This window comes from Ochotona princeps, chromosome 17, assembly GCF_030435755.1.
Source record: "Ochotona princeps isolate mOchPri1 chromosome 17, mOchPri1.hap1, whole genome shotgun sequence".
Classification (NCBI taxonomy): Eukaryota; Metazoa; Chordata; class Mammalia; order Lagomorpha; family Ochotonidae; genus Ochotona; species Ochotona princeps.
Genome location: NC_080848.1, coordinates 2,729,694 through 2,835,807, shown reverse-complemented (window position 1 = coordinate 2,835,807; position 106,114 = coordinate 2,729,694). Strand labels below are relative to the sequence as shown.

At 56.8% G+C, this 106,114-nt stretch overlaps 3 protein-coding genes across 3 annotated transcripts; 2 read left to right on the top strand and 1 right to left on the bottom strand.

Annotated features, from left to right (window-relative positions):
• Positions 1-5: 5 nt before the first annotated feature.
• On the bottom strand, positions 6-1,133 carry SRSF2 (serine and arginine rich splicing factor 2; the record flags this gene model as incomplete). The annotated part of the gene is given in 4 exon segments (XM_058675734.1): positions 6-204; positions 394-508; positions 511-991; positions 1,107-1,133. Coding segments are annotated over 4 exon segments (822 nt in total), but the record flags the coding sequence as incomplete, so codon positions are not given.
• Positions 1,134-1,494: 361 nt separating this feature from the next.
• MFSD11 (major facilitator superfamily domain containing 11) lies at positions 1,495-23,244 on the top strand. Its single transcript, XM_058676576.1, has 14 exons — positions 1,495-1,738; positions 2,056-2,111; positions 4,821-4,928; positions 5,708-5,787; positions 6,178-6,274; positions 9,327-9,385; positions 10,149-10,293; positions 13,470-13,510; positions 14,206-14,298; positions 16,106-16,123; positions 17,107-17,196; positions 21,846-22,020; positions 22,481-22,616; positions 22,895-23,244. Exons 1-14 carry the CDS (start codon positions 1,643-1,645, stop codon positions 23,057-23,059), a joined length of 1,359 nt encoding a protein of 452 aa, XP_058532559.1. The 5' UTR covers positions 1,495-1,642; the 3' UTR covers positions 23,060-23,244.
• A 20,332-nt stretch (positions 23,245-43,576) lies between these two features.
• MGAT5B (alpha-1,6-mannosylglycoprotein 6-beta-N-acetylglucosaminyltransferase B) lies at positions 43,577-84,039 on the top strand. The gene is made up of 17 exons (XM_004592874.2): positions 43,577-44,245; positions 47,714-47,826; positions 53,229-53,373; positions 60,936-61,051; positions 61,280-61,353; positions 62,247-62,417; positions 63,040-63,204; positions 63,957-64,126; positions 73,770-73,901; positions 74,924-75,057; positions 77,243-77,373; positions 78,583-78,738; positions 79,764-79,910; positions 80,005-80,121; positions 81,812-81,886; positions 82,801-83,057; positions 83,484-84,039. Exons 1-17 carry the CDS (start codon positions 44,178-44,180, stop codon positions 83,680-83,682), a joined length of 2,370 nt encoding a protein of 789 aa, XP_004592931.2. The 5' UTR covers positions 43,577-44,177; the 3' UTR covers positions 83,683-84,039.
• Positions 84,040-106,114: the final 22,075 nt, after the last annotated feature.

Below are 106,114 nucleotides of genomic sequence, written 5' to 3'. Positions count from 1 at the left end.
GACCTCGACCTGGACCGGGACCTGGACCTCGAGCGCGACACCGACGACGACTTGGACTTGGAGCGCCGCGCCGACCGGGACTTGGACGTGGAGCGGGAGCGCGAGCGCGTGCGGGAGCGAGACTTGGAGCGGCTGTAGCGGGAGCGGCTGCGGGAGCGGGAGCGGCTCCGGGAGCGGGAGCGGGAGCGGCGGCGGCGCCGGGGGCTGCGGGGCGGGGAGGGGCCGGGGCGTGAGGGAGCGGCCGAGCCCGTGTGCCCGCCCGCCGCATGCCCCGCACCCCGGCCGCCCGCCATGCCCCGCCATGCCCCGCCGCCCGCCATGCCCGCCATGCCCCCGCCGCCCGCCATGCCCCGCCATGCCCCGCCGCCCGCCATGCCCCGCCATGCCCCTCACCTGCGGCTGCGCCGGCCGTAGCCCCCTCCCCCGTAGCGGCGCGGCGGCGGGCCCCGGCGGCTGTGGTGCGAGTCGGGCGGCCGGCCGTAGCGCGCCATCTGCACGCGCAGCTCGCGCCGTCCAGCACGGCGCCGTCCATGGCGTCCATGGCGTCCTCGGCGTCGCGCTTGTCGTGGAAGCGCACGAAGGCGAAGCCGCGGGACTCCTTGGTGTAGCGGTCCCGCGGGATGTACACGTCGCCCACGCGGCCGTACTTCTCGAAGACGCGCCGCAGCGTGTCGGGCGACGTGCGGTAGGTCAGGTTGTCCACCTTGAGGGAGGTCATGCCCTCCACATCGGGAGGCGGCCGCCGTAGCTCATGGCTGCGAGGCGGCCCGAGGCCAAAGCGCCGGAGAGCCGCCCCCCGCGTCAGGAAGCCGGCCGAGGCCGGGCGGAGGGGCCGAGGAGAGAGGACCGAACGAGGGCGGCCGGCCACGAGCGCCTCAGCAGTAATCGGGCCGCCGGCCGGCCTCCGCGCCCGTTTATAGTCCGCCTCACAAAATGGCGCCCGCGCCACCCGGAAATGAATCCCTATGATTGGCTCGCCCCGCCCCGTCCCCTAACGTCGCGGGCCGCGCGCCCCGCCCCTGCGCAGTGCGCCTGCGCGGAGCCCCGCGGGCGGGCGGAAAAGCGCGGAGTCACTGCGGGAGGGAGGGGGAGCGGAAGTAGCGGGCGGTTGGAAAGCCCGCGAAGCGGCGCATCCGGCGGCGAGGCTGAAAAGGCGGCGCTGGCGGGCCGGGCTCGCCGTCCCCTCACGCCCGTGCCGGGGGTCTACGCGGCTCTCTGGCGCGGCCCTCAGCCCGGGTTGTTCCGTCAGGGGCGCCTCGCTGTGCTCTCGGTCTTCTCAGTTTCCCCGTCTCACGCCGCCCCGCCTCGCCTCAGTGCGCCCTGCCTCGCCTCAGGGAGCGGCAGCGCTCTGCGTGCGCCTGCGCTCTGGAGGCCTCCCCGGCGGTGACTACAATTCCCAGGCGTCCCCGCGGCGGGAGCTGCGGTCAGGTGACGCGGGCCCAGCGCCTGCGGTCAGCCCGCCCTCAGCCCGCTGGACAGCCCGCCCCACGAGCAGCCGCGCTCTGAACGCTGACCCTGCTGGAACCTCGTCCCGAGGGATGTCCTGATCGCGGCGGCGGAGTCGCGAGCCGAGCAGGGGAAGCGGCCGGTCTCCCTGGTCCCTCAGGGCTGTCGGTGGACGTCCGCCGGAGCCGAGGCCGAGATGTCCCCGGAATCGAAAAAGCTTTTCAACATCGTTATTTTAGGAGTGGCCTTTATGTTTATGTTCACCGCCTTTCAGACTTGTGGGAATGTGGCGGTGAGTCGCAGCCCGCGGAGGTGCCTGTCGCATGCATGCCCCCACAGCGGTGGCGAGCGGCGTGGATGGAGGGACGCCCCGCTTGCCCCAGCTTGTCCCTGCTGTCCTGCCGCCTTCCCGTGGGCTTCTCCTGGTCCCCTTCGGGGTTGGCATGTGGCGCTTGCCCGGGTTAAGCCCGGCTCTGCCGTGCGTGGTCGGACTGGGGGTTGCGGGGTCACCCCAGGCGTCCAGCGTGAAGCCTAGCGGCTTTTGTCGCAAAGGGGTCGCGGGTGCTGCTGGCCACGCGTGGGCGTTGATGGGTTTCATGTTCCGTACAGCAAACTGTCATCCGGAGTTTAAACAGCACGGACTTCCACGGCAGCGGCTACACCAGGTACGCGGCGCTTGCCTTGGTGTATTTCTTGAATTTGTATTTGCTGATTTATTTTTATGGTGGGGGGGGTTCCAGTGCAGTGGCGGAACTGGCAGCACGGAGACCTCGTGATGGAGCTGGGGTGGTGGCTCTTTTCCGAGTCCCCGTCTAGATGAGCCAGCAGAGGGGGTGGGGTGGGGCTCCCCAAGGGAGGAGCCCCGGGTGGGCCCCAGCTCCTAGTGCCCCAAGCTGACACTGCACAGAAACACCAGCGCGGGGATCCTTTCTGATTAACTGCTTGTGTATTCCCGACTCTGTCTGCCCGAAACTGTTAGAGGGAGTTTGTACCGCTGCTGAGTTGCAGCCACAGATTCCCTTATTTCCCAGTAGCTGGGTGTTGGATTGTGGCATTCCCTGCTGTGCAGCTGTTTAAAAACCTTTATTTCCTAAGCAGAGTTTTGTGGTTCAACAGGTTAATCCTCCACCTGCAAGCAACAGTATCCCATTTGGGTGCTGGTTCTAATCCCAGCAGCTCCACTTCCCATCCAGCTCCCTGCTTGTGGCCTGGGAAAGCAGTCAAGGACGGTCCAAAGCCTTGGGACCCTGCACCCACGTGGGAGACCGGGAAGGAGCTCTTGGCTCCTGGCTTCAGATCGCCTCAGCTGCAGCTCAGTTCCAGCTTTTGCAGCCATTTAGGGAGTGAACCAGCAGTTTGGAAGCTCTTTCTCTGTCTCTCTGTGAATCTGACTTTCCAATAAAAATAATCTTTTAAAAAAAAAAAAGGATTTCAGAGGATGGGGGACAATCCATCCCCAAATGGTTCAACAGCCAGTGCTGGGCCAGAACCAGGCACCTGGACCGCCCGCCGGTCCTCCTGCGCAGGTGCCAGCAGCCCAGGCGTCTCCTTCACGTCCCAGGCCTGTGGGCAAGGAGCTGGGTCAACAAGTGGGGCACCCGGGGCTCCGGCTGGTGGTCCCACGCTTTAACCTGGGGCTCCGGCTGGCAGTCCCACGCTTTAACCTGTTGGGACACAATGCTACCGCTGCTCGCTACGGCTTTGCTCTTTCTCTCTCTCTCTTTTTTTTAAGGTTTGTTTATTTTTACTGGAAAGTCAGGTACAGGATAGGAAGATCTTCCATCTGCTGACTCACTCCCCAAGTGACCACAACGGCTGGAACCGAGCCGATCCGAAGAAGCCAGGAGCTTCTTCCGGGTCTCCACGTGGGTGCAGGGTCCTAAGACTTTGGGCCATCTTCAGTTGTCCCCCCACCTCCCTGCAGGCCACAGGCAGAGAGCTGGATGGGAAGTGGGAAGGCCAGGACGAGAACCGGCACCCGTATGGGACCCCGGGAAGTGCAAGATGAGGGCCTCAGCCATTAGGCCACCGCACCAGGGCGGGGAAATCACACCCCCCCCCCCCGCCCCGCTTTTTTCTTTTCTTTTTCTTTTTTTTTAAGGAGGACTTATTTATGACTATTGGAAAGGCAGCTTTACAGAGAGAAGATACAGAGCTTCCATCTGCTGCACCCTCCGTCCGTTGCACCGGGCCCTGCAGCTTTTGTTCAATTGTTCTTTTGTTTTTTTACCCATCTTGCGCCTTGTGTATGAATACTTGAGAATGAAGAGGTATTCATGTCTGCTTTTTTTGTTGTCAATGGTTGGTGATAGTACCACAACTTTAAAAAATTATTTATTTGCTTGAAACTCAGTAATACAGAGAGAGGGGGAGAGAACTGAGAATTCTCCCATCTGTGGTGCACTTCCCAACTTGCTGCAACAGCCAGCGCTGGCCCAGGCCCACGCCAGGGGTGTGGCACTTCTGCTGGGTCTCCTGGTTGGTGCAGGGCCCACGGATTTCCCAGGGACACGAGGGGGCTGGACGGGAGGCAGAGTAGCCAAGATTCAAACTAGCAAGCACACGGGATGCTGGCGTCGCAGGCAGCGGCTTCAGTGCCAGTTTCTGTGGTAGTTTCTGTGGTAGTCTTCATACTGTAAAGAGCAGGTAGAACACACGCTTCATGTTTGAGAGATTCATCAAGGTCGAGAGGCAAGTGCAGTTCGGGATGGTCGGCTAGTGAAGGGCTCGGCATCCGGGAGCGGATTTCAGCCACACCGTGCACACCAGAGCACCAGTTTGTCCTAGCGCCGTGTCACTGGCGTGATGCTCAAGTGAGACTAGTTGAGGATAGTAAATTCCTGTTTAACAGGTTTTACCTTCAGGCTTGTGATTTACAGAGGAGAAAGGTCCCATAGTAAGCAGAAGTTGTAAGCTAAGCTGGTAGCACTGTCAGGTGGACCGAGGTGCCTGGACTTGGTTGCCGGGGACGGAGTGCTGGCTCGCCAGTCACAGCCACCAGCTGTGCTTCCGGCAGGGCGCTCACCTCCAGACATTTCACTTCTTTAACATGAGACCAATAGCAACACTCCATTCCTTGAACTGTTAGGATTGGAAGAGAAATTGTGGCTGAAGTACTTGGCACCGTACTTGTTGCAGAGTCACAGTTGTCATAATTTGCCAGTAATTAAACATTTTTGTAGGTAAACTGATGCCAGGAGACGTTGGGTGGGAGTGCAGTGTTTTGTACAAGTGAGAACTTTAATGCTGGATTCAGTTTACTGGTGAGATCACGCATCAGGCAGAGGAGTGCCTTTTGTGAAATCTGGACACCTGGGTTTCCAGAGCTTTTGAGACATGACAGCTTGTGTTTCTCTCCTGGGTGCTCTGGACAGCATGGCCATCATTTATGGGGTGTTCTCTGCTTCCAACCTGATCACGCCGTCTGTGGTTGCCGTCGTCGGACCTCAGCTCTCCATGTTTGCCAGCGGGTTATTCTACAGGTGAGCGCGGCTCTCCTCTCTGCCTTCCCTGGGACACTTCCACATCTCCCACGCCCACAGTAGGCGTCCAGCAAGAGCTGGAATGGGATACAGGTGGGACTCGGGCAGTTGCCCTCTGCTTGCTGCTGGTTGTGTATGTGTGACCTTCTTTTCCTTCAAGATTTATTTATTTGATCAGAAAGGCAGTGTTACAGAGAGATCGTCCATCCCCAGGTTCACTCCCCAGATGGCCACAGTGGCCAGGGCTGGGCCAGGAGCTTCATCTGGAACTTCCACATGGGTGCAGGGCCCAAGCGCTTGGACTGTCTTTGCTGGTTTCCCAGGCACGTGGGCAGGGAGCTGGATTGGAAATGGAGCAGCCAGGAGCCGAACCAGTGCTGCTATGAGATGCCAGTGCCGCAGGTGGTTGTGGTGTTACCTGTTATACTGCAGCAGTGGCCTCATGGTGACATGAAGTTGTGTCGCTTTACATCCAATAAACTGACAGGAGTTCTAGTGAAATAACCAGGCACTTCTGTAATCTCCAGGGCTGGGGCCTCCTTTGTGTGCTAAGATATCCACAACGCTGTTACAAACCAGTGTGAGTCATTGCCATCTTGCGTTTCAGAGAGGAGTAAAGGAAAAGAATGGGTCATGTTTGTCCCTTTCTTTTCGAATCTGAAGAGATGCCTCACAGGTTGAATAAAGGTAGAGGGCCCCAGAAGCAGTGCCTAGAAGGCACGTGTGGCGCCTGGCTCGGGTATTGTGTGACGGTAATGCGTTGGCCTGTTACATTTTAGCATGTACATTGCCGTTTTTATCCAGCCTTTCACGTGGTCCTTCTATACTGCCTCCGTGTTCCTGGGAGTCGCAGCTGCGGGTGAGTGTGGTGGGCTTCCGGGTTGGGGTTGTGGGTGAGTGTGGTGGGCTTCCGGGTTGGGGTTGTGGGCGAGTGTGATGGGTTTCTGGGTCAGGGTCGTGGGTGAGTGTGGTGGTCATCTGGATTAGGGTCATGGGTGAGTGTGGTGGGCTTCTGGGTTGGGGTCGTAGGTGAGTGTGGTGGGCTTCTGGGTTGGGGTCGTGGGTGAGTGTGGTGATCATCTGGGTTAGGGTCATGGTGAGTGTGGTGGTCGTCTGGGTTAGGGTTGTGGGTAAGTGTGGTGGGCTTCTGGATTAGGGTCGTGGACAAGTGTGGTGGGCTTCTGGGTTGGGGTCGTGGGCAGTGCTGAGGAGGTTCACTCCCTTGACACATTTTTGGTTTGGATTGTAGTCCTCTGGACAGCACAAGGAAACTGCCTGACAATCAACTCGGACGAGCACACTATTGGGAGGAACAGCGGGATTTTCTGGGCACTCTTGCAGTCCAGGTAATGACCGAATGGAAGCTTGGGTTTTTCCTTTGTATGTATGGGGGTGGGGGGACACTGTTTCTTAGGTGTTTGTCTTTTAGAAAACGTGGATGTTCAGTGTTACACGACTTGGCTCATAACTGACTGTGAGGCAGCCTGGACATCTGGGAGGATGACTGGGCATGTGTAGACTGACGTCATGGAGACCTGTGACTGGAACATACGTGCTGTCCTCCGTGTGGTCAGCTTCTGCGGCCTCTCAGGGGCTGTTGGATTCTGTTCTTAGTTTCTCAGGAGGGGAATGGCTATGCTTTGTGTTAAGTAACTTCTCCAATTTATGGAAGCGATATTTATTTCTTTATCTGAAAGACTGCAATGGAGAGAGGTCTCCCGTTCTCTGACTAATTGCCCAACTGGCCACAACACCCAGGTCTGTGCCACGCTGGAGCCGGGAGCTCCATCCAGGTCTCCTGCGCGGGTGGCAGGGGCCCCAATACTCGGGCCATTTTCCACTGCTTTCCCAGCGCTTTGAACTGGCAGTTTGATGTGGGATGAAGTATGGTTAGTGGCAGCTTAATCCAAGCTGGCCCCTAATGGTTCCTGCTTACGGCTTTGTGATCTTGCTCTCAGGGGCTGTACCCTTCCCACTGAGCTGGACCTGGGAGCTGCTGACTGAATCTAGCAGTGAGCCTAACTGAACCAGTACAGCACATGCAATGTGGCACGTGGTCTTAGGAAAAATCAGCCAGAGGTGGCGTGCTTATGATTTCTGGATTTTAGAAATCTGTTCTCGCAGATGTTACTAAAATTTGACCTTTACAAAGCCTAACAGTTGTAATGTTTGATTTTATGAGTTTGTGTGTTTGAGTGTGTGATGACTGGTGATTGTGGGACTGAAGACTCTGTGACCCATGAGGGAGGACTGGCAGTGCATAGCTCCTTCCCGTGGTACGTTTGCTCAGTGCTGTCTGTGGACATGACGATGAAATAGATTTTCCTCTTGTGAATTTTTTTAAAGATTTATTTATTTTTATTGGAAAGGCAGATTTACAGAGGAGGAGAAACAGAGAGGAAAATCTTCCATCCATTAATTCACTCCCCAAGTGACCACAACGGCTGGAGCTGAGCCGATCTGAAGCCAGGAGCTTCCTCCAGGTCTCCCATGTGGGTGCAGGGTCCCAAGGCTTTGGGCCGTCCTCGACTGCTTTCCCAGGCCACAAGCAGGGAGCTGGATGGGAAGTGGAGCAGCCAGGACATGAACCAGGGCCCGTATGGGATCCTGGTGCATACAAGGAAGGATTTAGCCACTAGGCTAAATCCCACAAATTCTTTACATTTCAGGACTTTAAACGTAGTGTAAGCTCGTCCCCAAGAAAGAAGTCAGAGTTCTAGAACACCATGTGCTTCCCAGTGAGTCAGGTCTATCCCATGAGAAAGGTCTTGAAGTTCATTTGACTCAGCTTCGTCTTTCAGAAAAGAGGTACAACTGGTGCTTTTGAATGAGCTGGGACTGGTGGGTCCTTCCGGGATGGCGCTGCCTGTGGGAGAGGGACGACTGTGGACTTTGTGTCGGGAAGTCTTAGCATTGGTCCCCAGGGTGTACCTCTCCTGAATTCCTGTTCCCAGGCGTGACCTCTTGGAACAGATGCCTGTGACCAGGCAAGATGGCACCTGGGTGATTTTGTAATCTGTGTGTTCTTCCTTATTTGCTTCCATTGAGAGATTATGTGATTGAAAGAAAATAGCTGCTCGGCCCCGCGGTTCAGGTGCCAGGAGGTGCCCCACAGCCCTTCCCGTGGTTCAGGCGCCACGAGGAGCCCCACAGCCCTTCCCGTGGTTCAGGCGCCACGAGGAGCCCCACAGCCCTTCCCGTGGTTCAGGTGCCAGGAGGCGCCCCACAGCCCTTCCCACAGCCCTTCCCATGGTTCAGGTGCCAGGAGGCGCCCCACAGCCCTTCCCGTGGTTCAGGCGCCAGGAGGCGCCCCACAGCCCTTCCCGTGGTTCAGGCGCCAGGAGGAGCCCCACAGCCCTTCCCGTGGTTCAGGCGCCAGGAGGAGCCCCACAGCCCTTCCCGTGGTTCAGGCGCCAGGAGGCGCCCCACAGCCCTTCCCGTGGTTCAGGCGCCACGAGGAGCCCCACAGCCCTTCCCGTGGTTCAGGCGCCACGAGGAGCCCCACAGCCCTTCCCGTGGTTCAGGCGCCTGGAGGCGCCCCACAGCCCTTCCCGTGGTTCAGGCGCCAGGAGGCGCCCCACAGCCCTTCCCGTGGTTCAGGCGCCACGAGGAGCCCCACAGCCCTTCCCGTGGTTCAGGCGCCAGGAGGCGCCCCACAGCCCTTCCCGTGGTTCAGGCGCCACGAGGAGCCCCACAGCCCTTCCCGTGGTTCAGGCGCCAGGAGGCGCCCCACAGCCCTTCCCGTGGTTCAGGCGCCAGGAGGAGCCCCACAGCCCTTCCCGTGGTTCAGGCGCCAGGAGGCGCCCCACAGCCCTTCCCGTGGTTCAGGCGCCACGAGGAGCCCCACAGCCCTTCCCGTGGTTCAGGCGCCACGAGGAGCCCCACAGCCCTTCCCGTGGTTCAGGCGCCTGGAGGCGCCCCACAGCCCTTCCCGTGGTTCAGGCGCCAGGAGGCGCCCCACAGCCCTTCCCGTGGTTCAGGCGCCACGAGGAGCCCCACAGCCCTTCCCGTGGTTCAGGCGCCAGGAGGCGCCCCACAGCCCTTCCCGTGGTTCAGGCGCCAGGAGGCGCCCCACAGCCCTTCCCGTGGTTCAGGCGCCACGAGGAGCCCCACAGCCCTTCCCGTGGTTCAGGTGCCACGAGGAGCCCCACAGCCCTTCTCCGAGTACCTGAGCTCCAGGCTGGCTTTTCCGGGTTTGGCTTGCTGCTCCACTGTGTGCACCTTGCAAAGCAGCAGGTGCTGGCTGGAGCTCTTGGATCCCTGCTGCCCAAGGGGGGTCATTCTGTTTGCCTGTAAAAAAAAAAAAAAATGTTGTAGACATAATTGCTTAAAGAAACAATGCACATGGAAAGAATGTACCGAAATGTGCCAACCTCCTTTCTTCTCTTTCTCCTGCAGCTTGTTCTTTGGAAATCTCTACATATATTTTGCTTGGCAAGGGAAAACTCACATTTCAGGTTGGTTCCCTTCCCTCGGCTGTATTCAGGTGTATCCAGAGCACAGGAGCAGTTCCACAGAAGGGCCCAGACTTGCTGTTCTCAAACATTGGAAAGCAGCTCTCAGACTCCAACTTTCTTCCTTGAAGATCATTTATTTGAAAGGCAGAATTGAGTATACAGAGAGAGTGACCTTCCAATTGCTGGTCTACTCCCCACTTGGCTACAGCTGCAGAGAGTGGGGCAGGCCAAAGCTGGAAGCCAGAGCCTCTACCGCATCTCCCACGTGGGTGACAGGGCCCCAAATACTCGGGCCGTCCTCAACTGCTTTCCCAGGCCGCAAGCAGGGAGCTGGATGGGAAGTGGAGCTGCCAGGATTAGAACCGGCGCCCATATGGGATCCCAGTGCGTTCAAGGCGAGGACTTCAGCTGCTAGGTCACAGTACCGGGCCCAGATGATGTTCTTAAACTAGGATTATGGTTTGTCACTGTGCTCCAAGTTCTGTCTCAAGGTCTAAGAGGTCAGGCCGTGTAGGAGGGTGCCAGGCGGTTGTGGGAGACAACTGCAGTGTCTAGGGGTGTTGTCTGGCCACCTGTTACCTAGGTCCCGGTGCTGTCTGTGTCTGGGCCTGTTGGCTTCTCCCTGCTGTGTTTCCTGACCCATTAAGAGTGAAGAGTCAGGAGGAAGGGTTCGGACGCTCCTCAGCTAGCCCACACACACGGTGCTGGTTCTGGAACCATCTGGTCCATGCTCTCTGCTTTCTCCTTTCTTCTCCTGCTGTAGAGAGTGACCGGAGAACAGTGTTCATCGCCCTCACGGTGATCAGCCTCATCGGGGCTGTGCTCTTCTTTCTCATTCGGAAGCCAGATGTGGAGAACGTCCTGGGAGAGGAGGAGTCTTCCGACGACCAGGACCTGGAAACCAATGCGTAAGCAATGGGCGGGAAGTGACCCCAGCCGAACCAGTCTGAACCTGGTTAGCCTTCTCCCCACTGTTGCTGCAGCGTGCTCTAAGAAACCTTACAGGAAGATGGAGACGGAAGGAGGAGGAACAGTGGGAGGCAGGGAGGCACACCCGGGCCGGCGGGGGACTTGCACCTGACCGGCAGCCGCGGTCTCCTCAGGTCCCTGGGCCTCGTGTCCTGCTGCAGCTCTGCCAGCAGTCCCGTGTGCTGTGTGACGATGTGGCCTTCCAGAGTGAGATAGGAAGTGGTCTTTGCCCTGCGTTCCTGGGTCTGTGACCCAGCCCTGAAGCTTCTGATTCCTGTGGCACTGTGCACAGTGCTGAGTGGGGTAGGTTCTTGTTTTCACACAGGAAGGAATTCAGACTTAAGACTGAGGAGCGTGGTCAGGAAGGTGGCAAGGTAACGGGGTAGGGTGTCTGTCAGCATGGACAGGCATGTCTCCAAACAGAACCTGAGCGAGTACCCAGGCACCCAGACTGGGCAAAGCCGGTGAGGTTCAGTGGAGAGAAGTCACCTGCAACCAGTCAGCTCAGGGAAGAGCTGAGAGCTCACAGTCTCTTCCCAAATGGGGGCGTCAGAAATGAGGTCCTATGTGTCCCACCCCCTCCAGGATGAGGCCTTTGCTTAGTGTGAATTGGATGAAATGCCTCCCGAGTTTTCTGCTCTGTGCTGTCAGACTGGGTTAGCCACTGGATCTGGGCAGAGGAGCTTCCCCTGGGACTGGGGGCAGGGACAGGCTGTGGAGGTTTCATCTCCTAGGGCTCTCAGGCCTGCTCACCTGTGAAGTGCTGGGTGGACAGGATTCTCCTGGGAGCCTGCCTTGCTGGGGGTGGGGAGGCTAGCAGCATCTGTAAGCTGATGAGGGAGGGTGACCTAGGTGAAACTGGCAGGTGTTCCTCCGTGCTGTTACTGGGCTCTGCTCTCCCCGAGTCCTCACTTCCTGCCTGATGTGTCCAGTGGGTGGCAGGGCCCAGCAGCTGGCATGCGGGAGCCTCAGTGCCACTGGCTGGCTCAAGCCCACCTCCACCGGTGTGTGGAGGTGGAGTCTCCGAGGTCGTTTAGGTGGGGCAGCAGGCGTGCTTAGTGTGTAGCCTGCATTAAGATGGGATTTGAAAGCATCCCTCTGACAGGCTCTGTGAAAATCATCTGGAGATGCCCACAGTCATTTGAAGGTGGCACAGCATCAGGCCTGTGTCCTGAGGTTTTGATCTGCGTCTCTGAAGACGGGCAGCTGGGCAGCCATTTATTGACCTTGGCCCGTTCCAGCCGCCTGTGTCCCCCAGCCCCCGGACCTGAGTGTCTGGGGTCTCAGGATCCTGCACTGGGCAACACACACTGTTAGCTTTGAAGTCCTGAGTTTGCTTTCCTGTGGGAGACAAAGAGAAAAGAAACGAGAATTTCCTGACAGTTTTATTGTGATTTAGCTCCCGTGCTGAGTCCACCATCACAGCCAAGCCCAGACAGGGCACAGCAGTACGATTGGGATGGGTGTAGTTGGCTGCCGCCCTTGGTGTCACCCTGAAGGATGAGGGTGGGGGCAGCACTGATGCCAGACCTTGGCCACCTGAACCTGGAGGACCGGGGTGTTGCTTTGCTTTAGAATTCCAGCACTAAAAATCCCTTCCTTGAAGAACCTCCTGAGTTAAATTGGCAGCGATCTGCTGTGAAGTTGTTGGTGTTTTAGTGGCGTGAATCAGTTCCTACTGATTGGAGGCCTGGAGTGTGAAATACTGAAATCCTTCTCCCTTGGATCCCATCAGCGCTCAAGGGAGGGTGTCCCTGGCTAGGGAGGTCTGCACGGGATTTGCTTCCAAGGAAAAGCTTTCCTGATGGTTTTTTGTTTTGTTTTGTTTTTAAGATTTATTTATTTTTATTAGAAAGTCAGATATACAGAGAGGAGGAGAGACAGAGGAGATCTGTTCGATGATTCACTCCCCAAGTGACCACAACGGCTGGTGCTGTGCCAATCCGAAGCCAGGAGCCAGGAGTTTCTTCTGGGTCTCCCACGCGGGTGCAGGGTCCCAATGCATTGGGCCGTCCTCAACAGCTTTCCCAGGCCACAAGCAGGGAGCTGGATGGGAAGTGGAGAGGCCGGGATTAGAACCGGCTCCCGTATGGGATCCCAGACATGCATGGCGAAGACTTTATCCACTAGACTACTGCTCCAGGCCTTAAGATGTCTTTTGAATACAAGTAAATTTTTACATTCTTAATTCTTACATTAGCTTCCTTCTCAGGGCAAGGTGAGCAATGCAGTTTAAAGAATTAAGACAAGTAGATTAGGCTAGTAGGACAAGAAATGCAATTTTTCTTTTGAGGTTTATTTTTACGTGAAAGTTAGATTTACCGAAATTGACAGCAATTCAGAATTGTTGATCTACCAAAACTTCTTGAGCGTGACCCTCGGAGTGTGCCTCACGTCGGGGATCTGGGGTGGGTGGGAGGCTGGATGGGGCTTTTCCCTTTGTTTTTCCCCTGACCCCAGATACAGGGAAAAAAAGATGACATTAGTGTGGAAAAAAAGAGAGATTTACGAAGCGAAGGGGAGACAGAAAGGTCTTTCATCTGCTTGGTTATTCCCCAAATGACTGCAACAGCCAGAGCTGAGCCAGTCCAAAGCCAGGAGCTTCTTCCAGATCCAAGACCATCCTTGGTTGCTTTCTCAGGCCACAAGCAGGGCGCATGCAAGGCGAGGACTTTAACCACTAGGCTACTGCACTGTGCGGAAAAATGTAGTTTTGTTAAAATTTCCTCTCTATAATCTTACTGTTAGGCTTTGTAACATCATCTCATCTAATCCCCATAAATAATCGCAGAGACCCTGTTTTATGAATGAGGAGATAAATGAAATCACTTCTCTAGAAACCCATGAGTTTGGAATGGCAATGCCTGTGTCCTCCAGCAGCGGGTCCTGGTGCGTCCTGGCCCCAGCACACACATCTGGTCTGGAGTCTCCTGCTGGAGAGCTTGGTGGAGTGGTGGGAAGTGGGGCGTTCCTAAATGCTTTTGTAGTTTGGAGTCAGCAGGTGGAGGCTGGGTTTGCCCCCCGCCATGTCACGTCTGAGGATTACCTGGTGAATACGTGCAGCAGAATAGGACATCTTTTAGATCGTCTGGTTTGCTTCTCTTTGATTTCTCAGGTCCACCCAGACCACCATGACCAAGGCAGCTGATGCATTCAGTAAGTATTTCCCATGTCTAAAACGCCCGGGCTGGGCTGGAGCGCCGGCTTTTGTCTGCCGCCCTGAGCTCCACCAGTGTTTGCCAAGAACATCTGTCTGGCGAGGGAGTGGGAGGGGTGGGGGGGGCCGTCATCCTGCGGGGTCTATCCGGAGCCTGCACTCTGAGCTGCTTGCTGGGGGGCTGCTGCTCCCCTCCCCCGCAGCAGTCCTCCCTGGCCAAGGGCTGCGCATGCTAGTTCCCACAGCGGAGAAGGCTGAGGCCTAAGGAAGGACAGACGGCTGATAGGTGTGCCGCTCAGCTGAGGTGTTCCTTTTTGTTAAGATCCAGGCCCAGGCCTGCCACAGGGCACTTCCTTGGGAACATCAGTGCCTGGCCAGCCGTCCTGGCCCTTCCGGTTAACCCTTATTCTTACTGACATGTTCCTGTTTTCTTGTTGCTCTTTGATGTTGTTTTTGTCTAAAGACTTGGAAAATGCTTTGAACAAAATGAGGTTATACAGGATATTTAAATACTTGAAATCAGTAGTTTTATGGACAGAACAGATTTCGTTCATTGCAAACATCTAACATGAACCTTTAGCCTCTTTAACGTACTTGTTGACTCATTTTTGATAAGGAATGTTTTGGTTAAAGAAATATTTCATGTTTTTTGTTGAGTCAGTTGAAGTCTAAGTTCTCTTTCTCTCTTAAATAGGAAAGTCTGTTAAATTATGTGTCACCAAGGAGATGCTGCTTTTAAGTGTTACGACTGCATACACAGGTAATGCATCTGCCACCTGGGTTTTCTGTTACTGATGATGACAAGCCAGAAAGCAGTAGTTGCCGCCAACTTCTGTGGCTGTCACTTGGGGCTCCCGTGGAGCGGGGAGTATGTGTTACCTGTTGGCGCTGTGTCGTCAGAAGGTATGGTGCAGCTGTTTAAGCTTCCTCCTATGAAACCACATCCCATAGGAGTGTAGGTTTGAGTCCCAGCTGCTCCATTTCCAGTCCCGCTCCCTGTTGAGCCTGGGAGCGCAGTGGGACGTGGCTCGGGGCTAAGTCCTTTCACCCACGTGGGAGACCCAGGTTGTGCTTTCAGCGCCTGGTGTCTGCCTGGCCCAGCCCGGCTATTGTGGCCGTTTGGGAAGTGAACCAGCAGATGAGATCTCAATCTCTCTGTCTGTTTCTCCCTCTTTCTGTAACGTCAGTAAGTAAAATATCTGAAAAAAAAAAAAATAAATAAACACAGGAAGGTCATGAAGCTGAAACTCCCTACCTATCACACCTCTGGTGTGTGAAGGGATCGCCTGGGGAGCCGGGTCCCCTCCAGCTCACTGTCACTGTTGATGTGGCCACAGGGCCTCGGCTCAACCAGTGACTTCTCTGAGAGGTCTCCTTGTGGCCAAAGGCTCCAAAAAGAGGTAACGGTAGAATGTCCAGGCCTTAATGAGGCCTGGGTCGGGCCCACGTTCTGTGGGGACAGCTGCATGAGCCAGCTCAAGCGCACCGTGGGAGGAGTCTTCCTGACAACAGGAAAGCCAGGACACATGGCTCGTGGGGACTGTGGCTTCCAAGACTACAGAAAACAGCTGAATTAGTCCTGGAGCATTTGTAGCTGACTGACAGTCATGTTGGCTAACTGACAGTGAAATGGGCACACCCTATGCTGTGAGGAGAGGTGGCGAGTTGCCCAGTCCTCAGCATGGAGAGGAGCCCTGTTTCTAGGGCACTGTGCCATGTCACTGTGTACGGTGCAAAAAAAACAAAGTAGATGTTGAGCATCTGTGAAACTCAGAGTTATGATTTTGTACTGTTAACTCAAAGGCCCTCTGTAACGCACCCTACTTATTTTACTGTGGTCTTAGGAAGTTCCTTTTCCTAGGAAAAAGGGTTAATTAAAACATTGTGCCTTCAAGCAACAGTGGTAGTGTGTGTTGTTTCTGCAGTAGGACTAGGAATGCGAATCTCAAGGGTCACGAGTGGTGATAAAGCCATCCTCTCTCCTTGCAGAGTGACAGGCTGGAAGCTCAGGGTCTGTCCGAGTTAGGGAAGTACTTGCATGCATGTGCTACAAAACTTATTTTCTGGGCCTGGCGCAGTAACCTAGCGGGTAAAGTCCTTTCCTTGCACGCGCCGGGATCCCATATGGAAGCTGGTTCTAATCCCGGCAGCCCCGCTTCCCATCCAGCTCCCTGCTTGTGGCCTGGGAAAGCAGTCATGGACGGCCCAAAGCCTTGGGACCCTGCACCTACGTGGGAGACCTGGAAGTAATCCAGGTTCCTGGCTTTTGACTTCAGATTGACTCAGCTCCGGCCATTGCGGCTGCTTGACACAAACTGGCACTCACATGGGATCCCAGAAAATGCAAAGTGAGGACCTTAGCCACTGAGCAATAGCACCGGGCCCAGCATTTTGTTTGTTTGCTTGTCTGTTTTTAATTTAAAAAACAGATGTGTCCCATGTACTAATTCAGTCTTCAGATGCCTGCAACAGGCAGGGCGGAACCAGGCCCTGGCAACAGGGATTCCTGAACACAGACTGTCCTCTGCTGCCCCCAAGGCTGTGCGTTAGGATCAGCAGTAAAGCAGGGACTCAGGCTCAGTGCTTGGAGCAAGATGCAGGTGTGCCAGGCCGTGCCTCTGCTGCCCCAGGCGCCCAGCTGCCACCAGCTGCCACCAGCTTTCTCAGGTGCCCTTAGGTGCAGCACGCGCCACCCTGCAGCACCTTGGCTGGAGCTGCTCTGACAAGTTAGGCTGGGAGTCATGCTCGTGTCACTGTGCACGCTACTTTCCGGCTCCCAAGTTAGTGTCCTCTCTGCTACAAAGCCGCTGATCCCGGGATCCCATCTGGAGGGCTCTGCCCTTGTGGCTCAGTGACCTTCAGATAGCCTTGTGTTCTGGAAGTTGGGGCTTCATACAGATCTGAGGGATTAACTCCATTTCATGTGTTGGCATGGGAACTTCAGAAATTTCTTGGACAATTTAGATTCTCTTACTCCTGTTTCTTCAGGAACCCCTTTTTAAAATATTTATTTATTTTTATTGGAAAGGCAGATATACATAGAGGAGGAGAGACAGAGGAAGATCTTCCGTCCTATGCTTCACTCCCCAAGTGACTGCAACGGCTGGAGCTGAGCCAGTCCTGAAGCCAGGAGCCAGGACTCTTCTAGGGTTCCCATGTGGGTTCAGGGTCCAGCTTGGGTCCTCAACTGCTTTCCCAGGCCACAGCAGGAGCTGGATGGGAAGTGGAACAGCTGGGACATGAACTGGTGCCCATTTGGGATTCCAGCACGTGCAAGGTGAGGACTTTAGCCGCTAGGCTACCGGGCCAGGCCCTCCCATTCACTTGAATGCATTTTGCCTGATCCTAAGTCCCTGCATGCTGCCCACCTGCTCTTGTTGAGATTACCAGTGTGCCCAATCGTCGCAAATCCAGTAGATGCTTCAGAACAGTGGATCATCTTCTCCATCTTCAGACATTCACTCTGTGGTTTGGGGGACATGATGCTTTGCTGACCACCACTCATGGTGCTTTTCTCCTACCACATTGGTCTCTGTCTGATTTCCTTACCTGACCTGTCGTCAGTGTTGCCATCCCACAGTTCCTGAAGGCTCAGTCACAATTTCTCTTCTCCTCTCCTCTTTCCTCTCCTCTCCCTTCCTCATTGGACTTTCTGGCATTTTCATCGGAATTGGAGAAATTTTAGGTGAGTTCAGAAAGTATCTGCATTAGAATTCAGTTTGTTGTAGTTAAAATAAAAACTTTAAATGTACGTTTCCTCTCTTTGTCCTGGAATTTTTGTTTTTCTTGTTTACTTTTACCCAGACAAGGTGTTTTGCTTTTTTATTATCACTATCCTAAAAATCCTAAATTATAGAACACTTGTTAAGTAATTCCTAGATGTCAACCATAAGGAAGTAAACGCGTAGTGTCCCAACTTTTCTTCCTGAAGTCCCCAGAGAGAGCGTCTTGGGGACCTTGGCCTGGCTTCTGCTGCCTTCATTCTCTGATAGCAGCAGAGGACAGAGTTGGAACCGGGAGGTCTCGGCTGCCTGGAGCCCGTGTCATCAGGCAGTGCCTCGTTCCCTCACCTAGGGCTGAGACGGGCTTTAAGATGGGAGACACAACGACAGAGCTAGTTGCTTGGATAACAGCTTAGCTCAGGCTATTCTTAGTAATTAAGCTGCCAGGATTGGGCCCAGCATGATAGCCTAGTGGCTAAATCCTCACCTTGTGTCTGCCGGAATCCCGTTTGTGTCCCAACTGCTCCACTTCCCATCCAGCTCCCTGCCTGTGACCTGGGAAGGCAGTCAAGGACGACCCAAAGCCTCGGGACCCTGCACCTACATGGGAGACATGGGCTCCTGGCTTCAGATCGGCACAGCCCTGGCTTTTGTGGTCACTTGGGGAGTGAACCAGCAGACAGAAGATCCTCTATCTCATTCTCTCTGCCTTTTCAATAAAGAATGAAATCTTTAAAAAAAATAAGCTGTCAGGATTAGGCAGAGGGAAAGTCAGTGTCGTGCTGGCGGACACCGGCCTCCGTGTTGTCTGGCTGCTCTGTCCTAGCTTCTCAGAATGTTCCAGAACAACTTGGCTTCTTATTGGTGGGGGGGAGCCTCAGCGTGATGACTCCACTGTGCTGTTGAGGCTGGTCTGCTGGGAGCTTACACGGGAGCCAGGTGAGAACATTGGCCCTAGAGCTTGCCTCACGCCCCTCTGTGTGAGGGCACAGCCCACACACAGCCCTCCCTTGGGAGCAGTTGTCAGACCTGGGTAAGGACGCAGGTGAATAGATGCATGGGACCAACTTAGACAGGGTCCCACAGGCCGGAGTCTGTCTCCGTGGCACCACCTCCCCGCGTGGGGCTCTGTTCGCAGCCCCAGAGGCTCCCCGACCTTGGGAGGGGTTTATGGGTGGCTTCATTCTGTGTTGAGCATGGGGCTCAGCCTCCGGTGAGGCTTGGCTGTCATACTAGGTGTGGTGTCAGGTGATGAGCACTAGGGGAAGCCAACTGGTTGTTGATTTGGGCTTCAGGCCCAGCCCCGAAACAGGCCCAGGTGTCTATTTCAGGGTTCCATAAGTGACTGCCGAGGGAGTATTCAAAACGTAGGCCCAGTAGAACTTGGTCCCTGATTGGTGAGGAGTCTGAATAAACCAGGCAGATGAGAGCTGCAGCAGGGGCAGGGTCTGAGATGAGGAGATGTTGAAATCCCAGGCAGTGGAGATATGGGGTGGGGAGTCCAGAGGGCACCAGGCGAGAACGGGGAGTCATCAGTGTGTAAGTTAGGCGGACGGGTCTCCCTGCGACGGGCCTGCAGGCTCTGCCGATAGAAACCCGCTCTTACTACAGGCAGCTGCAGAGTGGGTTTCCTTGTTTGTTTTCAGCAAATTTACAAGGAGTTGCCAAGACAGAGGAACACCTGAATATCTTTTAACAATATTTACTTGCTGTTAACATTTCCCTTGTTTTTCAGTGTTTTGTCTTACTCTTTCATATACAAGGCGTCCTCAGAAAGTTAATGGAAAGTTCATATTATGAAAAAGCTGCATGATTTCAAAAGTTCCATGCAAAAAATTGTTTTCAAATTTCATTTTTCATGAACTTTAACGAGTTTGAAAAGCAAAGACACACCTGCAGATTTTTCCATCCCCACATCCCTGCAGCAAGCGGACTTGGGCCAGGCTGAAGCCAGGAGCCAGGAGCTCAGTCTGAGTTTCCCACGGTGGCAGGGAGCCAACTCCATGAGCCACCTGCTGTCACCCAGCAGACCTGGTAGCTGGTGGAGCTGCCACCCACAACACCAGCATCCCACATGGGTACCAGTTCAAGTGCCTGCTAACGCCTGAGAGAGGCAGTGAGGGTGTGAGGGCTCGGGCCCCTGGCTCCACTTGGCCCAGGCCTGATCATTGCTGCCATCTGGAGGGGGAGCCTACAGGTAGAAAATCTGTGTAGCTCTTACTTGCAAATAAATGAATAAATCTCTTAAAAACACAAAACTGTCATCCCCATGGATGTTTAATGTATTTATTTTGCTATTTTAAGACCAATTTATCTATTTGAAGATCAGAGCGAGGAGAGCTCTGCCGTCCACTGGTTTACTCCCGGCTCTGCCCTGTGGCATCCGCAACCCGAGGACTTAGACTGTCATTAGCGGGGAGCTGCGTCAGAAGTGGAGCAGCCAGGACATGAACAGGTGCCATGTGGGGTGCCGACACTGCAGGTGGCAGCTATATGATGCCACAGCACAGGCCCTAATGTTTTTTGGGTTTTGGGTTTTTTGTTCAGAAGAAGCAGACCTGGGGCTCAAGTTTATGCTGTCCAAGACGAGAATGTTGTCCCAGGCAGTTTTGTTAACCACTGTGCCAAATGCCTGCCCCCCCAGGGCTTTTTGAAGTCCCCTGATTTTATTTCTGAACCATGTAAGGGTAGGTTACACAACCTCAAGCCAGTGTGCAGCAAACTGCTCACTGACATTGTGTTGGTCAAAGAAAGCAGGTGTGTGGAAACAGCAAGGAGAATGGGCAGCTGTGGCTTGCTCCCAGGGGTGAAAGGTGGCGTTGGGGGTGCCTGATCAGCTCCTGAGGAGGTTCCTGTTGGTCTGGCCTGGACAGTGGAGGACGGCCATGGTGTTCTTTGGGCATAGTGTCTGGTCATCTGAGGGCTCTGCAGGTGCTGGTGTTTGCTCAGGGCCTGGGCTTTCTGGGGAAAAAAAAAACTAGCTCTGCGCACAAGACCAATGATCAAGGTGTTTTCTAGAAAGGAGACAGAGGCGCTTCAGATCTGATGGCTGCTGAACCCCGGGCGCCACTCCCTTCTTGAAGTGACTGCTCGAGTGGCTGACGTGCCGTCAACGAAGCATAGGAGCCTTCAGCTAAGCAGAGGTTCTGGGAAGCTTGGGGCGTCGGGGCCTGGTATCATCTGGCGTCGCTGCTAGGCCCTGGTGAGGGGCTCAGTGTCAGAACTCTGCATGGGTGAGGCGAGTCCCCTCGCGCATGCTCACAGCGCAGCCATCAGCTGCAGGACTGCACGTCTATGGAATGGCCTGCCTCGAGACACTGTCCCTTAGAGCTCTTCTCCCTCTGCCAGCGCGGGTTTCACTCTGGTCACACTGCGTTTGGTTGTTGTGTCTCTTCTGCTAATATCGCCCCTTTCCAGAAGTGTTGGACTAGCCATGTATGAGTGTTTCTGAGCTGTCACTGGTATCTTCTGTCCTCTGAGTCACCCCCTGAACAGCTGCAGTAGTCAGGGCTGGCTCGGGCAACTTCACCCAAGTCACCCACATGGGTACAGCAGGGAGCTGGATCGGAAGTGGAGCATCTTGGATTCAAACCACTGCCCACAGGGGATGTGGGTGCTGCAGGCAGCAGCTTAGTGTGCTGTGACACAACACCAGCGCACACCGTCACAGTCTTTCATGTTGGTCCTCCAGTGGATGTGCACAGGTAATGCATTGTGGTTTCGGTTTGCGTGTCCCTGGTGAGTGGAGATGTGGAAGGTCTTTTCATGTTGTTTACCTTCTACAAGTGTTCTTAGGTAAAGTGTACGTCCTGTTTTTTCCCCATTTTGTAGGTAGGATTTTTTTTTCTTGATTGTTAATCTTCACTGTAAGAATTATTTACTACTTTTCATTGTATTTGAAAGGCAGAGAGATGGATCTTCCCTCTGTTGGCTTACTTGAGTCAGAGCTGACCATGGCCAGAAGGAACCTGGAGCTCAGCCCAGGGCTCCCACCGAGAGCTGAGTCCCTGAACCTGCTGCCCCCCAGGGTACCCCTCAGCAGGAGGCCGAATCAGGGTGCCAGGCCCTCCAGCGTGGGCCGTGGGCAGACTGGTGGGGGCTCAGTTGCTGCACCAAATGCCTGGCTCGGCCTCGAGGCATTGTGCGGGTGGCGCACGTTGTCCTGTGCGGATGGCCAGGCCGTCCTCTGCTCCTGAATCGTGTGAGCTCACGCTGCGTGGTGAACCTTGCTGAGCATTTGGCAGCGCCCTGCAGCTTGCCTCAGTCCCAAGCGTCCACGGGGCCTTTGCAGTCTGCTGCCTTAGCTCTTCCCACCGTGAGGGCGTGCTCACAGTCACTGTGTTGGCATCCTTTTTATTTCATTTCCTCCTTAAGCAGTCGTTTAAAGGGAATAGTACTGGGGATAGAGCAATCCATAGAGAAGCAACAGAAGAATGTATCTGGACAAAAATAATTTGGACAGTACTTTTGATTCCTTGTTCTTGTAACAGTTGGCATTTGGTCATCATTGTCCCTGAGTGCAGGAGTGGTGGCCTTGGGAAGGACTCGCGCCCTGGATCGCTGCTCCCGTCAGGTGTGGCCTGTTACTGACGCCTGCCGTCTCACCTTCCAGGCGGGAGCCTCTTCGGCCTGCTGAGCAAGAACAGCCGTTTTGGCCGGAACCCAGTGGTGCTGTTGGGCATCCTGGTGCACTTTGTTGCTTTTTACCTCATATTTCTCAACATGCCAGCGGACGCCCCCATCGCCCCCGTCGAGGGAACCAGCAGCAGCGCTTACATCAAGCCCAGGTGAGCGGGCCGCCCTCTTTCTGGGACGTGGTGGCCATTTGCATGGAGCAGCGTGTCCTCGCTGCAGAGGACGCTGGCGATGCCAAGGTGCTTTCCTATAGATCGGCTGGGTGTGTGATTGGATTTTCTGTGTCTGCTCAGTGAGCGGTGAGATGCTGCAGTTAGTGCCTGCAGCACACTCAGGCCCTGCGCACGGTCTGTGGGAAGTCTCAGGACAACCCATGATTACCTTGAACTTGAACTTTGTTACAGATACAGACACTTGCATCTGAATCCCCAAATCCAGTGGGAACCCGGCCCCCAGTCTGCTCCCTGTGGAGTTCATGGGCCAGGGCGGTGTGTGTGAGCATGAATGCTTTCTTGGTAAATTCCGTATAAGTTCTGCAGCCTCGTGGGCGGATTGCCTGGGCCCTGGCAGTCTCCGCTCGTGCTCACACTTACGCACACTCATGTCCCACAGCAAGGAGGTGGCCATCCTCTGCAGTTTCCTGCTGGGTCTCGGCGACAGCTGCTTCAACACCCAGCTGCTCAGCATCCTGGGCTTCCTATACGCGGAGGACAGCGCGCCCGCCTTCGCCATCTTCAAGTTTGTGCAGGTAACAGCCAGGGCCCTTGTGCCTTGCCTTCCCCTGTGGTCTCTGGCGTTGTGGGCACCCCTTAGAAGGGTTTGTGAGCGGCATGACCCGCGCTGTCTCGAGTCGGTCTCAGCAGCTCAGACTGCTGCTCCTGTAGGGAGCAGAACTCTGCATTCATGTGCAGTTCTCCTGGGGTGCCCTCAGTACCTTGCTTTCCACCACAGAGATGGTGGCTAGCAGATGCCCAGGGACAGGCAGCCCCACCCAGTGCGTCTGTGACATGCTCTGTTTGCCCCCAGTCCATCTGCGCAGCCGTGGCGTTCTTCTACAGCAACTACCTGCTCCTGCACTGGCAGCTGCTGGTCATGGTGACGTTCGGGTTCTTTGGGACACTCGCGTTCTTCACCGTGGAGTGGGACGCTGCCGCCATCGTGGCCCGCGGCTCTGACTACCGCAGCATCTGAGCAGCTGCTGCCCGGGAGAGACGGTGTCCTCACACATGCCAGCTGGCCGCGGTGTTCGGTGGGGAAGCCGCCTCTCCTCTGGAAAATCCAGGAATTAGACTGTTCAGCCTGCCAGAGGTGGTGTCAAGTTTACAGATATTGCTATTTCAGACAAATCGAATAAGGGATGCTTGTTTTGCCAATGATTGTTCTGAGAGACTGGTTTTCAGTTCAGCTGTTCCACGTCCCTACAATCATGGTATTGGCCGCACATATGGCTCCTCCCTGTCCTGTCAGTGGGAGCCCAGGAGGGCTGGTGGCGGGGGGCCCTGCTGACCTGCAGGGCAGCCCGGGCACTCCAGGGGACTCTCAGGGAATGACCTTCCAATAAATGGCTAAGTGCACATGCTCCCGTGGAACCTGATCTTTCAGAAGGTACTCCACAGGCTCTGTTCTCTTTGGTTATTAACAAGGTTGGCTCATCTCTATCGTTAGCTGGCTCTGGAGTGTGCGATGCCCAGGAAGGCCCCCCGGCCACGATCTCTCCTCAGGGGGCAGGCCTTGGGGCTCTACCTGTGCACCTGTGAGGTGTGGCTGCGCACGTGGGGAGTGTGCGGGGAGCAAGGAGGACCTGCTGCAGTGATTGCCTGTTTTTTTCAAATCTGCTATAAATTTGGAAATTGTATAGTTGACTTGCAGATTTGACGAACTGTGAGTCCACGGAAGTGGGGTCCTGCTGTTTGTGGGTGACTGGTGAGTCCGGGGAAGTGGGGTCCCGCTGTTTGTGGGTGACTGGTGAGTCCGGGGAAGTGGGGTCCTGCTGTTTGTGGGTGACTGGTGAGTCCGGGGAAGTGGGGTCCCGCTGTTTGTGGGTGAGTACAGTGAGCTAGAGACTAGACTGGCATGCTGAGCTCTCCTTTCCCCAGTGGGAAAGTGTTGATTTTCTTTTTAAGATTTATTTATTTATTTGCAAGCCAAGCCAGAGAGATGGAGACAGAAAGATCTTCCATGTATTGGTTCACTCCCTAAATGGCTATAGGAGCCAGGAGCCAAATTCTTCCTTCGGGTCTCCCCTTGCGTGCAGTGACCAAGTATTGGGCCATCTTCCACTGCTCTCTCAGGCACATAGCAGAGAGCTGGGTGGGAACTGGAGCAGCCAAGACACAAACTAGCACCCATGTGGAATGCTGGCAAACGGGCTGTGGCTTAGTTGGCTCTGGTAAGAAGCTGGTAGGTCATTTTAGACGGCACAGAGAACTTCCGGTCCCTTTAGGCACAGCAGTATTCATGCAGGTATTTTGGTTTCCTAGCGCAGTGTAATGAATTACCCCTAAAATTTGGCTGCTTGCATGAGCACCCCTCTCTCAGCTGGCAGGTCCATGGGTCAGGAACGTGGCTGTGGGTGAGCCGTTCCCTTGGCCCAGGCTCTCTGACCACCCTGCTGAGGTGCTGGCTGCCTCAGTGGGGAAGACCTGCACTGCAGGGTGCTGCCAGCACCCAGTCTCCCTCCCCACACCAGCTTGTTCACAGGCTGTTTGGGGGGCTGCTGTTGAAGCTCAGCCTGTGTCCCTGTCACATGACACGTTCTCAGGTCAGCTCGGCATGACAACTGTCTTCATCAGAGACACCGAGCAAGGCCGAAGTCCCAGCCGGTGAGCCTGCAGCTCCACAGTGCACCGGCCTTTCTTTGTCACCCGTGTTGCTGTGGGCATGCAGGTGCCTGGAGGCTGCCTGATGGGACCATCTTAGGAGGCTTCCCGACACCCAGAGCTTACCCATAGGGAAGACTGGAGTCCTGCCTCCCAGCCCCCATTCTCCTGAGCCTTGGCTGCAGGCTCACTGACAGAAAGAAGTTGGGTGGCTGTGCCGTGCCGTGGGTGTCTTACTTGCAGGAAATCCATAGCGTGTCACACCCCCAGCTGCCCTGGACTGCACCCTTGGCTCTATGCTGGATTTTTCATGTTAAGGTCTGTATGCAACATTTGTTTTGTTTTGTTTTTTTGGTTTATTTGGGTCTTGCTTTCACTCCTTTTTGGTGTGACAGTGTTGTTTAATGTCAATCTGATGGGACTCTAGATAACTGGAAGGACACCTTTTCAATTCCCACCACCGAGTAAGCAATGAAATGTGACAATGAAATAAAGAGTTTAATTTTAATTGCTTATGTTGTCTGATTTTTATCTTCCTACCTCTGACTAAGTACAGGCTTTAGCTCAGGGAGCAGATCTTGGCCTATGTGAGAGGGAGTGGGGTTGAGGGCAAGGTTTGGGGCATGGCTGTGTAGGAGGGAGTAGGGGGTAGGCCTTGGGGGATGCCAGTGTGAGAAGGCTCAGGGCTCAGGCTTCCTGCACCTGTGTGGGAAACCAGGGTAGTCCTGCATCTGGGCTTCCTGCTGTTGGCATGTGGGGAGTGAACCAGCAGATGGAAGATAGCTCTCTACCCCCTTCACTCAGGCCGCCCATGAAATGAATGAAGCCATAGCAGCCTTGGGCTGATTCTGTGTGCATGGGTATGACCTAATGGGAAGGTGCACCCTGTTGGCAAGCGACCTGGTGTTTGCTTTGGGATGTACCTTGGACCTTGAGCAGCCTTTATCAGACAGGCACACCCCACCTGTGCCTCTGAGAGTTCTGCTTGGTTGCTTTATGGGCTTTCAGACAGTAGATCCCTTGGGAGCTTGTAAGTTCCCAGGATACAAATAAGTGCCAGTGATCAGTTGCAATATTTTTCGATCACTACATCCATTAGGATAGCATCTATAAACACACACACATAGGACCCAGTGCTATAGTTCAATGACTAAATCCTCACAGCACCGGGATCCCATATGGGCACCAGTTCTAATCCCAGCAGCTCCATTCCCATCCAGCTCCCTGCTTGTGGCCTGGGAAAGCAGTCTAGGACTGCCCAAAGCCTTGGGACCCTGCACCCGCGTGGGAGACCCGGAGGAAGTTCCTGGCTCCTTGCTTCGGATTGGTACAGCACCAGCCGTTGCGCTCACTTGGGGAGTGAATCATCGGATGGAAGATCTTCCTCTCTGTCTCTCCTCTCTGTATATCTGACTTTGTAATGAAAATAAATAAATCTTTAGGAAAAAAAAAAAAAACAGGAGAGGCTTCTATGTGAACGTCCATCAGTGAGATGGCCCCGGAACAAAGCTCTGTCCATTAGAAAGGGAAGTTTGGGGACTGTTGTTTGACCCAAGAATTAGGACACCAGTTGAAAAGCTTACATCCTGTGCCTCAGGACTTGGGTTCGAGACCTGGTCCCCCCACACTGAATCCAGCCCCCTGGGAGGCAGCCACAATAGCTTAGGTCCTGCCATCCGTGTCAGAGACCAAATTAAATTCCCAGTCCCCTCTGCAGCCCAGCCCCGCCCCAGCCACTGCAGGCACTGGGGAGTGGGCCAGCAGGTGGCAGCTCTGTCCGTCTCTTGGCATCTCTCTGCCTTTTGAATGAAAATCTAAAAAAGCAGTCTTGACGGCACAGCCTAAGTGTTCAGTTCTGTTCCTTCTGATCCTCTTAAGAAGATGAAAGCCTTGAATAAATTGGATCCAATTCTAGCCGTGTAGGGGGAATAAATGTAATACCATGGGCCTTGATTCTATAATCAGCAGTGAAATGATTATGGATGTAGATATTGATTAAGAGGTAATTTAGTTTGAAAAGTTAATGTCTCGTTAAAATGTAATGCTAATGACTGCTTTGTTTGGGTTTTCTTGGATGAGTTTCTAGCATGTTAAGTAGATCTTGCCTGCAGCTCATGATTCTTAATGACTTACTTTACTTGAAAGTCACAGTTAACAGAGTGAGAGAGACAGATCTTTCATCTGCTGTCCACTCCCCAAATGGCTGCGATGGCCAGAACTGGGCTGGTCCAAAGCTGGGAGCCAGCAGCGTCATCTAGGTCACCTCTGTGGGTTCAGGGGCCCAAGGACTTGGACCATCCTTTGGTGCAAGGAGCAGCAGGGAACCAGAGGAAGTGAGTGGAGCAGCTGGTTGAACCGACATCCATATGGAATGAAGACTAGCCTACTATATCACCAAAGTGGCCCCCATGATTCTTTTTGAAGAGTGTGTGTGATACATGTGAAAGCCATAGCAATCTTCATCCTCCTCAAATGATGCAGCAGCCAGGTCTCAGCCAACCCAGGAGTTTCATCCAGGGCTCCCACACTGGTGACAGCACTCTGTTATTGAGCCACACCACTGGCCGCCATCCCAGAAGCAGAGCAGCCAGGACTTAAACCACCACTCCAATGCAGCTGCCAGTCACGAACCACAGTTTAACCCACTGCGCCACAGCCCTGACCCCTTACAACGCTTCTTAAGAAACATTCAACTTTCCATAAAAGTGCCCTTCCCAACTGCCAGCAGCCCATGGGCTTTCTCTGCTGACCCATACTGTGCGGGTCAGAGCTCAGTCCCAGGCAGCCTGCAGGCTCTCCAACCTGACCTTCACTCCCGCACCCCCCGATACTCGCGATTCTCACACGTGGCTCAGCCCTCCTTTGTGAACCGAGATGGGGCTTCATCATGGCTGGCTGCTTTTTGTTCCTGAAAATTTTGTCAGAGAATCCCAGTGCTTCAATCTTTGTTGTTTACACTCTAAGCCTGTTTGACTGACTTTTTCTTTCCATTTCACGTTTTCCAAGGGATCTTGGGGATAACTGTGACATAGACAGAAGCAGAGTCTTGGCACTGGGGAGGGTCCAGGCTGTACCCTTACGAATGGAGCATCGCACACGGGGGTGGGGGGGCGGCAGAAGTTCCTGTCTCCTGGTTCAGCTCAGCTCAGCTCTGGTCGTTGTGGCATTTAGGGAATGAACCAGCAGATGGAAAATCTCTCACTCTCTATAAATCTGCTTCTCAAATAAAAAGAAATCTGTTTTAAAACAAAAATTTGTTGATTCATTTGAAAGGCAGAATGATAGGAAGAGAGAGACTGAGGGGGGGCCCACTGGCTGATCTGCCTACCACCCGTTCACTCCGCAGAGCTGAAGCTGGGAGTCGGGAACTCCAACTGGGCCTCCCACAAGGGTGTCAGGTGCCCGTTGTCTGCTTCCTGGAGGTGGCAGAGGACCCATCAGCCATGCTCACTGCCCCCAAACCCAAAATGCTTTATGCATCAAGCTGATGCCGCAAGTAGAAACCAACACAGCATGCATAGAATTAGTTAGCACATTGTAGGAAATTGCCTTCAGGCTCTGTGTACGAGGCATCTCTCTCTGAAGCATAAATGGATTTTACATTTTAGACTTGGATCTCATACCCAAGATAGCTCATCATGCATATGCACTTATTCTTAAATCCCAAAGAGCCCGCAGGACTTCGCATCTCCCAAGCGCTTCACACAGGGGGCAGGGGTCCTCAACGTGTTGAGCTGGGTTTTGGAGCCTGGGCGCACACCTCTCCAGCCCTGCAGAGGGCGCCCTGCGCTTGCAGTCGCGTGTGGGTGTGCCAAGCATCCGTCCTTCCTGCACCTGCTAGCGCCTGGAAGAGGGATGGGACTGGCACATCAGCTCTGCCCCCAGCTCCCACCTGGGACCTGGACCTCCGAGGACCATGCTGACCCTTCACACCCTCGCTGGACTAGTGGATATGGGATGCTGGTACCATAGGCAGAGGATTAGCTTGCCACACCACTACACCAGCCCACAGACGTTCATGTTGAACTAAGATTATTTTTCCTCCTGGCACTAGAACTCTTAGATGCTGGGGTCCCTGCAGTGGATGTGGGGGACGTGAAGGTGTGAGGAGTATTGTCCCAATGCAGGCAGGGCCGCAAGGAACTTCCCCCTGCACGGCAGGGCCCGGGAGATGTCTCTACGACCACCTGAAGGCAGCTCCACCTTCCTTTGTACGGACACCGGACCACCCCACAGAATTCTGTAATCTATTCAGGCATTGTTTGGTTTTTTTTTTTTTACTATCAGTGTGAGCTTGGAGATTAATCGTCCAAAAGGACCTTTTATTATTCATGCTTTCTTGGCTGTCCCCATCGACCTTATGCTAATCAAGGGATCTGTATTTAGGGTTTCATTCTTTACTTGATCTTTGGATTCTCCTTTTCTTTGTGATATATTTCTTCCCTTAACTGATTCAAGATTGAGTTGTAGAGTAAGATTTGTAGTGGAAATGTGTTACTGATTGATATGCACCCTCTATTGAGAACTTTTATTAAGAGCTTTTAGGTGAAATGGCAGAATTATCCTTGGAAACACCCACTTGACCATGACAGAAAAAGTCTGAGCCAGAGCTCGTGAGGGCTTCTGTATACATAAAGCGGACAGCGTTCCTGCGTTGTCCATTATGGTCCTGGAATTGTGGTGGTCCATTTCTTCCTCTTTATGCCTACTCCACTCAGGACTTAGCACTTAGAAAATGCAGATAATAGGGGTTGGCGGTGTGGTGAAGTGGATAAAGATGCCTTCTGCAGCGCCCATATCCCACGGTAAGGCTGGTTCAAGTCCCGACTGCTCCGCTTCCAGTCCAGCTCCTTGCTGTTATGCCTGGGAAAGCATCAGACAATGGCCCAGTGCTTGGGCCCCTGCCACCCACGTGAGAGAAGCAGCTGGAGCTGCTGGCTTTGACTGGCCCAGTCCTCACTGTTGGCCAATGGAAGAGTGAACCATGGGTGGAGGACCTCTTTCTTTCTGTTTCCCTCTCTAACTCTGCCTTTCAAGTAAATAAATAAATATTAAAAAAATAATAATAATTATGTATGGACCCGGCAGTGTGGCCTAGCGGCTAAAGTCCTCGCCTTGAACGCCCCGGGATCCCATATGGGCCCAGGTTCTAATCCCTGCAGCTCCACTTCCCATCCAGCTCCCTGCTTGTGGCCTGGGAAAGCAGTCGAGGTTGGCCCAGAGCCTTGGGACCCTGCACCTGTGTGGGAGACCTGGAGGACGTTCCTGGCTCCTGGCTTTGGATCGGCACAGCACCGGCCGTTATGGTCACTTGGGGAGTAAATCATCACACAGAAAATCCTCCTCTCTGTATATCTGACTTTGCAATAAAAAAAAAAATCTTAAACAAAAGGATTTATTAAAAAAAATAAAAAGTCACAGAAAATGGAATTAAAAGTGAGTTTATTTTAGTTCAAAAAAAATGAAATCCATATTTAGTTTTTTTAATGTGCATTTTCACATATTATGAAAGATTTCTTATTTGAAAAGATACATTTTTGTCCATTTTTCTGTGACTGTTCATCCGTACTTTAAGATATTTATTTACTTGAAAGGCAGAGTTAGAGAAAAGGGGAGAGACAAAAAGAGAGAGAGAGAGAATCTCCCGGCTGCTGATTGACTCCCCAGATAGCCTCAACACCCAGGGCTTGGCTAGGCCAGAGCCAGGAGCTTGGTCTGGGTCTCCCACATGCAGGGGACCCAGCACCTGGAGGCATCTTCACTGCTTTCCCAGGCACATTAGCCGGAACTGGGTGGGAAGTGATTCAGACCGGAGGTCTGAAACACGTTGCAGGTGGCACCTTGGCCACGGGACCCCCTCCTCCCATATACATTTGCAGTTACAGTGGCAGCTTGTCACGGAGGCTGGAGTGTGGAACTGCCTGGTGACACTCCCTCAGCCTCCCAGAGCCTCTGCCTTCCCCTTGGCTTCACCCAATTGGGCGCCCTAGGTGGGACCCTCAGGCTGGTGCCTGGGGCCATGTGCCCATCTGTCCCTGCCTCCTGGGAATGGAGTCTCCCAGCCAGACTGGAGTTACTCAAGCTGGACTCCTGCCAGCCCTGGGGAGACCCGGATGGGTTCAGGACCCTGGCCTCAGCCCTGGCTATAATGGTCGTTTGGAGAATAAAGCGGCACCGAAGAGTCGCCTCTGTTTCTCTCGGTCCTTCAGCCTTGCAAGCAAAAAAAAAAAAAAAAAGAATTGAGTTTCGGGGTTTTTGTTTTGTTTTTAAGATTTATTTACTTTTGTAGGGAAGGTAGAGTTACAGAGGCAGAAGGGGAGACAGAAATCTTCCAACTACTGCTTCGCTCCCTAAATGGCCGCAAGGCCCGAGCTGGGCCCAGCCAAAGCTCTTCCAGGCCTCTCACATGAGTACAGGGTCCCAGGGACATGGGCCATCCTCCATCGCTTTTCCAGGCTCATTAGCAGGGAGCTGGATGGGAAGTGGAGCAGCCAGGACTCTAAGGACACTCCTGCGGGATAGCAACACCACATAGAGGCTTAGCCTGCTGTATCCACACCAGCCCCTGAGCTTTTGTTTTGTTTTTAAATGATGATAATGTTTACATAGTTGATCAGGGTGGGGAGGACCCAGGGCTAGGGAGATGGGATAATTGTTTTCTTTTTTTTTTTTTTTTTTAAGATTTATTTATTTTTATTGGAAAGTCAGATATACAGAGAGGAGGAGAGACAGAAAGGAAGATCTTCTGTCCGATGATTCACTCCCCACGTGACCGCAATGGCTGGTTACCGAAGCCAGGAACCAGGAACCTCCTCCAAGTCTCCCTCGCGGGTGCAGGGTCCCAAAGCTTTAGGCCATCCTCGACTGCTTTCCCAGGCCACAAGCAGGGAGCTGGATGGGAAGTGGAGCTGCCGGGATTAGAACTGGTGCCCATATGGGATCCTGGGGCGTTCAAGGCGAGGACTTTAGCCGCTAGGCCACGGCGCCGGCCCGTGATCATTGTTTTCAGACTTTCTATTTCTTCTTCCCATTTATTTAGGGAGAGGGAGATAAAGGGGAGAAGCCACACCCAGCCTCCCAATCAGCCCAGTACTCAGGGATGAAGAATGGCTACCTGATATTAACCCAGGGTCCATCTTTTACACTGAGGAGGACCAGTTCTTACACGTGGGCCCACGGACCCCGAGCTAGGTGACCCGGGCCCTAACAGATCCCCCACCCCTGGGGCTCACAGACCCAGCACCCACCGTGGAGACGGGCCTATGGGTCCCGGGCCAGGCAACCTGGACCCCACCATATCTCCAAACCCTGGGGCTCATGGACCCAGAACGCACCACACAGGCGGGCCTATGGATCCCGGGCCAGGCGACCTGGACCCCAACCCTGCAGCTCATGGACCCAGCACCCACCACGCAGGCGGTCAGTGTTCAACTCAGATCCATAACTTCTGGCTCACCAAGAAGGGGTCTGGACGCAGGAGGGAACCCAAGGGTGCCCAGAGGAGGAGTAGATGGGGGACTTAGTGGCCACCTGCAAGCTGGTGGAGTTGCCCGGAAGCAGCCCAGCCTGTCCACACTGCGGGTCTGGGCTTCCATCCGCTGGATCGGCCAGTGAGGAGATCGTTGTTGTGTAAACCCCAGCTGGGGATCTGTGGCAGAAGAACTGCCCTGCACAGGCCTGCTCCGCAGAGCAGCTTCCGGCTCCCTTCAGGGTGGTAGAAAGGTGAAGGCCGGAGGAGGCGGGAACACAGCAATCCTTGCTGGAAGGGGTACCTGTGGGAGGGGGAGTGGCGTCTCCTGCTGTGGCCACACAAAGGGGTCTCACTTTGGTTTCTTACGTGGCTGACCCCACCCCCATGGGGAGCACCCTCAGGGATGGTTCAGGGGAGCCAAGGCAGCTGTGCTGGGAGGTCCTACTCCCCCCCCACCCCAGGTCCTAGGGTGATTGTCAGATGAGCTCCTGGAGCCTGGCTGGTCTGCTGTGAGCCCAGCGCCCTGCCTCTCCCCTCCTGACAGACCCCTCCTCCCCAACCCTCCAAACCCCTCCGCCCCTCCAACCAGTCCCACCCTAATTACAAAGCAGGGGACCACCTGCCCCCTTCCACCCTCATTTTAACCTCGTAATTACAGTGACGGCTTCTGGAGCAGCCACTCTAATCTGCTTAATGCAGGCACTGGCTCCACCCCCTGCGCCCCCAGCTCCTGGCTTAACCCTTTGGCTGCTGCAGGGGATCCAGGGCCTGTTCTCAACACCCCCTCTGGGACTGAGCCATGCCCCTCCCCCAGTCCTATGTTGAAGTCCCCACTCTTAGAAGATGACGGCCTTTACAGAGGACACTAAGCGGGGTGCTTAAAGTGGACCCTAACCTCACCTGACTGGTGTCCCCCAGACGAGGACTGGGCCTGGGAAGGCCAGGGATCAAGGAGGAATGGCTGGGTGAAGCGTGGGCTGCTAGCAGGGAAAAGGGCGGCACTCCCACCAGCCAGTGACAGGGCAGGCAAGCAGGGCCTCTCTCCTGGCCTGGCCCTGAGTGTGGGAGCCTCCAATGGCACTGGGGAAGCGCACCTGGGAGTGTGGCTGTCCGTCCCTGTGTCTGAGCGAGGCTGACCAGGCCTCTTCCTGGCCTGTGAGTGCGCAGCCAGTCCTTTGGGCCCCTAAGTCAGAAGATGAGGGTCCCTTGCTCAGTGCTGGGCCTGGCGAGCTAGAGTTGTGTTCCTCTGAGTGTAGCTGTCCCAGGTAATCTGCCCTCTATAGGAACAGGAGAAATAGGAGCTGCGAGTCGGGGAGCTGCTGGGAGACTCTGGCCATGGGAGACCTTTGCCAGCTCAATGTCAGATTGGTACGTTGTGGGCCACCTCTTAGCAGTACACAGTCTTGGAGTGTGGGGCGGTCCCCAGGAGTCAGGTGGGAGAAGGTGGGGTGTTAGGATTTTGCCCTGGGGTACTCCTGCCCCACACTGCACAGTGGGTGGATGACCCTGCCCCTGGACTCTGTCCCCAACACCAGGCTGGTCACCTGGGACCACCTGGCTTGTAACTCTTGCAATGTTCCTCTCAGGGGAGTCTTGCACGGCAATTCTGACAGTCTTCAGGGACGACTGCATCCGCCTTGGGATGGGGGATGGTTGTAAAGTTTTGGAGTGTGGGTTGCCAAGGCAACACAGTGTACATCCTAACTGGCTGCTACGCCCTGCCTTGCACCTTGCTCCCTGGAATTCAGGGGTCCCCATGAAGGATCTCACACTAAGTGATACAGCAGAAGAACTCAAGGGACTTGGCAGAGTCTGGGGCTCTGCAAAGGCTGCCCCCAACCCTTTTGTCCCACACTTTGTCCCAGTGATAACTGAGGTGTGCAGGGGGGGGTCGGCCCTGGAATGTCCACGAGGATAGTTACAGTCCCTGACTCCCACCCTTGTCTTCATCCTCCCCTCAGCCCACTTTCCTCTCCCACCCATGGTGACCCCGGCCACAGGGACCTGCCACGGCACCTGAGACTCAGCTGCTGAATGGGCTCGGGCTGCTAGCCACGGGCTCACTGGCCAAGTCTCCAGGCGGCATCTTCCTGAGAGGTCACATTCTCTGCTGTTCCTGAGCAAGCCCCAGCTTACTCTCACCCTAAACCATGCTTAGGGGACACCAGCACAGGGCCTCAACGGGCTAGTCCTATGCTCTTTTTTTTTTTAAGATTTATTTATTTTTATTGGAAAGTCAGATATACAGAGAGGAGGAGAGACAGAGAGGAAGATCTTCCATCCAATGGTCCAACTCTCCAAGTGGATTCAGTGGCTGGAGCTGAGCCAATCCGAAGCCAGGAGCTTCTTCTGGGTCTCCCACGTGGGTGCAGGGTCCCAAGGCTTTGGGCTGTCCTAGACTGCTTTCCCAGGCCACAAGCAGGGAGCTGGATGGGAAGTGGAATAGCTGGGACAGAAACCTGTGCCCATATGAGATCCTGATGTGTTCAAGGTGAGGACTTTAACCCCTAGGCTATCACACTGGGCCCTAATCCTACACTCTAAACTGTACTTCAGGGGCACCAGCACAGGGACTCAATGGGTTAGTCCTACACCGATAGTATTGGCATCCCACATGGGTGACAGTCTTAGCCCTGATAGCTCCACTTCTGGTCCGACTCCCTGCTAACAGGGAGCACAGTGGCAGATGGCCCAGTGATTGCAACCCTGTATCCACACAGGAGTTCAGGAAGAAGTTCCTGGTTCCTGACTTTGGATTGACTCAGCTCTGGCTATTGTGGTCACTTTAGGAATTAACCAGCAGATGAAAGATCTTTCTCTGTCTCTCCTCTCTGTAAATCTGCCTTTCAAATAAAAATAAATAAATCTTTTTTAAAGCCTTGATTGGGCACCACGCAATAGCCTAGTGACTAAAGTCCTCACCTTGCAGGCACTGAGATCACACATGGGCGCCTGTTCTGATCCCAGCAGCCCTGCTTCCCATCCAGCTCCCTGCTTGTGGCCTGGGAAAGCAGTGGAGGATGGCCCAAAGCCTTGGGACCCTGCACCTGCATGGGAGACCCGGAAAAAGCTCCTGGGTCTGGATCCACTCAGCTGCAGTTGTGGTAGGTGCTTGGGGAGTGAACCAGTGGTCAGATGATCTTTCTTTTTGTATCGCCTTCTCTCCGTATATCTGCCTTTCCAACAAAAAATAAATCTTAAAAAAACAAACAAAAAAAACAAAAAACATGCCTTCACCAGCCCAGCCGTTGTGGGAGAGGAGAGGGAGGGAAAGGGGAGAGGGTTTGAGACTCACATTCTGTGTGTGTAAGGAACATGCAAATGACAAAAGAAGCTACCATGGGTGCTTGTGAGGCTCATGGGCGGCTCGTGGGCTTCCAGTACAGGGCAGTCGGAGCCTGGTCCTCAGTACGGTCAGCGCCAGCCTGGGTCTGGGGAGATGCCCGTGTGGGACCAGCGAGCCTGCTCCCCCCCTCTGCCCCACTGATTGTGGAGTCCTGGTCCAGTGACCTCATATGAAAAGGGGACACTTCCCTCCTTGAGAAGGTGCAATTCAGTGTGGATTTTTAATGTATTTTAAAATAATGTATTCATTAATTTGAAAGTCAAAATTAGAGAGATTGCTCATCTGCCGATTCACTCCCCAGGTGACTGCGACAGCCAGTGGAGGACCAGGCCAAAGCCAGGAGCTTCATCTGGGTCTCCCAGGTGGCTTCGAGGGCCGGTGAAGTTGGTCCATTTTCTGCTGCTTTCCTTGGCCATTAGCAGGGAGCTGGACGTGGAGCAGCCAGGACACGAGCTGGAGCCTATATGGGATGCCAGCACTGCAGGTGGTGACTTCATAATTGTGTAAGTGTTGTCCCTCTCAGTTTTAGAACATTCCCTGCACCTATTTGCAGGCACTTCTTTCCCACCCCTCCCCCAACCATTCTCAGAAACCCCAGGTCTGCTTCCTGACTCTGTGGGCATTTATGTACATGGAATCCTTTGTTCACTTGTGCTTGGTCTCATTCACTGAACATAAAGTTTGCAAGGCCTGCTGCTGTAAGCCTTGTTGGTGTTTCATTCCTTTCGCATGTGGCAAAGCACATGCAGCAGAATCCACCATCCAAACCACTCTGAAGTGCACAGCGCGGGAGTGTTAAGTAGATTTCACACATGCTGCACCACCATCCCCAGCACTGAAACTCCAGGCGCGGGCGTTGGGTTTTGCCGTGTGGTCCTGGCCTGGAACACCTGCTGGCTGCAGTCACTCTTGGATCCTGAGCTTCTGTGTACATGGGTCCCCAGCCTCACTTCCGTTCCTGGGGGTGTGGGGTGATCCCATGTGGGGCTGGATGCACTGAGATCCTGGCACACAGGCACAGGTTCCAAGGCGGGCTGATGTGTTCATGGAGGCCTGTCAGGCATCACTCTCACAGGAGGTGGAGCCAAGGTTCTAGGGTCTCCCCACTCCGTCACCCGCTGTGGGCAGCTGCTATTCAGAGACTGGGGAGCAGGTGGAGAGGCCGGGGGGCCTGTTGGCCTGGTGGGTCAGCCCCTGCTCAAGGGGAGGACCCTGTTTCCTGTGGCTTGAGCTCCTTAGACCCTGGATTTGAGCAAGTATGGTCTGAGGCCTGCTGGGCTCCATTTGGGGATCTGGATCAGCCATGAGCACTGAACTTTTCTCTCACCCAAAAGATCTGTTCCCTTAGCCCAGGGATCAGGGCTCACGGTCCTGGGGCACCTGAGCACACAGGGTCTGGTGATGCTGGTCCTGCCAAGCAGGCATCGGTACTTGCAGCTGCTATCGCCAAAACAACACACATTGTTCGTGGACCTCCCGGGGTTCAAGGTCAGGCTCAGCAGAGCTGCGTCCTTGTGGGGGCTCCAAGGAGAGTTTGTTCCTTGTCAAATTCCATGATGCTTGAGTCCTCCATCTTTAAAGCCCTGTGACTGAGTGGCTGAAGGAATACCCGCTCCCACCCCAGGGCTCTGAAGACCCAGGTGGCCTAGGACCCGGCGACCCACCCGTGATATCATGCATCATCTTTGTGGCTTATGTAGCTTTAGAGGTGTATATGAGGGGCTGCTGTGGTGGTGCACCGAGCCAAGCTGTCTGCGATGCTGGCATCTGTGTTAGAGTACCAGTTCAAGTTCTGGTGGCTTCCTGCTAATGCACCTGGAAAAGCAGAGCAAGATGGCCCAAGTACCTGGGCCGCTACTACTCACCTGAGAGACCTGGATGGAAGCCCAAGCTCCTGCTTTGAGCCTGGCCCACCCCCAACTTTGGCAGGTGTTTTAGGAATGAACCAGCAGACAGAATATCTCTTGTTCTCTGTGTTACTCTGCTTTGAAGTAATAAAGACAAATCTTTTTTTAAAGATTTATTTATTTATTCATTTATTTATTTATTATTGGAAAGTCAGATACACAGAGAAGAGCAGAGACAGAGAGGAAGATCTTCCATCCGCTGATTCATTCCTAAGTGGCTGCAACAGCTGGAGCTGAGCCGATCCAAAGCCAGGAGTCAGGAGCTCCTTCCAGTTCTCCCACGCGGCTGCAGGGTCCCAAGGCTTTGGACTGTGCTCGACTGCTTTCCTAGGCCACAAGCAGGGAGCTGGATGGGAAGCGAGGCCGCCGGGATTAGAACCAATGCCCACTTTAGCCACTAGACTACCGCGCTGGGCCCAAAGAAGAGATGAGAGAGAGACAGGTTGAGAGAGATCCATGTGTTGGCCCACAATGGCTGGGTTGGGCTGGGGTGAAGCCGAGAGCCAGGTCCCCCACATGGGATGCAGGAACCCCACTAGTTGAGCTGTCACTGCCACCTCCCCCTCCCAGGTCTGTGTGAGCAGGAAGCTCGGGAACTGAGCTGGGACTCAAAGCCAGCATTCTGGCGTAGATGCAGTTGTCCCAGTGCCCACCCAGGCCTCTGTATTTTGAACTCATCTCTGCAGCAACCTAAATACCATCATTACTTAATAGAACAAGTTGAGTCACTGAATTACACTCATGGGTTCTGGGGTTTGGGCCTGGACATGTTGGAGGGGCCATAGGTCTGCCAGCCCCAGATGGTCGCTCTTTGATTCCCGCGGTGCCCCCAGATGCCATTAGGAAAATGGTCCCGAAAGAAAGGGGATCACCTTTTGTAGTGGAAGTTGACGTGCAAACACAAATTTAGATAGAACTTCAGGGTAAGCTTGGCAACACATTTAGAGTCCCTGGTTTGAAGAATCTAGATGTTTTCTGCCTTTTGTAATTCCTGCCTTAATGGCTTGGCTGGGGGCTGTGTGAACTCCAGGCCTGATAGTCTGTGACACCCAGCAGGACACGTGGCAGGTCACGTAGGCAGACCACTCCTCAGGAAGGAGGTCCCTGGTGTTTGATAAGATCCACCGCCCTATAGCTCATCGATTTGTACTTTTTGAAAGTTGCTTGTTTCAAACCCACCAATAGAAGCCTGCTAAATCATGACTGTATAATTAATAGCCTGAAATGTATAAGAACCCTGGGCTGTTCAACCGGGGGTGGGGCTCTCTCGCTCACTTGCTCTCCTTCTGTTTTGCCTCGGCTGTGGCTGCCCCTGCTGGGCTGGGGCAGGTGGCTGGGAGACCTCGGTTAATCTGAAAAACCACCTTTATGCCTTAGCACGGACTTCAGACTTGATGATTTTCTGGGGATGTCAAAATCCGGCACAACAGGTTCATGTCCTGGCCTTGGGGCAGGTGCGCAACAGGTGGAGTCCCAGAGGCGTGGCCAGTCTGGTAGATCCCTCAACACCCACTCCCTCCCACCCCTTGGCCTCACCAGTACGTGTGTGCTGGCACGCACAGGCACACACACACATACACACACAGACACCACAATTTTCTTCCCTGCAGAGCAGGGAAAAGTACAGTGGCTGTGCCTCCAGCTCCCACAAGCTGTGCGACAGAATGGCCCTTCTGGCATAAATAAAAATAAACCCCAGACGCCACTTTTCAACGGGAGGATTAGCCTAAATGTTGTGAAACAGAAAGCATGAAATACGCATTGCAGAAACAGCTCGCCCCACTCCCCGGCTGGCCCAAGAGGCTCGAGGCTTATGGGGTGTGCTGGTTTGTGCGCAGTGTCGGGCAAGGTTGTTGTGACAGTAATAACGCGTCACTCTCCTGGCAGAGGACATGGGCCTATCGCCTCTCCACGCGCTGCTTGGCACGGCAGCTGGGTCTGGGAAGTGGGGATTTCACACATCCTGAACCCCTTCCTCCCTCACCTCCCCTGTGAGCCTCACTCACAACCTGGGAGCCGTGGGACAGTCAAGGCTCAGGGGATTCAAGGAAGAGAGGGCCAGGGAGGAAGGGGCCCAGGCAGGCTCCAGGAGGGCAGAGTCTTGGGCTCCCTACTATAGTCCTCCCAAGATAGTGCTCACTGCCTTGCAGGCTGTTCTAAAAGCACGGAGACCACAGCTTCACGCCAGAAGCCCAGGTTTCTGGCGCCTTCCCCACCCAGCCACATGGAGTGAGGGTGGCCTATTTTTGTGGCAGAGGGGCTGTGAGCCCTTGCCAGTCTACAGCCACCCTGGCCCCCATCTACACAGTCCATGGCACAAACTCTTCCTCCATGACCCCCAGGATGTTAACATGTGACTCATCTGGGAACAGGGGGGCAGAGGCCAGAGGCTCCCTCCTGGATGTCAAACTCCAAGCTACTGGCAAGGAGGGACAACATTCACCCAGGACACCACACTGTCCCCTCCCTTGGTGGCCTGTGTGATGACATCATTCTCCCCTTCCTGGCCAGGGCTTCCTGTGGCTCAGGCTGCTTCTGACCCCATCCCTGTCTGGACAGCAGGAGCAAGGATGGCGGGAGGGGTCCCAGCTGTACTAAGCCTGTCCAGTGCCGAACTGTGTTCCCACCCCTGCCCTGGGCCAGCTCTGCTTCTGCTGAAAACTTGGGAGAGAAACAGTGGTAGTTGGGCAGCAGTACCACCTGACCCCAGTCCTGGGAGGTGCATCCCTTAGGGGTGTCCCATCCCTGTTCCTTGACCCTCCCTGGACCTGCTGAGCCACCTTCCCTCTGGGCAGTGGTTCCCAGCCCCCAGCCATTTACATTGTGAATCTGCAGCATTAAACTCTCCGGTGTGCCGCCCAGTCCTAGCAACCATGTCAAAATAAGCACCCAAGGGTGGGTGTGGGGGCCAGCAGATGGGATGCCCTTGGTTTGTGTCGCGGTGCCCACGCACCTCCATCTGCTGCTGACTCCAGCCCAGACCCCTGGGAGGCTGTGGGGTTGCTTGCGTGGCTGTGTCCAAGCCACCCCTGTGGAAGACCTGGCCTGAGTGTCCAACCTCTGATGTCACATTTGGGTGGCAGAACAGCAGGTAGGAGCTCTCTCTGTGACCACCTCCCAAGAAAGTGCGCGCACACACACACACACAGAAGTGCACACATGTGCATGTATGGCAATGGGCTTCCTCAAGTTGCGCCGATGAATGTGCATCGCTGGGTCTGTGGACAGGGTCTTGGTTTGGGTTCCCCAGAAGCAGATTCTCCATGAAGGTATGAGGGCAGGGGTCTTCATAAAGGTGTGAGGGCAGGGGTCTCCATGAAGGTGTGAGGGCAGGGGTTCCCCTGAAGGTGTGAGCGCAGGGATCTCCCTGAAGGTGCGAGGGCAGGGGTTCCTCTGAAGGTGTGAGCGCAGGGGTCTCCATGAGGGTGTGAGGGCAGGGGTTCCTCTGAAGGTGTGAGCGCAGGGGTCTCCCTGAAGGTGTGAGCGCAGGGGTCTCCATGAGGGTGTGAGGGCAGGGGTTCCTCTGAAGGTGTGAGCGCAGGGGTCTCCCTGAAGGTGTGAGCGCAGGGGTCTCCATGAGGGTGTGAGCGCAGGGGTTCCTCTGAAGGTGTGAGGGCAGGGGTCTCCCTGAAGGTGTGAGTGCAGGAGTTCCCCTGAAGGTATGAGGGCAGGGGTCTCCACGAAAGTGTGAGGGCAGGGGTTCCCCTGAAGGTGTGAGGGCAGGGGTCTCCATGAAGGTGTGAGCACAGGGGTATCCATGAAGGTGTGAGGGCAGGGGTCTCTGTGAAGGTCTGCATGTGGGTGTGTTATCTGGAAGCTGCTGTTGAGGGTGAGTGTCCTTCCAGAGGCCCATGTGTGAAAGGTATAGTCCCCCAAGTCTTTATTATTATAATTTTAACAGTTTATTTAACTCAGAAGCAAAATTACAGAGAGACAGGTGAGGGGAGACACACAGAAATCTCCCACCCACTGGTTCACTCCCCAGATGGCTGCAACAGCCAGAGCTGAGCCGATCTAAGACCAGGTCTCCCCGAGGGTGCAAGGGCCCCAGGGCCGTCCTCTACTGCTTTCCCAGGCTGTAAACAGGGAGCTGGATGGGAAGAGGAGCAGCCGGAACTTGAACCAACTCTGTAGGCAGTGGCTCTGCTTACCATGACATGTCACCGTCTCCACCACAGCCTCATGTTACTGGCACTAAGGGAGTCAGTCAGTTTTGGTGTTTGGAAATGGGGTTTTGATATCTAGATTATGTCATTTTGATAGAATCCTGGTGGCTTTATAAGTGTCCACATAGATGTGGCTCCCTGTCTCTTATCACGCCATCCTATGTCCCCTCAGGAATCTGCCAAAAGGACTTCATCAGGGACCAAGCCCAGGGGGCCTGCCTGGTTTGGAATCGTGTCCTTCCAAAGCCGTGAGCTGAAACAGACCTCTATGGCTCATCCAGTAACTGCCCTGGGCATTCCATCACAGCAACAAAAAGTAAGAATGGGTGACTCAGAAACACTGACGGGGATGGGAGGGCAGTGACTGGGACTTTATTTTATTTTTTAAAGATTTATTTATTTTTATTACAAAGTCAGATGTACAGAGAGGAGGAGAGACAGAGAGGAAGATCTCTGTCCAATGATTCACTCCCCAAGTGACTGCAACGGCTGGTGCTGTGCCTATCCGAAGCCGGGAACCAGGAACCTCTTCCAGGTCTCCCATGTGGGCGCAGGGTCCCAAGGCTCTGGGCCATCCTCTACTGCTTTCCCAGGCCACAGGCAGGGATCTGGATGGGAAGTGGAGCTGCCGGGATTAGAACCGGCGCCCATATGGGATCCCAGGGCGTTCAAGGCGAGGACTTTAGCCGCTAGGCCATGCTGCTGGGCCCAGTAACTGGGACTTGAACCTGTGCCCATAGAGGGTGCTAGCGCTTTAAGAAGAGACATAACCCACTACACCACAGCACCAGCTCTGCAAGAGCCACCTTCTAAGTCCCGGCCTCCAGCTCAGGCTAGTTTATTCTGCCCTCCACCCTTGCTCCCTGTCACAATCCACACCAGAGAGGGCCATGTCCTCTAAGGAGGCCCATTGGCATAAAATGCCAACGGGGGGGGCGGGGGGTAAGGCTGACCCTCTGAGCTTGTAGGAGACACATGCATACACAGGCCTCTTGGCTCTGGCCCTGACAGCCAGGGATGACAGTTTGGCTAGACTGAGTGGCAGGTGGCGCCAACCCAAGCAGCCCAGCAGCAAGCCTAGCTAAGTCGGCCTCTGCATGCCACCTGATGTGTCACTCCTCTGCATGTAGCCCGGTCAGCCCGCCCTTACCGATGCGAATCTGCTGTCACACAGGAATCCGCCAACAACAATTTATCACCCGTTTGCACGTTGGCAGGGAGCGAGGCGATGAGATCATGGAACGTGGGGCAGGTGGATGTTGAGACTGGCAGGGAGCATGAGTCGCTGCTGAGAAGTGGCTCCCGGAGAAGGGCTGGAGCGGGGCAGGACAGAGAGCCAGGGTGCGTGGAGGGTGTGTGTGTGTGTGTGTGTGTGTGTTGGGGGGTGGTGAACGGTGGTCCTGGGGCCGACGCAGGAGAAAAAACAAACAAAATCCTTTCAGCCGACAGTTAGCCGGCTCTCCTTTCACCTGTCACCCTTGCCCCACGTGCAGTCAAGTTCAACTTCACTCAAACATCTGCTGCTGCTCCGGGCTCCACAGCGGCACACAGGTCTCCAAAGTGTCCAGTGTGGGGAGGGCACGTGGACGCGCCAAGACTGGACGCCTACAGTGTTTACAGCTAGGCCAACCCCTGGGAACCCAGGCCCACGCAGCGAGCCCCCTTGCCTCAGGTTCCAGGCCTGAGCGCCAAAACCAGCTTAGGAGGAGCCGAGGGAGTTTTTGACCCACTTGGTCAGGCGCGATCAGAACGCGTGTGCGGCAGCTGGAGCCCAGGGCCCTAGGGGTAGCAGAGGCACTGGAGGGACGGCCCGGGCGCACCCAGGAAGGCAAGGGGTCCGTGGCCCGCCGCAGGGGCTGGACCAGAAGCCGCCTCGCCCACGGGGAGGCGCCAGGGCCTTCTCCGGCCCTCGGCGGGGAAGCGCAGAGCCGGGCCGCGGGCGCGAGGTGGCGCCGGCGCGCCGGGGAAGCGCGGCGGCCGCTCCCGGCCGCCTCAGCCAGCGCTCGGCCGCCTCCTCCGAGGAAACAATGCGGCTCCTGCGGGCGTAGCGCGGCGCGGGATCGGGCGCCGGACACCCGAGCGCGGGCGGCTGAGGCGGGAGCGAGCGGGCGGGCGCCGGGCGCGCCTCGCAGAGGGCCATGGGCGCGGCGCGGCGCGGGGCCGGGGGCCGGCGCGGCCCAGAGGCGCTGCGGGCCCGGGACCGCCTCTAGCCGGCACCGGGGATGCGGGCGCCCTCCACGGGGTGCCCCTCTACGCGCCGGGGCGCCGTCCCGCCCTGCGAGCGAGCGAGCCCGAGCTAGCAGACGCGCGGCCGGCGGTCTGGGGGCGCGCCGCCTTCCGGCCCCTAAAATGTGAGCGGGGAGGGGGAGGAGACGCTGAGACGGCCCGGCTGGGCGCCCTCGCCGCCCTCCGGCAGCCGCGCCGCCCGGTTCCCCGCCGCCCAGGCCGCGCGCCACCCGCGGGCGGCGGCCCGAGCCGTGAGGCCACCGCGCCCCGCACCCTGAGCTGAGGCGGGTTCGAGGCCCCGACTCGTGGAGAGCCTGACCCAGGACGGTGCGTCCTGCCTCACCCGCGGCTGCTCGCCCGGACAAGTTCGAACCATGATCGCGGTCAACCCCGATGGGAAAATAATGGTCAGGAGATGCCTGGTCACCTTGAGACCCTTTCGGTAAAGTTCTCGCCCCGGGGGCGCGGGGGAGGGGTGGGTGAGCACAGTTCCCCGAGAGGGGGAGCGTCCGGGAGGCTGAACAGGCGGCAAGGGCCTCTGGGACCGGAGCCGGACAGAGTCGGGGTACAGGTGGGAGGGGTGTATGAATCTGGGACCTGCCAGGGCTGGTGGGGGTTGGAGAGGGCCCGAAGTGCGGAGTGGGAATGGGGAGGGGACAGAGTGCATCCATGCTGTGGTTCGGCCTGGGAGGTAGTCCTAGCTAGCGTCCACCCCCCTTCTAGTCCCTGGGTCCTTCACAGTCCCATCCCAGCAGCGAAGTTGGTGCGCACGCCTGTCCCGCCCCCAGGCACTCACCTGCTCCCAGAGGGTCCTGGACGCTGGGAAGTGAGAATTCCCTTCCACTGGGGATTTGCCTCTGGACGCTGGATGGGGGAATGGGGGTTTCGGTGGCACTTGGGGAGCCCCGCAACACTCACACCTCAGGCCCCCCAGATCCAGTGGTTTTCTACCTCAGCCTCTCCAAGCCAGGCCAGGCTGGGGAGGGGTGCGGTGCAGGGTAAGGAGGGTGCTGAGGGTGTGGCGGGACTGACCCAGTCTCCAGGTCTTTTCAAGTCGGGGTTGTGGGTAGCTTCCTGAGACAGAGGGGGATCTGGCTGGCCAGGGAGGGTGTGGAAAGGCGTGGAGAGCTGGGGGTCCCTGAGGGTAGGGCGGTTGCTGATGGGGGCTGGCTTGGTGCCTGTGGGAAGCAGGGCTGGCAGTGCCAGCCCTGGGAAGCGCTTGACTCTTGCTAGCACAGGCGCCCAGGACTCCAGTACCATGGACAGCACTCAGCCGGATTGGCTTCTCTGGAGTCCCCCCCTCTCCCACTCTGGGGCTCCCCACCATGAGGGTCCCCCTGAGGGTCTCCCTGTGCAGTCCGGGGTCCTGCAACCATCAGCGAAGTCCTCCAGTCCCTTTCAGAGGTTAGGGCAGGGAGCCTCCCATCCTGTCTCCTCAAGGCTGGCTGGGGATGTGCTGCTCGCCTGGAGCAGGGCCCATGGGTTCTGTGCGTGCTCCTAGATGGTTGCCTGGAGAGTGCATCGGGGTAGAAAACACCATGTTCACTCAAATCCGCCATGGATGCCCCGGCTGCCAGGGCTGGAGTCTGGCAGAGCGAGAGACACAAGATGAAGTGAGTTGGGAGCTTCAGGCTCTAGGCGCAGGCGCCTCTCGCATGGCAACCAGCCTGGGAACCCCCGCTGTAAATACAGCTGTGTGGAGGGCCAAGGGACTGTAACTGGGGGCATCCTCCCCTGTCCTCAGGCTTGGGGACACCAATGGCTGATACCTCCTAGGTTCCCCCGGCTGCTCTCCTAAGGCCAGGCTGGCTTCCTGAAGGACACAAGGTGTGAACCCTACCCCTGGGCTTGGAGGGGTCCTCATCCTCCCTGGCTGCCAGAGGCCTGGGTAGCTCTTTCCTGCCTTGGGTTCTGCCCCTCTGGCTGCGGCAGCTTCCTTGAAGGACGGGCTGGGAAAATTGTTGTGCTTTTTATTTTCTTCTGCAATTATGTGTTTTCTTTAATGGACCAAATTTTAATTAAATACTGCTCTGCCAGCCTCAAATAATGAAGATTAAAATGCAGAAAGCAAGCCTTGCATTAAGATACAGGCAAGCATGGGGCCTGGGGGGGGGCAGGGAGCAGAGGGGGGAACTTGTCAGACTCCACATCAGGTGGGGTTCTTTGGTCCAGTCTGGAACGGGGTGGGGATGGCTTCCTCTCCAGCCCGGCCAGTCAATCACATCTTCTCACAGGTTCTCAGTCCCAGAGCAGCCGCCCCCTCTGGCCTTCCCTGTGGCTGTGCTGACAGCTCTGTCCTATCGGGGAGCTGCCGCTGGAACAGCAGGGGGAGAGCCTGTGCTGGACTCAAGGGGGCTTCTACGCCTTATCCCTAGCTGTCCTCCTGGGCACATCCCAGGCAGGGCCCCTGCGGATAGCCAGTAACTGTACTGAAGGAACAAGTGTGGCCGTGTTTTGACTGCCCCCTCCTGAGACCCAGCACCTGCACCTGTGTGGCACCTGGTGCCCTGAGCAGACAAGCAGATGTGCACTGCTCAGCAGAAACGTGCGTGTGGACGGTGGCCAAGCGAAGAGGCATGTGGGTGCATGGGGGGCCATGTGCCCCGCGCTGGAGAGCTTAGCACCAGGAGTGGTAGGGAGCACATGGCCGCTCCCAAGAACCCTGCTGAGGAGATGGCCACCCAAGTTAATGGTTGGTACAGCGGCAGGCCTGGCTGGGTACCCTGAGGGCCCCACGTGGTTGATAGCACCCTGGAGGGTCTCGGCTGGACCACTGCCTCGCTCTCTCGCTGGCCTCAGGCCCTGTTGTTTGCCACATGTGCAGGCTTCTCATGCCTCAATGTCACTGGAGCACCTGCTCCAGCAGACTGCCTGCCCCTCTCCCAGAACATCTGGCTCAGAAAGTTGGGGTGGGGGCTCCAGTTGGAGGCTGTCACCCGCTAGCAGCCTGGGTGCTGTCTCAAGGCGAGGAATTTCTCAGCTCAGTGCCCGTAGACGAGAATCCTGCTCCCCTGTGGCCTCTGTGCGACTTCGGCCCGTTCCTCCTTTGCTCCCTCCCTTCCACCTTCCCTCCACCCCTCCTCTTTCCCTTCTCTCCTTCCTTCCTTCCTTTCTTTTTAAACTTTAATTTGGTTTATTTGCAAAGCAGAGTGACAGAGAGGAAGAGACACAGAGAGACCTTCCATCTGCTGGTTTTCTCCCAGAATGGTGCAACAGCCAGAGCCGAGCCAATCCAAAGCTGGGAGCCAGGAGCTTCTTCATGGTCTTGCCTATGGGCAGCAGAGGCCCAGGGACTTGGGCCATCTTCTGCTGTCTGCCCAGGTACATGGGCAGGGAGCTGGCTCAGAGCAGGGGCTGATCCTGTGACCATAGCAGGTGATATTGCAATCTGCAGTGCTGCGATCCCATCTGGTCACTGCTTCAGATCCCAGCTGCTTCATTTCCAACCCAGCTCTTGTTAATGTGTCTGGAAAAGCAACAGAGGGTGGGTCAAGAAGCCCCTGCTCCCTGGCTTCAGCCTGGCCAGCCCTGCTTGCTGTGGCCCTTTGGGGAGTAAACCAGCAGATGGAAGATGGGAAGATCTCTCTGACTCTCCAACTCTCTCTCTGTAACTCTGCCTCTCAATTAAATAGAATAATAAAAAAAAGAGAGAGAGAAAAGTGGAGCAGCTGAGAATCAAATTGGTGCCCTGTGGATGCCAGTATCACAGGCAGTGGCTTAACCCCCATGCCACAGCGCCAGTCCCTGGGGCCAGTTTATTAGGGCTGACTTTCTCCATTGTCTGCAGGAGGCCCCTGGACGCTGGAGCTGAGCCCCTTCTTTTTTCTCATTGCACCTGCCCCTGGGCCTTGGTGGGTGCGGGAGACAGCGTGTCACCAGCCTTGCTGACCTACTCTGCCTCTGTCTGCAGGCTCTTCGTCCTGGGCATCGGCTTCTTCACGCTCTGCTTCCTCATGACGTCTCTGGGAGGCCAGTTCTCGGCCCGGCGCCCAGGGGAGTCGCCCTTCACCATCCGTACAGAAGGTATCTGGGTAGGCCCACGGGGATCGCGTGTGGGTAGAAGAAACAGGAGCTGAGCCCCGTGGGGGGGGCTTCCTGGGCCTCCGCCCCAGGCCAGGCCTCCCAGCCACCTCCTTGATAGGTATGTGTGAACTGGAGCTTCATGGCACGCTTCAGCTCTGGCCCAGATTCCTGGGGTCTCCTAGCTCCCATGTGGCCTGAACTGGGGTGCTGGCAGGGGGTTCACTAAGACTCTGGGTGGGGCTTTTGGGACTGCGCAGGGGGGCCTGTGAGCTTCCCCCTGCCCCCCTGGGGTGGGGGGGACTTAGCTGGGTCACTTCCCTGTCCCTGGTCATCATTGTCACAGATATCCCAAGTGGATGGGTGCTTGAGGGCACTTATTAAGCCATCTGGTTTCCCGTCTTCAAATTCAATACTTCAGTTTAGTACACACTTCGTCCAACTTGCAAAAGCTCCCAGAAGAAATCTCACACTTATTAGTCATTCAAGCCCTAGTGTGAGTTAATTTATCCCAGCTCTGGTTCACAAAGCTGCCTGAGTCTCTCCAAGCATGCGTGTTCCCTGAGCTGGTGCTGAGGCGACACCCCCTCCCCCAGGCTGAACACGTGAGGATGTGTCAAAACCAGGGAGGGCCCTGGTGGCACCCAGCAGACCAAGCACCCCTAAATGCTGAGTGGAAGTGTGGATCTCAGCGGGGATGAAGGGGGGACACCACAGAGAAGGGTGTCGGACAGAGGAGCGAGAGGAGCATGGCATGCGTGGCTTCGTCATGCTGCTGCGGGTGGTCAGTGGTTGCTGGTGTGAGGCTTCTGTGAATGGCAGTGCTGTGAATGTCCTGGCGCGCATCTTTGGTGGGCAGGAGGTGGTCGTGGCAGCGCTTTGGAGGACTGGAGTTGCTCGGTCCCCTGCGTGTTGTCCCCTTAGCGCTCAGATCTGCTTGATCCAAGCTGAAGTCTTTTCGTGTTTCTCAGGCCTCTGGGCTGGGAACCAGGTGCCTGGGATACAAAGCGAGGGGCTTGGAGGAGGTGAGCCAGGAAGAAAGGGGAGGAGGGAGCCCCCAGTTCTCCTGGTCCCCTGGGACTCCTTCATGCCCTGGATCAGAAGAGACATAAGGCAGGCACACGGCAAGGGTTTGCACTGTGGCTTTAAAATCCAGACCTGAGGCTGGCATCGTGGTGTAGTGGGTGAAGATGCCACCTGGGAAGCTGTTTTGTGTTCCGGCTGCACCACTTCTGTTCCAGCTCCCTGATGGTGCACCTGGGGAGGCCAGAGAGGCCCCTGCACACCCACATGGGAGACTCGGAGAAAGCCTCTGGCTTCTAGCTTTGGCCTCGCCCAATTCTGCTGATCATTGCAGTCACTGGAGAGTGAACCAGCAGATGCAAGATTTCTCTCTCTCTGACTTTCAAATAGATGCATACATCTTTAAACAAATAAAATCCAGATCTGGCAAGAGACCCCCTCAAGCCATCCCCCACACTGACCTGGGGCAGCTATGCAGAAATCCCAGCAGATGCCTGCGGGAGGGGGGTGGGCAATGGTGAGCCTGAGGGGGTCCCCAGGAGCTGTGGGCCAGGGCTGGGTTGTAGGCAGTGCAGGTCAGCAGGGTCTGAGGAGTCCAGGGAGGTGGGCTCTCACTGCAGGTCGGATGGCAAGAGAGGGGTCAAGGCTCCTGGGAGAGGGCAGCGGCCTGGAACAGCATCACAGCTGAGTGCCCGGAGGCCCTGTGTGCCCAGGCCGCTGTGTGATTAGTAACAAAGCGTGCCGGCTTGGGGTAGCCGTGACGGAGAGGGGTGCTTCATGGGGTCACCCTCTCTCAGCCTCGGGTAGGGGTGGCTGTTTTTGTGTTTTCTTTCATTTTTAGTTATTTATTTGAAAGTCAGAGTCACAGAGAGAGAGGAAGACAGAGTTCTGTTTACTGGTCCACTCCTCAGATGGCCACAGTGGTCGGAGCTGGGCCAGCCAAAGCCAGGAGTACCTGGGCCATCTTGTGCTGCTTTCCCAGGTGCATTAGCAGGGAGCTGGATTGGAAGTGGAGCAGCCGGGACTTGAACTGTTACCCATATGGGATCTAGGCTTTGCGTTGGCGGTTTTACTTGCTACGCCGCAATATCGGCCCCTGAGCAGGGAGATTTTGGCTGCTTCCTCCCTACACCCTTCTCCCACCTTCTGGCCTCTGCCTTCTCTCCCCCAGGCAGGAGCTGGCTGTCCTCAGACAGACTGTGCTGTGTTTAGCTGTCTTGTGTCTCAGGTCAGCCCAGCATGGCTGCCCCGAGCATCCCTTTAGCTTGACCCTGGGAGATCTCCAGGCTCCGCAGCCCTGCTCCTCCCAGGGCTTCTGTCTTCGTGGCTGGCAGCCATGGGGGCACAGGTCTAGGAGTCCCACAGGGCCGGCTCCGTCTCCCTCTGCCCAGCCCTCTACTAGTGTTTGCCATGGCGCTGGGTGGTAAGCCGCGTGCCATGTTCTGTATCTGTGCTGACCCAGTCACAGTCCCCTCCTTGGCTGCCGAGGGGCTGGGGGAACTCGCCTGTGGTTTCTGGAAGCTACTGGAAGGCAATGGTAAGAAGTCAGGGTTGGGACAAGAAAGGGGGCCAGGGGGGTGGGGGAGTAGGAGAGACCAAGACAGCAGTGGCATCTGGGGGGCAGGAGTTGCCTCTGGATGTCAGTGTGAGGTTCCTGCAGGGCTCAGCATTCTTTATTTATATGAAAATACAAGGGAGGTGGTTTCAGCTCTGAGAGTGATTGCTGAGCCTCCTTCAGCAACTAACCAATGTTAGCCTGGTGGCTTGGAAACCGAATGGCCTACTTGCCAAACCTTCCCTTGCCAGTGGTGGCACCAAAGCAGTGAGTCCCACCGGGGAGAGGGTTCTTGCCTGCTCCAGGCCACACCGCAAAGTTCCTGCTCCCTCATCCTGGGATTTGAGCAGGGTTCAAGGCAAGGGTCTGTGATGGTGAGGTTCGGCCCAGGGGCAAGGCAGAATGTAGGCAACAAGGAGGGGAAGAGGAAGCTTGGGCTGGACGGGCAGACAGACAGGCCAGCAGGGAGCCAGGGAGAGGCACTGCAGGGAGCTCCATGCCACCCTGGAAACTGGGGCACAGGCTCGCAGCCACTGTGTTTACAGGAGCCAGCTGCTGGGTCAGCAGGCTCAGAGCCCGGCCTGCTCAGTGGCCCTGATCCTGGGGTGTCCAGCCCTGATCCTGGGGTGCCCCTTCCATTCCTTCGAATTAGGGAACCCCGGGAAGGTCAGGGAAGCTGTACCGCGCCCATCAGCTCCCCACAAAGCAGGAGGTGCCCCTGGGGTTGTCAGGCACCCTCATCCTGCTTGATGGACAGCTGTCGCTCTTTTTTTTTTTTACTTCGTTCTCTGGTTGGAAGCCAGGTGTGGACTTGGGTGATGAGCTTGGGTGGAGCTGTCAGGAGAGAGCAAAGTGTCAGCTTGAGCCCTTGCCCCCAGTTCTAAGGTGGAAAGAAGGGAGGGGGCTATTGGTTGACCAGACAACTGACCAGCTGGGTGTGTGAGTGGGAGTGGTGGGGGCAGGGGAGAACCCTGGACAGGGTCGGGAGGTAGGCAGACCATCGCTGCTCTAGCTGTTGGGTGGGCAGGAGCCAGAGCTGGGGGTCCTGTCTGGCCATCTTCCTCAATGGCCAATACAGCTATGTTGGGTGGGTTGTCTTGGCTGGCACCATCCCTCCCTCTTTCTCTGCTTCTTTTATTTGTTCCTGGAAACCAAGGGCCCCAGCCAGTGTCCAGCTGGTCTAGGTCAGACTATGAGGGACCCTGGCCAACTCTAGGCCCCCTTTTGAGTGGTTCAGCTGGCAGGGAGCTAGGACCCAGCCTGGAGGTGACATATTGGAGTGGAAAAACAAGGGGGGCAGGGATATGCAAGGGGTCATAGTAGCTCTGCAGTGTCCTCCCTCTCCTCGCAGGCCCCCTGCCTGCCCCACTCCTCTGTCCCTCCTCGCCTCTCTTCTCTGTGACCTACCACACACTTGCTCCTACCACCATGTGGTCCTAAGACACGGGCCTGCATGTCCTGTGGGGCTGGGGCACCCGCAGGCTCTGTCCCCCTGTGGGGTCTGTGTATCCTCATTCCGTCCTGAGCCGCAGGTGCTGTCGGTGCCCACACCCTCGGCCCCCGCAACCCCAAGGCCTTCAGTTGTCAACACTTAGCATGCTGCTTTGCCCAGGAGCTTCGTTTAGATGCCCTGTGGCAAGCAGAAAGTGCTGGACACGGCTGTCCCTGAGATCAGCCATCAGCAGGTGACCCGAGGGAGAAGGAGTACAGGTGCCCCAGCTCTCCCTCCCCATGCTCTCCCTGGCTCCTGGCCTCGCTGGCTGGCCAGGCTCCTGTTGGCCAGGTAGTCACCCCTGCCCTTGCTGTCTCTCTCCCCAGTGCCTCCTCCCACTCGCCCCACATCACCTCCCCGATGAACTACCCGTCTGCCTTTGAAACTCAGGGTTTGAGGTCTGCTTTGGGGAGCCCAACCCAACTTCACCTCTGTTTGGGTAGCAGGGCTGCAAGGAGGGGCTCAGGTCTCTTGGTGACCTGGCTTATTCGTTGAGGGGGTAGGTGGAGCCCAGTTTTAGGGTGCAGGGGGCTGTGGGGGCTCCTATGGGCTGATGGAGACTGCAGAAGGCAGAAGCCCAAGGCAGTGCGCCTGGCTCTTACGCAGGTGCATGCGGTGCTGCTGCGGGCAGTGACTCGTTTTCATCTGGTTCTGTTCCCTCGGTCTCCCCTGCCTGGGCTGGGAGCGAGGGAGGGGAGGCACTTTGCCCAGGTGGCCTTGGGCACCCAAAAACCAGCGTGAAAGTCAGACAAACTTACGGTTTCCTGCCCTGGGGGCTTGCAGGAGTGAGGCTGGGAAGGGATGCAGTGGGTTGGGGGCTGGGGAACTACAGGGTCCTAGACCCCTCAATCATAGTTCCTGTGTGAGAATCCCAAGCAAAAGACAAACACCTGGGCCCTGGAGATTTGAATCTGCAAATCTAGGCTGTGGCCCTGATCACCAGAATTTTAACAGCCCCGGCTGCTGGTGGGTGATTGATGGACAGTCCCCATCTGGAAGTTCTGTGTGAAGCTTGGTGTTGGGGACTCTGGTGTTGCTAGGCCTTCCCTGCCATCTCGCAGATCCAACGACAGTTGGAGCCCAAGCTCACCTCAGAGATGCTATCTGGAGTTCCATTTTACAGTCATCAAAATTGAGACCCAGAGGGGCAGAGAAAGGAGCCCAGGTAGCAGAGCTGGGAAGCAGCAGGGAGGGCTGCCCCCACCCTCACTCCCACCCAGCATCACAGCTAGTGCTGCCCCAGGGTTACCTACCATGGGAGCGACGGGCAGGGTGTAGAGATGGCCAGGCCTTGAGCGGGGCTGGCACCCGACAGTCCCCTCCCTCTGTCCACAGTGATGGGGGGGCCCGAGTCCCGGGGCATCCTCCGCAAGATGAGTGACCTGCTGGAGCTGATGGCAAGGCGCATGGACGCACTGGCCAGGCTGGAGAACGGCAGTGAGCCGCGGCGGGCCACCAGCCACAGGCATTCAGCAGACAGGTGAGGGGGCACCGGGGGCTGGAGAGGGGTGTGGAGAGGAGGGGGCACATCCCTGGGTGGGCTGGAGGTCCAGCCTCACATTGCACACCCCGAGCTTGGCCTGAGAGGCTGCAGGCCATTCGCCCTCGTTTCTATTAAGCTGCAGGAAACGCGGAGGCCCCGGGAGCAGCCAGAGCGCCGGGCGCCACTGTCCAGGCTCAATGACAGCTGGCGATCGTCATGCCTGCTTTCCTCTCTTCCTAAACAAAATGTCGCACAAACGCTGTAGGCTGGAGACAAGCACCTTCCGGAAGCTGGCCCCGCTTCCTGTCCCGTCCACAGCCCTCTCCCACGGGTATACGGGCATGCATCATCTTGGGAGGGTGTGGTCCTTGGGGGCTTCACAGGAAGAAGCACTCAGACATGGGTTGCACCTGTGGGGTCTTTTCCAGCTTGATTTTGAGTTCTGTCATTAGAAGGGGAGCATGGGTGGACGCTGGGCCATTTAGTCAAAGCAGAATTCCCTGCTTTTTTTTTTTTTGAGAGGCAGGAAGACAGGGAGAGAGATCTTCCACCCACTGGCTCACATCTCAAATGCCAGTTGGGCTGGCCAGGCCAGAGCCAGAAGGTGCAGGCTCAGTCTGGGTTGCTCATGTGAATGGCCGGACCAGCACCTGCTGTCTCCCAGGGTGCTGGCTGTAGGAAGCTGGAGTTGGTAGTGGAGGTGGGATTTGAACCCGGTCACTCTGCTACAACATAGGGGCATCCCAGGTGGGGTCTTACCTGTCAGGATCGTGTGCTTCTCCTGGTTCATTTGTTCTAAATGTTCCCCTCCCAAGAGCCTGTGCCACTCCTGCAGCCCTGGCCCCGCCTCAGTGGTGTTCCAAGGCTCAGCGGCCCTGCGCCCTCATGGTGTTCCAGGGCTCAGCGGCCCTGCCCCTTATGGTGTCCCAGGGCTCAGTGGCCCTGCCCCCTCATGGCGTCCCAGAACTCAGCGGCCCTGCCCCTTATGGCGTCCCAGGGCTCAGTGGCTCTGCCTCCCATGGCGTCCCAGGGCTCAGCGGCCCTGCCCCTTATGGCGTCCCAGGGCTCAGCGGCCCTGCCCCCTCATGGCATCCCAGGACTCAGCGGCCCTGCCCCTCAAGTATCAAGGGATGTCCTGGACCTATTGGTTCTGCGCCTTTTCCCTGCTGAAGGCCACACGTGGAGCCCATGCCTGGTGAGCGTTTGCAGAAAGCCACTCCTCAGCCACACAGTGGTGTGGGGACTGGGACTTGGGGCCCCTTGGAGTGTGGAGCTGTGCCACATGGGAGGTCTCGGTGCCAAGTGAAGGCTGGGAGCCCCCGTCGGACCTGGGGGGGCAGTGGTAGTGTTGGAGGGACCCCCAGCTTGTGTGCAGGATCCATTGCTATGTGGTCTGCCTGGACAGAGCTGGGGGCCATGATGCCCATCACCAACTGGCCTTGCCAACTACACCAAGGTGCTAGGTGCCCAGGCAGGGTGGGGGTGGCCCGAGATGGCAGTGTTTGCTCACCCTGAGCGCCTGGCATTGTTGCAGCCACACGGCTGCCTCTGAGCTGCTGCAGTTCCAGCAGGGAGCAGACATCCACATAGACAAGTTCAGCTGCTTGCTCAAGGTTGAGAGCTGGTGGCTGGGCCTGACTTGGGGTGTCAGCTGGCTGACTCCATGCCCTGGGTCTCTGTAACCTCCATAATCTTGACTGCCATCTGTCAGCCTATTCATCTGTTCAGTTCGTGTGGTTTAGTTTTTACTAACCACTCCTGTTGGCTCGCTCAGAGAGATCAAGCCTTTGTCAGACCTGTGTGCTTGCTGTTGTAACATGGGCACTGGGAGTCGAATTGAATTGAGCCACAAGGCTCCTGGGGTTACAGGAAATTGGGGCAGTGCCCCCTGCCCCCGAGACTTTACATTCCCCAGAATGAATGAAAGGAACCAGCTCAGGAAGCCTGTCGGGTCCCTGGTAGGCAGTGACGGCACTGCCAGATGCTGGCCTTGTTGAAAGAGAGAAGTGAGGTTGCCTTCGTGCCCCCGAGTGCTGGAAAGGGGGTGTCCAAGGGCGGTGTGGGGGCTTGGCTGTGAGTGAGGGGAAGCAGCTGGCCCCACGCAGAGATGGAGTGGTAGGTGCAAAGGGACAGGGGCACACCTGGTGCCTGGTGCGTTGAAAGGTGGTGAGGGATGGTGGAGGCCGCAGGACGCTATTCTGAGAGCTGCGTGGAGCGGCTGGGCTTTCTGTTTTTAAAGACCCCCTCTGGCTGCTGCATGAAAAACAGATTGGCTAAGTAGCAAGAGGAGAAGCAGAGGGTGGGGCCAGGGAAGCAGAGATGCAGGCCCCTGGGGACCCCTGTGGGACAGGAGACTGACCTTCCTCTCCACCCCTCTGTGTGTGGGGAGCCCACCTCCTCCACGCTGTCTGGCCCCTTCCCGCTATGGCTCCACCGTTCTCCCTCCATCCAGCCCCTCATCCTTCTGGCTGCTCCTGCCCACAGGTGTTTGCCAGGGCAGAGCAGAGCAACTGGGAGACCTCAGCCCCTGACCCCAGGCTGCCTCCTTGGGCTGGGGCTGTCACAAAACCTTCCAGGTGTCTCTGTTTTTTTCCAGGCCTGGCCCGTCCTTCCCACCGCCCCCCCGCCCCGCCTTTGCTGTCCTCCAGGGAAGAGGTGTGACTTGAGGGTAGAGGGAGTGCCACCTCCTGGCTCCATCCCAGGAAACAATGCCCATCCATCACGGGCAGCAGCCAGTGGGCAACCAGCCCATTAGCCTCCGCAGGCAGAGCCATCCACTGCAGGGACGTTAGTGCTGCTGGGTGGGGGAGCGAGCTGGTGGGCATGCCCAGACTGTGCAGGGGCCCCAGGGCGCAGACCTGCCGGTCCCTGTCCACACTTGGGCCTTCTCCAGTGAGATGAGCTGGGACAGACAGAGCAGGACCCTGCACCAGTATCCGCTGCTGCATTGCCAGCCAACCTTCCATCTTCTGCACTGGGACATTTTCCTGCTGCCCTCCTGCTGCCCTTCCAGAAGCTTCTAGGCCACCTCCTCCCACTTGTGGCTGGTGTGTCCTCGGGGGGGAAAACACGTTTGCTATTTTAGCCTTGGAAAACATAATTAGGTAGGCAGATTTGCTGCAAACAGCATCATATTATGTATCCTGAAGCCAAATAGTAATGATCTTTGAATTTTCCATGAGGCTTCTCTTCGGAAGGGGAAAAAAATTTTCAGAAATTTGAGGTTATCTGGATGCCGGTGTGTGTGCCTTTGCCAAAGGCCGCCTGTGTGTATGCCTTGAGATGGGGCGCTCGGCAGAGCTCTGTGCTTGGAGGGGTATACCACGTACCCTGTACCGGGCAGAGGGTGGGGTCGCTGCTCAGGGCCCCCGGGAAGCGAGTTGCTGCTGTGGTCCAGGCAGAACTGGCTGGCTGCACATACGTATGGTCACAGCCCAGGACCCAGGAGTGTCCCTCTGCAGTGCTGCGTCGGAGAAGAACATGAACTTGTGGCCAGCACGTCTGAGGACAGAGCCAGTGCCCGCCGGCAAAGAGGGTGCTGGGCAGAGGCTGGCAGCCCTGCCCTGCAAGAGGCGTGCAGACCTGGAATGGTGCCCTCCTCCCGTCCCATGGGGGAATGCTGCCATCCTCCTCTGAGAGGGAGAGCCGTGAGTGCATGGAAGTCACTGTACGGAAGATGAGAGTGCCGGGGGCGGGGGCGCCAAAGTCTTTGTCTTTGGGTGGTGACTTTTTTTTTTAATTAAGAAAAAAAAGTTTCATTTACACACTCAAAAATGCTTCCTTGGGTATTCCTGCCCAGGTCTGTGCTGGCAGCAGGCAGAGTGCGGGTAGCGAGGTACAGGGTTGGTGGTGTGTACAAGGGGGGGGGGGCGGGTCAGGGACACCTTCTCTGCTCTCGTGGGCAGGATCTGGGAGCTCCAGGGCTGGCGAGGAGGGATTAGGGGATGTGGGTGACACAGCTCCCGACAGAGGCCGTTCAGGGTGGGGCTCAGTAGACTCAGGGCTCTGGCCCAGGAGACAGGGAGGTGGTCCCAGGGGAGGCCGAGAGGCCGTGGCCGTGGGGTGAGGGGGTGGCAGGGTCCCATGGGGATCCTGGCCCCCAGGCCTTGCCGCCCCCTGGCTCTTGGGCCTCCTCTTGTACTGCCCATAGAGTGACACCAACAAACACCCAAGAAGTCCAGCTCCAACTGTCCTGATGGGTGCTAAGCAGGGGCTGGGGTGGCAGACACCTCTTAAGGGACCTGCCTCTGCTGGCATACAAATCTTGTCTCCAAGTAGCGAGGCAGTGCCCAGCCCTGCCCAGCCTGCTCCAGCTAGCAGCAGGACGTGGCCAGCCATGTGCCCTCTGTGCTCGGTCATCTGTTTGGAACCCCCTCTGCCCTGCTGCCTGACCCAGCAGTATCAGGGACTCGGGGTGATGGGGCCCGGAGCAGGGACAGCCAGGGAAAGCTGACACTGGACAGGGTGGCCGGGAGCAATGGCAGATGCTGTCGGTGACACACACTGAGGAGTCCCCGGACAACTGCCGTCCCTCCTCCGGCCATTGCACCTGTGTGCATGGGCCTCGCCGTGTGTGAGCTGGCAGGCCTCTGTGTCCACACGGCTCTGTGTTTGAAAAGCAAAGTGATCAGCTTTGTAATAAAAGAACAACTCCCACGAGCTCGCCAGCCGCTGCGGGCTGGAATCGATACCTGTTAATTGAATGCAGCCCTGGTAAATCATGGGCTGGGTGTAAGAGTTAGACCCCAGGCATTCTGTGGCCACGGATCACCCTGGGGGGCTGGGTCTGAACCCAGGGCCTCCCCAGGGGACTGGCCAGAGGGGTGCAGGAGCCAGAGTGGGGTGGCACTGTTGTGTGAGTGGAACTGATGCTGGGGTAGAGTGATGACCGGAGCTGCCCCTATGGGAATCTCAGAAATGGGAGTTCTCACCAGAAGGAACCCTCCCCCTACCACGTGCTGGATGTTCACCTGCCTCTCTGCTGAGGCCCCCCTAGCTCTGGCTGTCTGAGCAGCAACTGCCCTCGAAGGTGGCAAAGGACAGAGATGGAGGCACGGCACGCAGGGCCCTAAAGGGAGGTGGGGTGAGGCAGGGGGTGCTGTCCCCAGGCTCCTCAGTCCTGGGCAGACAGAACTCTGGTCTTCGCTCTGCCAAGGGCCCTGTGCTCTGCTGTGGCCATCTGTCCGTCTAATGTGGCAGTCTCTGCCTTGCCCCCTGCCGGAAAAGGATTCTGCTCTCTAGATTCGGTTGGGAGGGGAGGTGGCCAGGGGGCTGGTGACCTCAGCAGAGACCTCCTCCCCCACTTCTTGGCACCACCTGCTGAGGGCTGTAGGTGTCAAGATGGAAAAGGCTTATTTTCGTTGAAGATCAGTCTACTTGCAATGTCCACTTTTGGGGTGGGGGCTATAGCATTCAGTCTGTAACAGAAGTCATATTTTGTAACTGCATGGCATTAAGGGTAATCCACAAATATGAGGGTTTTTTTTTTTTAAGATCTATTTCTTTGGAAGGCAGAGTTACAGAGAGAGGAGAGACAGAAAGAGGTCCTCTATCTGCTGATTCTGTTCCCAAAATGGTTGTAGTGCTTGGAACTGGGCCAGGCTGAGCTAAGAGCATGGAGCTGCTTCTGGGTTTCCCATGTGGATGCAGGGAGCCAGACTTGAACAGGTGCCCATATGGGATGCTGGCACCATAGGAGACGGTTTAATCCGCTATGCCACAAGACTGGTCCCTAGGAAGTTTTAGAACAAATTCAGACTTTTTCATGGAACCTTAACCTGCACGTACTGCACTCTGGCCCAGGTGTCACTCACCACCACCACGACGCACTGAGTCCCCCACCCGCTGGAGGCAGCTCTGCACCCACTCCTCATCCATCCCATCCCATCCTTGGCTTCCTCTCCTCCTTGGCACTTCCCAGCCTGTGGATCTGCCCTGTTTTCAGAGCTGGCCATATCCACTCCCGTTGTCATTTTGCGCAAACATCTCAGGCAGACAAGCCTAATGATACGTTCTTTGGAAATAGAAAGTGCTGTGCAAATGCTAAGTCCAGTATAATAATAGTGACGCCAAGTGATTCTGTTTTGAACAAGTTGAACTTGTTAAATCAGACAGATGCCATCTGCACTATTTAAAGCCCTTGCCAGCAATGTGTTTTATGCAAGAACGCTTATGGTAGGAAAATCGCTGAATTCCCCAGAAAGCGAAGTGCTTTGCTTTGTACCGGGGCCACTGCAGCCTCCTCTTGGGAGCCTCTCTAGTGTTTATTAGCTGCCCAGTGGTTGCCTCGTGTCTGGTCTTCACCAGCATCGTGTCCCTCAGATCCCATGGGAGCTACCACTCGAGTTCAGAGACGTGGGGTGACATCTCCGAGACCACCCAGCGGTGAAGTGGACCTGTGGCTTCCAGTCCTCTCCAGGCTATTGCTAGGCTATGTGGGGAATGGCTGACCTGGGCTTCCTTGTCTCCCAGGCGGTCAGTGACAGAATTCACCTGCCAGGAGCCTCAGCAATGGCATACTGAGTCAAGAAGCACCTGCTGTCTGTGGCGGGGGGGTGGGGGGGTGGGCAGTGATCCCCAGAGGGACTAGGGAGCATTTCCTGCTAATCTGCTGGTGGGGATGCAGGGAGGTTCCCACCAAAATGTACCGTGTGCCCAAGCATGCACCCTGGCAGTGAGAGACCCCGGGTGGGGGCAGGGCCGTGCTGCTCCCCAGGACCCTGAGCAGACCCCAAGGTCCTGCTTGCCTTTGCCAGGTGCCTGGTGCTTGGCTGTAGGGAGGGGGCATGTGGGCAGAGCAGCCTGGATTCACACTGGAGCTCCTGTGGGATACTGGCATCTCAGGCAGAGTTGGTGCCCCAGTGCCAACCCCAGAATGGTTGTGCCTTTTTTGAAAGGAAACACATCTGGAGAAATGTCGTGGCTGCAGTAGCAGGGATAAATGCTCTCTGCTGCTTCACAGTGCTGAAGTGGCCGCTGCGGGGGCATGCTGCTGCTCTCAGGTGAGGTCCTGGAAGGGCCGTGGTCCTGCACCTCTAAGTGAGGGACAGCAGAGTTTGTTTCGGTGTCAGAGCAGCGAACCAACCGTGCCTGGGTGGGAGAAGGGCTCCCTACTGTCTCCCAGCAGGGCCTGGACTCATTCTGCCCTGGCTTGCATCCCAGTTTTCCTGTCTGCTTCAGCCCCAGCACTTGCCTTCCACACACAGGGAGCATGTGTGCAGCCTGCACATGCAGAGATAAACACTCATGTGGTGAGGGTTCAGGGGCAGGGGTGAACATGTGTGCAGATCTGCCTGGCAAGCACAACCTTACCTGGGTCGGAGGCCAGTGTGCTGGATGGGGGGCAGGGCCCAGCTCCCGCCTACCCATCTTCTTCCTCCCTTTCTACCACTGGGTCCATACCGGGGATGGGGTGAGGGGGTGTGACTTGGGCTCTTGGAGCAGTACCCATCTCCATCTGGCGAAGGTCCTCCATTGGGGTTCTGGGCTCACCCCGCTTCTCCATCTGGGATAGGTCCCCCGTCGGGGTTCTGGGCTCACCCCTGCTTCTCGCCGTCCAGGTTGCCCTCGGGGGCTGGGCTCGTGGAACGGATCCAGGCCATCGCTCAGAACGTGTCTGACATTGCGGTAAAGGTGGACCAGATCCTGCGCCACAGCCTGCTCCTGCACAGCAAGGGTGGGTGCAGGGGACCACCCTGGGGACGCCTGGAGGGAGCAACTGGAGGGCTGCAGGCCTGTCTCTGCCCTTTCTGGGAAAAGCAGGGATGCTCTGAGGCCTCCAGGGAGGGTAAGGGTGTGGAAGGGGAGACAGCAGGCTGGCACCTTACAGGCAGCCGACACCAGTGGAGGCTGTGGGGGCTCCTCCCTCTGGCCAGGTCTTCAGCAAGCTTTCCTCTTCCCCCAGTGTCTGAGGGGCGGCGGGACCAGTGCGAGGCACCCAGTGACCCCAAGTTCCCTGACTGTGCAGGGAAGGTGGAGGTGAGGCCTGAGTCATGGCAGGGGTGGGGGGCTAGAAGGGGTAGGGGGTGTTTCCTCTGCTCCCCGTTGGGCTTTCCTACCAAGGGCCTCTGCCCAGCCCTGCACTCTAACCTTGGCACAAGCCAACTAAGGAACTCCATCCAGGTTTCTCATTCAGGTGCAGGACCCCAAGCACTTGGGCCATCTTCTGCTGCTTTCCCAGGTGCATTAGCAGGGAGCTGGATGGGAAGTGGAGCAGCCAGGACTAGAAGTGGAGCCCCTGTGAGATGCTGGTGTAGCAGGCCATGGCTTTACCTGCTATTTGCGGCACAACTCGAGCTCCTGTCTTCACCTCTTCCACAGGAAAGGAGCAGTGGACACACGGGCACTGTCCCACCCTCCTAGTGGCCCAGTACAGAAAGACGCAGAAATTCTGTCCTGTTCCTCCTGGCCTAGGCGCCGGCTGCATGGTTAGCTCCTCCTGCCCAGAGGACGTCTGTCCTTGCACAGCCATGAAGCCAGGGCCTTGCTGGCTCTGAAGCCCTGAGGATGGTGGGTGGGTGAGGTGGGGTGCTCCTGGCCGGCCCCTTCGGAGCCGCTAGGGTTTTCTCTGGGCAGTAAGAGCTAAGGAGGGTCAGGGAGCTGTCCAGGTCCGTGCTGCCACCCTTCCTGGCTGCTTGCCCTTTGTGTGCCAGTCTTGCCCCTACCATCTCTAGAGTCCTCGGTGCCAGATAGAGCGCTGGACTGACTTCCTGGCTCAGTTTTGCTATATCCTTCTACTTTGTCTCCAGGGCCAGCTGTAGGGGACAGGCCTGGGGGATCTTAGGGGTCCCTGGAGTAGCAGCATGCATGCAGTCTGAGGGTGTGTGGGGAGCTGTTGCCAGCCCCCTGCCCAGCCCTGGCTTTCTCCACAGTGGATGCGTGCCCGCTGGACCTCTGACCCCTGCTATGCCTTCTTTGGAGTGGACGGTACCGAATGCTCCTTCCTCATCTACCTCAGTGAGGTGGAGTGGTTCTGCCCCCCGCTGCCCTGGAGGAACCAGACGGCCTCCCGGACCCAGGCCAAACCCCTCCCCAGGGCTCAGGTAGGCCTGGGTGGGCGTGACACTGGTTTCCCCCAACTGGACAACCCAAGGCAGGGGGGATGGGGATGGGGGCTCTGCCTGAGTGAAATGGGACCGCTAGTCCTGCCAAGTGCTGGGTAGTGGGAAGCTAGCCCACCTTGTATATGCTGCTGCCCTCCCAAGGTCTACCTGAGTGGCAGGCTGAGCCCCAGAGCTGCCCCAGAATGGACTAGAATAACAGTAATCATTGCATCACTCACCCAGGGCTCTCTGTGTGCCAGGAATTCAATATGAGCTTTTACCTCCCAACGGCCCTTTGGTGATTGAATTTTACAAATGACCAGTCTGAGGCTTGGCGAGCTGGGTTTGCAGGTTCAGGACCCTTGGTCGGAGCTGACCCTGAGCAGAGCCCTTATGGCCTGCTTGTGGCACTGGATCCCTGGGCACCATCATCATGGGCAGCCTCCCTGGGAAGGATGGGGCAGACGGGCTGGGACGGACCACTGCCCGGGCACTGGGCCTTGGCAGTGAACCTGGGGGCTTGTGGAGGGACCCCTGTCCTCAGGACAGTGTGGAGGGGCAGATCTTGTCCCCCAGGCAGTGGGGTTGCTGGTGGATTGCTGACCCCTGCCCTCACCCATAGGCTGTTTTCCGGAGCAGTCTGTCCCCCCTGCTGGAGCTGATGGGCAGTGGGAAGGAGTCCTTGATCTTCATGAAGAAACGGACCAAGCGACTCACAGCCCAGTGGGTCATGGCTGCCCAGCGCTTGGCCCAGAAGCTGGGGGACATTCAGAGAGACCAGAAGCAGGTACTGCCCCCCCAGAGGAATCCAGGGATGAGTCCAAAATGCTCAGGCAGGCAGCATGCTCACAGCCCAGGGCTTCCAAGCAGGCAGGGCAGGCCCTGAAAAAGAGAGGCAGCAGAGGTGGTGGGGTGCAAAGTCAGGAGGGGGCACGTGGCCCCGGCCCTTTGCAAGGCTGGGGCAGGATGATCAGCCCGTTGGGGGTCTGTGTTCTGCAGACATCTGTTCTCCAGCAGAAATGCCATGGCATTGGCTTGGAAGGTTAGGAATAATGTAGCCTGTTTGGGAGATTTGTTGGCTCATCCATGCAACAACCATCCATCCTTCATCCCTCCATCATCCACCTAACTCAGCCATTCCTCTGTTCTTCCTTCCTTCCTTTCCTCCTTCCATCCATTCACTCATTCACCGGCCACCATCCATCCACCTGTCGATCCCTCATCCACCCACCCATCATCCATCTATCCCTCCCTCCATCTACACACACGCCTGTCACCCATCCATCCAGCAATTAGTGCCATGAGTCTCCCATCACCCTGTTTATTTCTTGCAGAGTCCTTATCATTTCATGAGATTGTCTCTTGTCTGTTTACCGTTGCCCTCTTCCATCTGGACTGTAAACTCCACGAGGGCAGTCTTGTTCTCTGTACCCCCGACACCCTGTGCGGTCACTGTGTGCCCAGCCTGGAGACAGTGTCTGTTGCTGGCCGATCTCCGGCTCCTGCACTCTGACGCTGCTGCATGTTCTGCCTGCCCAGATCCTTGTCCACATTGGCTTCCTGACGGAGGAGTCCGGGGATGTGTTCAGCCCACGGGTGCTGAAGGGCGGGCCGCTGGGGGAGATGGTGCAGTGGGCGGACATTCTGGCCGCTCTCTACGTCCTGGGCCACAGCCTGCGGGTCACCGTCTCCCTGAAGGAGCTGCAGAGGTGAGTGCCAGGCCGGGTGGGCATGGAGGGGAGCCTGTCCCCCGACATCCCAGTCCACCTGCAGACCCTGCAGGCTTCCTGGTGCCTGTGAGATGGTGACATCCCTGGTTCCCTCCCCTTCCTGCTCCTTTTGCCCTGGGCTGATACCTGTTCACGCTTGGAAGGCACCATGGAAGGATTTGTTGCCTTCCCAAGGGGCTCTGGAGCACAGACTTTCTCCTCTGGAGCCAGGCTCCTTCCTCAGGAGCTATTCATCAGTCAGACCAGGAGGTTGGTGGCTGGGTAGGGGAGGCCCCTTCCACCCTCTCCCCTGGTGCCGGGATCTCCAGAGTCCCCCTCCACTCCATGCTAATGGGCTAACAGGGTAATGGACTGTGAGTGTGGAATGTCACGGGGGGCAGGTAGGAGTGTGTGAACAAGGCTCGGGTTCCTTTTTAACCATGGTACCTCTGGGATGGAAGAAGTAAGATGTTCCTTTCTTGATTAATATCTACAATGTGGTATTTGACACACACAAAAGCATGCGTAAAACACATGTGATGTTCCCCACATGTGATGATCTCCCTTGACACCTGTCCACCTTAAGCGTGAGGACATGTCTGCCAGGGGTCTCTCCCCCTACACCTCCACCTGCCCCTGCTATGCCATGGTGCCATCCCCAGTGGTATTGAATTTTTTTTTTTAATTTATTTGAGAGGCAGAGAGAGATTTCCCACCTGCTGGTATGTTCCCACACAGCCAGGTCTGGGCCAGGCTGAAGCCAGGAGCCAGGAACTCAATCCAGGTCTCCCACGTGGGTGCAGGGGCTCAAACACTTGGGCCGTCTTCCACTGTCTTCCCAGGACGTTAACAGGGAGCTGGGTCGAAAGTGGAACAGCGTGGGCTTGAACCAGCACCCGTATGGGATGCTTGCCCTGCAGGACGCGGTTTTTTTTTTTTTTTTTAAAGATTTATTCATTTTATTACAGCCAGATATACAGAGTGGAGGAGAGACAGAGAGGAAGATCTTCCGTCCGATGATTCACTCCCCAAGTGAGCCGCAACGGGCTGGTGCGCAACGATCCGAAGCCAGGAACCAGGAACCTCTTCCGCGTCTCCCACGCGGGTGCAGTGTCCCAGTGCATTGGGCCGTCCTCAACTGCTTTCCCAGGCCACAAGCAGGGAGCTGGATGGGAAGTGGAGCTGCCGGGATTAGAACCGGCGCCCATATGGGATCCCGGGGCTTTCAAGGCGAGGACTTTAGCCGCTAGGCCACGCCACCGGGCCCAGGACGCGGTTTTGACCCACTTCACTTGTGCCTGCTGACGGCCAGCGGAGCTGAGTGTCACACGCCTATTCCCGGATGACAGACTCATTTGGATCCTCTGCCGGCCTCTCTGTTGGGTTGTTTCTCTTTTCTCATCAAGTCGTGGGAGTTCTTTACACGTCCTGGGCATAAATTCTGAGTTCTATGCATTAACACCGCTTTTCCTTTGCAGCCTGTCTTTTTCGATTCTTTATGCCTCTCCCAGGAACCAAAGTTCTTAATTTTAAAGTAATCGCTGTTATCAATCTCCTACCTTGGGGATTCTGGGCTGGGTGGAATCCTGTCCCTCCTCCTCGCCGATGAGGCTGCTCCGGTACACTCAGGGCACTGACCTGGCCTTCCTTCACCTGCGCCTTAACCCTGCCCGACTGGACCCCTCTGCAGAGGCTGCTGACTGTCTTGATGGTCTATGGCCCGAGAGGGGCTCTTTACCTGAGCTGTATTTCATCTGGGCCACCAGCAGTGTTGGGGAGAGGTGGTTGCTCGGGAGGGGTGGGTGGAAAGAGCCCTGGACAATTCCCAGTCACCAGGGCCTGGGCAGCACCAGCCCTGGCCCGGTGCCTGACCTCTACTGACTCAGGTGGGATATTCCAGACCAACATGAGAGGGAGGAGCCAGGACCTGTAGTATTGGACAGGGGGAGCTGGTGGCTATGTGTAGAGTGTATATGTGTACATGTAAAAAGATTTATTTGAAAGGCAGAGAAAGAAATATTCCATGTGCTGACTCACTCTCCAACTGGCCCCAGTAGCCAAGGCTGGCCCAGCCTGAAGCCAGGAGCCAGGACTCCGTCTGAATATTCTAGAATCCTGGAACATTCAGGAAAACCCAGGTTTTCCCGGTGGGTACAGGGTCCTAAGTACTCAGGCCATCTCCTGCTGCTTTCCCCGGAGCTAGAGCTGGCTGGGAGCTGTCCTAGGCCCCTGGTGCTGAACTCACAGACCACCTCCCAGTGCCATGGGTGGGAACCAATGTGACCCTTCCTCTGGCTCTTGACTGTGTCTGGGGCAGGACCTGCTGGAGAGCCTTGGGAAGGGACCCCCTTCTTGGTGTCTCTGATTTAATTCACCTATAATAGAGGCCAAGACGTGCTGGAGCCCAGGTGACCATGATGAGGAACCCAGGGGAGGCTGTGTGTCTGCCCTCCCCTCCTCCATGGGTGGTCTGGGGGTGACCACTGTAGGGGGAGAGATGAGCTGCAGGCAGCACTGATCCAGGGACTTCTGGGGTTGGCTGGGAGTGTAGGACCCCCAGAAGCTTTTTAGAAGGAGGGTGGGGATTCCTCTAGAGTCCCTGTCTGCACTTTAGGGTCCAGTGGACGGTTCTGGCCCAGCAGGGTCCCCAGCTGGGAAGCCCTTGGTACTTCTCCCTTACCTTGAAGCCCTCTTCTTTCTTCCTGCAAAATGGGGTGCCAGTCACTAGCTGTAGTGAGGTAACAGGTGTGAGGCAGGTGGGCTGGGCTGTGAGCACCTCAGTGTGCCACGAGGCACCCAGCCATGCAGAAGTCTCTTCCACAGGAGTAGCGCCTTATTCTATGCAAACAGGTGCCCCCCCCAGTAGCTGAAGGTGATATGAGTGGGTGGGCGGCAGGGCCAAGGCGTGGTGCGCCTGAGTGTCAGGGTCGTTCCCAGATGTTTGCGGCAGATGTCTCGGCTGTTACCCGCCAGCAGCGCTGCCCAGCTGTGCCATCATGACCAGCTTCTCCTGACTCGGTGCCTTAATTACCCAGCCCGCTGGAGTGCGGAAGGGCCTGGCAGTGCAGAGAATTCAGCCCCAGCCTGGCTGCTGTGAGATGTTTGGGGCTGAGGGAGGTGGCGCTGGGACTGAGGGCTCTGAGACAAGCCTGATACTGCCCCCTCCCAGTCTTGCTGTACCCCCAGAGGTTGACTGGCTGCAGGCAGTGTGTTCCCAGGGATGCAGGATCCCTGGTGGGCCTCTCCCTCCCTTCTCACCCAGAATCAGCTGTGCTCGTCAACTGTATTTGCATAATCTCAAGCATCATTAGCAGTACATGCCACAAGAAGGAAGGACTGCGTCCCCCGCCATCCATGAGTGAAATTGGGTTTAGTAGAAAATTAGTTGACTTAACTGCCAAATGAGGAAAGCTTGGGGAGAGGATGCACGGGGTGGGGGGATGCTCCAACCTGGGGCCGTTTGCTTGTGGGGGAACCCTGGGCAGGGTCCCCAGGGAGTGCCGGAGATGGGGACTCCAACCTGTTTATATCTCAGGGTCTACACCTGTTCAGATCCAGCCAGGACTGGCTCATACTGGTCTGAACCAGTGCACGCTGGGCGCAGCTGCTTGAAGCATGTTGACTGAGCAGAGGCAAGCAGGCGGCCAGCTCTGGCTAGCAGCCGGAGGAGGGGCATTGTTGTGTTCTAAGGTCTGGGTATCCTTAGGCATGTGTCAGCTGCTTGTGGAGGCAATGATGGCCAGAGGATGACATTGGGACTGAACTGGAGCACTTGCTTTAGCTAGTCTTCCTAGGAGGTGGCCAGAGCCACTCTGTTGGACTCCAGCCCCAGAGCCATGAGCCAAATGGACTTGCAGTCGGTGGCACCAAGAATACAAAGACATGGAGTAGGGACACGAGCTGAACTGGTTATGCCCTGAGCACAACCTGGTGTTGGCTGGGGGCTCAGGGCAGGCGAGAAGTGAAGGCAGTCCTGGCAGCCAGTGGGTGGGTAACTGCACCTGAATGTGAAGGGTCAGCCCAGAGCAGGCAATGCAGCCTCTTGAGGCCGCTTGCAGGAAGGGGTGCTGGCTATGGAGCCTTCAGAGCAGGACAGGAATCCTGAGTGCACCAGGGACCCTGGGGGGCAAGAGTCTTCTAGAAGGATGAAGTAGCTGGGACGTCCCCTTCCCACCTCCCAAAAGGAGCACGTGATGCGCTCTTTGGCCCCCTCCCCTCTGTCTTTCCTCCAGGAAGATGCCTGCCTCTCTGGGCTCCTGAGCTGTCCCCGGCCGCTCTCCCTGTCCAGGGAACCCGCCTGAGCAGAGAACCGACTCAGGTGCCACCTGTCCCAGCAATGACACCTGACACTTGGACACTGCACCCCAGACGGTCACCAGGGGCCTGCTCGGGTGACAGAATATGCGGGTGGCAGGCACAGGTGTGCAGCGGGTGGCAGGGTCATGGCCAAATGCCATGGAGCGTCCTGGACCTCTGCTGCTGGAACCCAGGACTGTCCTGGTCCCTAACTCAGGGTCTTGGAGAGACATCCTAGAAAAGATCTGGTGCCCTCCCCCAGTAAGTTAGAGCTGTCCTCCTTGGAAATTAACATTATTGGCCAGACATCAACATTGACTGATAAATAGCTTCTGGCGGCAGTGGCCTTGTGGTTGTCCCAACTCTCACCTGATCCCAGTGTGGGATCCACAGTGGTGGGAGGGGCTACAAAGGATGGCCCTGCGAAGGATGTGATCCCTGACTCCCGTGAGGGGTCCCCTCAACTCAAGGGAGGGGACAGGTAAGATATGGGAGAAGGACTGGTTCCTAAATGCCCTTGATGGGAGTGGAATTCCCTCGGGGAAGATGGGCACAACAGCAGGTCTCATCCAAGGGGACCAGAGATGAGGGGGACACAGGCAGGGCTGAGCTTCCTTAGGGTCCAAGAGACTGTCAAGAACCACTCCCCAGCGAGGTGGGGGAGAGAGGACGGGGCTTCTAAGAAGGGGACAGGGCTGGACAGTCCTGGTCTGTGTCCTGCCTGGGGAAGGAGGGGTGGGGGACAGGGTTGTCCTTGGCTGTGTCCTGCCTGGGGAAGGGGAGGGGACAGAACTGCCCTGGGCTGTGTCCTGCCTTGGGAAGGAGGGGACAGGGAGCAGCAGCAGCCAACAGATTAGTGCCCCCTACCCTAGGCATTCTGTCCACTGTACCTCCTGTCATTCTTGGCTTTGGTGCCCAGAGGGGCTTCCTGGGAACCCCTCTTTCCTCAGCTACTCCGGAGCAGTCCTGGAGCCCCTTGCTGTCTCAGGTCTCCCTCAGGGTTTGGCTGAATGGGGTTCAGTCCCTCTGTGTCATCCAAGGCCTCCGTACTTGCTGATTCTCAGCAAAGGTCAGGGAGTTTGGCAGAATGAGAGCCGGGCACTTGCCCTAGGAGGTGGGAATACCCCATGTCCAGGCCCCACTCGAGGCTGTCAGGTGGCACCTTGACCAGCCCAAGATGCCCTGGTGACCCTGGCAGTAGCCAGGCCCGAGATCCTGCGCCTGCATGAATGAACAGTGGAGTGGGGGGAGCGTGACGTGTGCTTGGCATCGGTGGGTGTTTGTTAGACACTCACAGGAGGCTGGGGACAGCTGTGATCAGCTGTGTTCCTGTTCTCCCTCCAGCAGCCTCGGAGAGGGCTGTGCCTGCAGGTTGGTCTGGCTCTCCTGGGAGCAGTGGGCCTATTCTTAGCTCCCAGCCTGCTGAAGAGGAGAGATCCCTGGGGGAGCGGCTGTGGACACGGACTTGGCCCAGGGCCACCTGCTGTGGGGAGGTGCTGCTCCTTCCCCCACTTTCTACTGTGACCCTTGCCTAGGAGCTTCTAGAACGTGCTGGAAGCTGCCTTTGGATTCCCTTTTTCCTGCGTTGCTGATGGTTCTCTTTAGCTGGAGCAGATCCTGGGGACATTTGGGGATATACCCCCTTAGGATATGGGAACTGTGGGGAGCCCACTGTGGGGCATTGTGAAACAACCGTTGCTTTAAGAAATGATTAATTGATTTATATTTGTTTGAAAAGCAGAGCAACAGGGAGGGAGATCTTCTCTCCACTGACCCACTCCCGAATGGCCACAGCAGCTAGGACTGGGCCACGGAGCCAGGAACTCCATCTGGGCCTTCCTCATGGGTGTTGGAGACCCAAGTTCTTGAGCCACCCTCTGCTGTTAGGAGGGAGCTGGCTCAAGGGAGCAGCCAGATCCTGAACCGGTGTCCATATAGGATGCTGGTATGGCAGACAGCACTTGCCCCACGAGGCGTCGGCAGAGGGGACAGTCCCCACCGTACCTTCCTCCTTAGGTCCCTAGATGCCTGTCTGGTTCCAGCTCTGGTTTTTTTTCTTTGTGCCCCTGGAGGACCAGGGAGGGGACCCTGGATGGGGTCGGGTGATGCTGCTCTGGCCTGTGTCCCTGGAAGCCTGTGAGAATCCCCCCTAACTAGGTCCTTTCGCCCGCAGACAGCACTGGAGTGAGAGGGAGAAGAGCTAGTGCAGGGCTTTCAGCACTACCTGAGGGCCTATTTCCAGCCACGCACCAAAGGCACCAGCAGAGGCGGAGACAAGGGAAACTGTTAGCTTGGAGGGAGCCATGGCCTTCGCTGTGGCTGTGGGGGCAGGTGTGTCTCCTGTGCCCCTGGCCACCCGAATCCTGATTGCCAACTGTCTCGTCGCATTTCCCCCTACTCTGATCTCACGGCAGAGAAGGGCTGGGGATGCCCCTGCCTCCATCATTGCTGACACATGGTTTGTGGCCTGTGGCAGTCCCAGTGCAGGGTGGGGCAGGCGTAGAGGGGTGTCAGCAGCCCCAGGAGGTACAGTGCAGAGTGGTAGGGCCAGGAGTGCAGATGGGTCTGCTTTCCAGAAATGCAGCTTCACTGTTGCATGCTAGCCATTTCCAAGCAGGCAGTCTGGCAGCTTTAGCGACTATCTCCCTGTGCCTCTGTTTTCCCAGACAGAAAACGGTACTCGTCAGACACCTGCTCCCTGCCTGAACTGCCCACTCTCCCCTTTCCCGGTTCCAAATGGATCAACCTGGGCTGGGCAAAGGATACCTGGGAATGTTTTTACTCCCTGAGCCACCTTCCCCCACCCCTTTCATCACAGTGTGCAGTGTCGGGACTCGCGGGACACTCAGAAATACACACGTGCTGTTGCAGACGCCGTGGCTGTTACACACAGATGCCCCATCCCTCCTCAGCATTGGTGGGGGCCGGGACTCAGTGAGGCCCCCTGTCCCCTGAGGTCTCCCCCCTAGCCCTGCCCTACTCACCTGGCTGTAGGGAGCTCTGCCCATCACCTCTTCCTACCCGCCCCCCTGGGGCCAAGAGCATACAAGAAATACAGGGGGCCATCTGGAAGAAGCCTCCTGGGGAAACGGAGTGGGAGATGGCATTCTGCAGCTGAGGCCCCTGTCCCCACCCGGGCACCTTGGAATCAAGGTTGTGGGGAGACGGCATTTTCCGATCCACTTCACTGCTCCTAGCGTAAAATTGCCCATAAAACTGGACTTCAATTGCAGATAATAAGGCTGCAGCCGCTCCCCCTTAACAGCCCCTATCCCCCGCTCCCCGGGGCCAAGTTCAGATCTCTGTGACAAACGTACTGAGGCAGCAGCACACGCGTGTCCCTGGTTTGAGCTGCCGACCACGTGGCTCTCTCGTTCCTGGCCTGAACGGTCGAGAGAGACAGCAAGAGCTTCCATCTACTGACTCACTGCAACAGCTGGGCTGGGCCGGGAGCCTGGAACTCAATGCATATCCTCCTGTGGGAGAGTATGCTCACCTCCCAGGGGTGTAGATTGGAAGCAGGGGAGCAGGGACTCAGGTCGGGCATTGTGATGTGTGATGCTGGGGTCCCAGTGCCACCCACTATGTGGCTTCTCTTAGCCCCTCCTAGGGAAGGGACAGGACTGACTCTGGCCTTTGTGTGCAGGGGTGGAGGAGGGACTGGCGGCCTTGGGAAGACCAGAGCTTAGCCCAAAGCTCCGCCCCTTGTCATAACTCCGCCCCTAGCGCTAGCCCCGCCTCTCATCCCAATCCTCATCGGTCTTGTTCATCTTGAACATTAAATTCACCTTCCTGGGAAGTCATCTAATGCATTCATCATTTCTTCAAGCTATCCCAGGCTATAGCCTGTCCCGGGCCTGGAGTTTCAAACTCAACTGATTCTGTCCTGGAGGGCCACCCCCCCAGTGGGGGCAGAGGTGACTCGGGACAGTCACCAGGGGAGGACAGAGTGAGAATGGAGGAGCAAGTCTTATTCTGAGGTCCTGGCGGAGGGTCTGTCATGGTTCTCCAGGGGGAGGGATCTTGTAGTTGGGGCTGTGCCTGCAAATGGGTGGTGCAGGAGGAAGGTTGGGTGATGCTGACTTGGCGAGGTCTGCTGCACCTGCTCGCTCCTGGCCTCCTCGCGTCAGCTGCGTGCTGGTCCTGCTCACTGTCTTACTCCAACTTCCCTCTCCCGGTCACCCCTTCGTGGCCTTCCTGTGCATGCGTGGGAGGCCACTGCTGAGCTGGGCAGGCTTGAGCATGGGCCCCGTGAAAGGAGTGGCGCCAGAGGCCTCCAGCTTCTCCTGGCACTGCCCTGCCCACTCCACCCGTGCCCAGAGGGCTGCCTGCATTATCGCACACCTCTGAGACCCCCTGTGTCCTATCAGGGACAGGGGCTTGGCCCGGAACTGAGGCAACAGAATAGCCAAGGGGAAGTGGTGGCCCAGGCAACCCCACCTGTGGGGTGTGTGGCCCCAGGGGTTGGGGACTGGCTAACACAGTGCTACCCACCTCACATCCCCTCCAAATGAGGAGACCCAGGCTTCAGACAAAACAAGTGGCAGGGACGCCACAAAATAGAGTCTGAAATTGACTCGGCGCTTAAACACACTGCCAGGTATTTCTTGTTGCCTGCAGCCAACGTACAAGTGGGCACTGCTTCCATCCCATGCCTACAGGATGTGGGGAACACACGGAGGAGGTCCCTGCGTGATGCCTCCGCCCCCTCTCCTTGGCATTTTGGGGCCTGGCAGTAGCCAGTCGCAAACCTGGTAAAGGTGCCTCCTGAACGCTGCTGGGGGAAGGGAGTGTGAGCCCAGGAGAAGGCGCCCCAGGAGGACACAGCGCTCATGGTCCCCTTCTTGGCTGCCTCAGTGTCGGGCTAAGCTTGGATAAGTGGGGTGCAGAGCCGCCACTTTCCCACCTGGCTAGTTGAGTACAGGACCCTGACAATTATGGGAGGACTGGTCAGTCTTGGTCCTGTTGTTGAGCTAGTGGCCTTGTCTCAGCTGTCACTGCAAGGACCTGTGTGTGAAGGAGCTGAGGGGCAGGGCCAGGGCCCTAGGGCTCTGAGCTGGAGCAGGGAATGGTTCCCCAGGTACCGCAGGTATCTGCTTCAGATGCGCAACAAGGGTCCAGACCGATCCTCGCCCATTGTTAAACTCCCTTGCACAGTGCAAAACCTGCGCAACTGTCCCTGGCTACCCTGTCCCCTCCTTTCCCCCAGTTCTGTCCTCTCCTCCTGCAGTCTCCCTCCCTCTTCTTTCTGGGCCCGTGAGAGTTGGGGCGGTGGGGTCAGGGGTAGGGACAGTAGGGAGAAAGGCGGGATTCTCTGGCCTCAGACTCTGAGGAGCTTTTTTCTCAGTAACTTAGGTGTGCCGCCAGGCCGGGGGAACTGCCCACTCACCGTCCCCTTGCCCTTCGACCTCATCTACACCGACTACCACGGCCTGCAGCAGATGAAACAGCACATGGGACTGTCCTTCAGGAAGTACCGGTGAGAGAGCGGGGCATGGGCGCCCTCCCTGCGCAGGGCACTGGCCCCCATCCTGGCCTCTGCCCCGGCCACTCCCACCACTCGCACCTGAGATGAGCTGACGACTAACAAACTGCTGAGCTGCCCCGCCCTGTCGTCCTCTGTGTGCAATTGGAGGAGGTGGGGGTGATGGCCAGGCCTTTTGGCTGCAGAGCTGGGCCACAGCTGGCCGGCCAGCCGCCCCTCTGCAGCAACGGGATGCAGGGTTTAATTTAGCACAGACAGCACTGCTATCTATCAGTCGGCTCGGCTCCAGCCACTGTCCTGGGAGATTTCATTAGGAGAGGTGACAGGCGCGATATTGCTTGCATTATGAATGCGTGTTCTCTCGCACTCTCCCTGCCTTCTCCCGCCTGGAGGACAGTGCCCACCTCAGCACTCTGCCTTCTCTTCTGGGCCAGGGGCTCCTCCTGGGGGTGTCTAGAGTCCCAGTCCATTTCTGCAGACTCCCACTGCTGAGTGGGCTGGACAAAGGGGCAGATTCTGGGGCTGGGGCTGGATTGACCCTGAAGGGACAAGGCTCCCTCTGTCCCCAGAGGTGGGACAGAGCCCAAGACTGCCCCTTCCCAGAGAGACAGCCATGGGAAAGGCAGATACTCCTGGACCCTGTATTTCTGTCCCTCAGCTCCCAAGAGGGGCATCTCAGAGAGGCCAGGACCTCTCTCTCCCCACCCCGGCAGGTGCATAGGGGCCAGAGGGGCCGCCCAGCTGGGAGTAGCACCCTCCCCCCAGGTGGCAGTTGTGGCCGATGGTGTCTGACCCACAAGCTCTCACAGCCTCAAGACCCTGGAACTGAGGTTGCTCTTACCTGGCACAGAGAGGCAAAGCTGCCTGCCAGGGGTCACACAGCAGGGCAGGCTCTGACAGGACCTGGCCACCAGCTGGCTCCAATGCCCCCCTTGTGCCGCGAGACCCCCAGTTCCAGTGGGGGAGCATATCAGGAGGCTGCTGACACTGCTTCCTGGTCCCCCACGGGGTGGCAGGTGCCGGATTCGAGTCATTGACACCTTCGGGACAGAGCCTGCGTACAACCACGAGGAGTACGCCACACTGCACGGCTACCGGACCAACTGGGGCTACTGGAACCTCAATCCCAAGCAGTTCATGACCATGTTCCGTGAGTGTCCAATCGGGGAGCTCCTCCTGGTCGGTCACCGGTGGCTGGGGAGGAGGCAAGGTTTTGCTCCTTCCTGTCCACAGGGGAGAGGTGGGAGGGGAGTCCTCCCTTTAGGCCTGTTCCCGAACCAGGATGGTGTTTGGAAAGTGGCCTGGCATGAGAAGGGGGCTGTCCAGACTCCTGCTAAGATACCCCCATTCGGGATATAGTGAGTTTCACTGGCTTCTGGGAAGAGGGGGCCTCCCCAGGAGGCTGGAGAGCTTCATTGAATGACAGAGGAGCAGCAGCATGGATGTGGAAAGTACTAGAAGGTTCTAGTTGCACAGGATCTGGATTAAGCCCCCTGAGTCAGCAGCAGTGGGAAATGAGGCTGCAGGTCGGGGCCCTGTTGGGGACTGGAGGCCGAGAGTATGATGAGAGCCGAGCCTCAGGGATTGTTAACAAGGTTCTGAGCCGCCCGCCCCAACCTAACCCGCGTGAGAGCACACTGAGTCCTGGCCACAGGCCCTCGGGGCCAGCAGGTGTGGGGCGCTGTGCCCTTCACCGCAGCAGAAGGCTGCCAGTTGTGGTATCTGCGCTTGCTCGTGTGTCCAGTCCATAGCCCCAGAGAGCCAGAGCAGCATCCTTGTTGGGGCTGAGTGTTGAGCCCACTGGACTGGACTTCTAGGCCTGGAAGACTCCTCCTTCAAGTCCAGAGCCTCTCTCACAGGCCCCTTCATCTCCCAGTCCCAGCAGAATCTGTTGCCACTTATAAGATTTATTGTCTCACTTGAAAGGCAGCGATAAAGAGAGATCTTCCATCTGCTGGTTCACTCCCCCAGAGGGCCACAATGGCCAGAGCTGAGCCAGGCTGAAGCCAGGACCCAGGAGCTTTTTCTGGGTCTCCCATGTGGAAGCAGGGGCCCCATCGCTTGGGTTGTTCTCTGCTGCTTTCCCAAGCACATTAGCAGGGAACTGGCTCAGCAGTGCAATTTTTGTCCTCTGAGACCTCGCTCTGCAAATGCCCTGGTTGGGGTGTCGCAATTCGTGCTCATCTCCCTGTAGGTATGAGCTACTCAGCAAGGGGCCACTGCCAACTTGGTTTCACCTCCCTGGAGCTGTCTGGGTGCTCAGTACATGTTACTTAAGTGCACCAAGAAGGGTGGGGGGGTGCAGAAGGCAGAGAGGGGTTTGCCAGGGGTGGGGGCATTCCGAGCAGAGCTGGTGCCCTGCCTGGTCGGTCTACCCCATGAGCTGCCTGGCATGCTGCCTGCCGCATGGCCTTGCCCTGGCTAGCCCCCAGGAGCCTGGGGTTTCATGGCACCTGTTATTTTAATTGGTTATGAGACTTCCCGTCCCACTCCTGCAAATTTAGCTAAATGTGCGCTAAATCCATCGCTCTCCTGAGGCTGCTGGCACAGGCTGATGAGGAAGGACTTCAGCCCCAGAGGCCTGCATGATGGCCTGAGGGAGGGGGCAGCCTGGAGGGGAGAGGTGGCTGCTGGGGGAGGGGGCAGTCCTGGAGGGAGGGGACAGCCCTGGTTGGGGGCGTGGTCCGAGGAAGGAAGGGAGCAGCTGCTGGTGGGGGGCCACAGTGGATGAGAGCAGGTGGGGGTTCTGATCAGCTCTCCAGGGCCTCCTGAGTGGAAGGCTGGCACCCCCAACAGTGAGCCCTCCAGCCTTCAGCCCCCTCCCACCGTGAGGCTCAGGTGCTGGCACAGGCAGCTCACTATGTGGTCAGATATTCAGACCGGAGAATGTGAGAACCTCTGGGGACTTGGGCAGAAAGCCACTCTCTGTCCCTGGAGGTAACAGGCGTTGGGTATCACTTCCTTGGTCCCTATTTTTGCGGAGGGATGTTTCCATGCTACATTAAATCGATGCATTTGCTTAAAACCCACATCCTACATCCCAGCATAAGAAAGGCTCATCATATCTCTGATGGGACGTGGGTGTGTGGGATCCAGGCTCAGTACACCTATCATGGGAAGTAGGATCCAGGCTCAGCACATCCGAGGTGGGAAGCAGGCTGTAGAATCCAGAAGTGCTTCTAGGCCCTCCCTCCCCAGGCCTTTCCCATGAAGGGCAGAGAACGCAGCTTCCCTGAAGTCAGTTCAGCAGCAGACCCCTGCTCCCGCCCCGCTGTGTCGTGTTGCGTCCTCTCCTGGCCCCCACTGTAATGCGCCCCTCCCCTGCCCTGCTGCAGCCCACACCCCTGACAACTCCTTCATGGGCTTCGTGTCAGAGGAGCTCAACGGCACAGAGAAGCAGGCAGTGAAGGGTGGCAAGGCCGGCAACATGGCAGTGGTGTACGGCAAGGAAGCCAGCATCTGGAAGGTGAGTGCCCACGGCTCCCGCTCCCACCCCAGCCCTGCCTGGGGGCAGGAAAAGTACCCTGGTGCCACATAGTAACCCTGCCCAGGAGAGGCTGGGTACCAAATCCTCCACCCCCACCTCTGCAGAACAGAATGGGGGGTGGGATACGTCCTGATGGCAGTGGGGGCCCTCTGGGGAGGATTGGCGGAGGGAAGTGGGAGGAGCTGCGTGTGGGGTGACGTGCTGTCGCTGTCACTAACCTGCCCTCTGCTTGCTCCCTGTGCTCCCGCTGGCGGTGCGGCAGCTCCAGGTATGGGATTGCTTGTTGCGTGTCCCTCCCCTGTCCCGTGGCCACTCAGTGGGGCGCCATGCACCCCTCTTCAGGCTTCTGCTCTTGTTACTGCTGCTGCAGGTGGGGAGGAGGGGATGGAGACAGCAGGGGCCCTGGACCCCCACATTGGGGAAAACCAGCTCCCGTGCTAATGGGCACGGAGCTTGCTCTGGTTCGAATGTGCATCTCCCTCATGACGAACGCTGTTGACGAGCGTGTAAAGTGTCAGAGATAGGCCATGTTGTGGAGTAGCTGCTGGCTCCGGGGTCCACAGTCCAAGATCATGGGGACCCCACTGGTATGGCCACTATCCACTGTTGTTCTTGCTGGGGGCGGAGAGCATCATGTAGCGGGGGGTGGGAGAGCACACCTCTGCCCACATCTGTGTCTCGTCCACTGTGGACAGACTGAGTCTGTGTGTGTGGGTGGATGTATGGATGGACAGGTTAGTTGGTGCATATATATATGTAAGTGTGTGGGGAGGGGGCAGATGGACGCATGGACGGATGGCTAGATGGGTGAGTGGTGGATGAGGCGGATGAATGCATGCACGTATTTATGTGTAGGTGGATGGATGGATGGGTGGACGGGTGAAGCTTGGGTGGGTAGGTGAGTGGGCGGATGGACAGACGACCCATGGTCTGGCCCCTGAGAGCCCTGTGGTGGCTCAGATGTGCTTGGAGGTTGTGACAGGTCTGAGACGTCCAGAAACTACCGAGACCCATGTCAATCTGGGTCCCATGGGAAGGAAACAGTCTCGGGGCCAGGCGTCTGCCGGAAGCCTGTCGTCCCATCCCAGCCCTGTGGCTTTCCATAGGACAGCGTCACACGGCCAGCGAGTCAGTGCCGGCCCCTCCGCACTGGTTGCTGCCCCCTCTCCTCCCCTCCTCCCCCCACAGGGGAAGGAGAAGTTCCTGGGCATCCTGAACAAGTACATGGAGATTCACGGCACCGTGTACTATGAGAGCCAGCGGCCACCTGAGGTCCCGGCCTTCGTGAAGAACCATGGCCTCCTGCCACAGCCCGAGTTCCAGCAACTGCTGCGCAAGGCCAAGGTCAGCCCCGCCCCGCTCTCCTGCGCTTACCCTCGACCCGCCTCCCACCATCAGGGCCTGCCCCCCACCAGCACTCCTGCACCCACCCTCAGGGGCCTGCTGCCAGCCTCTGCCTCCCACCTCTGCTCCCAGCATCAGAGCCTGTCCCGCCTACCCTGCTCTCCTGCTCCCACCATCAGGGCCTGCCTCCTGATTCCCATCCCTGCACTCCCCCTCAGGGTCTGCCCCCCACCTAGCACTCCTGCACCCACCCTCAGGGGCCTGCCGCCAGCACACATGGTCTCTTCCAACGTGTACCTACCCTGAGGTGCTGCTCCCCCCCCACCCCTGTGTAGCAGCAGACATGGGGCTGCCCACACAGGGCGGACGGGTCCTGGCCAGGCCAGCAGAGCCACGGCTCGTGGGGCCAGGAAGAGCAGTTGCACTTGCCACTGTGTCCCCTAGGACCCAAGTCAGACTGGTGGGCTCCTGGGGTGCATCCTGAGCAGCCAGGGCCTTGAGCAGTGGTGGGGCAGGCTGAGAGGACCTTCCTGGCCCAGGCTCTGCCGGGATCGCTCCTCCAAGCCCACTGTGCTGTCCTCCAGGGTTACTGCTGTGCCCAGGGAGGTCAGCTAAGGCTGCAGGGGCTCCTGTTCCCAGAGCCCTGGGACTGGGCGGGGGGAAGCAGGTGGTGGATATCCTCGCGCAGGCAACAGCTGAACAACTTCACACGGCAGCCCTGGATTCAGCGCCTCGGGGCCAGGGCTGTGTGTGCTGCGAGCCCATGTCAGATTAAACGCTTGCAGGGTGAGTGAGCAAAGTCCCTGCAGGTGGGGGACTGCAGCCAACCTCCCCTGCACCAGTTGGACAGAGCATGAAGGTCATTGGTGACACCTGGTCATCCTCCTCTCCCTTGTCACAGGCCCAGAGCAGGGCTTGTCCGTGGCTCTTGCATCAGCCCCATGCCTCCAAGCCCCTCATTTCTCCCCTGCCGGGCGCACCCTCCATCCTCACCTCCCCTGCTCAGGGTGCCCTCCCCCCTGCAGCTCTTCATAGGGTTCGGCTTTCCCTACGAGGGCCCCGCCCCACTGGAGGCCATCGCCAACGGCTGCGTCTTCCTGCAGTCCCGCTTCAGCCCACCCCACAGCTCCCTCAACCACGAGTTCTTCCGGGGCAAGCCCACCTCTAGGGAGGTGAGTGGCAGGGCAGGGCAGGATGCAGGGAGTGAGAAAGGGAGCACCCTGGGCAGGTGGGCGCCAGGGTAGCTGCCTGCTTGTGCGCCCACAGGTGTTCTCTCAGCACCCCTATGCCGAGAACTTCATCGGGAAACCGCATGTATGGACCGTGGACTACAACAACTCGGAGGAGTTTGAGGCAGCCATCAAGGCCATCATGAGGACTCAGGTGAAGCCGGGCCCTGCGTGGGACACACTGGGCTCACGGGCTGGGGCTGGCACAGGGGCGAGTCAGGGAAGTGGGGCTCGGGCCCCTGCTCACCAGCCCAGGTGTGCGTGTGAATGATAGATGTCCTGTGCCGTGAGCCTGGCACGTCCTTGCCTGGCAGTCTGATGGGCACCGGACAGGGCTGGGTGTTTGCAGTCCTTCGATGGGGGTGGCAGCACAGCCACCTTTTTGGGAGGTGACCTGAGGGAGAAAGATAAGAAGTGGTGGTTCCATCCGGTCCCACCCAGCTTGGGCTGTTTTTGCTCCAGTGCCCAGCATAGCAGGTGGCTTGTCCCTTTGCTCAGGCTGGGCTCTGGCTCCGGGGAGGTCCAGGGCATGGTTTGCTACCTGAGCCCGGCCTGGGAAGTCCCCGGCATCTTGCCGCTCCCTCTCCCATTCCTCAGCTCCCTGCTGTTCCCACACAGAAGTTAGAGGCAGCGTGGAGAGGACTGTGGCCAAGGCTGACCGCTCCCCAGAGCTCCTGGGGAGGACAGGGCAGGGAGGCAGGGGACAGGTTCATCCCTGGCCAGCAGGAGAGGTGGCCACCAGCAAATCCCTAACAGGCAACCCTGGGGGTCTGGCACGACCCATCTTCCTATGTGAACATCTACCTGATTCTGTGAGCTCATTAAAAACCAGAGGGTACCAAAGGATGAAGGAACCACCAAGACCACCCCCTGTCCCCACCCAGGCTGTCTTCTGCACACACACACACACACACACCATGGCCCAGGTGTCCAGCAGTCAGCTGGCACATGGAGCTTGCACTGAGTGTCCCTGGGCTCCTTTGCCAAGTCTTCCAGTATTAACAGGGCTGAGTACAGCCTTGGGGGCTGCAGTGGAAACCAGCACCCTGGACAACTGTGCTGTTATTCTAGAACATAAGCATAGAGTCAGGACAGCTGGCAGGTGCAGAGAGCTGGGCGCTCACCACAGGGATCTAGCTGCTCTCAGGGGAGCAGGAGGTGGAGGGAAGGCCAGGCAGAAGAAACAGACAGGAACGCTTGGGTCAACCGGGGACATCAGGCCTTGCATGGGCATCTCCAGCGCAGAGTGAGGCCATTGAAGGTGAGGGGACAGGAGCTGACACCAGCCGCACCAGCCCTTGTCATTCTGTCGAGCCATGGGGGGTGCCCTGGTATGGCCTGTTTCCCCATTTCCCTGTAGGGTCAGCCCCTGCAGCTGCACATGGGAGTGCATCCCCTGGTGGCTGACCAGGGCAGTGCCACATAAATGTGCCCCTGCTCATGCCAGGCTCCGGGCTCAGGCCAGGGGACTCACTGGGCCCCATCCGCAAAGCACCCATGTCACAAGAGGGACAAGTATAAGTGGATGCTGGTGACACAGGTGCTGGGAGCCATAGAGGAAATGAGGGGGAGAGGCAAGGACAGCACACTCGGGTAGGTGATGGAGCAGGACAAAGCCCTGGGCCTTATGGGAAGGGGACAGCTCAGCTCCGCAACAGGTGGGGCAGGGGCAGGGAGAGAGGAAGCAGGTGGGGTGCCAGAGCTGGACCAGGGGACAGGGATGCTGAGTTGACTGAAGGGGCCCATTGGGTGGGGTGGCCTTCCCTGGGACCCTGATGCTGAGCAGGGCAAGGCCCCAACAGCAAGGTGCCATCCTGCCCTGTGTGTGCCTGTCTCTGCCACAGGTAGACCCTTACCTGCCCTATGAGTACACATGCGAGGGCATGCTGGAGCGGATCCACGCCTACATCCAGCACCAGGTGGGCCCCCATGCCCTGCTTCCCCATGCCTCACCCTGTCCCCATGCCCCACCCTGTCCCCATGCCTCACCCTGTCCCCATGCCCCACCCTGTCCCCCGTGGCCCACCCTGTCCCCGTGCCCCACTCTGTCCCCGTGGCCCACCCTGTCCCCATGGCCCACCCTGTCCCCGTGCCCCACCCTGTCCCCGTGCCCCACTCTGTCCCCGTGCCTCACCCTGTCCCCATGCCCAACCCTGTCCCCGTGCCCCACTCTGTCCCCCATGCCTCACCCTGTCCCCCGTGCCCCACCCTGTCCCCGTGCCCCACCCTGTCCCCCATGCCTCACCCTGTCCCCGTGCCCCACCCTGTCTCCGTGCCCCACCCTGTCCCCCACCCTGTCCCCGTGCCCCACCCTGTCCCCATGCCTCACCCTGTCCCCTCATGCCCCACCCCATTTCACATTTCCCACCCCATCTCCAATGCCCCACCCTGTCCCAGTATCCCATGCCCTGCCACATGCCTCACCCTGTCCCCCCATGCCCCACCCCATCTCCAATGCCCTGCCCCGTGCCCCACCCCATGCCAGTATCCCATGCCCCAGGCGCCCACACAAACTGCTGCCCAGGAGCCTGTTGGGCCTGGCTGACCATCAGCAGTCCTGTTCTGATTGTAGCTGAGCTAGCTGCTAATAAAACTTGGCCCTTGATTGAGCAGAGAGGAGGTCCCAAGCTCCCCCAAAGTTGTATGGGTGACACTGGAGGTGCAGAAAGAGAGCCTTGCCCCCTGCAGCACCAGGGAAACCCCAGGCAAGGCCCCAGGGCAGGAGTCCCAGCGCCAGGCTCCCTTCCCTCACTGTGTAGCTGTGACCCAGCTGCCATCCACGCCAGGGCATCTGCATCCGGCTCCTTCCCCTAACTGCCCTTCCTCCCAACAGGACTTCTGCTCAGCCCCAGGCCCTGCGTCTTCTGTGGCCCGTGCCCCACAGAGCCCCTTCGTCCTGGCCCCCAATGCCACCCACCTCGAGTGGGCCCAGAATGCCAGCATGGCCCCCGGCGCCTGGCCCCCCGCCCGCTCCCTGCGGGCCTGGCTGGCCACCCCTGGGAGGGCCTGTACAGATGCCTGCCTGGACCACGGGCTCATCTGCGAACCCTCCTTCTTCCCCTTCCTCAACAGCCGGGACGCCTTCCTCAAGTGAGTTCACCCCCCACCTGCCCCGCCTGCCCACCCCTTCCCCTGTCAGACCCAGCCTGGCTACTCCTGCCTGCTCCCAGAGACCAGCTGGGTCAGCTGGGAACTCCAGCTACCACCCCTCCACCAGGTGTCTCTTTTCTGCCAGGACTCCCAGGGTGGAAGGTGGATGAGGGTCTGGGGGCAGCAGGTGGGTGGGAATCTGGGGGCAGCAGGTGGATGAGGGTCCAGGGGGATGGCAGGTAGATGAGGATCTAGGGGATGGCAGGTGGTTGGGTGTCTGGGGGAGGCAGTGGGTGGGGGCCTGGGGGAGGCAGGTGGATGAAGGTCTTGGGGCAGCACGTGGGTGGGCTCTGGGGGCAGTAGGTGGGTGGGGGTCTGGGGATGAGGGTTGGCCGGGTGAATGATGCTACCGTGCGGCCCCACCAGGCTGCAGGTGCCCTGTGACAGCACCGAGTCCGAGATGAACCACCTGTACCCGGCCTTCGCTCAGCCCGGCCAGGAGTGTTTCCTACAGAAGGAGCCCCTGCTGTTCAGCTGTGCCGGGTCCAGCACCAAGTACCAGCGGCTGTGCCCCTGCCGGGACTTCCGCAAAGGCCAGGTGGCCTTGTGTCAGGGCTGCCTATGAGGCCACCCATGCTATCTGGCCTGGCGCCGCCTCAGCTGGCCCTCCGTGTGCCACAGGAGAGAAGGCACCAGCAGGTTCCAGCTCTGGCTGCCTGCCCACCCCTCCCCCTCTGCCTCCTGGCGGGGGGGGGGGGGGGAGGACACAGACTTCTTCCCTGGCCAGGAAGTGGACAGGGCAGAGCAGTGCCCAGGTTTTGCAGGAGGGCAGTGCTACCAGCCTGGGCTCCCTGTCATCACCCTCGGGTGCTGGGCTGGCCCAAGAGTCGGAGACCTCGGAGCAAGTGGTCCGTGCACAGCCACATCTGAGCCAGGTGTTGAAGACCATGGTTATTCGGGTCTCGGGGTGGGGCTCCAGATTTGGCACCCCATGGTCCCACCCCTGAGGGACCCCCATGGCGCCGGCTGGGGGCAGGGCCAGGGCATGTCCCCTCTCTGTAAGGGGTCTGCTCTGTCCCTCTGAGTTGTTGGGGGTAGGAGCTGGGCGAGGCCCGGCCACTCTCAGCCCTGCTCCCTATCCCTCCTCACTCCTGCTTTCCCAGATCCCTGCTCCTCCTCCATATTTGAGGACCCCAGCAGGGGGTACGAGGAGCCCCCAGAGCCTGGCTCACCATCTCTCTCCTGCTTCTCTCAGAACCTGCACTGGCATGGCCATGGATTGTTTTCACTGCGTCACCCCTGTGCCCTCCACGGGCTGATTCCCGTCCCGCCACCTCTAAGGACAGGTGTGTGCCCTGCGCCAGGTGCCTCAGCAGATGCTGTTCCCAAGCCCCTCCAAGCATCTCCAGAGGGGGGCTCCTGCCTCAGGGCACACCCCAGCCTGTTCCCACCAGCCTCTGGGGAGCCCACACCCCATCCGTGCTGTGTCCACGCCTCCCCACTTCACGTCTGTGCAGCATGCCTGCCCGGCCCCACAGCCCCTCCCCTCCACCTCACCCAGGGTTCTGCCTGACTCAGAGTGAGGCCTTTAGAAGCACTGCCAGCCTGTGTCCCTCCGGTGTCGAACCCCACCTCCTCCCCCCGCACCCCAGCCCACCCCGTCAGCCCCTGGCCTGGGCCCGAGAGCCAGGGGAGGGGCCGGGCTGACTGAGCAATCCGAGGGTTTCCCAGGACCAGCCCTGTGTGGGAAAGCAATAGAGACACTCTCTTTTTTAAAGATTTATTTCTTGAAATAATAAATATTTTACTGGGATGTGAGATGCAGTGGAAGAACCGTGCCAGTTTCTCGTCTTTTCCTGGCACTGCCAGGGGCTGCCCTGAGCACACTGAGAGCCGGGCCAGGAGAGCAGGTTGCTGATGGGGAAGTCCTACTGGAGCCAGAGAACGCTCAAGACCATAGCTTGAGGTGCCCAGATCACGTGACACGGAGCTCAGTGCACGCAGGCTACTGGGCCCACACCCCGAGTTCCCAACTGAGCCAGTGTGCGGCAGTGGGAGCTCTGGGGTTCACGCCATGAACGGGGATCTGGGCCCAGGAATGCATCTCAAACAGGAGTGTGGCCCTAACTAGCTACCACCCGTCTAGCTGAGAACACAGGTCGTCCCTACCTCTATGCAACACCTGGCAAGTGCCGGCTTATAGCCATGTCGACCTTGGCATTCAAAGCCATCAGCCTCTGGGGTTCACTTATCCATCTCTGGGTTATGCTGTACCTCCATGCGAGTCCCAGTGGACATGAAGTGCCCCCGTCCTCTGTGTGAGCTCCAGGGGATGCTGTGCTGGGGACAGGGCTGGCCTCATCCTGGCCATTTAGTGCGGCAGCCACTGGGAACTAGGACGGAAGGGGTAGGAATTCTGCTGCTATTGGAGCCATGAGAGGCAGGACTCAGTCTGAGGCAGCTGCGCATCGCACAGACAGCGACTTGTTCAGCTGAGCATCGAACCCCAAGAGCAGGGAGGGTGCAGGAAGTGGCGGTGCTGCTGGTTGGCCTGATGCCAAGCAGAACGGGGCAGGGCTGCCAGCCACCTCTGCTTCTGTCCTGGGCACAGGGCACCTGTGGGGTGCCCCCGTTCTCCAGCAGGTGTCCTGGGCAGCAGCCCACCAGGCATTGGGTTTGGGAGTGCAGGGGACCATCTTGTATGAGGCATACCTGGGCCTTGAACACCCTGCCAGAAGCCCCCACCCCCCCACACACACACACTCTTTCCGGAGCCCCTGTCTTCCCTTTCCACTCAGGGTCTCACCCTGCTGGAAGCCTTCTACCCCACACACACACTCTCCCTCTCTGCCCTCTCCACTCAAGGTCCCCAGAAAGCAGAAGGGAGACGGGCATGTGCAGCTTCTGCTCCGCTGCAGGCACCTGCTTTTGCCGTCATTTAGTCAAGCAATGAACACCCAGCAAGTGCACCTGTGCTGGTATTTGGTGCTAGGACCGGCACTGCTGCAAGTTTGGCACGGGATCCAAGGGGCAGTCTCCCATCTGGGGACTGTGGCCTGACATACCAGTGTCCAGCCCCTGGCCTGGGACTTTCTGATGGTACTTGGCTGCTATCCGCTCTGGAAACGCCCTATTCCAGCGGATCGAGGGTGTCACCCGGGGAGCCCAAGGCCTGGTGGGAATGCCAGGCTCCGCAGGCAAGTGGGCTGAGACCAGGACATCTGCCTCAGGGCACTGCTGGGTCCTGGGCAGGGCAAGATGTCAAGTGGCCACTGCCTGGCCTGGGTGCTCTCCCTCCCCTGCCTTGGATGGAGGACACGAGGCCCAAGGGACCTTGGCCCCCATCTGTCTTCAAAATGAGTGACGACCAGCTGTGTCCATACCCTCCTGCTCCACTTATGCTCTGAGGGGCCTTGGTGACCGCTCTGGGCCGCGGGGGGCAGGGGCCTCAGGTCCTGTCAGCGCCATTTGGGCAGCCTCGAGGCCATTGTAGCCTCAGCCGCTCCTTACCCTGGGTGCCAGTGACAGGCCTGCAGGGAAACAGATGAGTACCAAGGAGCCTTTAAAATGTGGTGGCAATCGAATTAAAAAGATAGATGACCAAAGACATAGAAAGATGATAAACGATAATCTAGTAGTGGCACATAGATTAGACAGACAACAGATGAGAAACAGAGTCAGGGGCTGGCACTGTGGCGCAGTAGGTTAAGCCTCCACCTGAGGCAACACACCATAAGTGGACCCTGGTCTGAGTCCTGGCTGCTTCACTTCCCATCCAGCTCCATGCTTGTGGCCTGGGAACGCAGCAGAGGATGGTCTAAGTGCCTGGGCCTTTACACCCACATGGAAGACCTAGAAGAAGCTCCTGGTTTCAGATGGCCCAGCTCTGGCTGTTGCAGCCATTTGGGGGAGTGAACCAGCAGGTTCTGTCTCTCATTTTCTCTGTAGAATCTGCCTTTCAAGTAAAAAACACATCTTTAAAAAAGCTAGATGATAAATAGGTGGGTACGATGATCCATACATCGCTGCTGGCTGGCTGGGGAGCAGCACACCCAGCAAGCTTTACCTGAAGGGCCCGGCCTCCGTGGGTGCGGACACAGCTGTGCTGTGGGGCCTCAGGCTGCCATACAATGGCCTGCCTGCCCTGGCCCTGCAGCCGCACCCTGCCCCTGCTGTGCCCAGAATGTCCCACTTGCCAGCCCAGACCTCCAGCAGCCTGGTCTGTTCCAACACGATTGGCTCCCCCATGCTTTGGAGGGTTGGACAGCTGGCATGAGACCTGGGGGCCTCCCGCCTTGCTGCCACTCAAGAAAATAATTGCTGATAATGAGTGAGTAGATAAACTGTGTTTATTACCCACAGAAGGCCTTAGGGTACACAGCACTCAAATCTAATTGAAAGTGGCATTGAAAAAAAATCCTTATCTCACTGCAGGAACAACCCATGTGGCCCAGGGTCAGGGCCAGGGTACTCTGACTCCCACTTTGCAGGTGGGGGCATGGAATAGTGGCCGCAGGGACCTCTGGGGTGTGGGTGTGGCCAGAAAATGACAGGAACAGGTGGCATGAGCTCCCAGGACCAGAGGGGGCACTCAGGCCTGCCAGGACTATGGCCTCAAGTATGGAGGGGCCTGGAAGGCCTCCAAGCTGGGGATCCTCCACCCCCAAAGAGGCCTCTGGTGCCCACCCCAGCCTCCCTGGCCCTCGTGTGCTTCCTGTTGTATCCAGTGTCCTGAATTTGTGCCCAGGCCAGCCATGGGGACTCGGGCATCCATCTGCCAATATCTAGCACAGCTGTGCACAAAGCTAGGCATCTGCTCCCCTGGGGCATGGGGTGAACTTGGCAGGAGGCAGATAGTAAACAGGGCATGTGGGAGGTGAAGGGCCATAGAGCAACGACCCCTTGCCACACCAGGAGGGGTGTGAGTCCAAGTAGGGAGCGTCCAGCACAGGGCATGGCCTGCTCAAAGACCCTGAGGCAGGTGCAGGACACAACAGGCTGGTGTGGGCAGGGCAGACTCCAGGATAGCTCTGGCCTGGGTCCGCCCTCAGGGTGCCATGATTGGCAGGCCCATTTTCAGCCTCAGAGAGCTGGTGTGCAGGGAAGGAGGCAGAGACGTAGTTGGTGCTGAAACAGCCGGTCACGTATATGAGCCCTACGGAACCAGGCCTGTCCAGCTGAAGCGAGGACAGGGGAGTCGGAGAGTCCTCCTGGGAGAGACCCCCCCTGCTCTCCCTGACTGCACCCACCTTAACCCTTGCGGCAGTTGTGGCCATTGGGGTTGTCATTTCCATCCACCCGGTCACATGGCCATGATTCCACACAGCCATGTAGCCATCCACTGGCCCACACCCACCCAACCACGTGTCCACTTGTCCATGTACCTACCTTCCACCCAGCCAGGCATCCACCCATGTGTCGATCCACCCACGCAACCCCCTGGGCATGTGTCCATCTACCCACCTGTCTCCCCATCCACCTGCCCATCCACATGGGCCCTCTCATTCAGCCACACACCCATCCATTTGTATCCCCCAGACCCATATCCACCCATCCACTTGTCCACCAGCCACACATCCTACAATTCAAAAGCAATGATGGAGGAGAATCGAGATGGCAGAATAGGGTAAGCGCAGGTTTAAACAGATGGAGAAATATTAGCCGGTGGGAAGCAGAAAGGGCATATTCCAGGAAATAGAAGAGGACAGAACAACAGCAGAGGGGCACCTGGAGACTGACAGACACAGGAAAGCAGCGGACACAACGGTGTGGTGTTGCAGTGACCGATACTCCAGCAGCATTCAGCAAGTGGCGATCTGAACTGCACCGACAGCCAGAACTCCACCAGCAACCCAGTGGGAAGCGGAGTTCAGTGGGAGCTCAGGAGGTGAACCCAGACGAAGAACTGCCCGTCCTGCTGGTCTGTTTGATCTGACCAGGAGCAGAGACAGAGCAGCAGGTCCCAGAGGGGCGGTGCGGGAACAGGGTGGATTTCACAGCCCAGTCTGCCTCCTAGAACTGTATCGGGTGCCATTTTGTTCAAGGAGGAAAAGCCAAGGGAAAGGACTGAGCATGCGCTGAGCTGGGAGTGAACTCATTTCTGACTCAGTGAACTACAACCTGGCATCCTACAGGTTTCACCCAAAGATAGGTCTACGTAGCCCTCAGACCTGATGACCAGCAGGTCAAGAACTCTGGTAGTGGCACATCAGGTGCCATTTCTTACAGTATGGCAAAGAATTTAAGATTGCAGGGGACAACGGTGAGCTGCTCATACGCTGAGCTCAGCAACAACTCACTGAGCTCAGTGCATTGCACTGGTCCCACAGGAAAATAATACCGACTGTGGCATTGTACGGGTCAAAACAGGTCCGTGTGGCCCTCAGACCTAACAGCCAACAGGTTCCAGCAAGATCAGCACCAACAACAACCTAGCTATAAAGGACACGTGGTGTCTCCCTAATCCTGGGACCTGCTCCAAATGGAAGTGGGAGAAAGGTTGCAGAGACAATAGTGCAGCCTCAGCACGGTGTCACAGGAGGTGGAGACTGGTGAGCCAAGAGCTGGGGCTACTGAGACCATGGTGAAAATCTAACATAAGAACCCAGACCTGGAACTCGCTGGAGGGAGTGGCACAACTGACTGCAAACAAAGAGCCATGTACCAGCTGCAATAAGTAAAATCGAACTGTAGACCTGTGGGTGACACAGCTTGGAAACCCACCCCAAGGAGAAATCTGATATCCAGAAGTACAATGACCAACAGCAAAAGAAGAGACAGAGGCACAATGAATATTACTGAAGACTCCCCTGCAAAGGAGCAAAACCCTTTGCCAACCTCAGAGTTCACTGAGGAGCAAAGGAGCAAAACCCTTTGCCAACCTCAGAGTTCACTGAGGAAGACATCGAGAAAATGGGGGACACAGAATTGAAAACACTTGTTATAAAACTTATGAACGAGAAGCATGTAAAGCAGGCATTCAAGGAATTCAAGGAATATGTCACACAGGAATGAATCAAATGAAAGCTGATATATCAGAAATGAAGAATACAGTGGAGCAAATGAAAAGTACAGTGGAGAGTCTCCAAAATAGAATGAAGGAGGCAGAAGAAAGAATTTCAAAATTAGAAGATATTTCCTGTCACCAGAGGGAAACAAACAAAAAGCTGGAAGCAGAGCTGGGTCAGGCCAAACAAGCATTCAAGAATTGAAAGACACTATTAAAAGACCAAATATAAGAGTTATGGAAGTCCCAGAAGGTGCAGAAAGAGAAGCTGGGTTTACAAATGTATTCAATGAAATAATAAGGGAAATTTTCCCTAATCTAGAGGAAGAATTGGGAAACAACATCCAGAAGGGGCACAGAACTCCCAACAGGCTTGATCAAAAGTGATCTTCACCAAGACACATGATCATCAAGCTCTCTTCAATTAAACATACGGAAAAGATCCTTAAATGCGCTTGTGAAAAAAAATCAAATGACATATAAAGGAATGCCAATGAAACTCACCGGAGATCTCTCACAGGAAACTCTACAGGCCAGAAGAGAATGGAGCAACATATTCCAGATTGTAAAAGCAAAAAATTGTCAGCTCAGGATAACGTATCCAGCAAAACTTTCCTTTGTCTTTGAAAATGAAATAAAATTCTTCCACAGTAAAGTTGAAAGGATATGTCTCTATTAAACCTGACCTACAAATGATACTTAAAGATGTTCTCTTGACAGAGAAGAGGAATAGCACCCACCAAAACCAAAGGCAAATGCGAAGAACATCCCAGTAAAATGACAACAGAAGACTAAATCAGTGACCAACCCATTGCTAAAATGATAGGACCAAATTACCACCCATTCATATTACTCTGAATGTAAATGGCTTAAACTCATCAATCAAACATCATAGATTAGTAAACTGGATTAAAAACAAAACCCATCTATTGTTGCCTACAAGAAATATCTCACCAACAAAGATCAACAGAAACTATATCTCATGGATTTTGATTTTTTTGTTGTTGTTGTTAGTTTCATCTCTTCAAAAACACTTTCTTGGGCCCAGCGCAGTAGCGTAGCGGTTAAAGTCCTTGCCTTGGGGCCCGGCGGCGTGGCCTAGCGGCAAAAGTCCTCGCCTTGAGTGCACCGGGATCCCTTATGGGCGCCGGTTCTAATCCCAGCAGCTCCACTTCCCATCCAGCTCCCTGCTTGTGGCCTGGGAAAACAGTCGAGGACGGCCCAGAGCCTTGGGACCCTGTGGGAGACCAGGAAGAGGTTCCAGGTTCCTGGCTTCGGATCGGCGCAGCACCGGCCATTGCGCTCAGTTGGGTGGTGGTTCTAATCCCAGCGACCCCATTTCCCATCCAGCTCCTGATTGTGGCCTGGGAAAGCAGTCAAGGACGGCCCAAAGCTTTCGATTCCTGCAGCCGTGAGGGAGGCCCAGAAGAAGTTCCTGGCTCCTGGCTCCTGGCTTCGGATCAGTGTAGCTCCAGCAGTTGCAGTCACTTGGGAAGTGAACCATTAGACAGAAGATCTTCCTCTCTGTCTCTCCTCCTCTGTGTACATCTGCCTTTCCAATAAAAATAAATAAATCTTTTTTTTAAAAAAACCCTTTTAATAAAAAAACACTTTCTTCTGATTAAATTCTTCACTGACTCATAGATCATACGGTGCATCATTTTCTTTTCTTTTTTTTTTAAAGACTTATTTTATTTTCATTACAAAGTCAGATATACACAGAGGAGGAGAGACAGAGAGGAAGATCCTCCGTCCGATGATTCACTCCCCAAGTGACCGCAATGGCTGGTGCTGCGCCGATCCGAAGCCGGGAGCCAGGAACTTCCTCCAGGTCACCCATACAGGTGCAGGGTCCCAAAGCTTTGGGCTGTCCTCGACTGCTTTCCCAGGCCACAGGCAGGGAGCTGGATGTGAGGATACAATGCAGTATGCATCTCTGCTTCCAGACAAAGATGGACCCCCAATGAAACTGTTAACTATTTCTTGACAATAGGATGCTGGACTCTCCGCCATTGTCCATGCCCGCAATGATGGACATGTGCCTGTTTATGAAGAACTATACCATAGTAGTAACATAGGGGCACTCAGTGGGGCGGGTAGGAATTGGGGAGGGGATAAGGGAAATCTCATGGCCTCTGGGACTGTATCATAAAATGATAATCATGAAAATAAGTAAAAATTTTTTTAAAAAAGCAATGACCGAGCACATCTGGTGAGGCACATGCTGTGTTTAATTTCCCCAAGCAGATGAAGGGGTTTCACAAAGTTCGTGGAAAAAATGGATCAAAGATGAGTTTACTCTGGGGTCATGCATAGCTGGCATCCACAGGTAGACCCCTAGGCTGCACCAGCGGGAGGGCTTCCCTGCTGGGCGGCGCCGGGAAGGAAGTACCCTTAGAAGGGGCACACACACTGCAGAGCTGGTTCAGGAGCAAGGCCTTCATCTCCTGGCTCTAATTAGGCCATAAAAATGAATGAAAGTGAATCTCCAAGGAAACTCTGCCACCAAGGGAGCCAAGATGGACAGTGGGGCGGTGGGAAAGAAGTGAGTACAGAGGGCACTGCCTGCACCCTCCCTGCCCACCAGCTGGTCACTTGGGAGGACTGCCCCCTGCACACCAAGGCCTGGGGGTGGCTTGTTCATTGGGGGATGAGGGTGTCAGGGTGCTGTGCCCACCCCTGGGGAGAGCAGCAAGACCCTGCTCCTCCACCCCAGCTCTGGGTAAAGCAGAGCCCCTATAGGGTGAGAGGCCCAGGCAGTGGGGCCCAGGCGGTGGGGGAGGAGCCCGGAAAGGGCGGCGTACTACCACCCGGGCCACAGTGATTTAGCAGTGTGCCCACGGGGGTCTGTCCTCTCTGTGAGAAGCACCAGCAAACACAGCACTTGGGCACTGGGCGCCCCAGGCCAGGGAGGGCTGGAAGGCAGGGGAGGCTTGGAGGCTGGGATGGGGTAGTGTGGGGATGTTGAGCAGCTCTGGGGCTTGGAGAACCGGGAGAAGGCCAAACAGGAGCAGCTCTGAGGGTGGACACTGGGGTCTGCCAGTCTCCCTGCCTCGGCCACGGTGGCCCCGGGCTCTGTATGGACCAGTGGGCAGCCTGGCAACATTGTCCTGAGTCCCCCCACCACAACAGGTCCTCAGAGGCCCATCCTAGCCCACCGCCCACAGCGCCCACAGTCATGCCCATAGGAGACCGGGACATCTCGGTCCAAAGTGTCTTTGCAGGGCCTGGCGCGGTGGCCTAGCAGCTAAAGTCCTTGCCTTGAACCGGGATCCCATATGGGTGCCGGTTCCAATCCCAGCAGCTCCACTTCCCATCCAGCTCCCCGCCTGGGGAAGGTGGTCAAAGACGGCCCAAAGCTTTGGGACCCTGCACCCGCGTGGGAGACCTGGAGGAGGCTCCTGGCTTCGGATCAGCGCAACTCCAGCCATTGTGGTCACTTAGAGAGTGAATCATCAGACGGAGGGTCTTCCTCTCTGTCTCTCCTTTCCGACTTTGCAATAAAAATGAATAAATCCTTAAAACAAACAAAAACGAAGTGTCTGCGTTTCCTCTCTCACAGCCCTTAGGTTTTAAGAATTTCTTTTGAAAGGCTTGGATTTGTGTTGTGGGGATATCAGGACTCCGCATTGCAAATGACTGGCGCTATCCCTATGGGCACCCACTGCCACGAGTCCCATTTCTTTCCAGACGGAGAGTCCTGCTGTGATTGGTGACAATGGAAGAGAGTCCTGTTCTGATTGGTGGAGATGAAGGAGGGCCCTTCTATGATTGGTGGAAATTTAGAGGCGTCCCTTCTGATTGGTGGAGACACAAAGTCACATCCGGTGAAGCAGCCAGCCGAATGGGCTGCCCCATCTGCTGAGGACTTGATTACTAACAGCTTTGATTACTAACAGCTTCTCTCATTTTCAACCCTACTCCAACTGAGGACCAATCAAAGGAAGTCAGATGCACCCCACTTGCCGGTCACCCAGGCTGTCCCGCTTTGGGGGCGCCCCCATCCTGGGCCTGGGCTCTGAGGGGCTGGGGGTTTGCCCCAGGCTACCCAGCGGGGAGCTGGACCACACTCCACACTGCAGCTCTGCTGCTCACACGTCCCCTCCCTGACTCTGCAAACCAGTCCCAGGATTTCCCGAGCAGGGCAGCATGGGACTTACCAGGCTCTTGGTGAAGGTAATGGACAGAAGAGCCTGTCTGGTTGACCCTGGGAAAGTCCAGGTGGGGGGTGACCCAGCCACACCCTCAGGCTGACCAGACGCCATCTCGGCTGCTGAAGGGAACGGATGCGGCTTAACAGCAGCTTCCTGGATTACTCCTGCTGCACACTCAGCACTTCTTTCCAGAAACATGCATTTATTCGTTTGCAAGGTAGAATTATGAGAGAGACAGAGGTCTTCCATCCGCTGATTCACTCTCCAGGTGGCCACGATGGCCAGGGCTGGGCCGGGCTGAGCCAGGAGCTTCATCCAGGTCTCCCACAAGCACGTGGACCATCCTGGACTACTTTCCCAGGCTCATTAGCAGGGAGCTGGATCAGAAGTGGAGCTTCCAAGACTTGTATGCAATGCCAGCCCTGCAGGCCATGGTTTAACTCACTGCACCCCAGCTCTGACCCCCACTGGAAACTGCTTACAATGGCTTCTAACTTCTCAGCAGCCACTCGCTTACAGCACCTGAAACTCCAGCTGCTGTACTGATGAGATGGGATCCCTTGGTTCATTCTGAGAGTCTTACAACATGACAGCAACCTGCATCATGGCTAACACTGAGTGAGCCCGTTCCACCTGGCAGACAGACGCTGTGGAAGAGTGCACCAGCTTGCCTCATTCTCTTAGTTTATTCTGGCTTCGTTCCCCAGGCCTAAGCTCAAGTCACCTGTGCCATAGTGTGTGACTCAGTGCTCCCCAGAAGCGCTCCTGAGTGAGCTGAGGTCATCTGCGTTGGCTCTGCCTGTCTGGAAGCCTCCAGGAGACACCAGCCGCTCCACAGCCAGGCGGTCTCTGGCTCCCAGAGCCCCCACCTGCAGGATACCTCTCTCCAGCAGGTGCACAATCTGTATTGACTGTCCAGGGCAGGTGCCCAGTGCCCTGACCCTCAGCCAGGGAAAGGGCATCTGGGGACCACCATCCCAGGACTGTGAAGCGAATTGAAATGTGGCCAGCAGCTGCCTGGCCTGGGTGCAGGCTGCCTGCAGGGATGAAGAGGTATCCAGCAGGGAAGCCGCTGGAGGAACTTTCATTTGCAAGGGAAATGGCTCGACTGGGGCGGCCAGCGGCTGTGCAGGAGGCTTTGATTAGCTGAGGCAGAAAAGGTTCCCCCTGTTTTATGTTCAGGGAGCCGTGCCTGAGGGCTTGGCTCCCCACCCTCCCCTCAGCTGTGATCCTAGCCTACCCAAGGCACTGAGGGGAATAGAAATTTCTGGCAGCCGGCCTTCTCTTGCTCACCCCCCAAAGTGGAATTCATGAACCCTGATCCTGGGTGTGGGGGATTGGAGTGAAACACTGTGCCAAGCGCCCCGCGCCAAGCCTGGCAGGGGTGGGGGGAGCATGGATTCCTGCCTGCTGTGGCACCTTCCTGCATCCTCCCCCAGCTCTCCAGTGCAGGCTGGGGGAGCGGGAGAGGGAGGGGGAGACAGGGAGGGGAAGGATGAGGCAGAGCACACACAGAGGGCACATCTCAGGATCCCAGCTCCTTTTGGGGAGCGCTGGTCACACAGTCACGGTCACACACTACGGCACAGGTGATGTGAGCTTAGGCCTGGGGAAGGAAGCCAGAACCACGTGGCTGCACACTCCTCCGTGCTCACGTTAACTGGACACTGGGAGAACGCAGAGCTGCCGAGAGCCGGGTTTAGAGCAGTCACCTCCACTAGGTCCCGGCTGCACACACCTGTGGGACCCTCAGAAGGCCTCACCTGCGAAGCGGGAGGCTCCGGGCAGGCACCAGCTGCCCTCAGTTCTGGTGCTGTTTCTCTCCCGACCCCGCCCCCCTGACCCGGAGCCAGAAACCTGCAGACAAGGGGCTGTCACCTTGGGGACCCTGCTGGGCAGACTCCGACCTCTGCCACCTGCACCACCACCCCAGCCGAGAAATGCCCTCAGACTCCAGTGCCAGGAAGGCTGAATCCTATTTCCAACGCCCCAGAGGCACCTGCTATTTTAGAGGGATATGTAAGCCTGCCCTAAAAAGCAGGCCATTACCATACAGAACAGCCCTCAGCGGCCTTTCCTGGCAATCCCACGGGCAACTCTCCCCACCCCCATCTTAGGCCTGGCAGCCACACGCAGGCCCAGCAGCAGAGAGGCTGCTGTCTGCAGGGCCTTCGGGAGCCTTGTCCCCGTGGGTCCACATGGGGATGATCACTCAGGTCCCTGGGGAACTTAGAACTTGGCTGTTTGCAATTCTGGAAGGGAAAGGAGGCAGGGGCAGCCCTGGGGAGTAGGGGCCCCCTCTTGTCGACCTCATGGTCCTTGCCCAGCCCCCACCCCACCGCCTGGACCACCTCCTCTGGAACTGCTGGACCCCCAGTTGGACATTGTTGGCTTTTTGAGCCACCAAAGCACAACACAGGCCAGAAAAAGCCACAGGACAGTCACTGTGGGTAGCCAGGGCCCGTGGGCAAGGCTGCCTCTCCAGGCAGAAGAGAGCGATAGAGGACGAAAAAATGATGTGAAAACAACTGAGAGAAGAGAGTCTTTTAGTTTAGGGTTTTAATAATCCGGATCGTGAGAGAAAGTCTGACGAACTGCTCCCTGGTGGGAGACAGCCCTGGACCACTTCCACATGGCAGGGGGGCCATGAGAGTGAAATGGCCGCCCAGGACACGCAGCACTCTGCTTCCCCACAGCTCAGGTGTGAGGGACGGGAAGGCGGCAGGTGCTCAGTGTCGCTTCACGCGACATACGGGGTGCTGGAGTCACTTCTGTTCGGGTCCCAGAGGCACCAAGTCACTGACTAAGGACTCGGGGCTGCCTGCCTTTGGGCACCGCTGTGGGGGTCCTCACGCCATCCTTGTTAAGAATGTTCGTCGCAAACCCAAAATGCCAGACGCAGCGGGTCACATGGCAGGTCTTTGCTCCAATGGGAGAGGAGGCCGTGGGGAAGAGAGCGCGCACGCAGGAGTGTCTTTTACAGCAAGGGGGCGGTATTGGGAAAACTGGCTGCAAGGGATTGGTGGATAGGGCCGTCAGCTATGGTACCATGAGGTTACAGCGGATTGGCATAGAACAAAATTTGAGCCTAAAGGGTGCAAAATTTACAGAAGTAAGCCTTATGGAAACCTAAGGGAAGCAGATATTTAAAATGACACTGGATCTAAGATGGTGGGTTTTTTTTTTTTAATCCATCTTTGGGCTGATGTTTGAGTCACTCCTCACAATCCTTTATATATATGTATTTGAACAGCAGATTTCAGAGAGACAGAGATCTGTTGACTCGCTCCCCAATGGCCACCACAACCAGGGATGGGTCAGGCTGATGCAGGAGCCTGGAGCTTCTGCTGGGTCTCCTATAAGGGTGCAGGGTCCCACGCACTTCAGCCATTCTTTGTTGCTTCCCCAGCTGCGTTAGCAGGGAGCTGGATCAGAAGTGGAGCAGCTGGGACTTGAACCGGTGCCCAATATGGAATGTTGGCTCTGCAGGCGGCAGCTTAAATCGCTATGCCATGGAGCCAGTCCCTACAGACACCATCAGGTCTGATCAGCTGGTTACAAATCAGGTGGGTCCCCCACTGCACTAGGAGGGCATCCAAACACGGGTACACATGAGGCTCACAGGACAGGAACACAAGTCGGTCGTGGGGAGGCACGTGCTACAGCACAAAGGTGGGGGTCCCATGCTGCTCAGTGGAGGGAGGCTCCCCAGCACCCAAGGCTGCTCTTCCTGCTCCCAGCTGCAGCAAAGCCCAGAGGAAAGTTTCCTGCACGCTGAGCCAGCTCCTTCCTTCGCTACATCCTGGCTCTCCACATCACCTGATCCCCAGTTAGGAGGCAAATCACCCTCAAAATCCCACCAGGCTCCCTCTGCACCCAGGTGCTCCTGGCCTGGCCTTGGGGAGTCACTTCCTTCCGCAGAGACCCCCGATTTGTTCCAGCGCTGATGGAGATGTTCAAACACACAGCACGCACCTGGGTGCCCTCCCGGTGGCTTTGCCCATGGCTTTGCAGAGAAGCCGGGCACGGGGAGCGTCATCAAACCAGGGTCCCTAGCTGGGGCTGCACTGATCACCGCAGAGAGGAGGGTGGGAGGGCCACAGTGATTCCTGCCCAGGGTCACGGCTCCCATCTAATTAGCAGAGTGTCCCTGTCCTGGTCCCCATGGCAACAGCCCCTCACCTCCCCAAGCTTTTGTGATCAAAAACAGGCTTTGTAGGGAAAGATTTTCCCCTGAACTCCTCTCCAGATGAATGGTCCAGACCGGAAATGACCGGAAGGCCCAGTGGAGGGACGTGCTCTACACACAGGTCTTTGTCTGCAGGAAGACAGTTCAGTCAGCCCCGGAATTCCTGCAGAGAAGCACAGAGGCTAATAAAAGAGATTCTAGAAGATTCCACATCCACAGAGGAAGACCCCCTCACAGCCCTGACTGCAAGCTCCCAGAACTTCAAAGCCCATGTGGTCTGGCTGTACTCCTACCCTCCCGCTCCCCTGGGCTCCCCCCTGCAGAAATCCCAACAACCTGCAAGCCAGAGGTACTCAGGTAGAGCACCACCTCCCCAAAGTGGGGCGTCAGTATCCAGGATGCGTCTGCACAGGGAAGTTCTGCATTCCACACGTGTCTATTTTTATACCAAAAAAAGCACATTTGATCAAGTTATGCAATTCAGATCCACAGTAAAAAACAAGTTAGAAAACGGAGAAAAACACCAGGACTCAACTACAGCCTTTTAGACCACACCCCAGGAACCACCTGGTGCCCCTAGGTGTGGACAGCCTGGCCCTGCCCCTCCTCTGCCTAGGACACCCCTGACCCCTTGGCCCCCCCACCCCACCCCTACCTGCGGCCCAAGGCTCAGCCTCCCGCTCTTCCCCCAACCTGCAGGAGCTTCCGCGGGGAGCTGGGTTGGAAGTGGAGCAGTTGCCACTGGATCCAAGGCTCAGTCCCCACCCCCCCACCCACCACCCCCGTCTCCTCTCACTGCCCTTCCCCGCCTGCCTTACACCGAAAGGTAGAAGCCTCACCCACTCCACCCCCAGCCCTGACTGGACAGGAAGTGCTGAGCCTTTGAGACTGCCCTGCTCCCCCTTTTTGCCCCCTCTCTGCCGATTGGCAGCAGGAGGTGGACGGGCGTCCCTTCCTCCGGACTGACACCTTTTGCTTTGTCGTCTCTTGGAATCGCTTGGCTTCCTGGTGCCACCCTGCCTTCCAGGGCTCAGGGGTTGCTCACAGGCCTGGACCTCAGAAGGACAAGTACAGAATTGCTCCAGTCCAGGGACTTTTTCCCAAACGAGAGCTCCTTGTGCCTGCACAAGGGGATGGGGGCTGCACTTCCAGGTAAGCTCCCCGGCAAAATAAAGGTGGAAGACAGACCGTCGAGGCTGAACACGAGCTATGGGTGTAGGAAAGAAAGACCAGGCGCTAGGAGAGGCCAAGCAGGTTTGGAGCAGTGCCACAGCATTCAAACAGTGTGAACAGAGATGAACACACGTGCAGCCACCTGGCAGAGAACAGGCCACCAAAGGCTCAGCTGTCGAAACAACACCAACCCCCCAAACAGAAATAATGGCAACTTGAATTCTCAGCCAGACCAGGGGATGCCAGAGAGGAAGTACTGAAGCCAGACTGTATTGACGCAGAAATGCATGCGGCTCAGCTATACCAACAGTGAGGGTAAAGAGGGCACAATTCAGGCCAAACATCTTTAAAGTTCATGGATTTTTTTTTAAAGATTTATTTGTTTTATTACAAAGTCAGATATACAGAGAGGAGGAGAGATAGAGAGGAAGATCTTCCGTCCAATGATTCACTCCCCAAGTGAGCCGCCACGGCCGGTGCTGCGCCGATCCGAAGACGGGAACCAGGAACCTCTTCCAGGTCTCCCACGTGGGTGCAGGGTCCCAAGGCTTTGGGTCGTCCTCTACTGCTTTCCCAGGCCACAAGCAGGGAGCTGGATGGGAAGTGGAGCTGCCGGGATTAGAACCGGCGCCCATATGGGATCTCGGGCGTTCAAGGTGAGGACTTTAGCCGCTAGGCCACGCCGCCGGGCCCAAGTTCATGGATCTTTACTGAAAGAAGCTGGCTTCACTCTGTGGCTCAATTGGCTAATCCTCCCTTCACAAGTACCAGCATCCCATATCAGAACTGGTTCATGTCCCAGCTGCCCCACTTCCCATCCAGCTCCCTGCTTGTGGCCTGGGAAAGCAGTTGAGGACGGCCCAAAGCCTTGGGACACTGCAAGCATGTGGGAGACCCGGAATGGGCTCTTGGCTTTGTATCAGCTCAGCTCTGGCCATTGTGGCCATTTGGGGGATGAACCAGCAGATGTAATATCTTTCTCTCTGCCTCTCCTCCTTCCATCTGTAAACCTGCCTTTCCGGTAAAAGAAAATAAATCTTTTTTCTTTTTTTTAATCTTACCTTCAGATACACATCTGCTGCTATTCGGCCATGAGAGAAGTTCCAATAACCACCAGAGAATTCATCTACCAGCTTCCATCCACTGATGCTAACTAACAAAATGAGAAATCCCAAATATTTGAAAGCTAACAAGCTTCTAAATAATTCAAAAGATAAAATAGCAAGAAAAAGTGCAAACTATTTAATACTAAATGACAGCGAGAAAGACTGCACACCCAAACACAGACTAATAGCAGAAGTGGTCGTAGGAGTAATTAGAGGCATTCATTAGCAAGTTATGGCAAAGCTTGATAGAGTAAGACTGCAATGCAAGAAACAAGAAATGCTTCAGAAATCCAAAGAGCTAGACGGAAAGAAATCCAGACAAGGGCAGAAATTAGTGGCACAGAAAGTGTATGAACAAGGATTCACAAACACTGAGTCTTCCAGAAGGAAATGGAAATGAAGATGACGGGGGAGGGGGAGGAGGGAAGTCAGGAATGCAGAAGGACAGAGAAGTACACAGCAGAATTCTTTAGAATTTTTTAGAATTCACGACAGGCCTCTGTGTGGCCAAAACGAAAAAACAGGAGCTTAGAAAATGACCAAAACGATCTCCGTAAGCCATAGACCACCTGCCAGCCCTGAGCTCCTGAAAGCAGAGTTTGCCAGGCGGCTTGCGGGGCAATAGCAGGGTGGACAGGCCTGCCCCAGGCTTCCCGCAGCACCTGGCCCCCATCACAGGCACGCTATCCCACCGAAGCTTGCAGGCTGTGGGCATTGGGGGTAGTGAAGGCGGCTGCCCAACTCCTTCTCCAAGGCTGACATGACTTGAATGCCAACATCAGGCACGCACAGGACCTCCGAGGAGCAGAGGCCCGCAGAGGCACGAATCTGCCTTGGGAATCAGCAGCCCAGCGCCAGCAGTCTAGAGCACCGAGCTCAGCAGTGGAAAGACGCCTTAGCGGGAAGATAGCTGCTCAGTGGCTCAGCGCATGACCGCGTTAGGGGGAGCGGCCACGCACTCATCTTAGGAGAGGCAGGAAAGGTTTCCCACCAAATAGGATGCCGCTCATGAGCTTTTGCCAATCTCTCAGCGAGCAAGAATAGACAGGAATTTGCTTAAGCTGAGACGGAAAAACATTGCCCAAACTCCTACCAAGAGAAGCATCAGTAGACTTGTTTTCCTAAAGGTCAGAAGAAGGTAAGTAATGCAATTGCTGAGAATGCTCCGTTAATGACCAACCAAAAACGTGCAGGACCAGGATTTGGTGGCACTGAATTTGTGTCGGTGCGAATCCGCAGCGGCTTACTTGGACTTGGTCATTCTTTCTCCAGGGAGTGCCTGGAAGTGACTCTGGGCTGACATTTGTGTGCCAGGAGGTGGCCAGAGGCCTGACTTCACCTGGCTGTTGCCCCTGGGGGATACTCCCATCCCCGGGTCCCCCTGGAGTCATGGCCAGTCTTCATGACCTATCCCTGAGACAGAATCTGGCTCCTTCCACAGCCACTTTCTGAAAACCGCACACCCACGGCCCCTGTGCAATGACCACAGGTCGGTTCTGGGGCCGTCTCAGCGACTGGGCAGTGGGAAATACCACCTGTATCCCAGTCTCATGTCCAGCTAAGAATGGGAACTGCTGGGGGCTGGCATTGTGGCAATAGCATTTAGTCCTCCGCCTGCGGTGCCAGCTTCCCATGTGGGCGCTGGATCTAGACCTGGCTGCTCCAGTTCTGATCCCTGCCAGTGCCTGGGAAAGCAGCAGAAGATGGCCCAACTGCTTGGCTCCTGCAACCAAGTGGGAGACTGAGAAGTGCCTGGCTTTCAGGTCTGCATCTGCTCAGCTCTGGCCATTGTGCATTTGGGGAGCAAACCAGGTGGTCTCTCTCTCTGTCGCTCCTCTCTCTATAACTCTAATTTCAAGTAAATACATCTTAATTTTTTTTTAGAAAGAATTGTTTTTATTGGAAAGGCAGATATACAGAGAGGAGGAGAGACAGAGAGGAAGATATTCCACACACTGGTTCACTTCCCAGGTGTCCGTAACGGAGTTGAGCAGATGCAAAGCCAGAAGCCAGGAGCCAGGAGCTTCTTATGGGTCTCCCACATGGGTGCAGGGGCCCAGAAACTTGGGCCTTCTTCCACTGCTTTCCAGGCCATTTGCAAGGAGCTGGATGGGGAATGGGGCAGCTGGACTCAATCCGTCGTCCATATGGGCCGCTGGCATTGCAATGGGTGAATAGTCCGACAGGCTGCAGCGCCAGCATCTCCAGAAACTTTTTCTTTTGCTATTGACAGGACCAGCGCAATGGCTCAATTGGTAAATATTCCTTTCGCAAGCAGCAGGATCCCATATGGGCACTGGTTTGAGGACCGGCTTCCCATCCAGCTCCCTGCTTGTGGCCTGGGAAAGCAGTGGAGAATGGTTCAAGGCCTTGGGACCCTGCACCTGCATCGGAGACCTAGAAGAAGCTCCAGGTACCTGGCCTCAGATCAGCTCATCTCTGGCCATTGTGGCCACTTGGGGAGTGAACCAGTGAATGGAAGATCTTTGTCCTAATAATGGACAGGTGGACAGGCTGATGGATGGACAGACACACACAGGTTAACGGATGGGTGGATGGATGGGTGGACGGGTGATGGACAGTGGTGAAAAGAGGCACTTGCTTTAGCCTTCTGCCTGCCCTGGCCACGGGAAGGCCACCTCAGTGTCTGCTCCTGTCTGTCACTAGCATACATATTGACAAAATCTGAGATGTAACATGGCGACAGACCGGGTGGCAGCTGTCACTGACAGGCTCTGTCCAGGGCCAGCATTTGCAGCTGCAGGTGCACTGCCAGATGAACACTCAGTCCACGTCCCGGTGCCTGGATGGAGTCCCAGCCCCACTCTGACTCCTACTTGCTGCTGACGCAGACCTGGGAGCACTGGAGAGACAGCTCATGTGCGTGGGCTGCGCCCTCACAGGGAGACCTGGCTCAGCCCTGGCCAATGTGTGCAACTGGGGAAGAACCGGAAGACGAGAGCTCTGTCTGTCTCTGTCTCAGACAAATGAAAGTTGAAAGGAAGAAGTTTATTACTCCCCGTGCAAGGGAGGGCGTATGCTATGCCCTGGCTGAGGGGGCGGCGCATGCTGGGGGACCGCTCAGGGCGTTAGACAAGGCTGAGGTGGGAGCCAAGGGGCTGGGCAGCCCACAGTCTCAGCAGGAAGTCTGCTTTCTGCTGCATTCTCAGCCTGCCAAGAATGTCTGAGATTCGGGGTTCCTTAGGCATCTGGCGGTCTGGTTCAAGGGGCAAATATCCACACTTTTTGCAGGCCTCACCCCCCCCCCAGCCCTGGGTCTTCTCCAGCAGCTGAGCTGAGGGACAGAACGGCCCATTGTAGCCCTTCCTGGTCCTTGGCAGAAGTGCGTCGCCAGGTTGCAATCAGGCCCCTGCCCAACATTGCTCTGCCATGTCCCTGGTGCCACTTGGTGGGCACTAACTAGTTAACACAATCTGGACCAGGATCCTTCTGGCTCCGTGTGTGACTGTCATGGCTGTCACAGTGCATAGTGGTCTGGAATTTAATGTTCTGGGTAACAGAGAGAGAGACGTTTAAGGAAGGCATCCAGGTCCCAGCCAAGCAGGCTCTGAAATCTCTGCGTGACGGAAAGAGGCACAGTGCAGGCCCCGCAGCTCACGCGCATGCTCCGGGGCCTGGGAGGAAACGCTCCACCGTGCTCCTGGCCCGGAACACGCAGGCACGCATGCAGCTGTCTTCCTTTTAAAGGGCAAGGATTCTACCCGCCAGGGTTGCCAGCCCGGGAGCACTGAAGTGGGAGTCAGCCTTGACAAGGTTCCCGTGTTGGCTCCACAGTTGATGAAAATAAATACTCTATATATAGAAAAGTGTCCCAGGGGCGGAGGCACACTGGCTGGAGGAGACACGAGACCTCACTTGTCTGGGCTGAATCTCAAACCAGAAGCCACAGTTGCGAGACGTGGCAGGACTCAGGACGTGGTCTTGCAGGGGCCACGGCTGGGGCCTGTCACCCACATCCTGTGTATCACCTGTGTGTGCAGGCGTGGACTCTGTCCAGGACCATGAGGAGCCAGCCCTCCTCCCTCGTGCCCTCAACAATCCCTGGAGCCAGCCCATCCCACACCTGCCCGCTGGGTTGCAAGTTGGACTGTATGAGGGAGGTAGGCAGGGGTTCTCAGGGGTCCCACAGCTGCCACAAGCTGGGGGCTTTCACACACTGGGACTCCATTCTCTCAAGCTGCTGGGCGCCAGAAGTCTGAGTGCCCGGCCTGGGTAGGCCGGTTCCCTGGGGGACTGTCCCAGGCCACTCCCAGCTCCTGGTGGCTGTCTGCTGTCCTTGGCATCCTGGGCCTGTGGTAGTATCCCTGCCTTGCCCGACTCTGTGCTCACCACCAGGGGACAGTGGTGGCCTGCACGTGTCCACTCCCATCTGCCAGGTATTGAATAGAATGTGCCGAGGCTGCTGACTGAGCCCAGTGTAGCAAACCACAGTCACCCACACTGAGGTCGCACACCACCAGGCTAACGCCTCTGACCCTCCATGGAGTCAGGAGGTTGACCACCAGTGGGTGGCCAAGTCCCCAGAGAGGCCAAGGCTGGCTGCTCGGCCCGGGAGTCTGTTGGCTTCAGCCTGTAGAGGGAACACAGCCTGGCGGGCTTTGCAGTGCTGCCGGCTTCACGGGCTGAGGCCTCGCATGATTCTGTCCGTCAGAGTCTGTTCTGATCCTTGACCAACACCTGCCGACACCGGGATGCATGTACTGGATCAGGGCCAACCGACCGTGTTTGGCCTATGGCTGCCCATGGCTGTCTCCTGACCCCTCGTCTCCTGGCATGGACTCCTGGCTCTGCTCTGGGCAACTCTACTGCCTTCCGGTGGCTCCCTCCTGGCCCTACAGCAGCACAGAAGGGCCTGGAAAAACATTTCATCACAGGGTACACCTCCAGGGTGCCACTTGGGGGGAACAGTGCAGACCCACCCAGAAAACCTGGGGCTGATCAGGGGCAGCGGCTCCAGCATCAAGGCCGGTCGGTACCACCTGCCCACCATGAGGCCTGGCCAGCGATGTCAACCCATGTCAAGACGGCCAAGGCAGCTGCTCCAGGGTTACAGGGGTCCGTGCCACTTCTGGCAGATACAGTGTGTAATGTCTTTTGGACGGGAGCTGTGGCCGCCATCTCCTGTCCTCCTCACCCCTAAGGGGCCTGGGCATCAGCGGGATGGTTGGTGACAACAGAATAAAAAGAATAATGATGGGCAGGGTGGCCCAGCACGGTGGCCTACATGGGCGCCGGTTCTAATCCCAACAGCTCCACTTCCCATCCAGCTCCCTGCTTGTGGCCTGGGAAAGCAGTGGAGGACGGCCCAAAGCCTTGGGACCCTGCACCCGTGTGGGAGACCTGGAGGAAGTTCCTGGCTCCTGGCTCCTGGCTTCGGATCAGCGCAACTCCGGCCATTGTGGTCACTT

What these genes read in the sequence shown, in the direction of transcription:
- MFSD11 (XM_058676576.1), top strand. Translation starts at nt 1,643, where the DNA reads ATGTCCCCGGAATCGAAAAAGCTTTTCAACATCGTTATTTTAGGAGTG. An exon ending in CACGGCAGCGGCTACACCAG is followed by an intron (nt 2,112 to 4,820) that starts GTACGCGGCGCT and finishes TGCTCTGGACAG; the next exon opens with CATGGCCATCATTTATGGGG. An exon ending in AGCGCTTACATCAAGCCCAG is followed by an intron (nt 22,021 to 22,480) that starts GTGAGCGGGCCG and finishes CATGTCCCACAG; the next exon opens with CAAGGAGGTGGCCATCCTCT.
- MGAT5B (XM_004592874.2), top strand. Translation starts at nt 44,178, where the DNA reads ATGATCGCGGTCAACCCCGATGGGAAAATAATGGTCAGGAGATGCCTG. An exon ending in GTCACCTTGAGACCCTTTCG is followed by an intron (nt 44,246 to 47,713) that starts GTAAAGTTCTCG and finishes CTCTGTCTGCAG; the next exon opens with GCTCTTCGTCCTGGGCATCG. An exon ending in AGGAAGCCAGCATCTGGAAG is followed by an intron (nt 77,374 to 78,582) that starts GTGAGTGCCCAC and finishes CTCCCCCCACAG; the next exon opens with GGGAAGGAGAAGTTCCTGGG.